General features: G+C 43.2%; 3 protein-coding genes and 1 long non-coding RNA gene across 5 annotated transcripts; 2 read left to right on the forward strand and 2 right to left on the reverse strand.

The window, feature by feature from the left end:
* Positions 1-22355: 22355 nt before the first annotated feature.
* Positions 22356-25801, forward strand: lamtor5 (late endosomal/lysosomal adaptor, MAPK and MTOR activator 5). 2 transcript variants are annotated; one of them, NM_001141065.2, is given in 6 exon segments: positions 22391-22527; positions 22615-22676; positions 24263-24380; positions 25147-25277; positions 25494-25576; positions 25607-25799. In NM_001141065.2, coding segments are annotated over 4 exon segments (276 nt in total). In that variant the 5' UTR covers positions 22391-22492; the 3' UTR covers positions 25208-25277; positions 25494-25576; positions 25607-25799.
* Positions 25802-27067: 1266 nt separating this feature from the next.
* Positions 27068-104118, forward strand: slc16a4 (solute carrier family 16 member 4). The gene is made up of 10 exons (XM_014147383.3): positions 27068-27875; positions 40880-41019; positions 57611-57755; positions 58103-58235; positions 58586-58729; positions 60717-60878; positions 61054-61749; positions 84611-84822; positions 92615-92708; positions 97882-104118. Exons 2-10 carry the CDS (start codon positions 40997-40999, stop codon positions 98106-98108), a joined length of 1836 nt encoding a protein of 611 aa, XP_014002858.2. The 5' UTR covers positions 27068-27875; positions 40880-40996; the 3' UTR covers positions 98109-104118.
* Positions 104119-112758: 8640 nt separating this feature from the next.
* rbm15 (RNA binding motif protein 15) lies at positions 112759-118425 on the reverse strand. The gene has a single exon (XM_082962251.1). The coding sequence runs from the start codon at positions 118261-118263 to the stop codon at positions 115663-115665; it is 2601 nt and encodes an 866-aa protein (XP_082818377.1). The 5' UTR covers positions 118264-118425; the 3' UTR covers positions 112759-115662.
* A 2848-nt stretch (positions 118426-121273) lies between these two features.
* LOC106572847 (uncharacterized) lies at positions 121274-128421 on the reverse strand. The gene is made up of 4 exons (XR_001321204.3): positions 127812-128421; positions 122895-123100; positions 122675-122789; positions 121274-122319 (listed from the first exon to the last, which is right to left on the reverse strand). It is a non-coding gene; the product is annotated as an uncharacterized LOC106572847 (long non-coding RNA).
* Positions 128422-142307: the final 13886 nt, after the last annotated feature.

Consider the following 142307-nt stretch of genomic DNA (forward strand, 5'->3'; position numbering starts at 1 on the left):
ACAGTTGACAGTGCATGTCAGAGCAAAAACCAAGCCATGACGTCGAAGGAATTATCCGTAGAGTTCAGAGACAGCATTGTGTCGAGGCACAGACCTGAGGAAGGGTACCAAAACATTTCTGCAGCATCGAAGGCCCCCAAGTGCACAGTGGCCTCCATCATTCTTAAATGGAAGAAGTTTGGAACCACCAAGACTATTCCTAGATTTGGCCGCCTGGCCAAACTGAGCAAATCGGCGGAGAAGGGCCTTGGTCAGGGAGGTGACCAAGAACCTGATGGTCACTCTGACAGAGCTCCAGAGTTCCTCTGTGGAGATGGGAGAACCTTCCAGAAGGACAACCATCTCTGCAGCACTCCACCTATCAGGCCTTTATGGTAGAGTGGCCAGACGGAATCCAATCCTCAGTAAAAGGCACATGAAAGCCCGCTTGCAGTTTGCCAAAAGGCACCTAAAGACTCTCAGACCATGAGAAACAAGATTCTCTGGTCTGATGAAATCCAGATTGAACTCTTTTCCCTGAATGCCAAGTGTCACGTCTGGAGGAAACCTGTCACCATCCCTACGGTGAAGCATGGTGGAGGCAGCATCATGCTGTGGGGATGTTTTTCAGTGGCAGGGACTGGGAGACTAGTCAGGATCGAGTGAAAGATGAACGACACAAAGTACAGAGAGATCCTTGATGAAAACCTGCTCCATAGCACTGAAGACCTCAGACTGGGGCGAAGGTTCATCTTCCAACAGGACAACGCCCGTAAGCACACAGTCAAGACAACGCAGGAATGGTTTTGGGGAATGTTAAGTGGCCCAAAAAGAGCCAAGACTTGAACCCGACCGAACATCTCTGGAGAGACCTGAAAATAGCTGTGCAGCAATGCTCTGCATGCAACCTGATAGACCTTGAGAGGATCTGCAGGAAGGAATGGGAGAAACTCCCCAAATACAGGTGTGCCAAGCTTGTAGCATCATACCCAAGAAGACTCGAGGCTGTAATAGCTGCCAAAGGTGTTTCAACAAAGTACTGAGTAAAAGGGTCTGAAAACTTATGTAAATATGATATTTAAGTTTTTTAGTTGTAACAAATTTGCCAAAATGTATAAAAACCTGTTTTTGCTTCGTCATTATGGAGTATTGGTGTAGATAGATGAGGGGGGAAAACAATTTAAACAAGTTTTGAATAAGGCTATAACGTAAAAGAATGTGGGAAAATTAAAGGGGTCTGAATACTTTCCGAATGCACTCTTCCTGCTCTTCCTGCTCCAAGTATAGCTCCGTATTCTGAGTAAGTGACCAACAGTGGTGACTGACTGACCAGCATGTCTGTTGAATGGACTTTATGAATACACACTAATACAGTATGTCACGGGACTCGTCTGAAGGTAACCCGCTACCGGGCCAAAAAATGTATTGAAGTGAATAGGGCATTTCCACGTCGAAGGTATACGTGTCATTCCACTGTACATTATTATAAATATATAGAGAGATAAGAAAGCTTACAAAAAAAAATGTGTTTTGATATATTTTGTAATCTGTTTTTCCATATATGAATCTCTTATTCGATGTGTTTCTATGGGCTAATAGCAGTAAGGCCAAATTCAATGTTTCATCAAATATGTTTTTTTGATACCTACAAGGTTCCTAAAATCAAATAGATAAATGATCCATGGTATGACCATCTTAAAACAATTCCATATGTTAGTTTAGTAGAAACCCAGCCAGGGGCCTTTAGACTGTAATGGGATTTATGTGACATCCTGGTCCCAAGGTGTCCATCTGTTTGTCTGGGCGGAGACAGGACCAGCCGTCATAGAAAACCCCAAAGTTATTACCATAGAAATAGAATGTCATTGTAGCTCACTCTTCCAGTCGGTCCATCGTCTCATTCTAAGATGAGGCTTTCAGGTAAATCACTACATATCGATCACAACTTTCTACCGAAGACAACGAGGCCTGGGAAAACACAGTGATCTGATCTCTTTTGTCATGCACCCATAAAATCATATACAGTTGATGTCGGAAGTTTACATACACCTTTGCCAAATACATTTAAACTTAATTTTTCACAATTCCTGACATTTAATCCTAGTAAAAATTGCCTCTTATTCCCTGTCTTTGGTAGCGTTGCCTTTAAATTGTTTAACTTGGGTCAAACGTTTTGGGTAGCCTTCCACAAACCTCCCACAATAAGTTGGGTGAATTTTGGCCCATTCCTCCTGACAGAGCTGGTGGTAACTGAGTCAGGTTTTTAGGCCTCCTTGCTCACACACGCTTTTTCAGTTCTGCCCACAAATGTTCTATGGGATTGAGGTCAGGGCTTTGTGATGGCCACTCCAATACCTTGGCTTTGTTGTCCTTAAGCCATTTTGCCACAACTTTGGAAGTATGCTTGGGGTCATTGTCCATTTGGAAGACCCATTTGCGACCAAGCTTTAACTTCCTGACTGATGTCTTGAGATGTTGCTTCAATATATCCACATAATTTTCCCCCCTCATGATGCCATCTATTTTGTGATGTGCACCAGTCCCTCCTGCAGCAAAGCACCCCCACAACATGATGCTGCCACCCCCGTGCTTCACGGTTGGTATGGTGTTCTTCGGCTTGCAAGCCTCCTCCCTTTTTCCTCCAAACATAACGATGGTCATTATGGCCAAACAGTTCTATTTTTGTTTCATCAGACCAGAGGACATTTCTCCAAAAAGTACGATCTTTGTCCCCATGTGCAGTTGCAAACCGTATTCTGGCTTTTTTTATGGAGTAACTGCTCATAGAGAGAAACAGAGAAAAATGACTTCAAAGTTATTTTTATTGTCCAGCCGAATGAGTCTGTAGGCAGATCATTGGAGATGTGGTTATCTGTTGTCTTACTATGAGGTCATTTTTTTAAATGTATATCGACCCTGACCAGTGACATGACCTTTGACCCAAAAAAGGCAGTTACTGCCTTCTTGCTTGGTACAGCCACTGGAAAACATTTATTTATTTTTTTTACAAACTTGTGTTAGTATATTTCATTGTATGTGGCTGTCAGTGTCATATAGTTTGATACTTGTATTAGCAAAGAATAATAAATAATATCAAAGTTTACCGTAGACACTGCAGCCCAAAGCTCAGTGAAACCAAGGTAAAAGGCAGTAAATGACGTGAGTAATGCCAGTGCATGCCTTTTTCCATGGTTTCACTTTAACTTCTTGCAGTTACTGCAAACATGGCCCCCAATTTTCTCCATAATACAACACAATTGAGTCATGATATTTATCCACATGATAAAGCATGTATTTCAAGTATTAAATCTTTTTTTAAATAACTAATTTTTGACCAAATGTGCAGTTACTGCTCTTTCGCTTGGTAGGGCAGTATAGTGCACTAAATCTAATAATAATAATACATTTAATTTGAATAGCGCTTTTCATTACAGAGTTATTTCAAATCTCTGGTCAAAAGTAGTACACTAGGGAGCTATTTGGGAAGCAGCCCAGGATCTCTGTAGTCTAGACTGCCCTTTAAATGGGAAGCAGCCCAGGATCTCTGTAGTCTAGACTGCCCTTTAAATGGGAAGCAGCCCAGGATCTCTGTAGACTAGACTGCCCTTTAAATGGGAAGCAGCCCAGGATCTCTGTAGACTAGACTGCCCTTTAAATGGGAAGCAGCCCAGGATCTCTGTAGACTAGACTGCCCTTTAAATGGGAAGCAGCCGAGGATCTCTGTAGACTAGACTGCCCTTTAAATGGGAAGCAGCCGAGGATCTCTGTAGACTAGACTGCCATTTAAATGGGAAGCAGCCCAGGATCTCTGTAGACTAGACTGCCCTTTAAATGGGAAGCAGCCCAGGATCTCTGTAGACTAGACTGCCCTTTAAATGGGAAGCAGCCGAGGATCTCTGTAGACAAGACTGCCCTTTAAATGGGATAGAGAGGTACAGTATAGCATGACAATTTTCATGACAAAATGCCATATTGTGTGACACATATCATATACTAGTGTGATGACTCATTGTGAGTTAAAGGTCAATCAAGGGACCATCTGTAGACAGATATGTGCAGTGCTGATTGATATACAGTAACTAATAGTAGTTAAGACACCTATTCCTTTTCACCAACTCCCTCTGGCCGTAATGTGGACGAGGATGGACTATCTGTGTGTGTGGGCGGAGGGGGTGAAGAGGGGTGTGTGTGTGATGGTAATGGACAGGGAGGTGTCAATAGGATATGCAGGTTTCTGATTTAGGGACGTAGAGAGGGATGAGAGGAGAGGAAGTATACCCCATGGGTTAGTCAGCAACGAATTACCCAGAATGCAGTGTAGCAGGTGATGGATTTCTCTGAAGGACTCCTGGCTACATAATTACATTCCCTTGTTTCTGCCGTGTCAGCAGAAGAGAAGCAGCAGGCCTCTGCTTCTGAGGACCGATAGGACAGAAATCATCCAGAGAGCCCTGTCCTCCCTGGCTTGGGTAAAGTACAGTCGTGGCCAAAAGTTTTGAGAATGACACAAATATTAATTTCCACAAAGTTGTGTCTTTAGATATTTTTGTCAGACGTTACTATGGAATACTGAAGCATAATTACAAGCATTTCATAAGTGTCAAAGGCTTTTATTGACAATTACATGAAGTTGATGCAAAGAGTCAATATTTGCAGTGTTGACCCTTCTTTTTCAAGACCTCTGCAAACCTCTGCCTCCCTCCAGACCTCTGCCCTGGCATGCTGTCAATGAACTTCTGGGCCACATCCTGACTGATGGCAGGATTCTCGCATAATCAATGCTTGGAGTTTGTCAGAATTTGTGGGTTTTTGTTTGTCCACCCGCCACTTGAGGATTGACCACAAGTTCTCAATGGGATTAAGGTCTGGGGAGTTTCCTGGCCACGGACCCAAAATATCGATTGCCATCATACAAACTGAGGCAGCAGGCTTCGTGGAAATTCATATTTGTGTCATTCTCAAAACTTTTGGCCACGACTGACACCTTTATGGGGAAAAATACAGCAATATGATGAGAGAAGACAAAATACTTCCACCTCTCCTATCAGAGTCATTTATTAGTCAGTTCATTTATTTTGGTACTGTCCATTAAGTAGCTCATTTTTGGTCGCTGGTTCAGGAATGGCTGAAGAATTGCAACATTTACCTGGAGCTAACTATGCAGATAGCATTACTGGGTGATCTGAAAAGTAATAGTCAATTGATCAATAATATAATAATACTTTTAGCAAAAATGTTTATCTTTAATTTACAATCTGTAGAAACTATCAGAGTAGAAAGGTTCAGTACTTTTGTGAAACATCACAGCACCGTTGAAAAATATATGGCAAATAGAAATCCAACATGGATGGTGTTGAGACAGATGGGAGGGGTTGAATGGAGCTGAAGGTTGAGACTAATAACAACAAGAAAACCAATGTAAAACATACAGGGTCTGTAAAATGTTTATAGGTTCAGAACATTTGTGAAATAGCACAGTTACAAATAGAAATCAAACTGGATGGACATCAGAAATAGATGGGAGAGGTTGAGGAAGGCCAGGACTAAAAACAAACAAAATATAACTATTGTAAAATAGATTGTGTCGATAAATTATATATAAACTCAGCAAAAAAAGAAACGTCCTCTCACTGTCAACTGCGTTTATTTTCAGCAAACTTAACATGTGTAAATATTAGTATGAATATAACAAGATTCAACAACTGAGACATAAACTGAACAAGTTCCACAGACATGTGACCAACAAAAATGGAATAATGTGTCCCTGAACAAACGGGGGTCAAAATCAAAAGTAACAGTCAGTATCTGGTGTGGCCACCAGCTGCATTAAGTACTGCAGTGCATCTCCTCCTCATGGACTGCACCAGACTTACCAGTTATTGCTGTGAGATGTTACCCCACTATTCCACCAAGGCACCTGCAAGTTCCCAGACATTTCTGGGGGGAATGGCCCTAGCCCTCACCCTCCGATCCAACAGGTTCCAGACGTGCTCAATGGGATTGAGATCCGGGCTCTTCGCTGGCCATGGCAGAATACTGACATTCCTGTCTTGCAGGAAATCACGCACAGAACGAGCAGTACGGCTGGTGGCATTGTCATGCTGGAGGGTCATGTCAGGATGAGGCTGCAGGAAGGGTACCACATGAGGGAGGAGGATGTCTTCCCTGTAATGCACAGCGTTGAGATTGCCTGCAATGACAACAAGCTCAGTCCGATGATGCTGTGACACCCCGCCCCAGACCATGACGGACCCTCCACCTCCTCCATCAATCCCGCTCCAGTGTACAGGCCTCGGTGTAACGCTCATTCCTTCGACGATAAACACAGATCCGACCATCAATACTGGTGAGACAAATCAGCGACTCGTCAGTGAAGATAACTTTTTGCCAGTCCTGTCTGGTCCAGCAACGGTGGGTTTGTGCCAATGGGCAACGTCATTGCCGGTGATGTCTGGTGAGGACCTGCCTTACAACAGGCCTACAAGCCCTCAGTCCAGCTTCTCTCAGCCTATTGCGGACAGTCTGAGCACTGATGGAGGGATTGTGCATTCCTGGTGTAACTCGGGCAGTTGTTGTTGCCATCCTGTACCTGTCCCGCAGGTGTGATGTTTGGATGTACCGATCCTGTGCAGGTGTTGTTACACGTGGTCTGCCACGTCCTGTCTCCCTGTAGCACTGTCTTAGGCGTCTCACAGTACGGACATTGCAATTTATTGCCCTGGCCACATCTGCAGTCCTCATGCCTCCTTGCAGCATGCCTAAGGCACGTTCACACAGATGAGCAGGGACCCTGGGCATTTTTCTTTTGCTGTTTTTCAGAGTCAGTAGAAAGGCCTCTTTAGTGTCCTAACTTTTCATAACTGTGACCTTAATTGCCTACCGTCTGTAAGCTGTTAGTGTCTTAACGACCGTTCCACAGGTGCATGTTCATTAATTGTTTATGGTTCATTGAACAAGCATTGGAAACAGTGTTTAAACCCTTTACAATGAAGATTTGTGAAGTTATTTAGATTTTTACAAATTATCTTTGAAAGACAGAGTCCTGAAAAAGGGATGTTTCTTTTTTTGCTGAGTATAGTATGTATAAGCTGGAAGTAGAAGCCTAAGTGTGTTGTTTATTTGTTTACTCAAATTAGGGTGGTAGGGTTTGCTGGAAATAATAAAGGAAAATATATGTTTGTGTATTTGTATGAATGTATATGTATGTATATAAGTATATTTACCCCAAAAACATATGGGGGATTGGAAATGATGCAATTACATTGATGGAAGCTACAATCTATTCGCAATAGTAAAGCTGATCTATCCCCTAAAAAAAAAAAAAAAGAGAGATAGATAGATTTTTTTGTACATACTTTATTGGCCCAATTGTTACAAACCTCTTGAATGATAGGGCAAAATGTAGATTTCTGCCTAAATAGACATACCCAAAAGAAATTATGTTTCATGAGATGACCATAAACAATAACTAGCAATGCTGCATAGTTCTAGAAAGGTCTGGAACTAATCTTTCTGGTAAGAAATAGTTATAATTGCAGAGGTTTACTCACTTTTAAGGACCCAAGTTCAAGTAGATATTATGAAAAACAATCTACAAAAGTGGGGCTTGAAATGACTGAACTGCTTTCTAAATATAGTTACAATGAAATTATAAAACGACTTACGATAACATTTCACATTCTTATAACTGTAAAATAAATATGATCATACTTATTGACAGTACAATATTGGCCCCATTTCATATTACTGACAAAAGAGACTTTTCTCCTAAATGTCCACTGAGCGGCACTGAGACGCCATTCAAATGTTTGCCCTAACCATAACCCTAACCCTTTACGCACAAAGTTATTTTGTCTTTCTGTGACCAGGAGAAAGTGGTCTTGTTTAAATTCAATGAAATTATTTACAATTTTTTTCATGTTGAGAGCTCTAAATCCGACCTGAGAATATCACAAGATTGCTGAATTTGCTAAACTGTCCCCTTTAATATACCGGTGGGCTGGGCTAGTCTGCTCAGAGGGAGAGCAAATCGATTCTTTGTCTGGATAGGCCAGAAAATGTGACACATCACTCCCTATGCAAATGAGGAGTCTGAAACCTGACACTTCAAGTCAGCTCTACTGAGAGAGTGGAAACAGAGCTGACAGATGGGTCTTTCTGACAATATAAGGCCCAGGACCCGACGATGTTCACAGAGAGCTTTGTACACCAAAATGTCACTCGGAACTGGTCCAGAACCACCCAATAGTCCCCCATATAGGGGACTTAACATCTAATTAAAAGCACAAACTTTACTTAATTTTAACGCAACTAGAAAGTTAGAACCAAGCACCCCTCCTCGTCCACTGTACATAGAACCCCCCTGACGCCCCACACCCCTAAAAAGTCCCCCTAACAGTTCACCAGCCCCCAAATACAGGCTCCAGTGTGAGCAAGCCTGCACCAGCCCCCAAATACAGGCTCCAGTGTGAGCAAGCCTGCACCAGCCCCCAAATACAGGCTCCAGTGTGAACAAGCCTGCACCAGCCCCCAAATACAGGCTCCAGTGTGAGCAAGCCTGCACCAGCCCCAAATACAGGCTCCAGTGTGAACAAGCCTGCACCAGCCCCCAAATACAGGCTCCAGTGTGAGCAAGCCTGCACCAGCCCCCAAATACAGGCTCCAGTGTGAGCAAGCCTGCACCAGCCCCCAAATACAGGCTCCAGTGTGAACAAGCCTGCACCAGCCCCCAAATACATGCTCCAGTGTGAACAAGCCTGCACCAGCCCCCAAATACAGGCTCCAGTGTGAGCAAGCCTGCACCAGCCCCCAAATACAGGCTCCAGTGTGAGCAAGCCTGCACCAACCCCCAAATACAGGCTCCAGTGTGAACAAGCCTGCACCAACCCCAGCAGCACAGCTCTGGGTTCCATACACCCGCCCCCTGCATCTCATGTTTCCTGGTCTTCCACACTGCCATTTTTGCCTGACCCAACAAGTAGTTTACTAGGCAGTCCCTTTGTCTTGTTGGCTACGCTCTACCTACTGTAGGCCCTCTAACACTTAGGTCCAGTCAGCCCCAACCCTAGGCCCACCCCAGACAGAAAACAACCCGACCAGCTTGGAACAAGAAAGAAAAAACAGATGCTGCATTGTCTCCTCCTCTCCACAGAACAGACCCAGTGATGGATCAAGGTGCGACGTGTATCTGTTCGAAGTGATAGCCCTGTGAACAGTCCTCTCCTGTAGATCAGCAATACGCTTCTCTGTGGGAGGCTTATATCCTCTCAGAGAAGAGCCCGGTCCCAACCCCCGCCGGCCACCCCGTTGCCCTCAGCCCATGCAGATGGTATTTCTGAGCTACCTTCACAGCCACCCCATTCCCCTTAGCCCATGCAGATGGTATTTCTGAGCTACCTTCACAGCCACCCCATTCCCCTTAGCCCATGCAGATGGTATTTCTGAGCTACCTTCACAGCCACCCCATTCCCCTTAGCCCATGCAGATGGTATTTCTGAGCTACCTTCACAGCCACCCCATTCCCCTTAGCCCATGCAGATGGTATTTCTGAGCTACCTTCACAGCCACCCCATTCCCCTTAGCCCATGCAGATGGTATTTCTGAGCTACCTTCACAGCCACCCCATTCCCCTTAGCCCATGCAGATGGTATTTCTGAGCTACCTTCACAGCCACCCCATTCCCCTTAGCCCATGCAGATGGTATTTCTGAGCTACCTTCACAGCCACCCCATTCCCCTTAGCCCATGCAGATGGTATTTCTGAGCTACCTTCACAGCCACCCCATTCCCCTTAGCCCATGCAGATGGTATTTCTGAGCAACTTCACAGCCACCCCATTCCCCTTAGCCCATGCAGATGGTATTTCTGAGCAACTTCACAGCCACCCCATTCCCCTTAGCCCATGCAGATGGTATTTCTGAGCTACCTTCACAGCCACCCCATTCCCCTTAGCCCATGCAGATGGTATTTCTGAGCTACCTTCACAGCCACCCCATTCCCTTTAGCCCATGCAGATGGTATTTCTGAGCTACCCACGTACAGAGTCTTTTTGCTGGCTGTGCAAAAGGTCCCTAGCTCCGGAGTCTTGAACGGCACAATAATAACTTCACACTGCTGGTGTTCCCCTGCAGCAGCAATGGCTCCTCCATTATCAATGCTCCTAACTGTGAAACGTCTCTGTGAGCGCCCAAAGCACAGCGTGGTAGAACGGAGTAATGGCTGACATATGGTCCTGCTCCAGATCCATCAGGAACAAGTGCCTGTCATATCCAAGGTCCCCTGCATTGTTGGTTAAGGGCTTGTAAGTAAGCATTTCACGGTAAGGTCTACACCTGTTGTATTCGGTGCATGTGACAAATACAATTTGATTTGATTTTGATTTGCTCTCCTCAGAACACACCAAGCAGTGTCTCTTCAGCACCCCCTTCTGGTACAGAAGTCTCTGTGCAGCTTATAGATGGAAAGCTGTCACTTTGGACCCAATGTCCACTGGTCCTTGCCCCCTTCCCATGCAAAAGGAAGTGTAATACTGCTTCGATTGTCCAGTGTTGACCAAAATAGATCCACCAGTAACCTCTGCAGTTGCTTGATGAGACTCTGTGGGCAATCCAACACCATCAGCCAGTGCCTGAGCATTGAAGCAACCAAGTTGTTAGTGACCAGGACCTTTAAAAGGTCCAATATGCAGGAATCGATCAGCCATTTCCTGGTTGCTAAAATTCTAATAGTTTGCCAAATGTCAATTTATGTGGCAAAACAAGCAGTCATTGTGTAGAGAATCCTTGTACCATCTAAACCACTGTGAAATATATTTTCCATAACCCAAAATATTGTATTTTCTGGTGTTTGAAGCTGGTGTACAAAACTGAAAGTAAAAGATGCAAAACTGAATCTTAAGAACTCTGCCCCACTGAACACCCCCCCCCCCCCCCCCCCCCAGATCCTTCTCTGGCCCATCCCCATAAATCAGACCCTCACTCTTCTCCCAGTTCACCTTAACTGATGCCAGTATATGCCAGTAAAACCCTGTTACAGCTCCAATTACTGACATAAAACCTACATAGCCTCGCTGCACTAATCCTCTTGCCTGGCTACCCAGACTTCTTGCTCCGGCCAAAATGCCCCCCCCCCCAACACAAATGGGAAGAGCTCCAAAACAAGGCCAACGAAGAACTTAACTCTTTCCCTGAACAAGGTAACCCTGATCAAGATAATGAAACTCTAGTAGACAGTTTAATGAGAGCAGCTGATGAATCCATAGCAAACTCTAAATCATTCAGAAAGGGCAAAGCTGTCCCCCGGGGGTCAAGTGAGTGCTATACAGCTGTCAAGGAGAGAAACCGAGCCTTTAAAGCCTTAAAAGAACTCACATAGGTTCACAGAGCTGATTGAGCATCAAAGAAAAAGAACAATAGCAAGAATAATCATACGGTAAAACAGACTTATTGGAGAAAGTATTGTGACATCACACTTATTGGAGAAAGTACTCTGACATCACACTTATTGGAGAAAGTACTGTGACATCACACTTATTGGAGAAAGTACTGTGACATCACACTTATAGGAGAAAGTATTGTGACATCACACTTATTGGAGAAAGTACTGTGACGTCATTGGCCGGGAGACAAACATAAGGGACAGGTTGGGAATGATCAGGAAAATGAACGGCATCAATAGAAGACGTCACTAAAATCTGACGAAAAGACTGCAATTCACAGATGAGGAGCAATCAGACATGTTAGTGCAGGCCTTTGCAGGTACCCACAGCACTGCATCCCTAAGCCCAGAACAAGCTAAGAAGAAGAAGGGAGACCATGCTGGAGACAAACTGAACTACACACCAGAGGACGATCGTTAACTTAAAACACCAACCCGCTGGACGCAGAATTCTCTTTGGCTGAGATAACGAAGGCAAGAAAAGCAGCTGGCTGACCCAATATGCTATGAAATGTTTCCCGACACCTATCAGACAATTCCATACAAATAATTCTCAATAAATTTAAAAAAATGTAAAAAACAGATTATGGGAAACAGTAATATTACCAAAGCCCTGAAAAACACGCTATAGCAGTCCCTATAGCTAAACCAGGAAAAGACCCATGATCTATCTCTCACCTCAAACACATATAAAGAAATGGAATGTATAGTCACAGACAGACTCTTGTGTGTCCTGTACAAATGGACTTTTAATTGTTTTACTAGATCGGACAATACAGGTCCGGATCGGTTCTACTCTCTCAACCAGTCATGAAGTGGAGAATGGGACGGCCCAGGGAACAGTGATCAACTGACATTTTCAACCTCTCCCTGATTGAGTCTGTAATACCTACATGTTTCAAGCAGAACACCATAGTCCCTGTGCCCAAGAAAGCGAAGGTAACCTGCCTAAATGATTACGGCCCGTAGCACTCACGTCTGTAGCCATGAAGTGCTTTGAAAGGCTGGTCATGGCTCACATCAACACCATCATCCCATTAACCCTAGATCCACTCCAATTCGCATACCGCCCCAACAGATCCACGATTGACGCAATCTCACTGCCCTTTCCCACCTGGACAAAAGGAACACTTATGTGAGAATGCTGTTCATTGACTACAGCTCAGCGTTCAACACCGTAGTGCCCATAAAGCTCATCACTAAGCTAAGGACCCTTGGACTAAACACCTCCCTCTGCAACTGGATCCTGGACTTCCTGACGGGCCGCCCCCAGGTGGTAAGGGAAGGCATCAACACATCTGCCACACTGATCCTCAACACCAGGGCCCCTCAGGGGAGCGTGCTTAGTCCCCTCCTGTACTCCCTGTTCACCCACGACTGCGTGGCCAAATACGACTCCAACACCATCATTAAGTTTGCAGAACAGTGGTAGGCCTGATCACCAACAACGATGAGACAGCCTATAGGGAGGAGGTCAGAGACCTGGCTCTGTGGTGCCAGGACAACAACCTCTCCCTCAATGTGAGCAAGACAAAGGAGCTGATCGTGGACTACAGGGAAGGAGGCCCGAACAGGCCACCATTAACATTGACGGGTGGCCTCCCGAGTGGCGCAGTGGTCTAAGGCTCTGCATCGCAGTTGCTAGCTGTGCCACTAGAGATCCTGGTTTGAGTCCAGGCTCTGTCGCAGCCTGGCCGTGACTGGGAGACCCATGGGGCGGCGCACAATTGGCCCAGTGTCGTCTGGGTTAGGGGAGGGTTTGGCCAGCAGGGATGTCCTTGTCTCATCGCGCTGTGGTGGGCCGGGCGCAGTGCACGCTGACACAGTCGCCAGGTGTACGGTGTTTCCTCCGACATGTTGGTGTGGCTGGCTTCTGGGTTAAGCGGGCATTGTGTCAAGAAGCAGTGCGGCTTGGTGGGTCGTGTTTTGGAGGACGCATGGCTCTCGACCTTCGCCTCTCCCGAGTACGTACGGGAGTTGCAGTGATGAGACAAGACTGTAACTACCATTTGGATACCACAAAATTTGGGGAGAATAAGGGGTAAAAGTAAAAAAATATATAAAAAAATAAAATAATATTGACGGAGCTGTAGTGGAGAGGGTGTCCACATCACCAACAAACTAACATGGTCCAGACACACCATGACAGGTGTGAAGTCGGCACGACAACACATTTTCCCCCTCATGAGACTGAAAATATTTGGCATGGGTCCCCATATTCTCAAAAAGTTATACAGCTGCACCATCGAGAGCATCCTGACCGGTTGCATCACCGCCTGGAATGGCAACTGCTTGGCATCCGACCATAATAGAAAATGGCCTCTTACAAGGGTCAGGACGTGACACACCCTCCTTTTGAAGCTTCCAGTCTGTTATTCGAACTCAATCAGCATGACAGAGTGATCTCCAGCCTTGTCCTCGTCAACACTCACACCTGTGTTAACGAGAGAATCACTGACGTAATGTCAGCTGGTCCTTTTGTGGCAGGGCTGAAATGCAGTGGAAATGTTTTTTGGGTATTCAGTTCATTTGCATGGCAAAGAGGGACTTTGCAATTAATTGCAATTCATCTGATCACTCTTCATAACATTCTGGAGTATATGCAAATTGCCATCATACAAACTGAGGCAGCAGACTTTGTGAAAATTAATATTTGTGTCATTCTCAAAACTTTTGGCCACGACTGTACATTCATCTCTAGGAGACAGAATGCGTCTCCTTCCTGAGCGGTATGACGGCTGCGTGGTACCATGGTGTTTATACTTGCGTACTATTGTTTGTACAGATGAACGTGGTACCTTCAGGCATTTGGAAATTGCTCCCAAGGATGAACCAGACTTGCGGAGGTCTACAATTGTTATTTTAAGGTCTTGGCTGATGTCTTTTGATTTTCCCATGATGTCAAGCAAAGAGACACTGAGTTTGAAGGTAGGCCTTGAAATACATCCACAGGTACACCTCCAATTGACTAAAAGTATGTCAATTAGCCTATTAGAAGCTTCTAAAGCCATGATATCATTTTCTGGAATTTTCCAAGCTGTTTAATGGCACAGTCAACTTAGTGTATGTAAACTTCTGACCCACTGGAATTGTGATACAGTGAATTATAAGTGAAATAATCTGTCTGTAAACAATTGTTGGAAAAATGACTTGTGTCATGCACAAAGTAGATGTTCTAACCGACTTATCCAAACTATAGTTTGTTAACAAGAAATTTGTGGAGTGGTTGAAAAAAAAGTGTTATAGACTAAGGGCTACACACTATAGACTGCTGTAGGCTCTACACTATAGACTGCTGTAGGCTCTACACTATAGACCAAGGGCTACACACTATAGACTAAGGGCTATACACTATAGACTGTAAGGGCTATACACTGCTGTAGACTGTACGCTATAGACTGCTGTAGGCTATACACTATAGACTGCAAGGGCTATACACTATGAACTGCTGTAGGCTCTACACTATAGACTGCTTTAGGCTCTACACTATAGACTGCTTTAGGCTCTACACTATAGACTGCAAGGGCTATACACTGTAGGCCAAACACATCCATTTAGGGGATAGAGAATAGTTACATAAAATGTGTTGATAGGAACATTTTCATCAATGTTATGAGACTTTATGTCCTGACTAGGGTTGCAAAGGGTCGGAAACTTTCTGGTAAATTTCCAGAATTTTCCTTGAAATTTTCCATGGGAAGTTAAGCCCGGGAATTTTGCTTAATCTCATCAAAAAAGTTAGCTTATAACAGTCAACCTTTTTTGTGGGATACACATAAGGCAATTCTAGGTCTTGTGGCATATTTTGGTTAAACTATCCCCAATTCAATGGAATTGCAACCCTCTGCATGTACAGTGCATTCTTCCATCACATGTACAGCTGATTCTCAAGATCTTGCACACTAATGAGATGCTATTGAGCCCACACTACTACACTGTCTGAGCCAAGGACTACATGCTTTCTGGTAAGTTTTGATTACAATACTGGGTGGGGTGAATATATTTTATATGACATGCATGATTTTTTGTTAACTAGTAAATAGTAGCCTACAGCAAAGTGTGTTTAAATCATTTTTAACTTGTTAACATTTTCTGCTAGTTAGTTTTTGCTACCATGTGGGGTTTAGCTTGCTTGAGCCCGCTAACTGAGGAGTGTTAATTCACCTGTTTCCATACATGTTTAATTTTAAAACATTTATCTTACAAAGGAGTTGTTTAATCTAACTGCTTAACTATTTATCTGTACATGGAATTGTATTTTTTTTTTTACAAATGTTTTCTAATCTTTACAGGAAAATGGCACGGGCACTATCTGATGTGTGGAGACATTTCACTGCAGCTAATGTAGAAGGAAAAGCTGTGGACATTTGCAAATACTGTGCCAAATCATATGTGGAGAATGCAACAAAGATGCAGAATCATCTGGCCATGTGCATAAAGTTCCCTCAGCGCTCACAACAAGCAACCTCTGACAACAGACACACCGGTCTCTACATTGCAGATGAGCTGAAGGCAGTCATCAATGACCTTGGACCACAGAAGGTATTTGCACTGGTGACAGACAATGCTGCAAACATGAAGGCTGCTTGGTCTAAAGTGGAGGAGTCCTACCCTCACACTGTCACTATCGTCATACAGAGCGGACCAAGGTGCAGCGTGAGTTGAGTTCCACATCTTTTATTTAAAGTGAAACTTCAAAAACAATAATCAAAGAATGACCGTGATAGCCATGGTGCAAAACACACTAACACAAACAATATCCCACAAAAGCAGGTGGGAACAGGGAACCCTTAAGTATAATCCCCAATTAGAGACAACGAACATCAGCTGCCTCTAATTGGGAACCATACTAAGAGCACCAACATAGAAATGGAAAGACTAGAACACCCCCTAGTCACGCTCTGACCTACAACACCATAGAGAACCAAGGGCTCTCTACGGTCAGGGCGTGACACACACATCACACTCATGCATTGAATCTGCTCCTCAAGGACATCATGGCACTGAAAACAATGTATACACTCTACAAGAGAGCCAAGGAAATGGTTAGGTATGTGAAGGGTCATCAAGTTATAGCAGCAATCTACCTCACCAAGCAATGTGAGAAGAATAAGAGCACCACGTTGAAGCTGCCCAGCAACACCTGTTGGGGTGGTGTTGTCATCATGTTTGACAGTCTCCTGGAGGGGAAGGAGTCTCTCCAAGAAATGGCCATATCACAGTCTGCCGATATGGACAGCCCCATCAAGAGGATCCTCCTGGAGGATGTATTTTGGGAGAGAGTGGTAAGCAGCCTTAAACTCCTGAAACCTATAGCAGTAGCCATTGCACAGATTGAGGGAGACAATGCCATCCTGTCTGATGTTCAGACTCTACTGGCAGATGTAAGAGAAGAAATCCGTACTGCCCTGCCCACTTCACTGTTGCTCCAAGGAGAGGAAACTGCAGTTCTGAAATACATCAAAAAGCGTGAAGACTTCTGCCTGAAGCGGCAGGTAGCCTAGTGGTTAGAGTGTTGGACTAGTAACTGAAAGGTTGCAAGATTGAATCCCCGAGCTGACAAGGTAAAAATCTGTTGTTCTGCCCCTGAACAAGGCAGTTAACCCACTGTTCCTAGGCCGTCATTGTAAATAAGAATTTGTTCTTAACATACTTGCCTAGTTAAATAAAGGTTACATTTAAAAAAAGCCCATACACACTGCAGTGTACATGTTGGACCCCAAGTATGCTGGCAAGAGCATCCTGTCTGGTGCAGAGATCAACAAGACCTATGGTGTCATCACTACTGTGTCTCGCTGCCTGGATGAGGGTAAGGTTCTTGGCAGTCTGGCGAAGTACACTTCCAAGCAAGGGCTTTGGAATGGAGATGCAATATGGCAGTCGTGCCAACACATCTCATCAGCCACCTGGTGGAAGGGACTTTGTGGATCTGAGGCTCTGTTGCCTCCATCATCCTCCAAATCCCACCAACATCAGCTGCCTCAGAGTGCAACTGGTCCTTGTTTGGGAACACACACAGCAAAGCACGCAACAGGCTGACCAATACAAAAGGTTGAAAAATTGGTGGCCATCCGGGCAAATTTGAGGCTTTTTGAGCCTGACAACGAGGTTGGAAAGTGAGAGTGAAGATGAGGCCTCAGAGTCTGATGTTCAAGAGGTGGACATTGAGGAGGTCCAGGGAGAAGACATGGAAGCCTGAGAGGAAGACAAACAAAGCTTTAGTTTCTAGACTATCATTTTACAGATGTATGTTGAAAACGTTTTTGGTAGATGCGATGGATCATTGGGGATCATTCAATATTCCCTTTATTTTGTTGTTCAGTGAAATCATCCCATGTGAAGAGTCAATTCATAACTAAATAGTTTTTTTAATTTCTATTGGAAGGATTTAATCATTTGCAATTATGTCTACTTATGGTAAAATGTTTATGTTTCTGTCTCCGTATCATATGGTAAATATATACAATGCAAAAAACATCTACATTTAAATTGTATTAATATTAATTTGCATATATTTCTGTTAATTCCCATATATTCCCGTGAATTCCCATATATTCCCGTTAATTCCCACTGAAAGTTTCCATCTCTGAATATTCCCCAAAATGTTGCAACCCTAGTCCGGACTGAAACCCAGTGACTCATCCTCTGGTGTCTTGGCTATGTGATGGGAGAGTGTGCAACATGCTGACATTTTGCTGGAGGTCAAAGTCTATTTCCTTTTGTGGCACTTCTTTCAAATCGCCATTCATTCCTGCTGCCAATCATCACTCCGTATTCCTGCGAGACAGTTGATGTCGGCCTGCCTGAAAAGAATCTGGTTCAACTTGGGTTACGGTCAGTTTTCTTAGGAACTTGTCTACGTGACATAATGGGTGATCTCTAAGAAACTGATAAAGACCCAACCTGCCATTGGATATGCACGCATGAACAAAGAATTGGTGATGAATGTATTATTATTATATGAAGCTTCTAGGGGTTAATGTTTAGTCGTAATCTCACAGGACACAGGAGAGGAAGACATTATCATAGCTTATTCAAGTTATTCATCAAATAGACGGGGAGAAATGTGTATACTATATACGGTTAATCTCAATAAAATGACACTTTCTAAATAGGAAGAAATATATGATTTGGTATTTATTTTAAACCTTGCATTAGTACGTATTGTAGGAAGTAGGGCCTACATGAATATTGTCTTCATAAATGACATTCTATTTCCATGATTTTATAGAGGTTAAAACTGAACCCTGAGATCAGAGTTCATAACAACACAAAGAGAGAGAGAGAGACATTGTTGCCGTAGCAACAGCAGGAAGATAGCTTGGCCGGCCTGCTGCTTTTGTCCAGATAACAATCAACATCCCTTTTCAAATATTTGCCAGACACTTCTGTTGAGCTGAATAGAGTAGGTGTTTTTATAGCACCGTGATAAGGACACAGATTGGTGGTGGCTCAGATATGATCCTATCATAGAGGATATACCTAACAGCCTGTCCATCACCTGTTGAGAGTCAAGACATCACTGTCAGATGCGAGACGGCCTTAATACGAAATGTTTGTAAAATTACAAATATGGTGATGATTGTGGTAGAAGAAGCAGACTGTAGCATACACCAGGTTAATTGTTTATACTGTAAAACATACACTGAGTATACGAAACATTAAGAAGTCAATATTAGGAAGTTGTTCCTAATTCTTTTGTTTTTAAATTCACCTTTATTTAACAAAGAAAGTTAGTTAAGAACAAATTCTTATTTACAATGACGGCCTACCCTGGCCAAACCTGGATGACGCTGGGAGTCCCCCCCCCTGGGACTCCCAATCACGGACAGATGTGATACAGCCTGGAATCGAACAAGGGACTGTAGTGATGCCTCTTGCACTGAGATGCAGTGCCTTAGACCGCTGTGCCACTCGGAAGCCCATGTTTGGTATACTCATTGTCCGTTTCATATATACGTCAAAACACTTCTTTCATGTTAAGAGATTGATTTGTTAAAGTTGAGATGCTGAGAGGAAACTTTAAAACGTTGCAAATGCACTAAACAAGTGATGGGATTTCAGCCCTGGCCCGCAACAGGTAACTCTCATTGACTCTTGTTTTAAGTCACGTCCTCGTTAGAGGCATAGGCGTGGATCAGAAAACCAGTCAGTATCTGGTGTGACCAACACTTGCCTCATGTAGCGTGACACATCTCCTTCTCATAGAGTTGATCAGGCTGTTGATTGTGGTCTTTGGAATGTTGTCCCACTCCTCTTCAATAGCTGTGTGAAGTTGCTGGATATTGTTGTGAATTGGAACACACTGTCATACACGTCGATCCAGAGCATCCCAAACATGCTCAATGGGTGACATGTCTGAGTATGCAGGCCATGGAAGAACTGGGACATTTTCAGCTTCCAGGTATTGTGTACAGATCCTTGTACATCATCTTGCTGAAACATGAGGTGATGGTGGTGGATGAATGGCATGACAATGGGCCTCAGGATGTCTTCACAGTATCTCTGTACATTCAAATTGCCATCGATAAAATGCAATTGTGTTTGTTGTCCGTAGCTTATGCCTGCCCATACCATAACCCCACCACCACCATAGGGCACTCTGTTCACAACGTTGACATCAGCAAGCCGCTCGCCAACAAGACGCCATACACGTGGTCTGCGGTTGTGAGGCCGGGTTAGACGTTCTGACAACTTCTCTAAAACAACGTTGGAGGCGGCTTATGGTAGAGAAATTAACATTCTCTGGCAACAGCTCTGGTGGACATTCCTGCAGCCATCATGCCAATTGCACGCTCCTTCAAAACTTGAGAACTCTGTGGCATTGAGTTGTGTGACAAAACTACACATTTTAGAGTGGCCTTTTATTGTCCCCCTGCACAAGGTGCACTTGTGTAATGATCATGCTGTTTAATCAGCTTCTTAATAAGCCACACCTGTCAGGTAGATGGATTATCTTGGCAAAGGAGAAATGCTTACTAACAGGGATGTAACAGGCTATGTTAGAGATGCAATTTAGCTTTGTTGCCTAACAAAAATCCCTGGTTGGTTTAAAACTTGCACTAAATACATGTTGTTCTCTAATTCTCGCATTAATTATTGGTTGATCGATTGGTTTCCCGTCTATAAATATCTGGACATTTGGTTTGAGAAGGGTTGAATGTTTAAAAAAAACATACAGATGAGGTTAAAAAAAATAAGATTAAAAAAAAAAAATAAGATCTTACCTCTCCCTAAATAGTAGGAAGCAGATTGTACAGTCAACTTTCCTGCCAGTTCTTGACTATGGTGTCAACATTTATCAGATTGCAGCAGCCACTGCTCTTTTTAACCCTTTGGATGCTGTCTACCATAGCGCCCTTAGCTTTATCACAGGTGACTGTTTTTGTACTTACCACTGCATCCTGTATCAAACGGTTGGCTGTTCCACATTAAAGTCCCGTAGATCACTTCACTATTCCCTTTTTGTTTACAAAGCTCTACTACACAAGCTTCCAACTTACCTAACTTCACTGTTAAAATATAAAAACATGAGATATCAAACATGTTCACAAGGTTAGTTAACTCTTGAGGTCCCTCAGGTTTCCAAACTAGGGAAGTCCTCTTTTAGTTTTAAAGCCCCTCATTGCTGGAACCAACTACAAAATACATTACAATTGGATGTTCTGGTGCCGCTCGGGCAATTTAAAATATTGATTGGGGACCTTCTTATTGAGGACTGTAATTGTTTTTCTAGAATATTTATGTTGTGCTGTATTTTACTGATTTTATATTTGATTTGATTTTTGAAATTGTATACGCAGGACTCCCTTGTGAAAGAGACCCTGGTCTCAATGCTGACTCCCTGCTTAAATAACGGTAAAATGGAGTGTAAATTAAATCTGTTATGTAGGCTGCAGTCAATCCGTCAGGGTGGTTGATGGCACTGCAATCCCAGAGAGCTCTTCTCGTTTCGCTTACTGTAGCTAAATGAACAGTGGCAGCCAGGCTGTGATTCAGGGTGGGACATACACAGTAACCTATTTATAGAAAAGGGTAAAATATGAGTTTGGAATCATTTTCACCAGGTGAATCACTCTGGCATGTAGGCCTATTTTGTTTATTTATCAATCGCTGAAGGCCTAGTTCAGGGGTATTCAACCTTAGGTCTGCGATACTCCAGGGGGTCAGCGATTTTTATTTATTTATTTATAGTGGGAAACGTTTTTGTTTTATTTCAATGTTTTTATGAATATCAATAGCAGAATAAATTCATTTTGAATGACATACCAACAGTAGAAAAATATGAGAATATCTTCTTTAAACTATATTCTTTCAACTATTTATAAATTCCTTTTGAGCAAATTACACTCAGTGTAGCTAATTACACTCACTGGCCTACCAGTAACGGGAAAAATGCTGCTGGCTAGCTTTCTTGTCTTGGACATACATTTTTACCAACACATGTCTAACCTTTGTTTAACCAGCTAAACAGCTGCTATTTGCAAAAATGCATTTGAAGTTACCTTTCCAGCAATAGGCTATGTTAGAGTTTGCACTTCCTCTTCCAATTATAAATGGGAGACTACCAAATCTATACATTTGTTAAATGTTCATTATGTCTACTTTTCCTTGACACCATCATTCACCTGATAATAAGACAAGATATGCGATCAACATTTTTCTTGCTAAAATGAGGCGGGTCCCTGGGTCACCAGTTTGCCTGGGTGGTGGTCCCTAAGCAAGAAAAGTTTGAAGACCCCTGGCCTAGTTGGTAAAGGATAGCCACTTACCAAAAAGATAGTAAATTGTTGACATTGTACATCTATTGCTTTTGGGAGAAAAAAAACAACTGTTCTTGCGTTGCTTTACCACCGATGTCTGTTGAAATGTTGTAACATTGTGTTATTTCTCCCCCTCCTTTCCCACAAAAAAAACCAGAAGGAATCGCGGTTGGTGTAATTTAGCCTTCGCGGGTTTCCGTAGGAATGCGTATCACGTGAGTTCGAGAAAAGTCAGGAAGCAGACAATCACAAACAATTTCTTGCAAAATATCAAATGTGCTAACTGCAGTTAACTCGATTTAGGCTTTTGTTATCATGGAGTCGACCCTCGAGCAACATCTTGATGATACGTAAGTGATTATTTGATCGAGACTCGTACAAAACCGTTTCATTTTGTGTAAACATTCCTGAAATGTGTATCCATGTCGTTTTGATAGCATGAAGAATCCAGCCATTATCGGAGTTCTCTGCACGGACCAACAGGGACATATTCTAGGCTGTAAGTAAAGTTAGACCAATTTCTTGTTGTTTTCATTATTTATCTTATTATTCAGCAGGCAAACATTTGACTGACGACCGCACACAGTCGTGATCATCATAGTGGGTGTTTGAAAAGTGTGACAATGTCCCCTTGAAATGGCAGTAGCTACACATATTAGTGCAATAAGTAAAATGAAGAGTAGCAATAGCCAAAGCCTGTTCTCTGGTAGAGGGTAAATCCATTTGAATTCAATCACTTTTTGACAGCACCCCTCTTTGATTTGAATGAAACCTTCCATACATATTTTACCATTGTAGAATTGCTAATAAAGTTACTTTTTGGACCTGAATAACAAAACATTCAAGAGAACTGTGTACAAAGTAGACCTATTTTGCATACCCCATCATAGCCCAATAATGTATTTCTAAAGATGTGTAGGCGAGCAAAACATTACTCCTTAAAGGTAGACTCAGCGACATGAAATAGATGCAGAAGGTAAACAGCATAGTGTGGCAATTTCCACAACTAGGAGTGTGTGGCTCAACTTCTCCCCTATTTTGGTGCCCTGGCCACCACGCTGAGAACGAAGTCATGCATCTCATTCATCTCAATAGCTGCTCGTTGCAACGTAATTTCATGAAGTCTACCTTGGACCTTGTGTTATTTTCACAGGTAGACTAGCTCTAGCAGCCAAAACATCCAAATACTCAATCTAAACGTGAATCAATTCTCAATACTGATACTGTTCTATAAACATAAAGCCCTCTTTCATATCACGTCAAAATAATTTCACAAATGCAAAATACACACTGTTTTAACCGGCTTTATCACAGTTGCAGCCGAGTGTATTTTTCTATTCCAACACGTTTCTGGCGGCATTCTTCTGTTAGACACACATGTCAGGAGTATGCTATAGATAATTAGCCTCTCTTCTGTCTGTCTTCCGTAAACATATGCCGTAACATGGATATATGGCCGTGTGGGAACACTAGCCCTATGAAGGTGTGTAGTAATTGAACCTTTTAGTTTAAAAATATATATATTTCTCGCTGATATGATAGATATGTTCCTTTTGTTTTGAAAAACCGCACAGCAAGCGATGCGTGTTCACGTTTAGACCGAGCGTCAGGTTTATTAACAAAAGCCACCTGGGAAGAAGATACCTTCATCCATAGGCACTAAAGGTAGTTAGCGTCTATCAGAGGGTTAACCCCACCATACCATGAGGTATTCATGTCTTTATCACTGGAAAAGATAAATGGTTGAGATTGATATCATTTAAACGTTTAGAAACAGGGTTGTCAAACTATTTCATACATTTTTTTACAATTTATTTTTTTGTAAACATGTCATTTTTTTTAACCTTAAATGTAAATGTTCTAAAAACATGTAAAATCTCCCCAGAAACTGTTCATATTCGCATGCTGGTATGTTGAAGCTTAGACCCTATTTTATATCATCTGAGGTTTTTGTGTTGAGACATGCTATTGAATACAGGCCCACTTTCAATACTAGTGATCTTACCACAAGATCAGCCTACATTTTGCTCTGTTCTTCCATATGACTGAATCTGAGTCTACTTTGTCTTCTTGTGTTTATTTCAGGTCGTGGCTCTCTGTCTGATGAGCATGGTGGGGTGGTGTCTGTACTGGCCAGACAGGCAGCCTCTCTCACCAAAGACCCTACAGACAGCCCCACAGTGTGTCTGGAGTCAGATTCAGGGTGAGGAACCACATCCAATCAGGAGTCAATATTAGGGGCGAGTTCCTTTTGCATCGTTTGGTGCCCCGGGTTGGTAGAGATTTCAAATGTACTCGCCTTAGTTATATAACCAGTTTAACTGGTCCAGTTAGTATTTACATATAGTTTCTAGCACCTTCCTCTTTGCCAATTGTATGGATTGTAAACTATTGGATAGATAATGATGCAAAGTCTGCCCAGCCTTTCCATCAGAGGGAAAGGCCTGACATATTATCATGTTGCTGATACCTTTGCAAGTCTACATGGCGGGCATAGGTAGGAACTAGGGGTGGATATGGGACTCGACTGGGAGCTTATCTGCAAAGTGCATGTCTTGTTGTCTAGTTAGGTTTTCTTTGACTGTGCTGCCACCTTGTGGACATCATAGGTATGTGCATGGTTTCATACAGTTCCCTGAACTTCACCTTTACATTGCACTGTGCATATCTGAGCAGTCAAAACAACTCATTTGAAACTATGTTCAAGACATAGGCATAAAACACTGATCCCCAGCGGGCAACATGCTATATTTATAATGATGGACAGCTTAAATGGGAAAAGATCATATGGCAGCATCCTGTAGATGCAAATTACACCATGACATTCTGCCTATGGTATTTAATGGCATGTCGAGCAGAGCCAGAGTTAGTCAGTTTCTGCTGATCTAGGATCAGTTTTGTAGTTTAGTAATGTCTTGATTGAAATGCAATTGATTGGCCACAGGCCATATTGTTTGTTTTTCCCACAGGAATATTCTAGTGAGGGCACATGGAACCATCACAGTAGCTGTTCATAAGATGTCGTCATGAAGTCGCCTGATGAAGATGGAGGAGTCTGTTTTTGTTTGTAATGCTGTTTGTTCACTAATGCTAAATAATCCCACACAATACTGCCCTACCAAGCAAAAAGGCAGTAATGCTTGGAACTGAGAAAAATGGCTTTTATTTACCTTGGTTTAGCAGTTACTGCTAACATGACCCCCATTTTCTCCAAAACGCAATTCAATGGAGGCAGGATACTTGTCTGCATGATTAAGCATGTATTTAATGTAGCAAAAATGACTTTAATTCATTTTGGCCAAATGAGCAGTTACTGCCGTTTTGCTTGGTAGGGCAGAATACATGGTCTGTATCTAGGAGGTCACATTCAGGTGTTAGAAGATTCCATTTCTTCTTCAACTGTCTGTTTGGCCAAGAGTCATATTTTATCTGTCTGTTTGGCCAAGAGTCATATTTAAAAGTCATGTTTTGTGTAAGTTAATAGGTCTGATCAGTTTTTGTTGCAAATATTTGTTGACCTGGCAATTCCTTTTTGGGACATTTTTAATCGGCAATCATGTCTGATTTCAAATTCCTGTAGAGATATTGTAATTGTATTCATATTAAAAGCAATGTAACATCCAATATGACATTTTTCACTTTTGTTATGGCGTCTGTTCTGTATTAAAATGCATACTGCCATGTCAGGGGGACTTAGTTATGTCACACTGTACTGGCTGGACTGATGTCCTAGTTTTTAGTGCAATTGTGAAGTATGCCAAATGAATGTACCACTTGTTGGGATACTTGACCTGAGACAGATGAACATTGAGTCCTCATCACAGTTCACTCTCTTAAGTGCTGTCTGTTTTCAAATGAGTGGTGTGACACATTTCCCTGTTGTGGGATGAGTAAGTAAACTTGACCTACAAGCCTACAGAGTTGAACATTGAGTCTGGGCCACCTCTCACAGTCTTCATTACAGCCTGAAGGTCACCACTAATCAAAATCAAATCACATTTTATTAGTCACATACACATTTAGCAGATGTTATTGTGGGTGTAGCGAAATGCTTGTGTTTCTAGCTCCAACAGTGTAGTAATATCTTAAGAATTCACAACAATACAAACAAATCTGAAAGTAAAATAATGGAATAAAATACATAAACATTAGATCGAGCGATGTTGGAGTGGCATTGACTAAAATACAGTAGAATAGAATGCAGTATATACATATGAGATGAGTAAAGCAGTATGTAAACATTATCAAAGTGACTAGTGTTCCATTATTAAAGTGGCCAGTGATTCCATGTCTACGTATATAGGGCAGCAGGGTTGCGTAACGGGGTGGAAGCCGTCTAGTGATGGCTGTTTAACAGTCTGATGGCCTTGGGATAGAAGCTGTTTTTCAACGGCATCCTATTCCCAATTAACTATAGTTAAGTAATTAGTGCATTAAATAGGGAATAGGGTGCTATTTGGGACGCATATGTATTCTGTGTGTTCATGACCAGTACAGTGCTCACTCAAGTATCTCAAGTGTGTAACATGTATCACAGCCCCCCACAGTTTGACCTATGTGTATCCTGAAAATATTTATTTGAGTGATGAGTTAATCCACAGATATGGAATAAAAAAAGAGTTGTATGAGCCTCTGAATGTGTTTTATGTATTGTTCAGCTGCACTCTCTCTCTCTTTCTCTCCCTCATCTCTCTCGTTTAATTGTTATATGTGTTTTCCTTTTGTAAACATTCACAATTCACATGTCCCAACAGGTGCCCATGCTTCCAGCGAATGCATTTCCAGTTCAAAGCATTTATTTCTAGGGCGTTACAGGTGGATAAACTTTAACTGGAATATGGATTAATCTTCTGACCTCCATGTCAAGTCTTTTATTTTCTCCTTTAGATGGTTCAGCATTTCTCTTAGCAAGCGCGTCCTGCAGAGGTAATTCTCTGCAAATAATAGGCCTAGGTGTGGTAGGTGGTATTCGTGTCAAAACCTAGAAAAATTATATGGTTTTATACCATTATATCATCTCTCATTATTACACAATTGGAGTTCAGGTCACCCAGATAAGATCTTGCGCTAATGTTCCTCTGCAGTGGATGGGATGTCCCGTTAGCTGCAGAGAGAACACTGCAGTCAGCGATTCCGCCTGGGCTGGCTGGCTGTCTGTGTCAACCTGCAGAAAGACTCACCCCAATCTCCGACTCTGTAATGCTTCTCAGTTTATAGCCTAGCTCTACATGAACCTACTGGCCAAGTCTTTTAGCATGTTGTTTTGACAGCAGAGCAGACGTTTTTCTACGTTGGGAAGTTTTCAGAGAGAGCTCCACGTTTCAATCACGTGTCAGTCCCTGTGGAGGGCGGCTTTGGTTCACGCGACCTCTCTCACTTCATCGCCAATGTGCTGTTGACTGTTGAGGTGCTGGAGTTTGAGTCGCAACTCCGAGGACGGAATTCACACGCTTAACTCAACTTATTATGGCGCCTTCACCCGCAGTGCCATCAAGTGAACGGGTCCTGTTCTGTAGAATTATATGCAAAGGAAACTTCTCCAAGTAGCCCTCATTTCAAGTGCACTATCAAAAGGATGGATCGCGCACCTCAAGTGTAGGAATCTCCATCTCCTCGGGCGCAGAACACCACCTTTGTTTACTGAAGTTCCTATGTAAAATCAACAGGGAAATTGGTTAGAATCTGATTGAAAATTAAGGTATGTATATAAGTATACTAAATAGACTGTATTTCAGTCATAATTAATCAATAGTTATTGTTCTAGACAAGTGTTTTTGCAGGTATGTATTTATTTTATATAGGGTTTTAGTGATATGCTTTAATATATATATTTTTTACTCACAAATACACAACAATTTAGTGTTTTCCCACCGGGCACAAATTGATTGCATCAACGTTGTTTACACGTCATTTCAACGACTCAAAATGCAATGTTGTTACGTTTAATCAACATGAAAACTGATTGGATTAGCTAAAAGTAATCGATGTAAAGGAATTTTGGGAATGTTGGTGGGGTTTTTCACCCGACTTTTAACCTACGGTGAGCTCCAAAAGTATTGGGAGAGTGACATATATTTGGGGGTTTGGCTCTGTATTCCAGCATTTTGTATTTAAAATGATACAATGACTATGGGGTTTAAAGTGCATACTGTCAACTTTAATTTCAGGTTATTTTCATCCATATTGGGTGAACCGTTTAGAAATTATAGCACTTTTTTGTACATAGTCCCCCCCTTTTAGAGGACAAAAAGTATTGGGACAAATTCACTTATACTGTATGTGTATTAAAGTAGTCAAAAGTTTAGTATTTGGTCCCATATTCCTAGAACGCAATGATTACATCAAGCGTGTGAAGCTCAAACATCATACCACCAAGACATGCTAACCTCTCACCCTTACAATAGGGGAGGTTAAGATATTTGTGTGTCTGTAACTTTTTCAATCATCATTATTCATGGTTCATTCAGGACTATCCGTAATCATGGTAGGATCCACATTAATGTCGAAGTGTTAAGAAACATATTATATTCTTATTTACAATAAAAGTGACTCTAAAATTACATTATTTACCATTCATTTATTATAGACACAAAATAATCTGAAACCAAAACAAACAGCAAATGCATCCAACAAGTTTGTAGAGTCACAAGCTTGATGTAATCATTGTGTGCTAGGAATATGGGACCAAATACTAAACTTTTGACTACTTTAATACACACAAGTTAATTTGTCCCAGTACTTTTGGTCCCCTAAAATGGGGGGACTATGTACAAAAAGTGCTGTAATTTATAAATGGGTCAGCCAATATGGATGAAAATACCCTCAAATTAAAGCAGACAGTCTGCACTCTAACCTCAGTCATTGTATCATTTTAAATGCAAAGTGCTGGATTACAGAGCCAAATGTTTTTTTTTTAAATGTCTCACTGTCCCAATAGTTTTGGAACTCACTGTAAATCCAATGATATGGTTCACATTTTGAAAAGCATTCCATGTGAAGCTGGTTGAAAGAATGCCAAGGGTGTGTAAAGCTGTCATCAAGGCAAAGGGTGGCTAATTTAAAGAATCTCAAATATAAAATATATTTTGATTTGTTTAACACTTTTTTTGGTTACTCCATGATTCCATATGTGTTATTTCATAGTGTTGACGTCTTCACTATTATTCTACAATGTGGAAAATAGTAAAAATAAAGAAAAACCCTGGAATGTGTAGGTGTGTCCAAACTTTTGACTGGTACTGTAGGTTGTAATCTCATTGATCATCGTCTCAACCAAATACTACCCAATTATCCACGTTGAAATGACGTAGGGTGCCCAGTGGGATATTTGTTCCTCTAACTAAATCCAAACAGATAGTGGGTAGTGATGATCTGTTTGTTCCAGAGTTGTATGATGTCCGGTGAGTGAAGGGGCAATAATGCAGCAACAAAACTCTGATCTGAAGAGAGCAACTGGTCCAACATAATTACATTTACATTTTAGCAGACACTCTTATCCAGAGCAACTTACAGTAGTGAGTGCATACATTTCATACATTTTTTTTTCTTTCTCCGTACTGGTCCCCTGTGGGAATCAAACCCACAACCCTGGCATTGCAAACACCATGCTCTACCAACTGAGCCACACGGGACCAAAACAGAGTTTTATACAGTACAAGACCTCTCTATGAGTTCAAATTTACAATACTGTGGTGTTGTATGGTCCAGATTTGGGTTCAAATAATATTTTAAATCATTTCAAAAATGTAAGCTGTGCTTGATTGCCTGGGCATACAGATCTGTCCACTACCTCCACTGACCACATGGCTATGAGCTTCCAGATCTTGTCTAGACTGCGGCTGCCCATCCGGAGGCTTCAAGAAGTACTCGAGCTGACTAGGATCTATCTGATCTAGCTACTGTTGTAGCCTACATTTCTTTTTACATGACTTCTGGTTTATTTAGCTTAACAAGCGCTTTGAGATTCTGTCTGTAATGAAAAGCGCCATAAAAGTTTCATTTATTATTATTATTATTATTATTATTATTATTGTTGATTGAGCTCTCCCTGTTGCAATGGAACTAATAGAAACATCCCAAAAGTGAAAACCCTGTGCATTTGTACTCCAGACGAGCTAATGCAAACACTCAAAGTATGTGGAAGATTTAAAATAGTACTTGAACCCTTTTGAATACTGTGGTGTATGGTCGTTCCGTTCTCTTTGTCAGGGATAATAAACTAAGCCAAAAGCTTTTCAACTAACCACCAAGCAGCTTTTTAGCGACGTAATCTCACCATTCCTCATGACTAATGTATTTTGCTTTTCTTATTAACACCAAAAGAGAATGTGAGAATGTTGGATTGACTTTTAGTATGGTATTGTATTACTGTAACATGGAGTCTACTGTGGAGGCAGAGCTTCAGTAATTGTAGCTATGGAGCCGTGGTCACAAAGCTTGTTCGTACAGTAATGCCAATTGAAGTAAACTGATACAGTATCTCATTGTATTCAACACTTAATAATGTCTGAAGGTCTTCATTTCAGTTATTTGCTCTCACATAATGAAATATTTGAACTTTCGTATCGCCTGATGACCAAAAACCCTCTTCCAACCCGGTCTACTCTGGCACAAACTAATCTACATGCTTAGTTCATTGTAATGGATTGCCCTAGTTGACAAAACACTACAGAAGAAGTTGGATGTTGTAACTGTAGGTAACTGAACCCACTGGGCATAGCCAACGTCAATTCAACGTCTATGTGAATTCAAGTTAAATCAATACAAATTTGAATCATGTCTTTGGATTTAGGTAAAAAGTTGAATGAGAAAGAAATACCCAAATTCTCTAAATTCGTTTACGTCGATGGCTTTTTGGTAAATCCAATTAGTTTCCCATTTTGATTCAATGTCATCAGAAGTAAAAACTGAATTTTTGCTGAAATGACGTGGAAACAACAGTGATTTATCCAGTTTGTGCCCATTGAGAAAGCTTCTAACCACAGGAGGTTGGTGGCACCTTAATTGGGGAGGACTGGCTCGTGGTAATGGCTGGAACGGAATATTTTAGCTATTTTCACTATTACAATTATAGGCGCACTTGTTGGGCTTGGCGTGAAAGGGCTCGGTTTTGATGAATAAACAAGTTGTGGGTGTGTCGAGGCTTGGCCCCTCACTGGCCAATCAGAATGTGCTCCATGGCGAAGTATGTAGCTGCTACAATTTTTTTTTTAATGTATTGCCTTGGAATCAAGTCCAATTCCAATGTTAGTCCGTTATAGTTTGTTAAATGGCTTACAGAAGCAAAATAACAAAATGTAGACCTATATTTGCAAAATACGTTAACTTGAATCCATTTGCAGTCCACATTGTTCTAAGCAATTGCATGGCTTCAATAGCATTCACACTGATATAGGGGCAAGGCCTACTGTAAATTACATAATGGCTGAGCATGGACATGCCAAACATTGTCAGTAAGCAAGATTAAATTAATTATTGATAAGGCCTAAAAAGAGAACAAATATTTAGAATCAAATTCTTATCTAAACAACTTGTTTTAAATAGGCTATGTCACACTTACAGGCACCATCATTTCTCCCCATGGGCATATAATATTAAAAACGCAGACTATGGCGGCTTTTCACAGTAGCTGGACCAATGTCCAATATAAAGAGAAAGGGAGAACGTCCACTCACCGTTATACTGCTCCCAAATAGGCCTGTGTTTTATGAATATAATCGGAACCGTTTTACAGATCAGATCGTATTCACACATCTCTAGAAGTTGCATTGTAAGTGTGAAAAACAAGCAATCATTTAAAAAAAAAACAACAATAAATAAATGTAATGATGTGTCATGACGTTGGCCTGTGGGTAAGGTTTATGACCCCCCCATAAATACCTTTCTCCCTTCCCCTCTCTCTCTGATCCTACTGAAGGACTCTTGAATAGCCGTTGTTAAATATAGAGAGTCTGGGAACATCAAACAAGTGGGGGGAAAGGAACCATATTTCGGTAATAGAACCAGTTGAAAATATGCGTTGGAACTTAATGAGTATGGATGTCAGTTCGGTTGTCATCTGAGCCATTATGACTGATGACAGGACGACATAAACTGTACCTGGGAAAGTCCACACATTCTAGTTATCAGATTCACATGGAATTGTTGTGCAATTTAAGTGTTTGATATTGAAACTGTTTGTTAGAAGATTAAATGTAATTTTAGCTTCCAAATGAGAGAATTGGGTTTTCATAAGGAAAGTGGCCTGCTTAATCAGTGGCCCACCCCTGCGAAGAGACAGGGGTTATAAACGATGAATCACACCCTTCTCCCCTCACCACTATATAAGACAATGACAAAATGTAACCAGCAGTTCCGGTACGTGAGGTCTGCAGCCTCTGCGTTAAAAGGACACACATGTCAAGTACAGAACTAAGCCAACCTCAGCGTGAGCTTTGGTTGCGAATGGTATGAACTTTGAACTCTCATTCACTACAGAAGTGATATTTCCTAGCCGTTGAGTTAGCAGCGGCCACTGTAGACGTGGGCTAGAAAAGGACGGATGGTGTATCCAGTCTAACACACGACGAACATACTACAACGTATCATTTTACCACCAGTGACATTCTTCCGAGGATAGGAAGATCTCTGTTGGCCAACCCGGCCAGCATCTACGACCAATCTACCGAAGCGCAGCTCAGAGTAAATATTTATTGCATTTTCCTTTTCCAAATGCGCGGTGATTTAGAATGCATATGATTCTGTATTTACGATGGCATAGCTGCAGTCTTGGTACCACAGTCTTCCCGCTCTTTCATTCAAGCCCAGCCCCCTTTCTTTGTGTAACAAGCCGCCATGCCGGTTTAGCCCACTAGGGCACATTCTATCATTTCCTTGTAACCATATCTGTTTGTTTTGCATTTCTGTGAATTATTTAGTTAGTAAATAAATAATTAAACCCAATTTTGTATTGCTGATTCAACTTGTTAGCCAGGGTTCGTGAAGATAACCAACAATTTACGACGTTTGGAATGAGACTGGTGTGAGGTAAACTAACATATCATTAATCAGAGGACTCATGGATCAGATATTATAATATCTGAAAGTTATATTAGGAAAATCATAACTTTGTAATCTGAATATTTTCCTTGGTGCCCCGACCTTGGTGTCCCGATGTCATAAAATCTCCAGGATAAAAAAGACAGGCGTTGCTGTTGAACCAGCCTTCATTATAGTAGACCTAAGGGACTGTCACTTTCACTGTCCTCAAACTCCACGTCATAGATCAGCCAAGGCGCAGCGTGCCAGTAATTCCACATACTTTATTAGTGAAACTGAACAAAACAAGAAACAGGTAAAACAAACTAACGTGACACAACTGAGGCGCACACAAAACACTCACAGAAAGAATAATTACCCACAGCTACAGGTGGGGAAAAGGCTGCCTAAGTATGATTCCTGATCAGAGACAACGATAGCCAGCTGCCTCTGATTAGGAACCATACTCGGCTCAACACAAAGAAATAGACAAACTAGATTGCCCACCCCACATCACACCCTGACCTAACCAAACTAGAGGAAAATAAACGTCTCTCTAAGGTCAGGGCGTGACAGTACCCCCCCCCAAAGGTGCGGACTCCTGGCCGCAAACCTGAACCTGGCTGGGCATCTATACTTGGCGGCGGCTCTGGTTCCGGGGCGTAGCCCCCACTCCGCCCGCTGATCCCCCCACTTCTGTGTCGCCGGAGGAACCAGACCGTGGATCATCACCGGAGGCTCTGAACTGTTGACCGCCGCTGAAGACTCTGGGCTGCAGGTCGCCGCTGAAGACTCTGGGCTGCAGGCCGCCGCTGAAGACTCTGGGCTGCAGGCCGCCGCTGAAGACTCTGGGCTGCAGGCCGCCGCTGAAGACTCTGGCCTGCAGGCCGCCGCTGAAGACTCTGGCCTGCAGGCCGCCGCTGAAGACTCTGGGCTGCAGGCCGTCTCAGGAGGTTCCGGACTGTAGGCCGTCGCTACAGGCTCCATGCCATGGATCATCACTCTAGGCTCCGTGCCATGGATTATCACGGGAGGCTTCATGCCATGGATCATCCCTACAGGCTCCGGGCCATGGATTATCACTGGAGGCTTGGAGCCATGGATCATCCCTACAGGCTCCGGGCCATGGATCATCACTGGAGGCTTCGTGCATGGATCATCACTGGAGGCTTCGGACCATGGATCATCACTGGAGGCTTCTTACGTGGAGCCGGAACAGGTCTCACCGGACTGGGGAGACGCACTAGAGACTGGGTGCGCAGAGCAGGCACAGGGTATACTGGGCCGTGGAGGCGCACTGGAGGTCTGGAGCTTAGGGCTGGCACAACCCGTCCTGGCTGTACGCTTACTTTAGCCCGGCAAGGGCGAAGCACTGGCACAGGACGAACTGGGCTGTGCAGGTGCACTGGCGAAACAGTGCGTAGAACTGGCGCAGGATATACTGGGCCGTGGAGGCGCACTGGAGGTCTGGAGCATATGGCTGGCACAACCCGTCCTGGCTGGACGCTTACTTTAGCCCGGCAAGGGCGGAGCGCTGGCACAGGATGAACTGGGCTGTGCAGGCGCACTGGCGACACAGTGCGTAGAACTGGCGCAGGATATACTGGGCCGTGGAGGCGCACTGGAGGTCTGGAGCGTGTGGCTGGCACAACCCGTCCTGGCTGGACGCTTACTTTATCCCGGGAAGTGCGGGGCGCAGGCACAGGACGAACTGGGCTGTGCAGGCGCACTGGCAGAAACCGTGCGAATCACCGCATAACACGGTGCCTGACCAGTCCTACTTTCCCCACGGTAAGCACGGGGAGTTGGCTCAGGTCTGAACCCTGACTTAGCCAATGTCCCCGTTTTTTACAGGTTACAGATAACTTATAAATATGAGGTTCACCTTTATCTCTCGTTACATAATGGGCATGGACTTATTGGTCTAAAGGAGACAAATAAGAAAAAAAGACTTGCTTGGGCCACACTCTTTCCAAGATGGCGTAGCAGTCAGACGTCCGTTGTCCTCCTCTTGTCGTGTCCCGTGTGTATATACACTGCTCAAAAAAATAAAGGGAACACTTAAACAACACAATGTAACTCGAAGTCAATCACACTTCTGTGAAATCGAACTGTCCACTTAGGAAGCAACACTGATTGACAATAAATGTCACATGCTGTTGTGCAAATGGAATAGACAAGAGGTGGAAATGATAGGCAATTAGCAAGACAACCCCAATAAAGGAGTGGTTCGGCAGGTGGTGACCACAGACCACTTCTCAGTTCTTATGCTTCCTGGCTGATGTTTTGGTCACTTTTGAATGCTGGCGGTTCTTTCACTCTAGTGGTAGCATGAGACGGAGTCTACAACCCACACAAGTGGCTCAGGTAGTGCAGCTCATCCAGGATGGCACATCAATGCGAGCTGTGGCAAGAAGGTTTGCTGTGTCTGTCAGCGTAGTGTCCAGAGCATGGAGGCGCTACCAGGAGACAGGCCAGTACATCAGGAGACGTGGAGGAGGCCGTAGGAGGGCAACAACCCAGCAGCAGGACCGCTACCTCTGCCTTTGTGCAAGGAGGAGCAGGAGGAGCACTGCCAGAGCCCTGCAAAATGACCTCCAGCAGGCCACAAATGTGCATGTGTCTGCTCAAACGGTCAGAAACAGACTCCATGAGGGTGGTATGAGGACCCGACACTCTCCTGAAACCGCCTCACCAATTTAATGAAAAAAGAATTATTTACCTCAAATCTGAAATCCACAACAGAAGCTAACTAGAGGTTAGCCAGAGGCTGGCCAGTTCACTGGCTAACATTAGAGTTCAGCTAGCCACGGTTGGCGGTCATCAGCTATCCCTTAGCTCGAAAAGCTATCGCCAGTTTTGTACAGCGCGACTCAGACCAGAGCATACCGGACCTATTTTTCTCTCCATATCTCTGGATTTCTACCGCAGGCTCTGGACATTTACACCTGGATCTTGCAGTTAGCTAGCTGCTACCCGCGTGACTATTGGCTAATGTCGGTCCCGGAGTTAACATCAATTATTCCGGAGCTAGCCAGCTGAAGAGTTCCATCAGCTACTCCTGGGCTACAATCACCAATCCGGACCCGTTTTACTGCCGATGCGGAGCCCCATCGGGCCTTCACGACTGGACTACCGACGTTGTCTGCCCGAGGGAGTTATCCAACTTGCCCCTCCGTCGCGACGTAACCTGAACGCCCATCTGCAGCCCGCTAATCGTTAGCTGTCTTATCGGCTGCTGTCTTAATAGGTCTATCGGACAATTTTCTTGGGCCACTATAACTATAACTATTTTGCCAATTGGACTGGTCCCCCTACCACACGGAACCCCACTAATCTACAGATGGAAACGCACGAGGTGGCTAAAAACAGACCTCCCTCCATCTTCTGCCAACTTGCTACCTATGGCCCGGCTAGCTGTCTGAATCTCACTTGGACATTTATGATCACTCGGCTAAGCATGCCTCTCCTTAATGTCAATATGCCTTGTCCATTGCTCTTCTGGTTAGTGTTTATTGGCTTATTTCACTGTAGAGCCTCTAGCCCTGCTCATTATACCTTATCCAACCTTTCAGTTCCACCACCCACACATGCTATGACATCTTCTGGTTTCAATTATGTTTCTAGAGACAATATCTCTCTCATCATCACTCAATGCCTAGGTTTACCTCCACTGTATTCACATCCTACCATACCTTTGTCTGTACATTATACCTTGAAGCTATTTTATCGCCCCCAGAAACCTGCTCCTTTTACTCTCTATTCCGGACGTCATAAACGACCAATTCTCATGGTTTTTAGCCGTACCCTTATTCTACTCCTCCTCTGTTCCTCTGGTGATGTAGAGGTGAATCCAGGCCCTGCAGTGCCTAGCTCCACTCCTATTCCCCAGGCGCTCTCATTTGTTGACTTCTGTAACCGTAATAGCCTTGGTTTCATGCATGTTAACATTAGAAGCCTCCCCCCTAAGTTTGTTTCATTCACTTCTTTAGCACACTCTGCCAAACCGGATGTCCTAGCCGTGTCTGAATCCTGGCTTAGGAAGTCCACCAAAAACTCTGAAATCTTCATCCCTAACTACAACATTTTCAGACAAGATAGAACAGCCAAAGGGGGTGGTGTTGCAATCTACTGCAGCGATAGCCTGCAGAGTTCTGTCCTACTATCCAGGTCTGTACACAAACAATTTGAACTTCTGCTTTTAAAAATTAATCTAGCCACAGTGTCTGATTTGAAAAAGGCTTTACGGCGAAAGCATACCATATGATTATGTTAGGTCAGTGCCTAGTCACAAAAAAACATAGCCATTTTCCAGCCAAAGAGAGGAGTCACAAAAAGCATAAATAGAGATAAATTGAATCACTAACCTTTGATGATCTTCATCAGATGGTACTCATAGGACTTCATGTTACACAATACATGTATGTTTTGTTCGATAAAGTTCATATTTATATCCAAAAATCTCAGTTTACATTGGCGCGTTATGTTCAGAAATGTTTTGCCTCTAAAAAACATCCGGTGATTTTTCAGACAGCCACATCAATTTACAGAAATACTCATCATAAACTTTGATGAAAGATACAAGTGTTATGCATAGGATTATAGATACACTTCTCCTTAAAAAAAAAAAGTTGCATTACAGTTTGTAGAAACATGTCAAACGATGTATAGAATCAATCTTTAGGATGTTTTTATCATAAATCTTCAATAATATTCCAACCGGACAATTCCTTTGTCTTTAGAAATGAAAAGGAACGCAGCTCACGCTCACGGCCGCGCGCGTGACTTAGCTCATTGCATTCTGCCAGACACCTGGTTCAAACAGCTCTTATTCGCTCCCCATTCACAGTAGAAGCATGCAACAACGTTCTAAAGACTGTTGACATCTAGTGGAAGCCTTAGGAAGTGCAATCTGACCCCACAGACACTGTATATTGGATCACTTGAAATCACTTGAAAAACTACAAACCTCAGATTTCCCACTTCCTGGTTGGATTTTTCTCAGGTTTTCGCCTGCCATATGAGTTCTGTTATACTCACAGACATCATTCAAACAGTTTTAGAAACTTCAGAGTGTTTTCTATCCAAATCTACTAATAATATGCATATCCTAGCTTCTGGGCCTGAGTTGTAGGCAGTTTACTCTGGGCACGCTTTTCATCCGGACGTGAAAATACAGCCCCCTACCCCAAAGAAGTTAAACAGCATAATCATTACACAGGTGCACCTTGTGCTGGGGACAATTAAAGGCCACTCTAAAATGTATAGTTTTGTCACACAACTCAATGCCACAAATGTTTCAAGTTTTGAGGGAGTGTGCAATTAGCATGCTGACTGCAGGAATGTCCACCAGAGCTGTTGCCAGAGAATTTAATGTACATTTTTCTACCATAAGCCGCCTCCAACTTTGTTTTAAAGAATTTTGCAGTACGTCCAACCAGCCTCACAACCGCAGACCACGTGTAACCATGCCAGCCTAGGACCTCGACATCCGGTTTCTTCACCTGCGAGATTGTCTGAGACCAGCCACCTGGACAGCTGATGAAACTGTGGGTTTGCACAACTGAAGAATTTCTGCACAAACTGTCAGAAGCCGTATCTGGGAAACTCATCTGCGTGCTTGTTGTCCTCACCAGGGTCTTGACCTGACTGCAGTTTGGCGTCGTAACCGACTTCAGTGGGCAAGTGCTCACCGGTTTCAACTTTCAACTGTATGGCGTTGTGTGGGCGAGCGGTTTGCTGTTTGTGAACAGAGTGCCCCATGGTGGCGGTGAATGGTATGGGCAGACATAAGCTACGGACAGTGAATACAATGGCACTTTATCAATGGCAATTTGAATATACAAAGATACTGTGACGAGATCCTGAGGCCCATTGTCGTACCATTCATCCGCCGCCATCACAAGGATGTCGCAAGGATCTGTACACAATTCCTGGAAGCTGAAAATGTCCCAGTTCTTCCATGGCCTGCATACTCAGGCATGTCACCCATTGAGCATATTTGGGATGCTCTGGATCGACGTGTACGACAGTGTGTTCCAGTTCCCGCCAATATCCAGCAACTTCGCACAGCCATTGAAGAGGAGTGGGAGAACATTCAACAATCAACAGCCTGATCAACTCTATGAGAAGGAGATGTGTTGCGCTGAATGAGACAAGTGGTGGTCACACCAGATACTGACTGGTTTTATGATCCACGCCTCTACCTTTGTTTTAAGGTATCTGTGACCAATCGATGCATATTTGTATTCCCAGTCATGTGAAATCCATAGATTAGGGCCTATTGAATGTATTTCAAATGACAATTTCCTTATATGAACTGTAACTCAGTAAAATCTTTGAAATTGTTGCATGTTGCGTTTATATTGTGAACAATTTTCTGTGTAAAATGTCCAATGACATCAGTTTGACCGGTTGTAAGGAAATAGAAAGCTGTGAAAACGACCCAACATTTTTCAGATAAGATTTCAGTTTGGCTTGGATATGTGATTGAAGTAATATCAGCTTTAATGATGCTGATAAAGACAGCACTTCTACAGACGGTCCCTTAACTGCACATTTGCATTCTCTGAAGATGCTGAAAGCAATAAATCATATTTCTCCACTCCTGTTCCAAAGTCCAAATTTTGCCTACATTAGGTGTATCATTTTACTGCAAGAAATGCTCGATTCTGCAGGAGTTAATATTAAGGCTATGTGAGAGGGTAGACCAACAGTCAGTCCACATTGTCCTTTTTGTCTCCGCAGATCGACATTAACTTTTTCTGCCCATTTCCCTAAAGCGATTGGCGGGTAGGCTATTTGGCGTACAGTTATAGGCCTTAAAGCATATGCACTAATGCCAGATAATCAAAACTTTCATGTAGCCTGTAGATATAAATTCCACAATAATTATACATTTATGGATTTTTTAAAGATATTGTTTTCACCTTTATGCAACCCGCTTGTCACCCACCCGCCCTTCATCCACACAATATGTCATGAACTTAAACCCGATCGCCCTGTGGATTAAACACACATATAAACACACCCACACAATACCTCATCCTCTTGCACTATGGGCTCTGTACCTGGCTGGTTTAACCCTACAGATTGCAGCACCAGGGCTGTGGTGGTTCAGTGCATGTCATGCATGCCAGAGGTAACAGTTTACCTTGTAGGAAGGAAATGATCTAGTTTGAACCAGCTTTGCTCTTAAGGCAAAATGTGGAGTTACATTAGGATGCACCGATGCAGTGCGATGAGTTGACAGTACTTGTGGGACAACTTCCAAATTTTTTCTTACATTTTTTTTGTTTTTGTTTTATTATCTGAGGACTATATATAGTTCATCCTGAGTGATCTTTTAGGCCTATGATAACTCTGGGAAGACATTAAGAACGTTTACCCATCCTGTCATGATGACAACTCACTTCTCTTCATGCTCATGTGTGGTTATGTGTGGTTATTTTAGTATGAAACTATGTCTTCAGTCAGGGAAAAACTTCTGTAAAGACAAGTCACACTGTTGCCATGATTTTCAATTTTACCTAAACTTTATCTAACTTGCCTAGTTAAATAAAGGTTAAATAAAAAATATAAATAACTTGTCGAACCAGAAAAGTCCCTTGAGGTTAAAAACCTCTTATGCAAAGGGAGATTTTCATGTTCTTTCTAACTTGTGTGTGTGCCTGTTTGTCGTTGCAGGTTAACCTTGAGACAGCTGTAGATTTATCTCCCTATCCACACACCAGAGGAAGACGCTACAATACACAGTAGACACTTTTCAATTCTCTGCTGCTGCTTCACAGTCCACCTTTCACCATGCTATCTAAAGAGCACAACAGGTATAGCACCGTACACCCACACCTGTCTTTAACCTGTCCTCCCCCTGTCCTTCTACCTAACCTCCCACCTGTCCTTTCCCCCTGTGCTTCCCCCTGTCCTTCTACCTATCCTTCACTTGTCCTTTCTCCCTGTCCTCCCACCTGTCCTTCTACCTATCCTTCACTTGTCCTTTCTCCCTGTCCTCCCACCTGTCCTTCTACCTGTACTCCTCTTGTTCTTCCACCTGCCCTTCTATCTATCCCATTACCTGTCCTCCCCCTGACCTTCTCCTGTCCTTCACCCTCTTGTTCTTCACCCTCCTGTCCTTCACCCTTGTGTCTTTAGCTACTTTTTGAAGAAATGACTGATGGCTAACTAGTGTAAATCTGTCATGTCTGTTGATGTGTTTATGGTAATGTTCTCTGTAGTGTTTTCTCATCATCCCAGTACTTAGTGTCTCTGTGTCCACTCATAGTGAACATGATTCATATTCCTTCAGCACTTTAACCTTTAGAAGCTGTATATGTTCTGTCTCATTCCTAACTCATGCACACACACGCACGCACGCACGCACTCATACACATTCCCTACCATCGAACTAACCAGCCTCATGTTCTAACGAGTCTGTTCCAAACATTCACAGATCTAATGTTTATGTGGATAGTAGTAGCACGGCGAGGGTAGACTTGAAATAATACTTTTTGTTGGTGGCCCACTCTTTGAAGGTATGCCCAAATGAAGGAGTGTGGCTTTAATGCTTTGTCTACAGCAGTGGTAGATGGTGAACATTTCTTAAAGAGGAAAAGTCTCTCTCTCTCTCTCTCTCTCTCTCTCTCTCTCTCTCTCTCTCTCTCTCTCTCTCTCTCTCTCTCTCTCTCTCTCTCTCTTCTCGCTCTCTCTCTCTCTCTCTCTCTCTCTCTCTCTCTCTCTCTCTCTCTCTCTCTCTCTCTCTCTCTCTCTCTCCATTCGCCAATGTATTCCCATATAGGTTATTATGTTACTATTTAATTCTATGGGTTTCCCAATCCTGATCATCGTTCATTAAATGCCTGGGCTTGCTTGTGTTCAAACTAAGCTATTGGCTCACTGATGACGATATCGCCTGCTCGCCCCCTCTCAACGTTTGAGTGATGGAATTCATCCAAACAGAGTTGCGGTTTGCAACGCTGATGCAATCTGGTATAAGTGGAGCTGAAAATAATCTCACTCCGGTGTGAGCAGTAGCCTCGGTTATTGTGCTGTAGGTACATATGTAGGATCTTAATTTGAGCCAGTTTGCTACAGCAGGAAAATAATCCTGCAGTAACAGGAAATGTTAATTATTATGTGGATTATAATTAAATGGACATTTTTGAATGGTTTATAGGGGCAAATCAAGCCTGACATTTCAGAGTGGAAATTCCAAACATTAGAAGCCTTTTGAAAACTCGAATACATTGTCAGCAGCACAAGAGCGATCAAATCAAGATCCGACATCTGTAGGCTACAATTGTTAATGCAGAATCACTCTGTAGTAGGTTTGAAACACTTTGAGTCCCACCGTCACGTCGGCGTGATTTATGGCTTCTAACCCCTTTTAAACATTGTGTGTTTGAGCTACAGACTGCTGGGTTGTTGCATTGGATTAGTCTATTTCTTCTGCATAGATACCAGACAGTAGTCTGTTATTAACAGGAGCTGAGTTAGAGCGGTGTCTGTGAGACAAGGGCGGATCCCGAAAACGGTTATTTTCACAAAAACAGCTGTATAGTCCGAACAGTTTGAGCTACAAACTATTATGGCCCATCTATGAAGATCTGAGACTCTCACGAACACGCACTGTTTTGCCCTATGATGCTCACAAGCTACACAAGAGTCTTTAGAAGGTAAAGGGTTCTTCTACATAGATCACAGTAAATCCCAGGACATAGTGTGTATAATACTGTAAGGGGTTCTTCTACCTAGAAGATCATAGGAAATCCCAGGACATGGTGTCTATAATACTGTAATTAGCTCACATAGTTGCTGTCAAAATTACAAACTCACTGACTTGTTGGATATTAATTTCCCACTGAGCAAACAATTTATGTACTTACAGCATTCTTTAGATTCATTTGTATCAGGTTTTTGCTTGGTGAACCAGCTACAGGACTGTTTCGCTAGCACAGACTGGAATATCTTTCGGGATTCATCCGATGGCATTGAGGACTTTAGTCTCAATTCATTAATAAGTGCATCGACAACGTCGTCCCTACAGTGACCGTATGTACTTATCCCAATCAGAAGCCATGGATTAAAGGCAACATCTGCACTAAGCTAAAGGCTAGAGCTGCCGCTTCCAAGGAGCGGGATACTAATCCGGACGCTTATAAGAAATCCCGTAACCTCCTCCGAACCATCAAACAGGCAGTGTCAATACAGGACTAAGAATGAATCCTACTACACCGACTCTGACACAGATGTGGCAGGGCTTGCAAACTATCACAGAGAGCAAAGGGAAACCCAGCCGTGAGCTGCATAGTGACGCGAGCCTACCAGATGAGCTAAATGCCTTCTATGCTCGCTTCGAGGCAAGCAACACTGAGCCATGCATGAAAGCACCAGCTGTTCCGGATGACTGTATGGTCACGCTCTCTGTAGCCAATGTAAGACCTTTAAACAGGTTAACGTTCATACTGATTACCAGGATGTGTACTCAGAGCATGCGCTGACCAGCTGGCTAGTGTCTTCACTGACATTTTCAACCTCTCCCTGACCTAGTCTGTAATACCTACATGTTTCAAGCTGACCACCATAGTCCCTGTGCCCAAGAACGCCAAGGTAACCTGTCTAAATGACTACCGCCCCGTAGCACTCACATCTGTAGCCATGCAATGCTTTGAAAGGCTGGTCATGACTCACATTAACACCCTCATCCCGGAAACTCTAGACCCACTCCAATTCCCATACCGCCCCAACAGATCTAACGATGACTCATTCTCAATCACACTCCACACTGCCCTTTCCCACCTGGACAAAAGGAACACATATGTGAGAATGATGTTCATTGACTACAGCTCAGTGTTCAACAAAGCATACCTGGTAGTAGTTGTAGTTTTTTAAACAGTACCCCCAAGACCAATTTGTGAGTTAATTTGACCATTGAAAAAATAAATACTGCATAAATACTGTATCACATTTCAGGTAAGACCAAAGTGCAGACTGTGTTGAAGTAACAATGTATATTACAACAACAGGGGTAGGCAAACGACAGGTCAAGGCAGGCAGAGGTCGTAATCCAGAGTTGGGGCAAAGTCACCAGATGGCAGGTAGGCACAGGCTCAGGGGCAGGCAGAGTGGTCAGGCAGCGGGCTTAGAGTCAGGACAGGCAATGGTCTAAACCAGGAGGGCGAGAAAAAGAGAGACTGGGGGAAAAGCAGGAGCAGAGAAACACAACGCTGGTTGACTTGACAAACAAGACGAACTGGCAACAGACAAACAGACAACACAGGTATAAGTTCCCAGGAGATTTTGGGGAAGATGGGCGACACCTGGAGGGGGTGGAGACAAGCAATAGGACAGGTGAAACAGGTCAGGGCGTGACACACTGTAATGCAGGTTCGATTGAATTGAGCCCTAATCAAAGTTTTCAAGGTGATGATTGCACTTTTCTTCCCAACACAATACTGCAATAAATGTGAGTCCACATTACAAAAATGGGTTTTGTGCTACATGTGGGATTCGGGTTTACACTGCAAGTTGGCAATAGATGTCAGGAACTCAGTGCCTTACCACTGTGAGCTAACTGTCCAGAGCCTTACCACTGTGGGCTAACTGTCCAGAGCCTTACCACTGTGGGCTAACTGTCCAGAGCCTTACCACTGTGGGCTAACTGTCCAGAGCCTTACCACTGTGGGCTAACTGTCCAGAGCCTTACCACTGTGAGCTAACTGTCCAGAGCCTTACCACTGTGGGCTAACTGTCCAGAGCCTTACCACTGTGGGCTAACTGTCCAGAGCCTTACCACTGTGAGCAAACTGTCCAGAGCCTTAGCACTGTGGGATAACTGTCCAGAGCCTTACCACTGTGAGCTAACTGTCCAGAGCCTTACCACTGTGGGCTAACTGTCCAGAGCCTTACCACTGTGGGCTAACTGTCCAGAGCCTTACCACTGTGGGCTAACTGTCCAGAGCCTTACCACTGTGGGCTAACTGTCCAGAGCCTTACCACTGTGAGCTAACTGTCCAGAGCCTTACCACTGTGGGCTAACTGTCCAGAGCCTTACCACTGTGAGCAAACTGTTCAGAGCCTTACCACTGTGAGCTAACTGTCCAGAGCCTTACCACTGTGAGCTAACTGCCTAAAGCCGTATATATGCTTATGATGCGCGTCATTTTATTATCACAGCGCCAGGATAAAGTGACTAAGTGGGCAGTTGAAGTCAGCGAGGAGGCAAATATTTGTGGGGTTCTTGCATTGGAATTGTATTGAATTCTGCTTATATCATGCTACACCATTATAAACACAAAGTTCAAATGTTCAAATCTCCGAGATTGTGAGTGCTTTTGAAGTGACAGGTTGCCGCGAAATCTGTAGCCCATCTCTGTAGCCTTCTAGTAGTGGTGAGGACAAAGATTCAGCAGGAGGCAGGCAGGTAGAGGTGGAAATGAGTGTTTACACAGTGCTCTCGTTTCAAAGATGATGTTAATATTTACAAGTGCATATATATACGAAGTTCTGTCTTTAAAATGTCAGCATTCAAAAGAAAAAGTCTCTCATCAGGCAAAACCTGTCTGAACCAATAAAGCACAGGCTCAGATACAGCCTCTCCATGAGTTACCCAACCCTGAACTAAAGTAACAGCAGCAACCGTAAACAGGAACTTAAATACTTTTGGCCACACCTATTCTTGGCACACAGGCCAGATACTGTATATCTATGCATGCTAAAGCCTGTGTTCAGACAACATTAAACAGACACATACTCCCCAAAGAAACACAATGAAGAAATTGACAGTAAACTGACAGCAAACAGACAGTAAACTGACAATAAACTGATGGTAAATTGACAGTAAACCGACAGTAATTTGACAGTAAACCGACAGCAATTTGACAGTAAACTGACAGTAATTTGACAGTAAACCGACAGCAATTTGACAGTAAACTGACAGTAATTTGACAGTAAACCGATAGTAATTTGATAGTAAAATGACAGTAAACTGACAGTAAATTGACATTAAACTGGTAAATGCAATTAAATAAACCAAAAGTTGTGCTGTTTGTGAGCTCTCCAAACAACATTCCCACTTGGAGAATGAGAATGGTATGAATGTATATTATATTTAATGAATTATAAACATTTCCGTAACTAAACATTATAAATTAATGGGGGAATATGTTGCTAGAGGACAAGTACATTAGAGTGTCTAGTTTGAGAAACAGACGCCTCACAAGTCCTCAACTGGCAGCTTCATTAAATAGTACCAACAAAACACCAGTCTCAATGTCAACAGTGAAGAGGCGACTCCGGGACGTTGGCCTTTTAGGCAGAGTTCCTCTGTCCAATGTCTGTGTTCTTTTGCCCATCTTAATCTTTTCTTTTTATTGGCCAGTCTGAGATATGTATTTTTCTTTGCAACTCTGCCTAAAAGGCCAGCATCCTGGAGTCACCTCTTCACTGTTGACGTTGGGACTGGTGTTTTGCAGATACAATTTAATGAAGCTGCCAGTCTTAGGACTTGTGAGGCTCTTGTTTATCAAACTAGTAACTCTAACGTACTTGTCCTCTTGCTCAGTTGTGCACCGGGGCCTCCTACACCTCTTTCTATTCTGGTTAGAGCCAGTTTGCGCTGTTCTGTGAAGGGAGTAGTACACAGCGTTGTATGAGATCGTCAGTTTCTTGGCAATTTCTCGCATGGAATAGCCTTTATTTCTCAGAACAAGATTAGACTGACGAGTTTCAGAAGAAAGTCTTTGTTTCTGGCCATTTTGAGCCTGTAATCGAATCTACAAATGCTGATGCTCCAGATACTCAACTACATTTCAACTAGTCTAAAGAAGACCAGTTTTATTGCTTCTTTAATCAGCCCAACAGTTTTCAGCTGTGCTAACATAATTGCAAAAGGGTTTTCTAATGATCAATTAGCTTTTTAAAATTATAAACTTGGATTAGCTAACACATCGTGCAATTGGAACACAGAAGTGATGGTTGCTGATAATGGGCCTCTGTACGCCTATGTAGATATACCATAAAAAATCTGCTGTTTGCAGCTACAATTGTCATTTACAACGTTAACAATGTCTACACTGTATTTCTTATCAATTTGATGTTATTTTAATGGACAAAAGATGTGCTTTTCTTTCAAAAACAAGGACATTTCTAAGTGACCCCAAACTTTTGAACGGTAGTGTATGTTTAGGTATAATATCAAGGATATGTATTTTCATGAATATAGAGGACACGTATCTTCATATTGAGAGATTTTCCACACAGTGCCTAGTCAAAGTCGACCACTCAACACCTCTTGGAAAGCTATTCTGGTGTGTCTTTGGCATAAGCATTTGTGTAATTGTCTCGCTGAAAAAATAAAACTCTATTCCAGGGTTAGGTTTTCAAAAGACTGAGACGTGTTTTACTTTACATTTTTACCTGGGCTTCACTCCTTTCATATTTATTTTGATCCTCACAATCTCCCCGGTCCCTACCGATGACAAGCATACCCATGACATGATGCTGCCACCACAATAATTGAAAATACAGAGGGTTTCACAGATTTGACCCAAACCTGTAGTTTTTAAATTAGGCCGAAAAGTTGGTCTTAATTATCCCAATAAGGACATTTGGTTTGCTGCTCTGTGCATACATCAAAACACATCGTCAAGCATAGACAAGGACATTTACAGACAATGAACAAAGATAGAAAAAGTGCAGTTCATGAGTGATTCAGTGATAATCAGTACACTATATACACATCAGTACACTATACACATCAGTACACGATACACGATACACATCAGTACACTATATACACTATACACATCAGTACACTATATACACTATACACATCAGTGCACTATATACACTATACACATCAGTACGCTATACACATCAGTACACTATATACACTATACACATCAGTACATTATATACACTATACACATCAATACACTATACACATCAGTACATTATATACACATCAGTACACTATATACACTATACACACCAGTACACTATACACATCAGTACACTATACACATCAGTACATTATATACACTATACACATCAGTACACTATATACACATCAGTACACTATATACACTATACACATTAGTACACTATATACACTATACACCTCAGTACACTATACACATTAGTACACTATATACACTATACACATCAGTACACTACACACATCAGTACACTATGTACACTATACATGCTATACACATCAGTACACAATACAGATCCGTACACAATACACATTAGTACACTATATACACATCAGTACACTATATACACTATACACATTAGTACTCTATATACACTATACACATTAGTACACTATATACACTATACACCTTAGTACTCTATATACACTATACACATTAGTACACTATATACACTATACACATCAGTACACTATGTACACAATACAGATCCGTACACAATACACACTATACACATTAGTACACTATACACATCAGTATACTATAAACACTACACACATCGGTACACAATACACATCATTACACTATGCAAATCAGTACACTATACACACTATACCCATCAGTACACTATATACACTATACACATCAGTACACTATATACACTATACACATCAGTACACTATATACACTATACACATCAGTACACTATACACATCAGTACACTATATACACTATACACATCAGTACACTGTACACATCAGTACACTATATACACTACATACATCAGTGCACTATATACACTATACACATAGGTAAGTTATATACAGTTCTGTACACTATACACACTATATACACTATACCCAATAGTACAATATATACACTATACACATCAGTACACTATACACATCAGTACACTATATACACTATACACATCAGTACACTATACACATCAGTACACTATATACACTGTAAACATCACTACACTGTCAACTACAATAGATAGACAGAGGTCGTGCACCTTTCCACTGAGACTCACGTCCAACTCTCACTGAATTTCCTCACAGATAAACAGATAATCCCCTCTAACTCAACTGTTGACCTGGAAGCCAGTTCCACTGCGTGTTTTCATTGTTCCCCTCTAATCAGGGACTGATTTAGACCTGGGACACCGGGTGTGTGCAAATTCATTATTAGGTAAAACAGAAAACCAGCACCCTCTGGAACTCGTAGGGTAATATTTGAATACCCCTGAGATAAACCATTGGTCTTTAGCACGATCTTTACCCTGCAATACCATTCAATGCATTTAGATCCTATTGTCATTTATGGCCTTGTATGTCTGGCTGTTCGTTCGTCTACCTTTGTGGAAAATATTTCAGTGTTGCACGATGCAAAGTATCAACCGAGGACAGCAGAGGAATTCTGGTGAGTCACAGGGGAGCAGAAACTTGGGTAATTGCCCGAAAATGGCCATGTTTTCCAGTATACCTCCTGGCCATAAGGATTCTGGAGTTCCTGTACATTCCCTTGTGATTCCGGGACTCTTCCAACTGGGATTCTCTGGAAACTTGGGAATTTTGTGGAAGTTACTGAAATTTTGCACCCTGGTCAGTCAGCATTCAACCCCTATCAGTGTACTGATTTGAATGTCCCTCTTTGACCTCTGTCCTTAGTCCTTTGCTGTATCAGCAGTCAGTGAAGTATGGAATATGTTGCAACGTGTTGGTGGTTGTATGAGAGGATATATATTTTACTTGAAGACATGCAGACTCAACACTTACAGAGAGAATTGTTTATTGATGATACGGGATCTGCAGGCAATGTCTAACAGAGATGTCTAACAGAGATGTCTAACAGAGATGTCTAACAGAGATGTCTAACAGAAAAAAAATAAGCATGTGTAGCTACCAGTCAATGTAGTTGCTGGGAACTAGGATAGGCTGGCAGTATTCTAGGAAATTGTGTTTTTTCTTCAAATGCTTTCAAATGAAATTGTATTTGTCACATGCACCGAAATACAACAGGTGTAGACCTTACAGTGAAATACTTACTTACAAGCCCTTAACCAACAATGCAAAGAATAATAATTAACAAATAAGTAGTAAAGTAACAATAGTGAGGCTATATACAGGGTGTACTGGTACAGAGTCAATGTGCGGGGGCACCGGTTAGTCGAGGTAATTGAGGTAATATGTACATGTAGGTAGAGTTATTAAAGTGACTATGCATAGATAATAACAGAGTGTCATAGGCGTCGTAAGGATAGGACCAAGGCGCAGCGGGTAAAGTGCTCATCTTCTTAGTTTATTAGAATTAACACTTGAACAAAAGAAACAAATGACGAAACAGTCCCATAAGGATCACAGACTATACAGGAAACAACCACCCACAAAACACAAGTGAAACAAACCTCAACTAAATATGGCCTCCAATTAGAGACAACGACAACCAGCTGTCTCTAATTGGAGGTCCTACCAAAACCCCAACGTAGAAATAGAAAACTAGATTTAAACATAGAAATAGAAAACATAGAACCTAAACCAAAAACACCGAAACACACAATACAAACACCCCCTGCCACGCCCTGACCAAACTACAATGACAAATAACCCCTTTTACTGGTCAGGACGTGACACAGAGAGTAGCAGCAGCGTTAAAGAGTGTGTGGGGGGGGGGGGGGGGGCAATGCAAATAGTCTGGGTAGCTATTTGATTAGATGTTAAGGAGTCTTATAGCTTGGGGGTAGAATCTGTTTAGAAGCCTCTTTGACCTAGACTTGGCGCTCTGGTACCGCTTGCCATGCGGTAGCAGAGAGAACAGTCTATGACTAGGGTGGCTGGAGTCTTTGACAATTTTTAGGGCCTTCCTCTGACACCGCCTGGTGTAGATGTCCTGGATGGCAGGAGGCTTGGCCCTAGTGATGTACTGGGCCGTACGTAGTGCCTGTAGTGCTTTTTGGGTTAATCTACAGAGTTTCACCAACACAAAACATTGGCCATGTTCCAGTTGATGTTTAATATAACCCGACTGCGCAGTCAATGACGTGGCACAGAACCATTGGTTGATCTAATGCAACATCTGCAATGTAGTCGGCCTGGAACCAATACCTTCCAAGTCTGTCTCCATATCACTGCGTTTTTACACGGAACACAAATATAAACGCAACATGTAAAGTGTTGGCCCCATGTTTCATGAGCTGGAATAAAATATCCCCATATGCACAAAGCTTATTTCTCTCAAATGTTGTGCACAAATGTGTTTACATCCCTGTTAGTGAGCATTTCTCCTTTGCCAAGATAATCCATCCACCTGACAGGTGTGGCATATCAAGAAGCTGATCAAACAGCATGATCAATACACAGGTGCACCTTCTGCTGGGGACAATAAAAGGCCACTCTAAAAGGTGCAATTTTGTCACACAACACAATGCCTCAGATGTCTCAAGTTTTTGAGGAAGCGGGCAATTGGTATGCTGACTACAGGAATCTCCACCAAAGCTGTTGCAAGAGAACTGAATGTCCATTCCTCTATCATAAGCCGCCTCCAGTACATCCAACCGGCCTCACAACCACAGACCACGTGTAACCACTCCAGCCCAGGACGTCCACATCCGGCTTCTTCCCCTTTGGGATCGTCTGGGACCAGCCACCCGGACAGCTGATGAAACTGTGAGTTTGCACAACCGAAGAATTTCTGCACATACTGTCAGAAACTGTCTCGGGGAAGCTCATCTGCGTGCTGGTTGTCCTCACAAGATTCTTGACCTGACTGCAGTTTGGCATCGTAACCGACATCAAATCAAATTAAATGTTATTGGTCACATACACATTGTTAGCAGATGTTATTGCGAGTGTAGCGAAATGCTTGTGCTTCTAGTTCTGACAGTGCAGTAATATCTAACAAGTAATCTAACAATTCAACAGCAACTACCTAATGCACACAAATCTAAGGGATGGAATAAGAATATGTACATATAAATATATGTATGGATGAGCGATTACCGAGTGGCATAGGCAAGATGCAATAGATGGTATAAAACTCAGTATATACATATGGGATGAGTAATGCAAGATATGTAAACATTATTAAAGTGGCCAATGATTTCAAGTCTGTATGTAGGCAGCAGCCTCTCTGTGTTAGTGACGGCTGTTTAACAGTCTGATGGCCTTGAGATAGAAGCAATTTTTCAGTCTCTCGGTCCCAGTTTTGATGCACCTGTACTGACCAAGCCTTTTGGATGGTAGCGGGGTGAACAGGTCTTTTTGGCATTCCTGTGACAACGGTTGCTGTAGGTGGCCTGGAGGGCAGGTAGTTTGCCCCCGGTGATGCGTTGTGCAGACCGCACCACCCTCTGGAGAGCCCTGCGGTTGTGGGCGGTGCAGTTGCCGTACCAGGCGGTGATACAGCCCGACAGGACGCTCTCAATTGTGCATCTATAAAAGTTTGTGAGGGTTTTAGGTGACAAGCCAAATTTCTTCAGCCTCCTGAGGTTGAAGAGGCGCTGTTGCGCCTTCTTCCCCACACTGTCTGTGTGGGTGGACCATTTCAGTTTGTCCGTGATGTGTACGCCGAGGAACTTAAAACTTTCCACCTTCTCCACTGCTGTCCCGTCGATGTGGATAGGGGGGTGCTCCCTCTGCTGTTTCCTGAAGTCCACGATCATCTCCTTTGTTTTATTGACGTTGAGTGAGAGGTTGTTTTCTTGACACCACACTCCGAGTGCCCTCACCTCCTCCCTATAGGCTGTCTTGTCGTTGTTGGTGATCAAGCCTACTACTGTTATGTCATTACATTTACATTTAAGTCATTTAGCAGACGCGCTTATCCAGAGCGACTTACAAATTGGTGCATTCACCTTATGATATCCAGTGGAACAACCACTTTACAATAGTGCAACTAAATCTTTTAGGGGGGGGGGGGGGGGGGTTAGAAGGATTACTTTGTCCTATCCCAGGTATTCCTTAAAGAGGTGGGGTTTCAGGTGTCTCCGGAAGGTGGTGATTGACTCCTCTGTCCTGGCGTCGTGAGGGAGCTTGTTCCACCATAGGGGTGCCAGAGCAGCGAACAGTTTTGACTGGGCTGAGCGGGAACTGTGCTTCCTCAGAGGTAGGGGGGCCAGCAGGCCAGAGGTGGATGAGCGCAGTGCCCTCGTTTGGGTGTAGGGCCTGATCAGAGCCTGAAGGTACGGAGGTGCCGTTCCCCTCACGGCTCCGTAGGCAAGCACCATGGTCTTGTAGCGGATGCGAGCTTCAACTGGAAGCCAGTGGAGAGAGCGGAGGAGCGGGGTGACGTGAGAGAACTTGGGAAGGTTGAACACCAGACGGGCTGCGGCGTTCTGGATGAGTTGTAGGGGTTTAATGGCACAGGCAGGGAGCCCAGCCAACAGCGAGTTGCAGTAATCCAGACGGGAGATGACAAGTGCCTGGATTAGGACCTGCACCGCTTCCTGTGTGAGGCAGGGTCGTACTCTGCGAATGTTGTAGAGCATGAACCTACAGGATCGGGTCACCGCCTTGATGTTAGTGGAGAACAACAGGGTGTTGTCCAGGGTCACGCCAAGGTTCTTAGCACTCTGGGAGTAGGACACAAAGGAGTTGTCAACCGTGAAGGCGAGATCATGGAACGGGCAGTCCTTCCCCGGGAGGAAAAGCAGCTCCGTCTTGCCGAGGTTCAGCTTGAGGTGGTGATCCGTCATCCACACTGATATGTCTGCCAGACATGCAGAGATGCGATTCGCCACCTGGTTATCAGAAGGGGGAAAGGAGAAGATTAATTGAGTGTCGTCTGCATAGCAATGATAGGAGAGACCATGTGAGGATATGACAGAGCCAAGTGACTTGGTGTATAGCGAGACTTGATGATTGAGTTGGAGGCGTGCATGGCCACGCAGTCGTGGGTGAACAGGAGGAGGCTGTGCACGCATCCTTGTGGGGGCCCCAGTGTTAAGGATCAGCGAAGTGGAGATGTTGTTTCCTACCTTCACCACCTCGGGGCAGCTCGTCAGGAAGTCCAGGACCCAATTGCACAGGGCGGGGTTGAGACCCAGGTCCTCAAACTTAATGATGAGCTTGGAGGGTACTAATAGTGTTGAATGCTGAGCTGTAGTCTATGAACAGCATTTTTACATAGGTATTCGTCTTGTCCAGATGGGATTGTGCAGTGTGATGGCGATTGCATCAGTGGGCAAACGCTCACCTTCGATGGCCACTGGCACGCTGGAGAAGTGTGCTCTTCACGGATGAATCCTGGTTTCAAGGCAGACAGTGTGTATGGTGTTGTGTGGGTGAGCGGTTTGCTGATGTCAACGTTGTGAACAGAGTGCCCCATGGTGGCGGTGGGGTTGTGGTATGGGCAGGCATAAGCTATGGACAATGAACACAATTGCATTTTGAATTCACAAAGATACCGTGACGAGATCCTGAGACCCATTGTCGTGCCGTTCATCCGCCACCATCACCTCATGTTTCAGCATGGTAATGCACTGCCCCATGTCACAAGGATCTGTACACAATTCCTGGAAGCTGAAAATGTCCCAGTTCTTCCATGGCCTGCGAACTCACCAGACATGTCACCCATTGAGAATGTTTGGGATGCTCTGGATTGACGTGTGCGACAGCGTGTTCTGGTTCCTGCCAATATCCAGAAACTTCACACAGCCATTGAAGAGGAGTGGGACAACATTCCACAGGCCAAAATCAATATCCGATCAACTCCATGAGTATGAGGCAAGTTGTGGTCACACCAGATACTGACTAGTTGTCTGATCCACGCCCCTGCTTTTTTTTTTTTACAGTTATCTGTGACCAACCGATACATGTCTGTATTCCCAGTCATGTGAAATCAATAGATTAGGGCTTAATGAATTTATTTCAATTGACTGATTTCCTTTTATGAACTGTAATTCAGTAATATCAGTGTAGTATACACGTCAAAACTCCCAATGCAAAGTTATGCCGGAAAATGTTTTTTGCGGGGTGTGACATAATATGGTGGACCCGGCAAGCCAGCCTATTCCCAATAATTTAAACGCCAACTGAAATAACTTCAAATGTATAACTTCAAATTATACCAAATCATTTGCACTCATGATTATTGCTTTCAATTACATTTTCTGCCAACTTACAAGCAAAAACTTTACGAATGTATTGTTACAAATCAACTTACAAGGTTGCTCACCAACTAGCCTGCTAACATTAGCCCTACCAGCCTGCTAACATTACCTTAGCACTACATGAGTCAGCCAGTTGCTATCAACATCTAGCTTACAGCAACATTAAAGTAAATCAATGTTTTAGAAATGCATAACGCCATTTAACCAGTTATAAAAGTATGTTAGTTATATGCAGTTATCTTAGCCAGCAAGCTAGCCAGCCAGCTAGCTAATGTTAGTTATTTAGCCATTAAGCTTGCCAGCCATCTAACATGAGCTATTTAGCCAACTAGCTATTAGCGTAGCCAGCCTAGCCAACCACCATGGTTATGGTCGGTAAGCCAGAGCCAAACAGCTGGAGACCAGCTAGAACACAACTAACACAACACAGCTAAAACATAACCGCAGAGCAAAAGCAAAGATAGAGCAGAGACTTACAGATTGATGGCTGGGACTCATCTGATAGTAAAACTTTTATAAGAGCACAGGCTGAGTTAGCTACCAAAGTGAGGGGAAGGCAGGCGCTTCACCGGGCTAGGGGAGAGTCAGGGAAATACAATAGCTATATAGCGCAAAAAATCTAAAATAGATACACTACATGACCAAAAGTATGTGGACACCTGCTCGTCCAACATCTCATTCCAAAATCATGGGCATTAATATGGAGTTGGTCCTTCCTTTGCTGCTATAACAACTTCCACTCTCCTGTGAAGGCTTTCCACTAGATGTTGGAACATTGTTGCAGGGACTTGCGTCCGTTCAGCCACAAGCATTAGTAAGGTTGGGCACTGATGGTGGGCGATTAGGCCTGGCTTACAGTCGGCGTTCCAATTCATCCTAAAGGTGTTTGATGGGGTTGAGGTCAGGGCTCTGTGCAGACCAGTCAAGTTCTTCCACACCGATCTCGACAAATAATTTCTGTATGGACCTTGCTTAGTGCACGGGGCATTGTAATACTGAAACAGGAAAGGGCCTTCCCCAAACTGTTGCCACAGAGTTGGAAGCACAGAATCATCCAGAATGTCATTACGCTGTAGTGTTAAGATTTCCATTCACTGGAACTAAGGAGCCTAGCCAGAACCATGAAAAACAGCCCCAGACCATTATTCCTCCTCCATCACTTTACAGTTGGCACTATGCATTCGGGCAGGTAGCGCTCTCCTGGCATCCGCCAAACCCAGATTTGTCTGTTGGACTGCCAGATAGTGAAGCGTGATTCATCACTCCACTGCTCCAGAGTCCAATGGCGTCGAGCTTTATGCCACTCGAGCCAACACTTGGCATTGCACATGGTGATCTTCGGCTTGTGTGCGGCTGCTCAGCCAAGGAAACCCATTTCATAAAGCTCCCGACAAACAGTTCTTGTGCTGACATTGCTTCCAGAGGCAGTTTGGAACTTGGTAGTGAGTGTTGCAACCGAGAACAGATTACTTTTATGCGCTTTGCGCTTCAGCACACAGCGATCCCGTCCTGTGAGCTTGTGTGGCCTAAAGTATAACATATGGATACGGTTTACTTTGACAGTGTTGCCATGTTACAGTTTACTTTGACAGTGTTGCCATGTTACGGTTTACTTTGACAGTGTTGCCATGTTACGGTTTACTTTGACAGTGTTGCCATGTTACAGTTTACTTTGACAGTGTTGCCATGTTACGGTTTACTTTGACAGTGTTGCCATGTTACGGTTTACTTTGACAGTGTTGCCATGTTACGGTTTACTTTGACAGTGTTGCCATGTTACGGTTTACTTTGACAGTGTTGCCATGTTACAGTTTACTTTGACAGTGTTGCCATGTTACGGTTTACTTTGACAGTGTTGCCATGTTACGGTTTACTTTGACAGTGTTGTCATGTTACGGTTTACTTTGACAGTGTTGCCTAACATGTACACAGCCAATCTGTAAATAGCACACCCAACTACCTCATCCCCATATTGTTATTTATCCTCTTGCTCTTTTGCATCCCAGTATCTCTACTTGCACATCATCATCTGCACATTATCACTCCAGTGTTAATGCTAAATTGTAATTATTCTGCCTCTATGGCCTATTTATTGCCTTACATCCCTACTTTTCTGCATTTGCACACACTGTACATAGATTTTTCTATTGTGCTATTGACTGTACGTTTGTTTATGTGTAACTCTGTGTTGTTGTTTTTGTCACACTACTTTGCTTTATCTTGGCCAGGTCGCAGTTGTAAATGAGAACTTGTTCTCAACTGGCCAACCTGGTTAAATAAAGGTGAAATAAAAAACATGTTACAGTTTACTTTGACAGTATTACATATGGATATGGTGTACTTTGAAAGTGTTGCATTGTTGTGGTTTGTTTGCAGCGAGCCCAAGGCTGCCAAGGTTAACCTGTTCAGTAGAAGTAATACCTGTATGAAGACTGAGGATGAGAAGAAAGAGAAGGAGATCCAATATGAAGACCCCCCGGATGGTGGCTGGGGCTGGATGGTCGTACTTCACTGCTTCCTGGTACGGCTTCTTCTTTCCTCATCTTTGGGTGTTTTTGGGAGGTTTACGAGATGTTTATCTATTAGTCACGTTTCTAGCATTTCTTGAAATAATTGTTGATATGTTATGCAATTACACAGGGTTGTGGTCAATTTGGAAAGTAAACCAAATTCCAATTCCAGCATTGAAGTGAATTAGAATTGTAGTGTACTGTACTTCCTGAATTGAAAAGGAATTGACCTTAACCCTGCATGGTTGTAGTGTGGCAGACCATGTTGGTTTGTGCTTGTGTGTGTGTTTGTGCCTGCGTGAGTGCGTCTGTCTGCCTGCCTATCTGTGTTCCTCCCTCCTTCTGTCTATGCCTCCAGGTGAATGTGCTGGTGATGGGGACCCTAAAAAGCTTTGGGATCTTCTTCGTGGCGTTCCAGGATGAGTTCGGAGGGTCAGCAGAGAGTATCAGCTGGATCGGCTCCATCATGTCTAGCCTGCGGCTCTCAGGAGGTCAGAGTTCACATGACAGGAAAACATTCAGACTTCTACTGATGTGTGTGTGTGTGTGTGTGTGTGTGTGTGTGTGTGTGTGTGTGTGTGGAAGTCATATTTGTTTGTGTGTTTGTGTGTCTCGCTCAAGGTCAGAGTTCACATGAAACCAAAGTCTGACCACATCACTCATCCCTCTGGGGTCTGGGGTCTGGCTCTTGTGTTGCATCGCCTTAACTGCTGACAACATCTGACACCTGTCTTTCTAACTAAGAAGTTAGTGGATGGATGGATGAATGAATGAATGAATGAATGAATTATCAAATTATGGGACACATTTTCAAGTGTATCTGTTTGTTTATCCTGTGCAGGTCCCCTGGCCTCTGTAGCTTGTGCGAAGCTGGGTAACAGAGTGACCTCTATAGCCGGGGCTGTGCTGGTCAGTGTTGGCTTCCTCATGAGTATCTTTGCCACCAGCGTGGTATTCCTCTATATCAGCATGGGGCTGATTGTAGGTAAGCTAACAAGTTAAAAGCTCAAACAGTTAAAAGAGGTTAAAGGTTAACTTCTATGGGCTACGTGGGACGCTACCTGCGGGACTCAGCCAGTGAAATATCAGGGCGGCAAATTCAAAAACAACAAAATGTCAAAATTCAACTTTCTCAAACATACAACTATTTTACACCATTTTAAAGATACACTTCTCCTTGATGTAACCACATTGTCCGATTTCAAAAAGGCTTTACAGCGAAAGCAAAACATTAGATTATGTTAGGAGAGTACATAGACAAAAATAATCACACAGCCATTTTCCAAGCAAGGACGTGTCAATAAAACCCAAAACACAGCTAAATGAAGCACTAACCTTTGACGATCTTCATCAGATGACACTCTTAGGACATTATGTTACACAATACATGTATGTTTTGTTCGATAAAGTTCATATTTATATCCAAAAACAGCATTTTACATTGGCGCCTGATGTTCAGGAAATGTATTCCCACCAAATCTTCCGGTGAATGTGCACATCAATTTATAAAAACACTCATCATAAACGTTGACAAAATATATAACAATTATTTAAAGAATTATAGATAGACTACTCCTGGATGCAACCGCTTTGTCAGATTTTAAAATAGCTTTACGGAGAAAGCACATTTTTCAATATTCTGAGTACATAGCTCAGCCATCACAGAGAGCTATACAGACACCCGCCAAGTTCGGGGCAACCTAAACTCAGAATTAGTATTAGAAATATTCTCTTACCTTTGCTGATCTTCGTCAGAATGCACTCCCAGGACTGCTACTTCCACAAGAAATTTTGTTTTTGTTCGAAATAATACATATTTATGTCCAAATACCTCCGTTTTGTTCGTGCGTTCAGAGCACTATCCAAAGGCATAACGCGCGAGCGCGGTACCAGAGACGAAAAGTCAAAATGTTCCATTACCGTACTTAGAAGCATGTCAAACGCTGTTTAAAATCAATCTTTATGGTATTTTTTACGTAAAATTGCGATAATATTCCAACCGGACACAATAGCGTATTCATTCAAGGAGAAAAAGAAGGAAAGGTGCGCTCGCGTGACCGCGCATATCCAATCCCTTTGTCCACAGGCAGTCCACTCAGAAACTGAGCTCCTATTATCTGCCCAGTAACAGGAGAAGGCTGAAACAACTTTCTGAAGGCTTTTGACAGCCAATGGAAGCCTTAGGAAGTGCAACGTAACCCCACAGATACTGTAGTTTCGAAAGGGACTAGAAAGAAGAACTACAATTCTCTGATCCTCCACTTCCTGGTTGACTTTTTCTCAGGTTTTTGCCTGCCATATGAGTTCTGTTATACTCACAGACACCATTCAAACAGTTTTAGAAACTTCAGAGTGTTTCTATCCAAATCTACTAATAATATGCATATTCTAGTTTCTGGGCCAGAGTAGTAACCTGTTCAAATTGGGTACGTTTTTCATCCGGCCGTGAAAATACTGCCCCCTAGCCCAGACAGGTTAAAGTGCAGCCGCTAGCCGTGCTACAAAGCAAAGTAGCCCTGGGTCCTAATTCTTAATAGTATACTTGCAAATATTGGTCTTGAAATATTTGATATACTAGAACTGAGGGGTTTTTCTGTCTAGCGTTTGTATTTTGGTGACAAATCACAGGTTTCTAATGAAGAATTCTGAATCATAAGTATATGATTAAGCAATAAGGCCTGGGGGGGGTGATATATGGCCAATATACCATGGCTAAGGGCTGTTTTTATACAGGACGCAACGCGGAGTGTCTGGACACAGCCCTTAGCCCTGGTATATTGGCCATATGTCACAAACCCCGAAGTGCCTTATTGCTATTATAAACTGTTTACCACCGTAATTGAGCAGTAAAAATACATATTTTGTCATACCTGTGATATATAGTCTGATATACCACGGCTTTCAGCCAATCAGCATTCAGGGCTCGAACCACCCAGTTTATGATCATAAACATATCATGTATCCCCTCTCAGGCCTTGGTTTTGCGCTCCTGTACCAAGCCACCTCAGTTGTCACGGCAACATATTTCCGTAAGAGGTTAGCGACGGCATACTCCATCGGAAGGTCTGGGATGGGCTTGACCTTCGCCCTTGCCCCCTTCACTCAGCTGCTGCTGGAAAAGTACGCCTGGCAAGGTACTGACACACAGACACACACACTATGCCTGTTGGGGTGTGGGAAGTATTTAATGATTCATTATTTAATGATGTGAATATTATGCATATCTCTGTGTCTGTCACACGTCTACTGTCTGATTATTATAGATTGACCCCGTAAAGAGCCTGTAGCACGCCTTTGTTCTTTCCACAGGAGCTCTGCTGATCCTGGGAGGCCTGATGTTGAACCTGGTGGCCTCTGGGATGCTGCTAAGACCCATCCACGTGAAGCCTGCACCACCCCCTTCCTTATCCTCATCTTCATCCATCCAAAAAAGCCCTCTGATAGGTCCAGAGAAGGAGAAGGACCGCCCTCAGAATGGATGCTGCCTTAACGGATCCACGCCGTTAACCAATGGCATCGCCAAATCAGACTCTTCCCGTTCCATTCCTCCACCCCTCCACTGGGACGCTGAGACCCAAGAGAAGGCCATGACCCCTGGGCTGGGTCAGAGCAACCACGGCCACCCACCTCCACCAAACCCTGAACTGACCAAACGTGTCCAGAACAGGCAGGTGAACGGGAACGTTCAGGAGCAGTCCCCCACCACGTCACTCACAGACACCTCCAGTCCTGTGGAACAGAACGGTACCATTAGCATAAACGGTTCCGCTGTGGTTGGGTTCTCCTCGCCGAACAGCACCACCACCGTGGATGACCCCATCCCACCATTCGTGAAAAACCGAGTCCTGGACTTCTCCCTGTTAAAGAACCCCTTCTTCTGCATATATACCTGGTCCCTGGTGTTTAGCCAGCTGGCTTACTTCATCCCCTACTTCCACCTGTCTGCCCGGGCAAGGAACCTGGGCATCGACGCCATGGACGCTTCCTTCATCATCTCTGTGGCAGGTTAGTTTCACCTGGTCAAATTTATAAATCAACCAATAGGCAGAATCTTGTGTAACATTTGTATTTTGAGACTCCCACATAGGTGTTGAGTTTTAGTAGATGAGACAGGAATATTGTATTTTATTTGAACCAGACCCTCGTTTGTCAATCAAATATATAAATCCAAATGAACACCATCAAGCAATCAATTGACAATCAGTCTGGAAAGCTACACTCTTAGAAAAAAGGTTATTTGGCTGTCCCCTTAGGAGAACCCTTTTTGTTTCCCTCTGTCTAAATGGGTCTACCTGGAACCAAAAGGGTTCTACCTGGAACCAAAAGGGTTCTACCTGGAACCAAAAGGGTTCTACTTGGAACCACCAAAAAGGGTTATTCAAATGCTTCTCCTAGGGCGACAGCCAAAGAACCTTTTTAGGTTATATTTAACTCATTTTTTTTCATAGAGTGCAGTAATAGAATCATGGGCAGGGGGTTCGACTATTCCTCTTCGGAATGTAACCTACTGTAGCTGTTTTCAGTCTACTTAGTCAGAGGTAGAACCAGGCAACTTACTTTTCTTTGCAGTGCTGTGGTAGGACAGTTTTTGTTTTAGAAGTGATGAAAAAAAGTCCTAATTTAGCCTTAGCTAGGGTATGAATTATGTATGAGTTATGTAGCAGCTCAGACCCTGCAGTAGTCTTACAGCTCAGACTCAGACCTTAGCTGCAGTAGTTTTACAGCTCAGACTCAGACCCTGCAGTAGTCTTACAGCTCAGACTCAGACCCTGCAGTAGTTTTACAGCTCAGACTCAGACCCTGCAGTAGTTTTACAGCTCAGACTCAGACCCTGCAGTAGTCTTACAGCTCAGACTCAGACCCTGCAGTAGTTTTACAGCTCAGACTCAGACCCAAGCTGAAGTAGTTTTACAGCTCAGACTCAGACCCTAGCTGAAGTAGTTTTACAGCTCAGACTCAGACCCTACAGTAGTTTTACAGCTCAGACTCAGACCCTGCAGTAGTCTTACAGCTCAGACTCAGACCCTGCAGTAGTCTTACAGCTCAGACTCAGACCCTGAAGTAGTCTTACAGCTCAGACTCAGACCCTGAAGTAGTTTTACAGCTCAGACTCAGACCCTGCAGTAGTATTACAGCTCAGACTCAGACCCTGCAGTAGTTTTACAGCTCAGACTCAGACCCTGCAGTAGTCTTACAGCACAGACTCAGACCCTGCAGTAGTCTTACAGCACAGACTCAGACCCTGCAGTAGTCTTACAGCTCAGACTCAGACCCTGCAGTAGTTTTACAGCTCAGACTCAGACCCTGCAGTAGTCTTACAGCTCAGACTCAGACCCTGCAGTAGTCTTACAGCTCAGACTCAGACCCTGCAGTAGTCTTACAGCTCAGACTCAGACCCTAGCTGCAGTGGTCTTACGTAACACATGCCATTATATAAAACCTGAACTTTGGCCCAGTGGCCCGAGCCGTGGGGTTCAGCTCAGTAGTATTCCCATTGATGAGGCTGAGGCCACTCTGTATGAAAACCAGGTATGCATCCCAAATAGCACCCTATTCCCTATATACGGCCCTGGTAAAAACTAGTGCACTAAATAGGTAATAGTGTACCATTTAGGGAGCACTCCAATAATAACATGTCTCTCGGCCAGCCCAGACCGTCCGCTTGTACACACATGCATACTGTAGTTAAAACAGGGTGGTTAAACATACTTCATGAATTATCGAATTACACACCGGTGGTGAATGCGGTACTGAGTTGTGGAGTGGTGAATGCGGTACTGAGTTGTGGAGTGGTGAATGGGGTACTGAGTGGTGAATGCGGTACTGAGTTGTGGAGTGGTGAATGGGGTACTGAGTTATGGAGTGGTGAATGGGGTACAGCGTTATGGAGTGGTGAATGCGGTACTGAGTTGTGGAGTGGTGAATGGGTACTCAGTGGTGAATGGGGTACTGAGTTATGGAGTGGTGAATGGGGTACTGAGTTATGGAGTGGTCGAATGGGGTACAGCGTTATGGAGTGGTGAATGCAGTACTGAGTTGTGGAGTGGTGAATGGGGTACTCAGTGGTGAATGGGGTACTGAGTTATGGAGTGGTGAATGGGGTACTGAGTTATGGAGTGGTGAATGGGGTATTGAGTTATGGAGTGGTGAATGGGGTACTGAGTGGTGAATGGGGTACTGAGTGGTGAATGGGGTACTGAGTGGTGAATGGGGTGGTGAATGGGGTACAGCGTTATGGAGTGGTGAATGGGGTACAGCGTTATGGAGTGGTGAATGGGGTACTGAGTTATGGAGTGGTGAATGGGGTACTGAGTTATGGAGTGGTGAATGGGGTATTGAGTTATGGAGTGGTGAATGGGGTACTGAGTTATGGAGTGGTGAATGGGGTACTGAGTGGTGAATGGGGTACTGAGTGGTGAATGGGGTACAGCGTTATGGAGTGGTGAATGCGGTACTGAGTTGTGGAGTGGTGAATGGGGTACTCAGTGGTGAATGGGGTACTGAGTTATGGAGTGGTGAATGGGGTACTGAGTTATGGAGTGGTGAATGGGGTACTGAGTTATGGAGTGGTGAATTGGGTACTGAGTGGTGAATGTGGTACTGAGTGGTGAATGGGGTAGTGAGTGGTGAATGGGGTACAGCGTTATGGAGTGGTGAATGGGGTACTGAGTGGTGAATGAGGTACAGCGTTATGGAGTGGTGAATGGGGTACAGCGTTATGGTTGTCAGTTACTAGTTCTGCCAAATGGTTTCCAAGATAATGTCTGTTGCCACAGTCTGCTCCGTGTGTAGTAATGGAGGGAATGTAATGATAAGAGATGTGTAGTGTGTTGTGACAGACTGTCACGTCGAGTAGCTAGCTAGCTAGTGCACAAGCTTTGAGTTCTGGGTTCTGAGATCAGGAATGGGAGTGTTAGGATGGGTGCTGGTACGTGTATTAATGTAGGTCTAACACAGACGTTTATGTGCCGGGGTCCAGTAGAGTCAGTGAGTACCAGCCAGACAAAGCCAACAGTGGGTATGGATGTCTCTATTTTCATCTTGACCCCTGAGTACCCCTAAAAAAAAAAAGCAGAGGGCTGACGATCCGGGTGCCGGAGAGATCATTAGTGGATGGCCTGTCCTCTGAGTTAACCCTATCGGTCCTTAGATCACATCTAAAATTGGCTTTTCATTTAATCTAACTTTCATTTATCTGCACATCCAGCCCTTATATTTAGCCTCACAATGAAGTGTTTTACCATTTTATTTTCAGGACAACCAGGGCACAAAACAATTTGACATAAACAGTTGCATTAATGAGTTTTATTGACAAATGTCAAATAGAAAAATAAGGTCCATATGAATTCATATGAATGCTTTAAGTACAGAACTTGTTTGCTCAGTGGGAAATACAATTCCAACTAGTCAGAGAACACTGTGTGGAGTTTGTGACAGCAACTATGTGAGTTTATTACAGTATTATAGACCTGGGATTTACTATGATCTATGTAGAATAACCCCTTACAGTATTATAGACACTACGTCCTGGGATTTACTATGATCTATGTAGAAGAACCCCTTACAGTATTATAGACACTATGTCCTGGGATTTACTATGATCTATGTAGAAGGACCCCTTACAGTATTATAGACACTATGTTCTGGGATTTACTATGATCTATGTAGAAGAACCCCTTACAGTATTATAGACACTAGGTCCTGGGATTTACTATGATCTATGTAGAAGAACCCCTTACAGTATTATAGACACTATGACCTGGGATTTACTATGGTCTATGTAGAAGAACCCCTTACAGTATTATAGACACTATGTCCTGGGATTTACTATGATCTATGTAGAAGGACCCCTTACAGTATTATAGACACTATGTGACTCTTGTGTAGCTTATGAATGTGTTCATGAGTCTCAGCTTTTCATAGATACATTTTAGTAGTTTATAGCTCAAACCATTCGGACTCGACAGAAGTTTTTGTGAAAATACCTGGCACCAGGCCCCTTCAGGATCCGCCCCTTGTCTCAGAAACACAGCTCTAGCTCAGCCGCTGTTAATCACACAGACTAGTGGCTGGTATCTACGGATGCAGAAGTATATAATGGTACAACCCAGAAGTCTGTAGCTCAAATGCACGTTTAAAGGGGGTTAGAAGTCCAAAACACGCAAGCGTTATGGTGAAACTCATTGGGATAAAGAGTTTAACACAGTGAGGTGGAGAACATTAGAGGATGGTCTATGCTCCTCATGGAGTTAAAGGGTTTTAATAAGTAGGTCTGTGATTAGGGGGGGATGATGGCATTAGGGTATTCTCAGCACACATTTGTTCTGTCTCACATTCTGCTGTCATGTCATTCCCAGAGACAGAGAGAGAGAGAGACAGAGAGAGAGACAGAGAGAGACAGAGAGAGACAGCCACCCACAACAAACCCAACATATCCCCAATGTCCCCCAGCCTCCGCCCTCCCTCCCTCTCCTCCCCACATCAATTGAAAGAGGCCCTTTCAGCTAGCTGAGCTCAGACAGAGAGGAGGGCCACCATAGTCCAGACCATAGAAATTAAATTACTAGAACGCACATTCCAATTCCAGTCCATGTTCATTCATTCTATTATTTCTATTTCTATGCTCCAGACAAGGCCTCATGTCAGGCCATCGTCGCTGCTCCACTGGGGTTGCTAGGCAACGGCTTACTGAGTAAAAGTGGCTGCCGTGGCGACAGGAGGGCATCCCGATTATCATTTTTTTGTCCAATGTTGAAGTGGCTGGTTGATATTGTTCCCTCAGAATCGCTGAGGCGGAGATGTGTACAAATGGAGAGGCGAGATGAGCCAACAGAGCTTGTTTAGTAATGAGAAAGACTGGGGGAAAGAGGAATGACTAACATGTGTTTTAAAACCCTGCTTTAACAAGGGGACCTCACTAGGGGAATCATGTGTTTTAAAACCCTGCTTTAACAGTGACCTCACTAGGGGAACCATGTGGTTTAAAACCCTGCTTTAACAGTGACCTCACATAATGCCAAGATGGCGTAGCAGTGCAGACCTTGTTTGTCGTTCTCCCGTGTAAATTTGGTATTTTTCGTCTTATTGTATATATTTCAATAGATTTTCAATCTCTTTTTCCATTATTAAATTAAATATACCTTCCGGCAACCCGCCTCACCCAATGTGATACGGATCTGCTATTTCTAGACCTTATCGCCAGAACTTCCATCAGCAGCTAACCAGCTAATTAGCTACTAGGTATTTAGTCATTGTTAGCCACTGTTAGCGGCCTTTAACTTTATCACAGACACCAGCCGCTTTTAACCTGGATAATACTTGCCAGTCTGCCAGTCGGCTCAGCCCGTTATCAACCCTGAGCACATCGGACTGTTTTTCTCCACGACAACACCGGATTTCTGCCCTGGACACCATATTAATTAATTGCCCCCCATATATCTAAAGAGTTTGTTCTGTTAGGTGACCTAAACTGGGATATGCTTAACACTCCGGCAGTCCTACAATCTAAACTAGATTCCCTCAATCTCTCACAAATTATCAAGGAACCCACCAGGTACAACCCTAAATCCGTAAACATGGGCACCCTCATAGATATTTTCCTGACCAACTTGCCCTCCAAATACACCTCTGCTGTTTTCAATCAGGATCTCAGTGATCACTGCCTCATTGCCTGTGTGCGTAATGGGTCCGCGGGCAAACAACCACCCCTCATCACTGTCAAACGCTCCCTAAAACACTTCTGCAAGCAGGCCTTTCTAATCGACCTGGCCCGGGTATCCTGGAAGGATATTGACCTCATCCCGTCAGTAGAGGATGCCTGGTCGTTCTTTAAAAGTAATTTCCTCACCATCTTAAATAAGCATGCCCCTTTCAAAAAATGTAGAACTAAGAACAGATATAGCCCTTGGTTCACTCCAGACCTGACTGCCCTCGACCAGCACAAAAGCATCCTGTTGTGGACTGCGCTAGCATCGAATAGTCCCTGCGATATGCAACTTTTCAGGGAAGTCAGGAACCAATACAGGCAGTCAGTTAGGAAAGCAAAGGCTATTGTTTTCAAGCAGAAATGTGCATTCTATAGCTCTAACTCCAAAAGTTTTGGGACACTAAAGTCCATAGAGAATAAGAGCACCCCCTCCCAGCTGCCCACTGCACTGAGGGTAGGAAACACTGTCACCACCGATAAATCCACGATAATCGAGAATTTAAAAAGCATTTCTCTACGGCTGGCCATGCTTTCCTCCTGGCTACTCCAACCCCGGCCAACAGCTCCGCACCCCTCGCAGATACTTTCCCAAGCCCCCCCAGCTTCTCCTTCACCCAAATCCAGATAGCAGATGTTCTGAAAGAGCTGCAAAATATGAACCCGTACAAATCAGCTGAGCTAGACAATCTGGACCCTCTCTTCCTAAAATGATCCACCGCCATTGTTGTAACCCTTATTACCAGTCTGTTCAACCTCTCTTCCGTATCGTCTGAGATCCCTAAAGATTGGAAAACTGCCGCGGTCATCCCCCTCTTCAAAGGGAGTGACACTCTAGACCCAAACTGTTATAGACCTATATCCATCCTGCCCTGCCTTTCTAAAGTCTTCGAAAGCCAAGTTAACAAACAGATCACCGACCATTTCGAATCCCATCGTACCTTCTCCGCTGTGCAATCCGGTTTCCGAGCTGGTCACGAGTGCACTTCAGCCACGCTCAAGGTACTAAACGATATCATAACCACCATCGATAAAAGACACTACTGTGCAGCCGTCTTCATCGACCTGGCCAAGGCTTTCGACTCTTGTCAATCACCGTATTCTTATCAGCAGACTCAACAGCCTTGGTTTCTCAAGTGACTGCCTCGCCTGGTTCACCAACTACTTCTCAGACAGAATTCAGTGTGTCAAATCGGAGGGCCTGTTGTCCGGACCTCTGGCAGTCTCTATGGGGGTGCCACAGGGTTAAATTCTCGGGCCGACACTTTTCTCTGTATATATCAATGATGTCACTCTTGCTGCAGGTGATTCCCTGATCCACCTCTACGCAGACGACACCATTCTGTATACATCTGGCCCTTCTTTGCACACTGTATTAACAAACCACAAAATGAGCTCCAATGCCATACAACACTCCTTCCGTGGCCTCCAACTGTTCTGGAACGCTAGTAAAACTAAATGTATGCTTTTCAACCGATCGCTGCCCGCACTCGCACGTTCGACTAGCATCACTACTCTGGACGGTTCTGACTTAGAATATGTGGACAACTACAAATACCTAGGTGTCTGGCTAGACTGTAAACTCTCCTTCCAGACTCATATTAAACATCTCCAATCCAAAATTAAATCTTGAGTCGGCTTCCTATTTCGCAAAAAAAGCGTCCTTCACTCACGCTGCCAAACATACCCTCGTAAAACTGACTATCCTACCGATTCTCGACTTCGGCGATGTCATTTACAAAATAGCCTTCAACACTCTACTTAGCAAACTGGATGCAGTCTATCACAGTGCCATCCGTTTTGTCACCAAAGTCCCATATACCACCCACCACTGCGACATGTATGCTCTCGTCGGCTGGCCCTCGCTACATACTATGGCCTATTCATTGCCTTACCTCCTCACACCATTTGCACACACTGTATATAGACTTTTTCTATTGTGTTATTGACTGTACATTTGTTTATTCCATGTGTAACTCTGTGTTGTTGTTTGTGTCGCACTGCTTTAACTTAGCAAGGTCGTAGTTGTAAATCAGAACTTGTTCTCAACTGGCCTACCTGGTTAAATAAAGCTTGCAACACTCACTACCAAGTTCCAAACTGCCTCTGGAAGCAATGTCAGCACAATAAGTGTTTGTCGGGATCTTCATGAAATGGGTTTCCATGGCCGAGCAGCAGCACACAAGCCTAAGATCACCATGTGCAATGCACAAGTGTTGGCTATAGTGGTGTATAGCTTAATGCCATTGGACTCTGGAGCAGTGGAAACGCGTTCTCTGGAGTGATGAATCACGCTTCACCATCTGGCAGTCCGAAGGACAAATCTGGGATTGCTACCTGCCCCAATGCATAGTGCCAACTGTGAAGTTTGGTGATGGAGCAATGATGATTCGGGCTCCTTAGTTCCTGTGAAGGGAAATCTTAACGCTACAGCATACAACGACATTCTAGACGATTCTGTGCTTCCAACTTTGTGGCAAATGTTTGGGGAAGGCCCTTTCCTGTTTCAGCATGAAAATGTCACCGTGCACAAAGCGAGCTCCATACAGAGATCGGTGTGGAAGAACTTGACTGGCCTGCACAGAGCCCTGACCTCAACCCCATCGAACACCTTTTGTATGAATTGGATAGCTGACTGCAAGCCAGACCTAATTGCCCAACATCAGTGCCCGACCACACTAATGCTCTTGTGGCTGAATGGAAGCAAGTCCCCGCAGCAATGTTCCAACATCTAGTGGAAAGCCTTCCCAGGAGAGTGGAGGCTGATATAGCAGCAAAGGGGGAACAACTCCATATTAATGCCCATGATTTTGGAATGAGATGTTCGATGAGCAGGTGTCCGCATACTTTTGCTCATGTAGTGTACATGTAGCTAAATAATCAGATTCTACCCCCCCACTTTGCAAAGAAATCACATTCGACGTCAAAGTCCATCATAAATACCTTCCAAACACACTTCTCTGGCCTCCCATTACCCTGAGAGTCCTTGTAATGACTTTCTTTGCACAATTTTTCTGCTAACTTATTTCAGTAGGCTAATATTTACCAATGTATTTTGTTATTTCATATTGAAATTCAGGGAAGTAGATTAGTGTGCGCCATGATTCGGGACCTAGGTCTGGACTGCTTATCAGTATTATGAGTAATGGAAAAGGGAATTGAATCACAAAGCAAAATAAAAACAAAATAGTCAGTAGGATTATGTTACCATTACAGTAGCAAGCCAAATACAACACGAGCAAAGAAATAACGTTAGAAATTACTTTGTAGTGACAACAGGTTTTAGCAATTTAACTTGCAATCTACCTCGAATGGTTGGAGCTTTCCCGTTTATGGTGGAAAGACAGTGGGAATAGAAGCCGGTTTCAACCGGTCCCAAAGTGATCACTTTAATCCCAAAGTGATCAAAGTGATCACTGCAAACGGACAACCGCTGCTGGTGAATCACTTGAGGCTTTGTATCGACACCATAAATCAGGATGTCGGATGGACTGCAGCCATGCCCGACACATAGTTCTATCGTGGAGAGGAAAAGAGTGAAAATGTGCAATTTATTTGTATCTGACAGGGACATTATTGCACCCGGGTACAATGCCCCCGAATTCTGGACAGATATTCTGTCTACTTACTTCCCTAAAGTTACTCAGCTACTCGAGTATGATTCGCCTGCAACTTTACTTCAGAGATTGGAAACCACTACTAACCACTAGCCTAGCTAATTTGTTTACTTCTCTTTGTTTATTTCCTGTCGTCCTTACTTCCTTTCTTGAAGACCAATAGTAACATGCTCCTTCATCCTGCCTCGTGTAATTAGCAATCTTAAAACTACGAAGAAGAAAATCAACGGATTACAGACGATATGGAAGACCTTCGCGCTAGCATAAAGTCTTATTTTAAAAAAAAAGACTTTTTACATATAAAACACATTTATTTGGCAAGTCAATGCCGAGTCACCAATTGTTGTTTATGTAACGATAAATACACATTGTTTTTAATGCATATTTAGGTAATTTTTTTAAAGTAGCATGTTTGTATAAAAATACAGAAATCTGCGTACTCAAGCAATGTACCTAGAAACTGTCTGGGGTACTGACAAACTTCCAGGCAAGTGTTATAAAGGGCCCAGAAGTGTTTTTGGATGAACTTCCCCTTGAAGGTTTATCGTTGAGCGGCATGGTGCACTAACACCTGCCTGTCTTATCTGTCTGTGTGACTGTCAGAGGTGAGAGCCCCACAAACATCAAGGCCACAGACAAAGCCTTGTGACTTCCCATTCCCAAGCGTTAGACTTCCAGGAAGAGTAGAGTGGAGAGATCTGTTTGTGCTGTCTTGAGTTGTCATGAGTTGGCAAGTCTGTTCTGGGTTGGCAAGACAGCACAAACAGATCTGGGACCAGGCTAGAGAGAGCGAGGCAGCTTTATTGAAAGCCATTGTGCTGCGTTTCTACAGAAACAGCTGTTGAACAACTTCCACCAACCTGCTGCGAGTAAAACACACAAACAACCTCAGGGCTAGTCTGTTCTCCGGAGGGGGACCGTGGGGGGGGGGACGCTCTCTGGTCACTAGGAGAGGACAGATAAACAGGAACAGGGGAAAGACAGCTGTCTGGACTCGTGGCATGTCTTTAATCATTACTGTGGAATATTCCACAGTAGAGATAGTAATGTTCTGTTACAAGACATAGAGCTCGCTAGCTTGTAGTCCTAAAAAACGTAAATGAGTTAGCCATGGCTCGTTGGTCAAAGCTTACGGGGAAATGAATAGGGGTTTTGTTAGGTTTTTGGATAAACGCTGAAAATAAGGTCTGTGGTAAACACAGGTTTAGGAGATGTTATACGTTCTATGAGATAATATCTGTCAGTTAACATGACCTTCATGAATTATGAACCCTTTATGTGCTTGCTTTGATTACATCAATTCTTCAAAAGGCACAAAAAGTGACGTTAACTGGTGAAGATTATCTCATAGAACAAAACGTATAAGATATCCTAAGCCTGTGTTTACCACATACCTTATTTTCAGCATTTATCCAAAAAAATGACTTTTATTTCCCCGTAGGCTTTGACCAACGAACCATGGCGGAGCTAGCCTCAGTTAGTGCCGTCAAAAAGACGCCATTACTATTGCTCTGTAGTTTTAGTCATGTTTTTATGATGTTCTTTCTTCAGCAAGAAAAAAGACCATCACACAGCTGCAATCACATCCTGATATAAGCTGTTGACGTTTTTAACCAATAAAGACTAGAAAAGACTAGCAGCTTTAAAATCTACAATGCTGCAGAGTATCTGAACTGAAGTCCATAGTAGATTCAAGTCACTAAATGTAGTGTGTCCCAGCACTGCACCTTTATCACTGCAGTACTGGATTTATAGAGGATATCACTATGGCTATATCCCATAGGTCACCCCATGTGTGCCCTGGTCAAAAGTAGTGAACTATATAGAGAATAGGCTGCCATTTGGGGTGCAGCCTAGTAATGGTCAGACTGCATTTCGTTGATCAATGGGATGATGATGCTGCCCGTCTGTCTGCCCTGAGCTATTCCTGAACCCAGGATCAATACAGCCACTGCAGCGGCGGCGGCTATCACATTCACATTGACCTCAGAAAGATAGGGGAGGTCACGTCCAAAATGGCACCCTTTTCCCTATATAGTGGACTACTCTTACCCAGGGCCCATAGAGCTGTGTTCGAAAGGAGTGCACTTTATAGGAAATAGGCTGGCATTTTTTATGTACCGTCATCATCGGCCACTAGAACCAATCAATTAAAAACGTAATCAATAGATTGTGGTGTGACAGATGATCGTGAATCCAGTACTTGATGCAGATCTTATCTACTCATTAGATGTTGCTGTTATCTACTGATTGTCTCTATCGTGTTCAGCTGTTGGAGTAAGCTGTTGTCAGTCATGGCATTATGAATGAACACACTGTTGCTTATGATAAGCCACTGCGCTAATCAACCTCTGTGTCCCATTGAGTAGGCAAACGGTGTGGAACCCTGTAGATTAAAAACATCACAAATAGAACTGATGTGATTCCAGAATTCTACATAGTTTGTTTGTAGCCTGTTCACAGATCTTTGTGCTCATGCCAACTCCATGGCTGTCATTGTCAAGCCAAACATTACAATGAGTGACAAGGAGTTGGGATGATAGCAGAAACAGACTGGCACTCAGGCATGATAGTGTTCCACAACGTGGTGCCCTGCTGAACGCAGCCACATCCACTGGACTTTCTCTTCAACGTGACAGGGAACACAGGACTCCAGATGGGAACTCTGTGGGAGACTGAGTGGGAGGAGACTGAGTGGGAGGAGATTGAGTGGGAGGAGACTAATACATCCTCATCATTCACCAGATGTCACACATCATGTTTTAGCACAGTGTGAAGACTGCTGCTGCTATGTCTCTATCTCTCCATCTCAGATAGAGGTTGGTCTATCTCTCTTTCTATCTCTCTTAGTCCGGCTCTCGCTCACCCACTCGTGCATGCATGGGTTATTCTATACTTCAGAAAGATTAAGGCATGACGATTGATTTACTGATTGATTGAAACCAGGTCTGCATTCGGTACGTTTATTTTTTGTTCTGGAACATTCAATTGAACGGAAAGGGTTCAGTTATTGAACCAACAGTTGAAAAATGGGGAGGGGTTGGATTGTGGGTTGGGGAACGCTGTCACCATGGCCACTCCCCTTAAAATACATCACTCATTGCATTAAGCCACACCCATCAAATGGGAGCGAATGTACATCAAAGTCTGTTCAAGAACGTACAATCAATCAAATGTATTTATAAAGCCGTTTTACATCAGCAGATGTCAAAAAGTGTTATACAGAAACCCAGCCTAAGAGCAAGCAATGCAGATGTAGAAGCACAGTGGCTAGGAACAACTCCCTAGAAAGGAACCTAGGAAGAAACCTAGAGAGGAACTGGGCTCTGAGGGGTGGCCAGACCTCTTCTAGCTGTGCTGGGTACATTGCCATTAAAGCCAGATTGTTCTTCAAGATGTTCAAACGTTTATAGATGACCAGCAGGGTCATTCAGAGGTTGAGACAGCAGGTGCAGTAGAGAGAGAGAGTCAAAAACAGCAGGTCCAGGACAAGGTAGCGCGTCCGGTGAACAGGTCAGGGTTCCATGGCCGCAGGCAGAACAGTTGACACCGGAGAAGCAGCATGACCAGGTGGACTAGGGACAGCCAGGAGTCATCAGGCCAGGTAGTCCTGAGGCATGGACCTAGGCCTCAGATCCTCCGGAGAGTGAGAGAGGGAAAATTAGAGGGAGCATACTTAAATTCACACAGGACACCAGATAAAACAGGAGAATTACACCAGATAGAACAGACTGACCCTAGCCCCACGCACATAGACTATTGCATCATAGATACTGGAGGCTGAGACACAGGGGGGTCGGGAGACACTGTGGCCCCATCTGACGATACCCCCAGACAGGGCCAACTAGGCAGATTATAACCCCACCACCATGCCAAAGCACAGCCCCCACACCACTAGAGGGATATCAACAGACCACCAACTTACTACCCTGAGACAAGGCTGAGTATAGCCCACAAAGATCTCCTCCACCGCACAAGCTGGAGGGGGACGCAGAACCGAACAGGAAGATCACATCTGTGACTCAGCCCCCGGGACAATAACTTTTTGGGGAAACGTATTGTTCAGTACAAACTGTTAAGCAACGTAGCAAACGTTCAAGCGAACTGAATGCACTTCTGGACAGATGCCAGCACACATACCTTGCATTCCAAAGAGGTGTGCCAAAAAGTTGACAAAAATGCACCTTGGTTTGATATTTTTTTAGTATTGGGGAGTAGTAAACTACATGTAGTTCAACTAGCAGCTAATTAAACTACATTTTGCAGTACCTTGGTGGTAGTTGAACTAAATTCAAACCTTGGTAGTGTTCCCTTTCAGTCGGTCATTCGTTATAACATATTATGAGGAGTCAAAGACCAGTCCTGTTCACTTGAAGCAAACTGAAATCATGCCCAACGGGCCAATGGATGCAGACTCGGAAGCTCCGCCTTCCTGGCTATAAAACGTCGTCTCAGAGCATTTCGTATTATTTTGTATGTGCACTACATGACCAACAGTATGTGGACACCTGCTCATCGAACATCTTATTCCAAAGTCATGGGCATTAATATGGAGTTGGTCCCCCTTTGCTGTTATAACAGCTTCCACCCTTCTGGGAAGGCTTTACACTCGATGTTGGAACATTGCTGCGTAGACTTGCTTCCATTCAGCCACGAGCATTAGTGTGGTCGGGCACTGATGGTGGGCGATTAGGTCTGGCTCTCAGTAGGCGTTCTAATTCATCCCAAAGGTGTTCGATGGGCTTGAGGTCAGGGCTCGAGGTCAGGGCTCTGTGCAGGCCAGTCAAGTTCTTCCACACCGATTTCAACAAACCATTTCTGTATGGATCTCGCTTTGTGCACGGGAATTGTCATGCTGAAACAGTAAAGGGCCTTTCCCAAACTGTCCTTCCCCAGAAGTTGGAAGCACAGAATCATCTAGAATAATGGCGCCGGAGGGGATAATGGCACCGTTTTACGGGCTCTTAACCAATTGAGCTATTTTGTGTGTTTTTTCGCATTGTTTGTAACTTATTTTGTACATAATGTTGCTGCTACCGTCTCTTATGACCGAAAAGAGCTTTGTATATCAGAACAGTGGTTACTCAACTCAAACTGAACAAAGATTTTTTTCTTTAATGAGTCCGACATGAATGATATACTGCTTCTCCGAGACCAGGCCCAAATCCCCGTCATTCGCAGGAAGAGAAGACAGAAATACAGGGAGATTGGGGTGGCTTGTGAGAATTCGTCAGGGAGTGGGTAACCCGCTTCTACCATCCGTTCTATTGGCCAACGTGCAATCACTGGAAAATAAACTGGAATCTCCGCTCGAGAATATCCTAACAACAGGACATTAAAAAAATATATTTTGTTTCACAGAGTCGTGGTTGAACGACGATAAGGATAATATTCAGCTGGCTGGCTTCTCTGTGTTTTGGCAGGACAGAACAGCTACGTGTGGTAAGACGAGGGGTGGTGGTGTGTGTCTGTTTGTCAATATTAAGGAGGTCTCGAGGTATTGCTCGCCTGAGGTAGAGTACCTCATGATAAACTGTAGATCACACTATCTACCAAGAGAGATTTCATCTACATTTTTCGTAGCCGTCTATAGACCACCACAAACCAATGCTGTCACTAAGCCTGCACTCAACGAGTTGTATAAGGCCATAAGCAAACAAGAAAATGCTCATCCAGAAGTGGTGCTCCTAGTGGCCGGGGACTTTAATGCAGGTAAACTTAAATCAGTTTTACCAAATTTTTACCAGCATGTCACATGTGCAACCAGAGGAAAAACAATCCTAGACCACCTTTACTCCACACACAGAGATGCATACAAAGCTCTCCCTCGCCCTCCATTTGGCAAATATGACCATAATTCTATCTCCCTGATTCCTGCCTACAAGTAAAAACTAAAGCAGGAAGTACCAGTGACTCGCTCAATACAGAAGTGACACGGATGCTACACTACAGGACTGTTTTGCTAGCACAGATTGGGATATGTTCCGGGATTCATCCAATGGCATTGAGGAGTACACCACCTCAGTCATCAGCTTCATCAATAAGTGCATCGACGACGTCATCCCCACAGTACGTACATATCCCAACCAGAAGCCATGGATTACAGGCAACATCCGCATCGAGCTAAAGGCTAGAGCTGCCGCTTTCAGGGAGCGGGAGACTAATCCGGGCATTTTAAGAAATCCAGCTATGCCCTCAGACAAACCATTAAACAAGCAAAGAGTCAATGAAGGATTAAGATTGAATCCTTCTACACCGGCTCTGACACTCGTCGGATGTGGCAGGGTTTAAAAACTATTACGGACTTCAAAGGGAAACTCAGACGCGAGTTGCCCAGTGACGCGAGCCTACCAGATGAGCTAAATGCCTTTTATACTCGCTTCGAGGCAAGCAACACTGAAGCATGCATGAGAGCACCAGTTGTTCTGGAAGACTGTGTGATAACGCTCAAGGTAGCCGATGTGAACAAAACCTTTAAACAGGTCAACATTCACTAAGCCGCTGGGCTGCCCCCAGGTGGTAAGAGTAGGCAACAACACGTCTGCCACGCTGATCCTTAACACTGGGGCCCCTCAGGGGTGTGTAATTTGTCCCCTCCTGTACTCCCTGTTCACCGACAACTGCATCGACCAAATACAACTCCGACACCATCATTAAGTTTGCTGACGACACAACAGCGTCGTCAGGTCACCGACAACAATGAGACGGCCTATAGGGAGGAGGTCAGAGAACTGGCAGTGTGGTGCCAGGACAGCAACCTCTCCCTCAATGTGAGCAAGACAAAGGAGCTGATCGTGGACTAAGGAAAAAGCGGGCCGAACAGGTCCCCATTAACATCGACAGGGCTTTAGAGGAGGCGGTCGAGAGTTTCAAGTTCCTTGGTGTCCACATTACCAACGCACTATCATGGTCCAAACATGCCAAGACAGTCGTGAAGAGGGCACGACAACACCTTTTCCCCTCAGGAGACTGAAATAATTTGGCATGGGTCCCCAGATCCTCAAAAGGTTCTACAGCTGCACCATCGAGAGCATCTTGACCGGAACATGGCAACTGGTATGGCAACTGCTCGGCATCTGACCGTAAGGCGCTACAGGGGGTAGTGCGTACAGCCTAGTACATCACTGGGGCCAAGCTTCCGGCCATCCAGGACCTATATAATAGGCAATGTCAGAGGAAAGCCCATAAAATGGTCAGAGACTCCCAGTCACCCGAGTGAAAGACTGTCCTCTCTGCTTCCGCATGTCAAGTGGTACTGGAGCGCCAAATCTAGGACCAAAAGGCTCCTCAACAGCTTCTACCCCCAAGCCATAAGACTGCTGAACAATTAATGAAATCGCCACCGGACTATTTGCATTGACCCCCCCCCCCCCCCCCCCCCCTCCCTTTTGTACACTGCTGCTACTCGCTGTTTATTATCTATGCTTAGTCACTTCACCCCTACCTACATATACAAATTACCTCAACTAACCTGTACCCCCGCACACTGACTCGGTACCCCCTGTATATAGCCTCGATATTGTTATTCTTATTGTGTTACATGTGATAAGTAAAATTTGATTTTAACTCGGCGAGACAAAACGAACCAGTGTGCCCCCTTAAAAGACCTTTGGTTGAAAAACCCCAAAAAAGGGTCAATATTAGTGTTTGTCCATTTTGAGACGCCGTAGCCAGTATACCCTTCCTCAAAATAGTCTGCCTTAATCTAAGATAACTGTCACAAAAAGAGCCGTGTTAGACCAAACTGCAGCGGGAATATGGATGCTCATGTTTTAATTCAAAAAAGGAGTAACGCATCCACTGGAAAACAATATACACGACAGGAACAGTTTTGCAGGCACACAACACGCAGTGCAAAAACAACTACCCACGAAAACCAAACAAACACACACCTACTTATGGGACTCCCAATCAGAGGCAACTAGAAACACCTGCCTCCAATTGAGAGTCCAGCACCCAAAACTACACATAGAAAAACAAACCTAGAACCTATACCAAACTAATACACCCCACTACACCACACACAAAACCCCATAATACAAAACAAATATACCTCTGCCACGTCCTGACCAAATATAATAGAAATAATACCTAAATATTGGTCAGGACGTGACATTACCCCCCCCTAAAGGTGCAGACCCCGGAATATCTGTAATTAATGCAATTTTACATCTAACTAAGATGTTTGGTGCAGTATTTCTCAAGTGAAAACATTTGCATAAATTATATGTCTCTCGTTGAATGAGAAAAAACACTTAATTGAAGAACTGTTTCGGCTGGGAATAATGTGGACGCCTTTATGGGAAGGGTTAGCTAACATGCTAAGTAGTTGCTAATTAGCTAAAAATGCTAATGATGAGATTCGAACACGCAATCTTTGAGTTGCTAGACGTTCGCGTTATGTAAAGTCCTCTGTTTAGGGGAACTGTGTGGTTCTGGTACCAGTTCCGAACAACATTTCCACTTCTAAATCAATCTGTGGACACCATAGATGGAAATAGCTTGCAATGAGCGGTAACCCTGACTCTCACGGACACAGGAGTATTTATCTTATGCCTGTGTGAAGCAGGATGTCAACTCTGACACCACTTGAAGCTGGGATGTCCCTCCTGCCATTTCATTCGCACTTCCAACTGTCCATCAACTCCAGCCACTAACAATGCATATGCCTGGAGTCCATCTAACGTAATGCAGCAGGGGAGAGTGGTTTTGTTGCTGTAGCACATTCAGAGATCAATTTATAGTCTGCAGTTCGCTGTGCGTCCTCCTCCTTTTCGTGGCATCTTTGTCATTTGTCCCCGATGTTCTAGCGCCTGTCTTGAGAGAGGAGATTTCCTCTCGCCTTTAAAAGCAGGATATTCGGGTGGTCTCTGTGTCAGAAGTGCAGAGTGGTTGGTACAGCCGGTACTTCTTAGTTCCCAAGAGCAATGGAACGTTGCGTCCCATCCTGGACAAGCACCTCAAGGTTGCAAGTTTTAAAGGCTCACACTTTGCCTGCAATTGCATTCGGTACGTCCCAGCGATTGGTTCACGTATATCTGAAGGATGCGTATTTTCATGTGCTATACATCCTCCCCTTCTCCCTATCGGCATGGGTGGCTTTGGCACCGATGCGGTGCCAGGGGATCAGAGTATTGTCCTATCTGGATGATTGGCTGGTTGTAGTGGAGTTGAGGGAACGCTACCGTATAGATTTCCCTTATTCAGTCAATGGGAATAGTGAATGGCAACAAAAGTTGTTTGTCTACAGCTCGGCGAATTCAGTTTCTGGGTCTCGTTCTGGACTCAGTTCTGAATCATGCATTTTGTCGCAACAGAGGAGGGTCACATTGCGGCTCTGTCTGGCACGGTTTTAGCTGGGGCACTCTGTGCCTTTTTTTGCCTGTGCCTGAGGTTATTGCTCTGTGCCTGAGGTTATTTGGTCTGATAGACAACAGGACGGTGGTAGCGTACATCAACAGGCAGGGAGGGACACGGCCTCTCTCTCTCTGCTAAACCTGACACGTTATTTGCTTGTATGGAAAAGTGTGCGTTCCCTGTCGCTCAGGGTGACGTATTTACCCAGATCTCTCAACATGGGTGCGGATCTACTTTCCAGGAGGGGGGGTCCGGTGTAGATATTATGCATTGTGAATTATCGTGCGGTCTTCTCAGTAAGGAATCTTGGCGCTCCGTTGGGGACGGATGCGTCAGCATATCAGTGGCCTCAGACCCTGCTCTATGCATTCCTCCGGTGGACGTTATCCCAGGTGCACGGGAGGCTTTGGCACCAAGGGCCGCAGATATGGGATCTGTGGGTTTGACCCCTGAAAGGTTGAATTTGAAGGCTAGGGGTTTACCCTCGAACGTGATTACGCCTATACAGTCGATGCGTGCGCCCTCTACCAGAGGGTTGTATACATGTACTGTAAGTGGCGTTTGAGGGAGTTCCTCCTTTTCAGAACTCTTTTGTGGACATTTTGATGTTCTTGCAATAGTTTTTCAAGCAGGGCCCTTCTTTATATGGCAGCCATTTTGCTGTGTCATGTAGGTTTGGACGGCTCTACCCCAGGGTCTCAATCCTCTTGTGGTGCGGTTCATGAAATTGGTGCATCGGCTCGGACCAGGGTCTAAACCTATGGCACTGACCTGGGACCTAGCGTTGGTCCTGGACGCTCTGTGTGAGTTTCCAAGGTTAAGCCTATGTCTTACAGCTTTTATGGCTTTCCAGCTGTTCCCTTTCTCACGTCCTCTGTTTCCTTCCAGTGAACAACGGAGGTTGCATAGCCTGTGTCCGGTGCAGACTTTACGCACATACGTGGATAGGAACAAGGATCTCCGCGTTGTGACCAGCTGTCTGTTTCGCTAAACCAGCTCGGGTTAGGGCACTTTCTAACTTTTCTTGTTGGATTGTGGAGGCTCCCGAGTGGCGCAGCGGTCTAAGGTACTGCATCTCAGTGCAAGAGCAGGTTGTGTATTTATCCGGATTACCACAGTTTCCCTGTGAGTTTGAGCCTTGGGCTGCTATGATGAGGTGTGCTAATGCGCATTATCAAGTCACAGTAGGTGCCCTGTGGTTTTGGACTTGTGGTTCCTTGTACGAGTTATGACTTTTCAGGCTCGCAAGGTAAGTATTATTCTTGGAACCGTGTGGTCTATGGACTTGGGTCACCATGGTCTATGTCAGGCAGCGTTTTGTCCGGGTTACCACAGTTTCCTGTGTGTTTGAGAATTGGACTGCCTTGATGGGCGGCAGCACAGAGTGCATATTATCAGGGTTACCACAGTTTCCTGCCTTAGGTGTATGTCCCCATAATATGTTTTACAGAATGACCGACTACTGTTCCCTATTTTGGCCTTGTGCCGTAAGGGGGTTTGAGCTCGCTGAAGAGTGGTACTGAAATGAGGAAATGGATGCAAGCCCTGGTATTATAGCCAGGAAGGCAGGGCTTCTGAGGGCGGGCTCGGCATCCATTGGCCCGTTGGGTGTGATTTCAGTTTGCTTCAGGTGAATAGGATTGGTCGTTGACTCGCCCATACTGCTCTACCAAGCAAAAAGGCAGTAACTGCTCATTTGGTCGAAAAATGTGTTAATGTAATTTTTGCCACATTAAATACATGCTTAATCATGTCGACAAGTATCCTGCCTCTATTGTATTGCGTTTTGGAGAAAATGGGGTTCATGTTAAAAGTAACGGCATAAAGTTTTTCTCAGTCCACACTATGAGCAGTTACTGCCTTTTTGCTTGGTAGGGCAGCATAGTAAGTTATACCTCATTCCCTCCTTCAGAGAACAGTAGTAATATTCATAACTACCTTTTAATTAAAAAAAAAAAAAACATGTACCCTGTAGCGGTGTAGCTAACTACATGAACTACACACTACTGTTTTAGCATGTAGCGGTGTAGCTAACTACTGGAACTACACACTACTGTTTTACCATGTAGTGGTACATTTCAGATTTACATATAATAATTTTTCACTCAACAAAAATATAAACGTAACATGTAAAGTTTTGGTCCCATGTTTTATGAGCTGAAATAAAAGATCCCAAGAATGTTCCATACACGCAAAAAGATTATTTCTCCCCCCAAAAATTGCACACATTTGTTTAGTGAGCATTTCTCCTTTGCCTAGATAATCTATCCACCTGACAGGTGTGGCATATCAAGAAGCTGATTAAACAGCATGATCATTACAGAGTTGCACCTTGTGCTGGGGAGAATAAAAAGCCACTCTAAAATGTGTAGTTTTGTCACACAACTCAATGCCACAGAGTTCTCAAGTTTTGAGGGAGCGTGCAATTGGCATGTTGACTGCAGGAATGTCCACCAGAGCTGTTGCCAGATAATTTAATGTTCATTTATCTACCATAAGCTGCCTTCAATGTCATTTTAGAGAACTTGGTAGTATGTCCAAGCGGCCTCACAACCGCAGACCACGTGTAACCACGCCAGCCGAGGACCTCCACATCCGGCTTCTTCACCTGCGGGATTGTCTGAGACCAGCCACCTGGACAGCTGATGAAACTGTGGGTTTGCACAAGCAAAGAATTTTTGCACAAATCTCAGGGAAGCTCGTCTGCATGCTCATCGTCCTAACCAGGGTCTTGACCTGACTCCAGTTCGGCATCGTAGCTGACTTCAGTGGGCAAATGCTCACCTTCGATGACCACTGGCATGCTGGATAAGTGAGCTCTTCACGGATGAATCCCGATTTCAACTATAACGGGCAGATGGCAGACAGTGTGTATGGTGTCGTGTGAGCGAGTGGTTTGCTGATGTCAACATTGTGAACAGAGTGCCCCATGGTGGAGGTGGGGTTATGGTATGGGCAGGCATAAGCTACGGACAACGAACACAATTTCATTTTATCGATGGCAATTTGAATGCACAGAGATAACGTGAAGAGATCCTGAGACCCATTGTCGTGCCGTTCATCCGCCACCATCACCTCATGTTTCAACATGATAACGCACGGCCCGATGTTGCAAGGATCTGTACACAAATCCTGGAAGCTGAAAATGTCTCAGTTCCTACATGGCCTGCATACTCACCAGACATGTAACCCATTGAGCATGTTTGGGATGCTGTGGATCGACGTGTACGACAGCGTGTTCCAGTTCCATTGAAGAGGAGGAAGACAACATTCCACAGGCCACAATCAACAGCCTCTATGCGAAGGAGATGTCGTACTGCATGAGGCAAATGCTGGTCACACCAGATTCTGACTGGTCATCTAATCCACGCCCCTACCTTTTTTTAAAGTATCTGTGACCAACAGATGCACATCTGTATTCCCACTCATGTGAAATCCATAGATTATTATTATTATTATTATTATTATTATTATTATTATTATTATTATACCTTTATTTAACCAGGCAAGTCAGTTAAGAACAAATTCTTATTTACAATGACAGCCTACACCGGCCAAACCCTAACGACGCTGGGCCAATTGTGTGCCGCCCTATGGGACTCCCAATCACAGCCAGTTGTGATACAGCCTGGATTCAAACCATGGTGTCTGTAGTGACGCCTCTAGCACTGAGATGCAGTGCCTTAGATCCCTGCGCCACTCGGGAGCTTAATGATGAATGAATTTATTTCAATTGACTGATTTCCTTATATGAACTGTAACATCTTTGAAATTGTTCCATGTTGCGTTTATTTTTTGTTCACTGTAGTTTGGATGTAGTGAACTACATTTTCAAAGTAACTTTAGCTAAGTAAACTATATGTTTCTTAAAGGTAGCTTTAGTGTAGCTTAACTTCTTCCAGTGAGAAGTATTTGGTAGCTTGGTAAATTATATTTTCAGAGTAGCTTCCCCAACTCTGCATTTTGCTGAAGCGACTTGTTATGTCTGTGCCTCTCCCTCTCTCCCACCTCTCCTTCTCCCTCCTCCCTCTTCTTCCCCCTCTCCCTCTCCTTCTCCCTCTCTCCCACCTCTCCTTCCCCCTCTCCCGCTCTCCTTCTCCCTCCCCCTTTCTTTCTCTCTCTACCTCCCCTTTTCCCTCTCCTTCTCCCTCTTCTTCTCCCCCTCCTTTTCCCTATCCTCTCCCTCCAGGTATCACAGAGACTATAGCCCAGCTAGGCTCTGGTTGGCTAGCGGATAAAAACCTGTTCCATAAGTACCACTACCACAAGGCCTACCTGATCCTGTGTGGAGTGGTCAACCTGTTTGCCCCGCTGGCTAACACCTACATCCTGCTCATGGTCTACGCTGTTTTCTTTGCCATCTTCTGCGGTGGTTACATGGCACTGTTACTGCCTGTCCTGGTAAGAATCACACACCACACAAAGCACAAGCCTGAACATATACCAGTGTTTTGTCTATTAAGCCATGTTCTGCGGCGGTTACATGGCACTGCTACTGCGGGTCCTAGGTTGGGATCGAGTCGAAGAATTTCAGTCAGTCAATTCAGGAAGTTAACTGAAATTCCAATTCAATAATTGGGGAAAAAAAAGGGCATTCATTTTCTATTTCTAGCTGAGTAATTCGATGATTTATTTTAAGAAAAGAAAACTTACAGACTACGTGTGAGTTTACATATCAGCAGCCGAGAGACAAGGCCATACTTAATAATCTAGTGATACTGGCAAAGCGTGCAAATTCTTATTTTCTTTCAAGGTAACTTAGATACCACTCACCAATCAATGAAGATAAATAAAATAACCATTTAGGGGAGATAAGAGAGAGATTTCTTGAGAGGAATTGCTAGTAACATTTGTTCCATGTTAATAAAGTTTTCTGATTCGGATTAGAATGCAGCACTAGTGATATCTATTGAGAGAGATAACAGTCTTTTTAAAATAGCTGACCAACCATTCGGAACAGGGTCTTTGAAGAATCTGATCACTTTTTTTGCTGATCTATGCCGTTTCACACAATCCAGCCATTGAGCGGAGTTTGTGTGTGTGTGTGTGTGTGTGTGTGTGTGTGTGTGTGTGTGTGTGTGTGTGTGTGTGTGTGTGGCCTTGGACATGCGGAGTGATATGAGATGGAGAATGTGTCTGTAGATGGGGTCTGTTATCTCACCTCACTCCCAGTCAAACACACTCAGACAAAGCAAAAAAGCAAGTGTATGAATCAACACAAGTCAGCCAACAGCCATCATGCTCTTGTACGTCTTAACACGTCCTTCAAACTTCCTTCAAACCAGTTCAGAATAGAAGTCATGACACTTTGATGCCTCTAGTCTTTGATGCCTCTAGTCTTTGATGCCTCTAGTCTTTGATGGCGCTAGTCTTTAATTCCTCTAGTCTTTAATTCCTCTAGTCTTTGATGCCGCTAGTCTTTAATTCCTCTAGTCTTTAATTCCTCTAGTCTTTAATTCCTCTAGTCTTTAATTCCTCTAGTCTTTAATTCCTCTAGTATTTAATTCCTCTAGTCTTTAATTCCTCTAGTCTTTAATTCCTCTAGTCTTTAATTCCTCTAGTCTTTAATTCCCTTTAATTCCTCTAGTCTTTAATTCCTCTAGTCTTTAATTCCTCTAGTCTTTAATTCCCTTTAATTCCTCTAGTCTTTAATTCCTCTAGTCTTTGATGCCGCTAGTCTTTAATTCCTCTAGTCTTTAATTCCTCTAGTCTTTAATTCCTCTAGTCTTTAATTCCTCTAGTCTTTAATTCCTCTAGTCTTTAATTCCTCTAGTCTTTAATTCCCTTTAATTCCTCTAGTCTTTAATTCCTCTAGTCTTTGATGCCGCTAGTCTTTAATTCCTCTAGTCTTTAATTCCTCTAGTCTTTAATTCCTCTAGTCTTTAATTCCTCTAGTCTTTAATTCCTCTAGTCTTTAATTCCTCTAGTATTTAATTCCTCTAGTCTTTAATTCCTCTAGTCTTTAATTCCTCTAGTCTTTAATTCCCTTTAATTCCTCTAGTCTTTAATTCCTCTAGTCTTTGATGCCGCTAGTCTTTAATTCCTCTAGTCTTTAATTCCTCTAGTCTTTAATTCCTCTAGTCTTTAATTCCTCTAGTCTTTAATTCCTCTAGTCTTTAATTCCTCTAGTCTTTAATTCCCTTTAATTCCTCTAGTCTTTAATTCCTCTAGTCTTTAATTCCTCTAGTCTTTAATTCCTCTAGTATTTAATTCCTCTAGTCTTTAATTCCTCTAGTCTTTAATTCCTCTAGTCTTTAATTCCTCTAGTCTTTAATTCCCTTTAATTCCTCTAGTCTTTAATTCCTCTAGTCTTTAATTCCTCTAGTCTTTAATTCCCTTTAATTCCTCTAGTCTTTAATTCCTCTAGTCTTTGATGCCGCTAGTCTTTAATTCCTCTAGTCTTTAATTCCTCTAGTCTTTAATTCCTCTAGTCTTTAATTCCTCTAGTCTTTAATTCCTCTAGTCTTTAATTCCTCTAGTCTTTAATTCCCTTTAATTCCTCTAGTCTTTAATTCCTCTAGTCTTTGATGCCGCTAGTCTTTAATTCCTCTAGTCTTTAATTCCTCTAGTCTTTAATTCCTCTAGTCTTTAATTCCTCTAGTCTTTAATTCCTCTAGTATTTAATTCCTCTAGTCTTTAATTCCTCTAGTCTTTAATTCCTCTAGTCTTTAATTCCCTTTAATTCCTCTAGTCTTTAATTCCTCTAGTCTTTGATGCCGCTAGTCTTTAATTCCTCTAGTCTTTAATTCCTCTAGTCTTTAATTCCTCTAGTCTTTAATTCCTCTAGTCTTTAATTCCTCTAGTCTTTAATTCCCTTTAATTCCTCTAGTCTTTAATGCCTCTAGTATTTAATTCCTCTAGTCTTTAATTCCTCTAGTCTTTAATTCCTCTAGTCTTTAATTCCTCTAGTCTTTAATTCCCTTTAATTCCTCTAGTCTTTAATTCCTCTAGTCTTTAATTCCTCTAGTCTTTAATTCCTCTAGTCTTTAATTCCTCTAGTCTTTAATTCCTCTAGTCTTTAATTCCTCTAGTCTTTAATTCCTCTAGTCTTTAATTCCCTTTAATTCCTCTAGTCTTTAATTCCTCTAGTCTTTAATTCCTCTAGTCTTTAATTCCTCTAGTCTTTAATTCCTCTAGTCTTTAATTCCTCTAGTCTTTAATGCCTCTAGTCTTTAATTCCTCTAGTCTTTAATTCCTCTAGTCTTTAATGCCTCTAGTCTTTAATTCCTCTAGTCTTTAATTCCGCTTTAATTCCTCTAGTCTTTAATTCCTCTAGTCTTTAATTCCTCTAGTCTTTAATTCCTCTAGTCTTTAATTCCTCTAGTCTTTAATTCCTCTAGTCTTTAATTCCTCTAGTCATATTGTGTGATTTAACAGATTATTGTAGGTAATATATGATGGGAAATAGAGACTAGAGGACTGTAAGTTGTTTTCGATAAAAGCGTCCGAGGTGTGTGTGTGTGTGTGTGTGTGTGTGTGTGTGTGTGTGTGTGTGTGTGTGTGTGTGTGTGTGTGAACTAAGTGGTGTAGTGGAAGGAGGTTAGCTACCATGGGTACTCACCTCAAGCAGTGGCATGGTCCCTTGTGGTTCAGTTGGTAGAGCATGGGTTTGATGGGGGACTAATCTCAAAATGTATGCACTCACTACTGTAGGTCGCACTGGATAAGAGTGTCTGCTAAATGACTAAAATATAAATGCATGGACCCACTCTTCTTATCGCTGTGACAGTACACCACATACCAGGGCTTTCCAACCCTGTTCCTGGAGAGCTACCCTGCTGTAGGTTTTTATTCCAACCCTGTTCCTGGAGAGCTACCCTGTTATAGGTTTTTACTCCAACCCTGTTCCTGGAGCGCTACCCTGCTATAGGTTTTTGTTCCAACCCTGTTCCTGGAGCGCTACCCTGCTATAGGTTTTTACTCCAACCCTGTTCCTGGAGAGCTACCCTGCTGTAGGTTTTTATTCCAACCCTGTTCCTGGAGAGCTACCCTCCTGTAGGTTTTTACTCCAACCCTGTTCCTGGAGAGCTACCCTCCTGTAGGTTTTAACTCCAACCCTGTTCCTGGAGAGCTACCATCCTGTAGGTTTTAACTCCAACCCCAGTTGTAACTAACCTGATTCAGTTTATCAACCAGCTAATTATTTAAATCAGGTGCGCTAGATTGGGGTTGGAGAAAAAATCTACAGGACGGTAGCTCTCCAGGAACAGGGTTGGAGTAAAAACCTACAGCAGGGTAGCTCTCCAGGAACAGGGTTGGAGTGCCCTGACTTATACACATTAGATATGAAGAGCATTATTTTTCAGTTTAATTTTAATACAGTGCCTTCAGAAAGTATTTAAATACCACATGACGTATTCCACATTTTCTTGTGTTACTTCCTAAATACAAAACGGATTAAATAGATTTTTTTCTCCCCCATCTACACACAATACCCCATAATGACAGAGTAAAAACATGTTTTTAGAAATTTATGCAAATGTATTGGGGGGGGGGGGGGAGTGTTCACACCCCTGAGTCAATACCTGTTAGAAACACCTTTGGCGAATGAGTCGTTCTGGGTAAGTCTCAAGAGCTTTGCACACCTGGATTGTGCAACATTTGTCCATTATTTATTTCTAAATTCTTCAAGCTCTATCAAGTTGGTTGTTGATCATTGCTAGACAACCATTTTCAGGTCTTGCCATAGATTTTCAAGCAGATTTAAGTCAAAACTGTAACTCTGCCATTCAGGAACATTCAATGTCGTCTTGGTAAACAACTCCAGTGTAGATTTGGCCTTGTGTTTTAGGTTATTGTCCTGCTGAAAGGTGAATTAATATCCCAGTGACTGGTGGAAAGCAGACTGAACCAGGTTTTCCGCTAGGATTTTGCCTGTGCTCAATTCCTTTCGTTTTTTTATCCTGAAAAAAAGTCCTTAACAATTACAAGCATACCCATAACATGATGCAGCTACCACTATGCTTGAACATATGGAGAGTGGTACTCAGTAATGTGTTGTATTGGATTTAACACTTTGTACATTCTTTGGCAGTATTACTTTTAGTGCCTTGTTGCATATTCTGTACAGGCTTCCTTTTTTTTCACTCTGTCAATTAGGTTAGTATTGTGGATTAACCACAATGTTGTTAACTACTATTTTATTGATCCATCCTCAGTTTGCTATTATCACAGCCATTCAACTCTGTAACTGTTTTAAAGTCACCATTGGCAACTGAGTTAGGAAGGACGCCTGTATCTTTGTAGTAACTGGGTGTATTGATGCACTATCCAAAAGTGTAATTAATAACGTCACAATACCCATCTACCAATAGGTGCCCTTCTTTTACGAGGCATAGGAAAACCTCCTAGGTCTTTGTGGTTGAATCCATGTTTGATATTCACAGTTTGACTGAGGGATCTTTGTATGTTTGGGGTACAGTGATGAGGTAGTCATTCAAAAATCATTGTTATTACACTGTTACACTGTTATTGCACACAGAGTGAGTCCATGTGACTTATTATGTGACTTGTTAAGCAAATGTTTACTCCTGAACTAAATTAGGCTTTCCCTAAGAAGGGGGTTGAATACTTATTGACTTAAGATATTTCAGCTTTTCATTTTTAATTAATTCGTCGAAATTTGGAAAAACATAATTCCACTTTGACTTTATGGGGTATTGTGTGTAGGCTAGTGACACAACATCTCAATCAATTTTACATTTATATTAGTTATTTATTTTTATTTCCCCTTTATTTAACCAGGTAGGCCAGTTGAGAACAAGTTCTCACTTACAACTTCGACCTGGCCAAGATAAAGCAAAGCAGTGTGACAAAAACAACAACACAGAGTTACACATAAACAAACGTACAGTCAATAACACAATAGAAAAATCGATGTACAGTGTGTGCAAATGTAGAAGAGTAGGGAGGTAAGGCAATAAATAGGCCATAGAGGCAGAATAATTACAATTTAGCATTAACACTGGAGTGATAATGTGCAGATGATGATGCGCAAGTAGAGATACTGGGGTGCAAAAGAGCAAGAGGATAAATAACAATATGGGGATGAGGTAGTTGGGTGCGCTATTTACAGATTGGCTGTGTACAGGTACAGTGATCGGCAAGCTGCTCCGACAGCTGATGCTTAAAGTTAGAGAGGAAGATATGAGTCTCCAGCTTCAGTGATTTTTGCAATTCGTTCCAGTCATTGGCAGCAGAGAACTGGAAGGAAAGGCGGCCAAAGGAAGTGTTGGCTTTGGGGGTGACCAGTGAAATATACCTGCTGGATCGCGTGCTACGAATGGGTGTTGCTATGGTGACCAGTGAGCTGAGATAAGGCGGAGCTTTACCTAGCATAGACTTAAGATGACCTGGAGCCAGTGGGATTGGCAACGAATTTGTAGTGAGGGCCAGCCAACGAGAGCATACAGGTCGCAGTAGTGGGTAGTATATAGGGCTTTGGTGACAAAACGGATGGCACTGTGATAGACTACATCCAGTTTGCTGAGTAGAGTGTTGAAGGCTATTTTGTAATTGACATCGCCAAAGTCAAAGATCGGTAGGATAGTCAGTTTTATGAGAGTATGTTTGGCAGCATGAGTGAAGGATGCTTTGTTGCGAAATAGGAAGCCGATTCTAGATTTAATTTTGGATTGGAGATGCTTAATGTGAGCCTGGAAGGAGAGTTTACAGTCTAACCAGACACCCAGGTATTTGTAGTTGTCCACATATTCTAGGTCAGAACCGTCCAGAGTAGTGATGCTGGACGGGCGGGCAGGTGTGGGCAGCGATCGGTTGAAGAGCATGCACTTAGTTTTACTGGCATTTAAAAGCAGTTGGAGGCCACAGAAGGAGTGTTGAATGACATTGAAGCTCGTTTGGAGGTTTGTTAGCACAGTGTCCAAAGGGCCAGATGTATACAGAATGGTGTCGTCTGCGTAGAGGTGGATCAGAGAATCACCAGCAGCAAGAGTGACATCATTGATATATACAGAGAAAAGAGTCGGCCCGAGAATTGAACCCTGTGGCACCCCCATAGAGACTCCCAGAGGTCCGGACAACAGGCCCTCCGATTTGACACACTGAACTCTATCTGAGAAGTAGTTGGTGAACCAGGCGAGGCAGTCATTTGAGAAGCCAAGGCTATTGAGTCTGCCGATAAGAATGCGATGATTGACAGAGTCGAAAGCCTTGGCCAGGTCGATGAAGACGGCTGCATAGTACTGTCTTTTATCGATGGCAGTTATGATATCGTTTAGGACCTTGAGCGTGGCTGAGGTGCACCCATGACCAGCTCGGAAACCAGATTGCATAGTGGAGAAGGTACGGTGGGATTCGAATGGTCGGTGATCTGTTTGTTAACTTGGCTTTCGAAGATTTTAGAAAGGCAGGGCAGGATGGATATAGGTCTGTAGCAATTTGGGTCTAGAGTGTCTCCCCCTTTGAAGAGGGGGGTGACCGCAGCAGCTTTCCATTCTTTGGGGATCTCAGACGATGCGAAAGAGAGGTTGAATAGGCTAGTAATAGGGGTTGCAACAATTTCGGCGGATAATTTTAGAAAGAGAGGGTCCAGATTGTCTAGCCCAGTTGATTTGTAGGGATCCAGATTTTGCAGCTCTTTCAGAACAGCAGCTATCTGGATTTGGGTGAAGGAGAAGCGGGGGGGCTTGGGTAAGTTGCTGCGGGGGGTGCTGAGATGTTGGCCCGGGGTAGGGGTAGCCAGGTGGAAAGCATGGCCAGCCAATAAAAAATGCTTATTGAAATTATCGATTATCGTAGATTTATTGGTGGTGACAGTGTTTCCTAGCCTCAGTGCAGTGGGCAGCTGGGAGGAGGTGCTCTTATTCTCCATGGACTTTACAGTGTCCCAAAACTTTTTGGAATTAGTGCTACAGGATGCAAATTTCTGTTTGAAAAAGCTAACCTTAGCTTTCCTAACTGACTGCGTGTATTGGTTCCTGACTTCCCTGAAAAGTTGCATATCGCGGGGGCTATTTGATGCTAATGCAATACGCCACAGCCTAAATTCAGGCTGTAACACAACAAAATGTGGAAAGTAAAAAGTAAAGAAATGGTAAAAAAAAAAGATATGATCGATCCATAATACAAATTTGTTTTGATGTACATGTTCTATGTTGTGTTCCTACATAGTTAGTTTAGTAACACAGACTAGTTAGTCAGACCAATGTTTCTGGGTTCATTTCCTCCTCAGGTGGACCTGGTAGGACAAGAAAAACTCAACAACTCCATGGGATTCTCTATGTTCTTCGTAGGCCTCGGCTGTCTGACAGGACCTCCTCTCGCAGGTGAGGGAATCTTCCAATCAACCTCCAAACAGCTAAACTATAGGTTATTTCTCACCTGGCTGTTTCTGTCTTCGAAACAAGAACACACACACACACACACACACACACACACACACACACACATTCTTGTATAACTCAATCATCTGTGTGTGTGTGTGTGTGTGTGTGTGTGTGTGTGTGTGTGTGTGTGTGTGTGTGTGTGTGTGTGTGTGTGTTCTTGTTTCGAAGACAGAAACAGCCAGGTGAGAAATAACCTATAGTTTAGCTGTTTGGAGGTTGATTGGAAGAAATGCATGCTCACGTTTCATCAATCAAATGTATTTATAAAGCCTTTCTTACATCAGCTGATGTCACAAAGTTCTGTACAGAAACCCAGCCTAAAACCCCGAACAGCAAGCAATGCAGATGTAGAAGCGTCCAACCTTCTAGGCCAGCATAGCCTTAGAAAAATAATGTTGTGTTCATTTATAATTTGGTTCCAGTCCAGACTGTTTCAACTTTTTAAAAAAAGGTCCCCCCTTATCAGGTCCCCCCTTATCCATGTAATCTTATTCATTATGATCCCAGATCAGAACTCCTACTCTGATATGTTGATGAATGGCCCAGGTTACTGTAGGTGATCATGGGTTTCTCAATGCCAACACCAGCCAAGGTATTCTCAGAGGGCTTCCCTCTTTTCTCTCCCATTGATAAACTAGTATTTCATTATCATAAACTATACTGAACAAAAATATAAACACAACATGTAAAGTGTTGGTCCCATGTTTCATGAGCTGATATAAAAGATCCCAGACTTTTTCCTTATGCACAAGAAGCATATTTCTCTCAAATGTTGTGAACAAATTTGTTTAGATCCCTGTTAGATCCTTTGTCAAGACAATCCAGGTGTGGCATATCTTAAACAGAATGATCTTTACATAGGTGCACCTTCTGCTGGGGACAATAAAAGGCCGCTCTAAAATGTGCAGTTTTGTCACACAACACAATGCCACAGATGTCTCAAGTTTTGAGGGAGCATGCAATTGGCATGCTGACTGCAGGAAAGCCTACCAAAGTTGTTGCTAGAGAATTTAATGTTAATTTCTCTACCATATGCCTCCTCCAATGTTGTAGCCACTCCAGCCCAGGACCTCTACATCCTGCTTCTTCACCTGCGGGATCATCTGAGACCAGCCACTCGGACAGCTGATGAAACTGTGGGTTTGCACAACTGAATCATTTCTCCACAAACTGTCAGAAACTGAGGGAAGATCATCTTTGTGCTCTTCGTTCTCATCAGGGTCTTGACCTGACTGCAGTTCGGCATCGTAACCGACTTCAGTGGGCAAATGCTCACCGTCGATACCACTGGCACGCTGGAGAAGTGTGCTCTTCATGGATGAATCTGGGTTTCAACTGTACCGAGCAGATGGCAGACAGCATGTATGGTGTCGTGTGGGCGAACGGTTTGCTAATGTTAACGTTGTGAACAGAGTGCCCCATGGTGGCGGTGGGGTTATGATATGGGCAGGCATAAACTACGGACAACAAATACAATTGCCTTTATCAACGGCAATTTCATTGCACAGAGATACTGTGATGAGATCCTGAGGCCCATTGTCGTGCCGTTCATCCGCCACCACCACCTCATGTTTCAACATGATAACGCACGGCCCCATGTTGCAAGGATCTGTACACAATTCCTGGAAGCTGAAAATGTCCTAGTTCTTACATGGCCTTCATACTCACCAGACATGTAACCCATTGAGAATGTTTGGGATGCTATGGATGGACGTGTACGACAGTGTGTTCCAGTTCCAGCCAATCTCCAGTAACTTCACACAGCCATTGAAGAGGAGTGGGACAACATTCCACAGGCCACAATCAACAGCCTGATCCACTCTATGCGAAGGAGATGTCGTGCTGCATGAGGCAAATGGTGGTCACACCAGATAGACTGGTTTTCTGATCCACGCCCCAACTTTTTTTTTATAGTGTCTATGATACATGTCTGTATTAGATTAGGGCCTAATTTATTTATTTCAATTGACTGATTTCCTTATATGAACTGTAACTCAGTAAAATCTTTGAAATTGTTGCATGTTATGTTTATTTTTTTTCAGTGTAGTATAAACTAGCATAAACGAATCTACATATGATCTAATCTAAATACAGACCTAGCTATGTAAAAAACATGTTTTTTACAATGCATCTACTATAATAGATATGTCACATCTTAGAAATACCTTTACACCTTGTAAACACCACATCTGGTAAACACCTTCACATCTTGTAAAAACCATCTTGTAAACACCTCCGCATCTTGTAAACACCTCCACATCTTGTAAAAACCTTCACATCTTGTAAAAACCTTGACATCTTGTAAAAACTTTCACATCTTGTAAACACCTCCACATCTTGTAAAAACCTTCACATCTTGTAAACACCTCCACATCTTGTAAAAACCTTCACATCTTGTAAAAACCTTCACATCTTGTAAACACCTCCACATCTTGTAAAAACCTCCACATCTTGTAAACACCTCCACATCTTGTAAACACCTCCACATCTTGTAAACACCTCCACATCTTGTAAACACCTCCACATCTTGTAAACACCTCCACATCTTGTAAACACCTTCACATCTTGTAAACACCTTCACATCTTGTAAACACCTCCACATCTTGTAAACACCTTCACATCTTGTAAACACCTTCCCATCTTGGGAACTGTGGTCTATGAACAGATGTAAGCCTATTTCCAGGAAAAAAAGCTGCATTCCCCTTCCGTCAAAACTTCAACCCCCTTTAACTCAATGACCTACTGTAGAGAGGGGGATTAGAGTGGGGTAGGAGAGTCTTGAGAGCTGAGAGGGGATCTACATTGACAAACTGGTATTTTATCACCTAGTATAAATAAGTATAAACCAGTCCAAATGTAACTCTGCAGAGACCTAGCTATATCCATGTGTCTACTAGATATAAATGGCAAACTGAAACATTTTGTAAATACTTTCCCATCTTGAAACTGTGGTCTACGAACACTGATGTAAGCCTATTTCCAGGAAAAATAACGCTACATTCCTCTTACGGGTGACTTTTGACTTCAAAACCTGTAGAAGAGGTACACTTGAACTTATTGACACAGAGAGGGGGGTTGGTTTTGGGGAGGGGTGGGAGGGTCTCCCAATTGGTCAGGCCATCCTGAGAGGGGATCTACAGTCCAGGGTCAAAACGTGACTATTGGTGACCCCTTACAGGGTTTGGGGTTAGGAAATACCGTGCTGCTATGTTAACCGTCCATGCTGCTAGTCCTGCAGGATGAACTTAACTCACCGCAGTCCACCATGACACCGACACACACACACACGACACACAACCACAACTCTTTCCCCCCCACACAACCAGTGAACTATACAGGCTGTGTGTTAGCGTTCCACCCACACCCCCTCCCCACAACCAGCTAGCTATACAGGCTGTGTCTTAGCATTCCACCCAGACACCCCCCACCCCCCCACCCACAACCAGCTAGCTATACAGGCTGTGTGTTAGCATTCCACCCAGACCTCCCCCCACCCACAACTAGCTAGCTATACAGGCTGTGTGTTAGCATTCCACCCAGACACCCCCCCCACCCACAACCAGCTAGCTATAGAGGCTGTGTGTTAGCATTCCACCCAGACCCCCACCCCCCCACCCACAACCAGCTAGCTATACAGGCTGTGTGTTAGCATTCCACCCAGACCCCCCCCCCCCCCCCCCCCCCAACCAGCTAGCTATAGAGGCTGTGTGTTAGCATTCCACCCAGACCCACAGCTAGCTAGCTATACAGGCTGTGTGTTAGCATTCCACCCAGACCTCCCTACCCCCAACCAGCTAGGTATACAGGCTGTGTGTTAGCTAGCTATAGAGGCTGTGTGTTAGCATTCCACCCAGACCCACAGCTAGCTAGCTATACAGGCTGTGTGTTAGCATTCCACCCAGACCTCCCTACCCCCAACCAGCTAGGTATACAGGCTGTGTGTTAGCATTCCACCCAGACCCCCCCCCCCCCCCCCCCCCCCCCACACACAACTAGCTAGCTATACAGGCTGTGTGTTAGCATTCCACCCAGACCGACAGCTAGCTAGCTATACAGGCTGTGTGTTAGCATTCCACCCAGACCTCCCCACCCCCAACCAGCTAGGTATACAGGCTGTGTGTTAGCATTCCACCCAGACACCCCCCACAACCAGCTAGCTATAGAGGATGTGTGTTAGCATTCCACCCAGACACCCCCCACCCACAACTAGCTAGCTATACAGGCTGTGTGTTAGCATTCCACCCAGACCCCCCCACAACTAGCTAGCTATAGAGGCTGTGTGTTAGTATTCCACCCAGACACCCCCCACCCACAACTAGCTAGCTATACAGGCTGTGTGTTAGCATTCCACCCAGACCCCCCCCCCCCCCCCCACAACTAGCTAGCTATAGAGGCTGTGTGTTAGCATTCCACCCAGACCCCCCCCACCCCCCCCCCACAACTAGCTAGCTATACAGGCTGTGTGTTAGCATACCACCCAGAGAGTAGCCTTGTGCAGATTGTTTTTCAGTTCTAGACCAGAAAGTTCTTGAAGTTGTATGATGTTCTGTCTGTAAGTATGTACGCCAGATGTTATTGTTAGTTATGTTTACCACCCCCCCCCCCCCCCCCCCCACGTTTTGAGTACAGTTAACTCTGACATTGTGAGTGAGAAGTCTGTTGACGTTACTAACGGTCTCCCTTTGCTGTGGTGTCATTTGTCACTATAACGTGTAGTGTCCAGGGGGATGTCAGTTTCTCTCTGTTCGGTATTGCTAACGTTATTAACGGTTTCTCTGTGTGTGTGTGTCTTCATAAAAATAGAATCTAAAATGTCAAGTAATTCTATATCTACAGTGTGTATCCATTGCTTCTCTCATTGAGTCAACAAGTGACGTTATTAGCCTGAATGGCATTACCAACGGTCTCCTCCCTTTGTGGCGGTGTCTCCTGTCATAATGTGTGGTGTCGGGGATGTCAGTTTCTTTCAGTTTGAATGACGTTATTAACGGTCTCCTCCCTTTGTGGCGGTGTCTTCTGTCATTTGTGGTGTCATGGGAAGGATGTCCGTTTCTCTCTTTTTAGCATTGAATGACGTCTCCCTTTTTCGCTTCCTTTGTCTTCCATCCTCTAGGTTTCCTGTATGACTACACCCAGACCTATGACTGCTCCTTCTACCTGGCGGGGGGGTGTTATCTGCTGTCCTCTGTGTCTCTCTTCCTGGAGCCAGTGGCGAGGAGGTGGCAGAGCAGGAGGAAGAGACGCGAGGCCCGGAACGCAGACACCAGCTGGAAAACCAACGGCTGCTTCTGCCCCAAACCAGAGCTTCCTGTCCTGAAGAACAACAACGGCGTTGTCTAGATGGTGGTTTCACCACAGCTTTCACATTTGGTTCCTTGGAAGTTCTGAGAATATTGTATGCAAAATAACCATAGGGCAATCACCATGCCTTAACAATCACTACGGTCCTTAGAACGTTTTGATCTAGCTGGGACATTATCGCACTCCCTAAGTCTACTTCATCAAGCCTGGAATCAAGGCTATCTAGATGGAGGGAGGGCAGGGTTGGCTTCCTGCTCTTAATAAATGCTAGACGCTTGACGATTATCCAAAGTGACTTACAGTACAGTGAGTACAGACATTATTAGTATTTGGGATCCCAGCGGGAATCGAACCCGTGACCTTGCTAGAGCCATTGCTCTTATTAACTGAGCCACACAGAATTGTGTAGAGGGAAGAAGGGCAGAGTTGGCTGCTTCCACCCTTTCTCTCACTCTCCTTAATAAAACAAGCATGGACCTCCATGTGCCGACTGTGCCAGTTGGACCTCCATGTGCCGACTGTGCCAGCTGGACCTAAGTTACCCAGCTTTTGGATGGGCTGAAATGACCGTGCTCCTTTGGAGAAAGCCAAGGAATACCCAACTGACTGACTGGCAGGATGGCTGGCTTGCTGACTGACTGGCAGGATGGCTGGCTTGCTGACTGACTGGCTAGCTGACTGATGGACTGGATGACTGGCTAGCTGACTGATGGACTGGATGACTGGCTAGTTGACTGACGGACTGGATGACTGGCTAGCTGACTGACTGGCTGGATGACTGGCTAGCTGACTCACGGACTGGATGACTGGCTAGCTGACTCACGGACTGGATGACTGGCTAGCTGACTCACGGACTGGATGACTGGCTAGCTGACTGACGGACTGGATGACTGGCTAGCTGACTGACGGACTGGATGACTGGCTAGCTGACTCACGGACTGGATGACTGGCAAGCTGACTCACGGACTGGATGACTGGCTTGCTGACTGACTGGCAGGATGGCTGGCTAGCTGACTGACTGGCTAGCTGACTGACGGACTGGATGACTGGCTAGCTGACTGACGGACTGGATGACTGGCTAGCTGACTGACTGGCTGGATGACTGGCTAGCTGACTGACTGGCTGGATGACTGGCTAGCTGACTGACGGACTGGATGACTGGCTAGCTGACTGACGGACTGGATGACTGGCTAGCTGACTGACGGACTGGATGACTGGCTAGCTGACTGACGGACTGGATGACTGGCTAGCTGACTGACGGACTGGATGACTGGCTAGCTGACTGACGGACTGGATGACTGGCTAGCTTACTCACGGACTGGATGACTGGCTAGCTTACTCACGGACTGGATGACTGGCTAGCTGACTGACGGACTGGATGACTGGCTAGCTGACTGACGGACTGGATGACTGGCTAGCTGACTGACTGGCTGGATGACTGGCTAGCTGACTGACGGACTGGATGACTGGCTAGCTGACTGACGGACTGGATGACTGGCTAGCTGACTGACGGACTGGATGACTGGCTAGCTGACTGACGGACTGGATGACTGGCTAGCTGACTGACGGACTGGATGACTGGCTAGCTGACTGACGGACTGAGGAGATGATGACCACAGCTATATGAATAGTCTAATAATGGTTGTGGATATAATGAAGCAGTTTCATTCAGTCCATAAAGAGAGACAGCAAACAGATAATCCTGTTTTGTAACTTTGAATATAAACCAAATTTACACTTATTCTGTTAGGACATATATGTTTTCCCTCGTGTTCTCATGGAATCGCCTGACGCCTGCGACACAAATCTCATTGTAGTGTTGAGTAATGTGGCTGGAACACTTTTCTTTCGGTATGAGGAGGAATTGAACAAGGCAACAACCTGACACAAAACAGTCACTGTAGTCTCTACAATCACATCCATATTAATCAGAAACCGTACACCCCTGTGTGTCATACAGTACAACATACAGTACACCATGGATATGAAGTACACCATGGATATGAAGTACACCATGAAAGAGTCTTGGGATGCATCCCAATTGGTACCATATTCCCTATATAGTTTACTACTTTTGAGCAGGGCTCCCATACAGCTTCCATAGGGCTCCCATACAGCTCCCATAGGGCTCCCACAGGGCTATCATAGGGCTCCCATACAGCTTCCATATGGCTCCCATACAGCTTCCATAGGGCTCCCATACAGCTCCCATAGGGCTCCCATACAGCTTCCATAGGGCTCCCATACAGCTCCCATAGGGCTCCAGTCAAAAGTAGTGCACTGAATAGGGAATATAGCACACAGTCCTGTTCAACAAATGTCTTGGTATACCTCTTTATTGATACCTGTACACGGAAACATACATTTTGAGGCATTTTGAGATTGTTGTTTGTTCATGGTATAGGTTACATACCATATAGATTATATACCATATACTGTAGATTACACAGAGTACAAAACATGATCAACACTTGCTCTTTTCATGACATAGACTGACCAGGTGAATCCAGGTGAAAGCTATGATCTCTTACTGATGTCACTTGTTAAATCCACTTCAGATGAAGGGGGAGGAGACAGGTTAGAGAAGGATTTTTAAGCCTTGAGTCATGGATTGTGTATGTGTGCCATTCAGAGGGTAAATGGGCATGACAAAATATTGAAGTGCCTTTGAACGGGGTATGGTAGTAGGTGCCAGGCGCACCGATTTATGTCAAGAACTACAACGCTGCTGGGTTTTTCACGCTCAACACTGTCCCATGTGTGTCAAGCACAGGAGGTTGGTAGCACCTTAATTGGGGAGGACTGGTTCAAGGTAATGGCTGGAGTGGAATCAGTGGAATGGTATCAAATACATCAAACACATGGTTAGATGGCGTTCCATTTGCTCCGTTCCAGCCATTATTATGAGCCGTCCTCTCCTCAACAGCCTCCACTGGTATCAAGAACGGTCCACCACCCAAATGACATCCAACCAACTTCATGCACCTGTGGGAAGCATTGGAGTCAACATGGGCCAGCATCCATGTGAAACGCTTTTGACACCTTGTAGAGTCCCATGCCCTGACGAATTGAGGCCGTTCTGAGGGTAAAAGGGGGTGCAACTCCGTATTAGGAAGGTGTTCCTAATGTTTGTCCACTCAGTGTATATACCGTATGGTATACAGTACCAGTCAAAAGTTTGGACACACCTACTCATTCAAGGGTTTTTCTTTATTTTTACTATTTTCTACATACATCAAAACTATGAAATAACACATACTGGATTGAAATGTTGTGGAAACAACATTGATTCAACCAGTTTTTGCCCAGTGGGATTTCAGTATGTACGGTATACAACTGAGGGGAGATGACTTTGTACACAGACCCTAATTTAGGTTAGCCTGGTCCCAGATCGGTTTGTGCTGTCTTGCCTGTTTGGCATGCCAACCACACCATAGAAGTTGGCAAGGACCAAGCTACATACATGTAGGTAAATTAAATTGGATGAAATACCTGGCTTTACTTCGTATGTACTCGGTGGACAGCAGGGTAAATTGGGTTGGTGCTGTTTTACTGTGTAAACTACTGACCAAGTGCCTTTACAGACACTTTATTTGCTTAGCCTGCATGCCAGTCTGTTTGTGCTGTATTGACCATAATTGAGCGACAAGGAGTTGGCAATAGAGAACAAACAGATTGGCACTCAGACTATTATTGACTTATTATAGCCCAGATAATATATATTCTTTAGATGTTACTACCCCATATACTGTAGTAGAACTGGTAAAATGAGGAAATGAAATGCTGTTGTAGGCTACTTCAGTGTCACAACTCCAGGCATACAGAATTGACAATGCAATGTATTATATATGGGAGTCTAGTCTATCGGTTGTTTTTTTTAATGTTTTAATGTTTTGTCAGTCTACTGGTTCACTGTTTATCACCACTATTTGCCTTTATTATAAATAACGGTATGTTTACTAACCCTCCTGTATACTGTGAGCCAAAGACACATCCATAATCTACACCTAAAACTCTCTCAGAAACACTAGGTTCAAATGTAGTAATGCAGTACTAGCTAGCCCAATACTAGCTCAACATGTTTAATACTAGCTCAACATGTTTAATACTAGTAATACTAGCTCAACATGTTTAATACTAGCTCAACATGTTTAATACTAGTAATACTAGCTCAACATGTTTAATACTAGCTCAGCATGTTTAATACTAGTAATACTAGGTCAGCATGTTTAATACTAGTAATACTAGGTCAGCATGTTTAATACTAGTAATACTAGCTCTACATGTTTAATACTAGTAATACTAGCTCTACATGTTTAATACTAGTAATACTAGGTCAGCATGTTTAATACTAGTAATACTAGCTCAACATGTTTAATACCAGTAATACTAACTCAACGTGTTTAATACTAGTAATACTAGCTCAGCGTGTTGAATACTAGTAATACTAGCTCAGCGTGTTTAATACTAGTAATACTAGCTCAGCATGTTTAATACTAGTAATACTAGGTCAGCATGTTTAATACTAGTAATACTAGCTCAACATGTTTAATACCAGTAACTACTAGCTCAACATGTTTAATACCAGTAATACTAGCTCAACATGTTTAATACTAGTAATACCAGGTCAGCATGTTTAATACTAGCTCAGCATGTTTAATACTAGTAATACTAGCTGAGCATGTTTAATACCAGTAATACTAGCTCAGCATGTTTAATACTAGTAATACTAGGTCAGCATGTTTAATACTAGTAATACTAGTTCAACGTGTTTAATACTAGTAATACTAGCTCAACGTGTTTAATACTAGTAATACTAGCTCAGCATGTTGAATACTAGTAATACTAGCTCAAAACAAGTAATACTAGCTCAGCATGTTGAATACTAGTAATACTAGCTCAGCATGTTGAATACTAGTAATACTAGCTCAGCATGTTGAATACTAGTAATACTAGCTCAACATGTTGAATACTAGTAATACTAGCTCAACATGTTGAATACAAGTAATACTAGCTCAACATGTTTAATACTAGCTCAACATGTTTAATACTAGCTCAATATTAGATCAAATTGTTTGACAGTTACAATGATTTCCCATTATTCACTAAATGTTCCTAAGTACTGTATACTGTATGTACATAGTTCAGTGTTTTTCAACCCCTGGACATGTGCCGGTCCGTGAGATACTGCTGACCAGTCCCCGGTCCTTGGTACAAAAAAGTTTGAGGAACACTGACCAGTTTGGTTCAAAATTAAGTGATGAACATTTCATTTTTGTTTTCTACCGCCCTCTAGTGGCGCTAAAAAGCTTCAACTCAAAGAACGCTGCATCATTAACTAGTACCAAATCTCTCTTCCCCCTCAGCTCACTCTCACAAAGCTCATCAGCGTCCTGCCTGCACAGCTCTTTGTATTGTTTTAACACATTCTCCCATTAACCGTGATGCACACGCAGCAGCTCTGCTCACTCCTAAAATGGATGCCAAGAGAGCTCAGTGTTGTAAGTCCGAAATGGCACCCTGTTCTCTATATAATGCACTTTTAACCAGAGCCCTATAGGTTCTGGTTAAACGTAGTGCTCCTATATATGGAATAGGGTGCCATTTGGGACTTAGCTGTTTGTTCACTTCCAGTGTGATTTCCAAGAAGTGATTGTGGGCCCACTGAATGTTAATGTTAAATTGTGTGTAAAAAGGATATTTTGATGCTTTAAAAGTAGATGTGTTTATGGTATTATTATATTATTTACTGTCTGAACCCAGTGTGGTGTATTATAAAGAAACCATGGTTTAAGCAATATCCTGAAAAATAAATTTTGTCCAACAATTGTTTTCAAGAAAACAAGAACAAATGCAACCCTTAAAAAGTCAAGTTCTTAAATGTATATTGGTAACACCTAGAAATGTATTTGATGTTGATATTGTATTCAGATTGCAATAATTTCTTGTCAGACAAGATGATGACTTGACATTTTACATACTAGAAAACATGCTTAACCAATCATATTCATAATAGTTACTATTGCAATAAAGTGACAGGTGACATGGATGGTGAGGTTTGTTAGGGTCATTTCTGCTTCTATTCAGACACCTGGAGAAAATCATTCTCACACACAAACAAATTGCACCAAAATCACTTTTTATTAAGAGAATGACCAATACAAAACAATGTATATCAGACCAGATATGATGAGTCAAATGTAAACAATCATCTTATAAGCAAATTAAATCAATCAAAATATTAAAAAAAATAAAAAAAAAATATATATATATATATATATATATATATATATAATTGGAAAATGTTATGAGAAGTAAAGAGGTGAACAGAATGTGGATTGTTCATTTCAACAGCACTGAGTTTCTAATAGTATAGATAACATTATGTAGAGGGTAACATAAAATATATGTTGTGGGTAGTACTTACATTCTGAGGTGTCTGACAGTGTCTTGGATGTTCCAGAGTCCAGTATATCCTCTAGAAGTGATGATACTCTATAGGGAACAGAGAAATCGACTAGAACAGAATAGATATTTTGTTATCCATTTTGTGAGAAACATAAATGAATCTTCTGATATTCAGATCCCTCCCATACAGACACGTAGCGAGGCACAAGGTCAGCGCCTTGCACAAGGGAACAACGGCAGGTGATGGTCTGGGGGTCTTCACCAGGAGCCATTTTGTTGACAGCAACCCTCCATCTGCCTTATTGATATGCCTGACACACGATGTATCTTTATCCGGAACTTACCATCTCAGCCTTGGGGCAATCCGTTGTCACATCTGTTTTGATCTAAAACTGGAAACACTGTCAGACGCTAGTGAGTGATAATACCATGGTGGTCATCTCAAGTATAATATACTGCTACAACTGGAGGAGAGTTTGATGGAGCCTGCCTGGAGTGTCAAATGGGTGGGGTTTGAACTTTGGGGACTATTACATTCGTTCCATTGTGCAAGGCTAAATAAAGTGCACCTAATGTATTACATAATAGGATGTCCTTTCAGCCACAGAGTACCACAACACAGTTACTGTTAGCAGGTGGTACTACAACACAGTTACTGTTCGCAGGTGGTACTACAACACAGTTACTTACTGTTAGCAGGTGGTACAACAACACAGTTACTGTTAGCAGGTGGTACAACAACACAGTTACTGTTCGCAGGTGGTACTACAACACAGTTACTGCTAGCAGGTCCTACTACAACACAGTTACTGTTAGCAGGTGGTACTACAACACAGTTACTGTTAGCAGGTGGTACTACAACACAGTTACTGTTAGCAGGTGGTACTACAACACAGTTACTTACTGTTAGCAGGTGGTACTACAACACAGTTACTGTTAGCAGGTGGTACTACAACACAGTTACTTACTGTTAGCAGGTGGTACTACAACACAGTTACTGTTAGCAGGTGGTACTACAACACAGTTACTTACTGTTAGCAGGTGGTACTACAACACAGTTACTGTTAGCAGGTGGTACTACAACACAGTTACTTACTGTTAGCAGGTGGTACTCCAACACAGTTACTTACTGTTAGCAGGTGGTACTACAACACAGTTACTGTTAGCAGGTGGTACTACAACACAGTTACTTACTGTTAGCAGGTGGTACAACAACACAGTTACTGTTAGCAGGTGGTACAACAACACAGTTACTGTTAGCAGGTGGTACTACAACACAGTTACTGCTAGCAGGTCCTACTACAACACAGTTACTGTTAGCAGGTGGTACTACAACACAGTTACTGTTAGCAGGTGGTACTACAACACAGTTACTGTTAGCAGGTGGTACTACAACACAGTTACTTACTGTTAGCAGGTGGTACTACAACACAGTTACTGTTAGCAGGTGGTACTACAACACAGTTACTTACTGTTAGCAGGTGGTACTACAACACAGTTACTGTTAGCAGGTGGTACTACAACACAGTTACTTACTGTTAGCAGGTGGTACTACAACACAGTTACTGTTAGCAGGTGGTACTACAACACAGTTACTTACTGTTAGCAGGTGGTACTCCAACACAGTTACTTACTGTTAGCAGGTGGTACTACAACACAGTTACTGTTAGCAGGTGGTACTACAACACAGTTACTGTTAGCAGGTGGTACAACAACACTGTTACTGTTAGCAGGTGGTACTCCAACACAGTTACTTACTGTTAGCAGGTGGTACTCCAACACAGTTACTTAGTGTTAGCAGGTGGTACTCCAACACAGTTACTTACTGTTAGCAGGTGGTACTACAACACAGTTACTGTTAGCAGGTGGTACAACAACACTGTTACTGTTAGCAGGTGGTACTCCAACACAGTTACTTACTGTTAGCAGGTGCTACTACAACACAGTTACTGTTAGCAGGTGGTACTCCAACACAGTTACTTACTGTTAGCAGGTGGTACTACAACACAGTTACTGTTAGCAGGTGGTACTACAACACAGTTACTGTTAGCAGGTGGTACTCCAACACAGTTACTTACTGTTAGCAGGTGGTACTACAACACAGTTACTGCTAGCAGGTCCTACTACAACACAGTTACTGTTAGCAGGTGGTACTACAACACAGTTACTGTTAGCAGGTGGTACTACAACACAGTTACTTACTGTTAGCAGGTGGTACTCCAACACAGTTACTGTTAGCAGGTGGTACTACAACACAGTTACTGTTAGCAGGTGGTACAACAACACAATTACTGTTAGCAGGTGGTACTCCAACACAGTTACTGACTCTTAACAGGTGGTACTACAACACAGTCACTGTTAGCAGGTGGTACTACAACACAGTTACTGTTAGCAGGTGGTACTACAACACAGTTACTGTTAGCAGGTGGTACTCCAACACAGTTACTTGCTGTTAACAGGTGGTACTACAACACAGTTACTGTTAGCAGGTGCTACTACAACACAGTTACTGCTAGCAGGTGGTACTACAACACAGTTACTGTTAGCAGGTGGTACTACAACACAGTTACTGTTAGCAGGTGGTACTACAACACAGTTACGTACTGTTAGCAGGTGGTACTACAACACAGTTACTGTTAGCAGGTGGTACTCCAACACAGTTACTTACTGTTAACAGGTGGTACTACAACACAGTTACTGTTAGCAGGTGGTACTACAACACAGTTACTTACTGTTAGCAGGTGGTACTCCAACACAGTTACTTACTGTTAGCAGGTGGTACTACAACACAGTTACTGTTAGCAGGTGGTACTACAACACAGTTACTGTTAGCAGGTGGTACTACAACACAGTTACTGTTAGCAGGTGGTACTACAACACAGTTACTGTTAGCAGGTGGTACAACAACACAGTTACTGTTAGCAGGTGGTACTACAACACAGTTACTTACTGTTAGCAGGTGGTACTACAACACAGTTACTTACTGTTAGCAGGTGGTACTACAACACAGTTACTTACTGTTAGCAGGTGGTACTACAACACAGTTACTGTTAGCAGGTGCTACTCCAACACAGTTACTGTTAGCAGGTGGTACTACAACACAGTTACTGTTAGCAGGTGGTACAACAACACAGTTACTGTTAGCAGGTGGTACAACAACACAGTTACTGTTAGCAGGTGGTACTACAACACAGTTACATACTGTTAGCAGATGCTACTACAACACAGTTACTGTTAGCAGGTGGTACTCCAACACAGTTACTTACTCTTAACAGGTGGTACTACAACACAGTCACTGTTAGCAGGTGGTACAACAACACAGTTACTGTTAGCAGGTGGTACTACAACACAGTTACTGTTAGCAGGTGGTACTACAACACAGTTACTGTTAGCAGGTGGTACTCCAACACAGTTACTTACTGTTAACAGGTGGTACTACAACACAGTTACTGTTAGCAGGTGCTACTACAACACAGTTACTGCTAGCAGGTGGTACTACAACACAGTTACTGTTAGCAGGTGGTACTACAACACAGTTACTTACTGTTAACAGGTGGTACTACAACACAGTTACTGTTAGCAGGTGGTACAACAACACTGTTACTGTTAGCAGGTGCTACTACAACACAGTTACTTACTGTTAGCAGGTGGTACAACAACACAGTTACTTACTGTTAGCAGGTGGTACAACAACACAGTTACTGTTAGCAGGTGGTACTACAACACAGTTACTGTTAGCAGGTGGTACTACAACACAGTTACTGTTAGCAGGTGGTACTACAACACAGTTACTTACTGTTAGCAGGTGGTACTCCAACACAGTTACTGTTAGCAGGTGGTACTCCAACACAGTTACTGTTAGCAGGTGGTACTACAACACAGTTACTGTTAGCAGGTGCTACTACAACACAGTTACATACTGTTAGCAGATGCTACTACAACACAGTTACTGTTAGCAGGTGGTACAACAACACAGTTACTGTTAGCAGGTGGTACTCCAACACAGTTACTTACTCTTAACAGGTGGTACTACAACACAGTTACTGTTAGCAGGTGGTACTACAACACAGTTACAGTTAGCAGGTGCTACTACAACACAGTTACTGTTAGCAGGTGCTACTACAACACAGTTACTGTTAGCAGGTGCTACTACAACACAGTTACTTACTGTTAGCAGGTGGTACTACAACACAGTTACAGTTAACAGGTGGTACTACAACACAGTTACTGTTAGCAGGTGGTACTACAACACAGTTACTGTTAGCAGGTGGTACTCCAACACAGTTACTGTTAGCAGGTGGTACTCCAACACAGTTACTGTTAGCAGGTGGTACTACAACACAGTTACTGTTAGCAGGTGCTACTACAACACAGTTACATACTGTTAGCAGATCCTACTACAACACAGTTACTGTTAGCAGGTGGTACAACAACACAGTTACTGTTAGCAGGTGGTACTCCAACACAGTTACTTACTCTTAACAGGTGGTACTACAACACAGTTACTGTTAGCAGGTGGTACTACAACACAGTTACTGTTAGCAGGTGGTACAACAACACTGTTACTGTTAGCAGGTGCTACTACAACACAGTTACAGTTAACAGGTGGTACTACAACACAGTTACTGTTAGCAGGAGGTACTACAACACAGTTACTTACTGTTAACAGGTGGTTCTACAACACAGTTACTGTTAGCAGGTGGTACTCCAACACAGTTACTGCTAGCAGGTGGTACTACAACACAGTTACTGTTAGCAGGTGGTACTACAACACAGTTACTGTTAACAGGTGGTACTACAACACAGTTACTGTTAGCAGGTGGTACTACAACACAGTTACTGTTAGCAGGTGGTACTACAACAGTTACTGTTAGCAGGTGGTACTACAACAGTTACTCACTGTTAACAGGTGGTACTACAACACAGTTACTGCTAGCAGGTGGTACTCCAACACAGTTACTGTTAACAGGTGGTACTACAACACAGTTACTGTTAGCAGGTGGTACTACAACACAGTTACTCACTGTTAACAGGTGGTACTACAACACAGTTACTGTTAACAGGTGGTACTACAACACAGTTACTGTTAGCAGGTGGTACTACAACAGTTACTCACTGTTAACAGGTGGTACTACAACACAGTTACTGTTAGCAGGTGGTACTACAACAGTTACTCACTGTTAACAGGTGGTACTACAACACAGTTACTGCTAGCAGGTGGTACTCCAACACAGTTACTGTTAACAGGTGGTACTACAACACAGTTACTGTTAGCAGGTGGTACTACAACACAGTTACTCACTGTTAACAGGTGGTACTACAACACAGTTACTGTTAACAGGTGGTACTACAACACAGTTACTGTTAGCAGGTGGTACTACAACACAGTTACTTACTACTAGCTGGTGGTAGGCTTACATGGACCAAGTCCCAAGATTAGGTTTAGACTGAATATCTCCAGACTATGGTTGTAGAGTAATTAACCATTTTCACCACAGCCTCTGTTTACAGTGGTAGTGAAGGTGGTAACTAGGGGACATTGTCCTTCCCTCCCAATGCCCAGGGTAAGGGTTTCCAGAAAGTGAAGGTTAATGCCGAGTCAGGTCGCATGGTGCTGCTTGGATACGGTGGACATGTTTTGGAGGCGTTTCAAATCATTAAAAAAAACGTTTTATTTTGTCTTACAGAAACTGTAACCACACTTGTATGTGCATGTATTAAGGATCCCCATTAGTTCCTGCCAAGGCAGCAGCTACTCTTCCTGGGGTTTATTATGGATCCCCATTAGTCCCTGCCAAGGCAGCAGCTACTCTTCCTGGGGTTTATTATGGATCCCCATTAGTCCCTGCCAAGGCAGCAGCTACTCTTCCTCCGGTCCAAACAGGATTAAGGCTATTAAATACAAAAAAAATCTAAATAAAACAGTACATTATACAACACATTATTACACCACTACTCTACCACTAAATATCTACAATACAACATTTATAACACCACAATATTACAACATTACAATGTACGTGTAGTGTGTGTGTGTGCATGTCTCTTCAGTCCTCGCTGTTCCATAAGGTATAGTTTTATGTGTTTTATAAATCTGATTCTACTGCTTGCTTGAGTTACTTGATTTTGGAATAGAGTTCCATGTAGTCATGGCTCTGTGTAATACTGTGCGTTTCTCAGTCTGTTCTGGACTTGGGGATTGTGAAGACGCCTGGTGGCATGTCTTGTGGGGTATACATGGGTGTCTGAGCTGTGTTGCTTGTCACTTACTTCACAAATGTTTATATTAATGACTATGTAGTATTAGAGAATAAACCCGGTGTTTCCTGACACTACTGTAGACCTATGGCTGTAATGAGTAACAGGTTACAGCCAAGGGAGGTAGAAAATCATGTTAGGTTGTATTTTGAGTGGACTACCAAGCTAGACTGAATGGACTGTAGGTGCTAGGTAAAAAGAGAGGAACCCCTTATATGTTACCGTACTTACTGTAGCATAATACTGGTAATATACGTACCTCTGCTTCTTCCACACTTCTAAAGGTCAGACAGCAGCAGCCTCTCTCCTCTTAACCCACGAACAGGCTCTGCAGTGACAGCAACAAGCTGTCTCTCTATGCCATCAGTGTAGTGTAGTGACTCCCTATGGCACTGCAGTAGTGACAGCAGCTCCCCTGGTCCTGTCTGTCAGCTGGTGCAATCCTTCATGATCCTCTAGAGGGCAGCATTTCTCCAGTGGCGGTTTCTTTTTTCAGCACCAGGAGCAGGCGGGATTTAAGCTCTGTTATTACTGCACTTGTACTGGGAGAAGCCATATGTCATAAATATAAGGAAGTATTTCTTCATTAGATAAGGGGACTTTAAAACGAAGGGGGCTCTTGGTTGAACTGTCACAAAATAAAACAATACGGATCCTTTCACAACCTGTGAAAATGTTGAGTGAAATTGAGTTTCAAATTGCTCATTTTTGCCTTTTCTGCTTACGTTCCCTTGTTCAAGTGGCTCACGTTCCCTTGTTCAAGTGGCTCACGTTCCCTTGTTCAAGTGGCTCACGTTCCCTTGTTCAAGTGGCTCACGTTCCCTTGTTCAAGTGGCTCACGTTCCCTTGTTCAAGTGGCTCACGTTCCCTTGTTCAAGTGAAATGTGAGGTAGATGATGTTGTTCTGCGGTTGTCAGGGGAAACCTGAGCAGAACAACATACTCCTGATCCTCTTTCAGGAAAAGATTCAACCAATAAAAACGCAGCAACAATACACAATATTCCTATTCATGACAAGGGGGCGATCCTCCATCCATTCACTGCATACATGGGAGTCAAATCATAAACTGAAGAAATCAAAATTATGACGGCAACAAATAATCATTCTTCTGGGAGAACTGGGACATGTTGTAAGGTCACTTTGAAAAGGTCACAGGTCACAGGTGACTCCCTCAGCAGTGCAACAGCTTGTAGTGGTAAAGTAGAGTTGCTATGCGAGTTAAGAAACTGAAAACCCAAAAGAGGTGCATCATGCGTGGCAGCCGGTGACAGGACCTCTGCTTGTGTAGGGAACCGTGGACATGGCACAGCCCACAGCCCACAGCCACACCCCAGGCTGTGGTCAACTCAAACAGAGAAAAACCTTATTGAAGACAACAGTGAGAGCAAGGGGGGGGGGGGGTGCTGCAAATCCAGCCCTGTTCTCCCACATTCTGCACTGGCGTGTCAGCCTGCTACTGTATTTCACACTGCAGAGCAGGACATGGGCTGGAGGTTGCAGACAAACAGGAGCCATAGTATACACAGTGGGGTTTGGTCACAGCGGGGGACTCCTCCATGGATCCTGTGATTCACCTGCTAGAGCAGTAGGACTAACACAGGGGGCCAGCCCTGGAGGGGAGGGGCAAAGTTACTGGGGTCAAAAGGTATGCTATTAATCAGCAACAACTTCTGAACAGCTCCTGTCAGGTCATCAACAGTTCCTGTCAGGTCATCAACAGGTCATGTCAGGTCATCAACAGGTCATGTTAGCTCAACAGCTCCTGAAAAGTGTGTGTGTGTGTGTGTGTGTGTGTATATGTGTGTGTGTGTGTGTGGTGAGAGAGAAAACACACACACAGGTGATCATCACGCAGACGTCTCTCCTAGTCTCCTCGGCGCTAACAATCGGCAAAGAGATGTTTGGTTCCCTTTTCTTGTGTCACAATTCAAAGTGATAAACACAATTCCTTTTTGGAAACACAACAGACGAGATAGTCACAACAGTTCTCGCTCTTCAATTCATTTCCACGGCAGAAACAGGTTTCCATCAAATGAACATTTATTGATATTCGGAGGACAAATAAGTGCATAAATGCACTTTGTCTCTGTGTGTTAAACAGCTTGGCAGTAAGCGCAGTGTGGGAAGAGGATTTTTTCCTTTTCTTGTCTTCCCAATGAAACCAGGTACACAGCACAAAGCAAGATGGTCATATTACTCCACTTAAAACAGAACACAAAAGAAGACAACTTAAAAGCTGCTTTCTCAGTGAAAACACACAAATTCTAAGTAGTTTCCTTCTCTTCAGAGTTTCCTGTGAGGTTTGAGCCATAGGAAGTCCTCAGTTGAGGCAGTGAACTTTGAGACAAATACAGATTTTTTTTCTCATACAATTTTTCAAACAGATAAACCAGACCAACCTCATCTTAAAACATCTTAAAACTACAACTCAGTTTAGTTTTAAAAATAAAAATGAAAAAAAGAAAACAGCCATAAAATGTTACCAACAGCAGGCTATTAAGTCTGACAAATCTAGCTGTTTTCTGCTGACGCATTGCGGTTTAAAAATACTACAAAATAATAGCACTACAACTTACAATTTAAGTTTTTCTCCCCCCCAAAAAACTTAAATGATCAGTTTCTCCAAATGTTGAATACCTTTTAACTTATTGATTATTAGGATTACCGTAAATCATTTGTTAGCAATGATTACCAATAAAATACTGTCAAATTCAGACAAACTTGGCAACAAACATTGGTATATTAATTGAATGAAAGCGGACCAACAGAGGTCAACAACAACAAAAGCATAAATTTGTTTTTATCTCTAGTGTAATTTTACCACACATTATAGGTCAAAGGTTATAGGTCACAAGTTACTACCAAGGGTCAGGTGGTGCTAAAGAAAATGTACACAATAAAATCTACCCTTAGCATCTCTCTTAGTGGGCTATGTGTTTGTTGCGTCATTGCATTGATGGGCCCATCCTACAGTATATTAGCTGGGCAAAAAAATCACCTCTATTCCTCATTCAGCCTCTCAATACGCCCAAGTATTACTGGTGAGTAGCTTAAACATTAAAACACATTTGGAAACCAATTGAATACACTATATTCACACCACAGACAAGTTAGGTTGAGTTTACACTCAGCAACTAAACCCCATTGTCTCTACCCATTTTGTAGTGTCATGAACCATTCCTTAACCATAGAAATGTGGGCACAGTTATACAGGCTGAAACACCAGGTGTAACCTAACCAGTTATACAGGCTGAAACACCAGGTGTAACCTAACCAGTTATACAGGCTGAAACACCAGGTGTAACCTAACCAGTTATACAGGCTGAAACACCAGGTGTAACCTAACACCAGATAGCCTACTGTGCATAGGGACATTTGATTCCTAGGTTTGAACCATTTCCATGTATTACAGAAAGACAGGAAGTCAATTTTGTCAAGTAATGACATATCCCAACACAATTGTCCCCAATACTTTTTTTTGGTGAGAAATTGAAATATGATTTATATCCTCACCATACCAAAGTTGTCAAACAGATCTGATGGTATCTTTCTCAAAATGTGACATTTAAAATAAAGGCTTCATAATTCAGGACTTTTAGAAAGGGCCTTGAGGTGAAAAATATATAATTAACTGTAAATGACACAAAATGATTGTAATGAAGCACAAAGCAGCGTCATTAATTTACAGAGCCTTCAGAAAGTAGTCACACTCATTGACTTTTTCCACATTTTGTTGTGTTACAGCCTGAATTTAAAATGGATTACATTGAGATGTGTCACTGGCCTACACACAATACCCCATAATGGCAAAGTGGAAATATGTTGTTTTTTATAAACATTTTTACAAATGAATTAAAAATGAAAATCTGAAATGTTGTGATTCAATAAGTATTCAACCCCTTTGTTATGGCAAGCCTAAATATGTTCATGAGTAAAAATGTGCTTAACAAGTCACATAATATGTTGCATGGACTCACTCTGTGTGCAATAATAGTGTTTAGCATGATGTTTTAATGACAGAGGATGGATCAACAACATAGTAGTTACTCCACAATACTAACCTAACTGACAGCGAGAAAAGAAAGTGTAATAAATGGAGTGGAAAGCTCTTAGACACTAACCCCAGAAAGACTAACAGCTGTAATTGCTGCCAAAGGTACTTAGAAACAAAGTATTGACTAAGGGGTGTGAATACTTATGTAAATGAGATCATTCTGTATTTAATTTTCAATAAATTTGGCAAAATTTCTAAAAACATGTTTTCACTTTGTGGGGTATTGTGTGTAGATGGGAGAGCATTTTTTTTTTAAATCCATTTTAAATTCAGGCTGTAACACAAGAAAATGTGGAATAAGTCAAGGGGTATAAATACTTCTGAAGGCGCTGTATTTAATACGATCAGTGGAACACTAACAGTGGACCAAATGTTGGAATGGAGTCTTCTCACACACAGCGGATGATTCAAGTTTTCCTAAATGAAAAAGGGTGCCATTTTACCTCATTTCAAGTTAGATTGTATTTCTAGAATGTCCCCCTTCTATAATACTGGCTGGAAATGAGCACACCCTTAATAAAACAGGGTTGCACAATTTGCCTACACATTTGTTGACTTTCAAGAGGGCATTTCATATTTATTTTGGTGGAACAAATAGTGAAATAGCCTATGCCCCCATCATACCCCTACTCTAGTTGTACCCCATCTAGTAGTACCCCATCATACCCCTAGTCTAGTAGTACCCCATCATACCCCTACTGTAGTAGTACCCAATCATACCCCTACTCTATAGTAGTACCCCATCATACCCCTACTCTATAGTAGTACCCCATGGAGCAGAACTCAACACACAGCATGCAACAGTAGTTACTGACATCTTTTTTTCTTTTGTACAATATCACTGATGTCCTGCTTCCTCTCTCTGATTGTAGTTATGATGGACCTCGCACCACGACCATCACCAGATAGTCCTCGTCCGTTTTGGCCAGAGCTTTAGCCGAGGCATCAATGAACTGCTGTGAGAACTCACAGGGAGGGAACGCGTGGAGAACACCCTGGTGGTCCTTATCCCGGCTGCCTCCAACCGGCAGGCTGATGACTCCGGCTGCCTGCTTCTGTTTCAGGTAGGACACCAGATTGCGGAGAGGACGCTGGGTGGAAGCTGCCGGGTCCGTCGACGACACCTCCTCGCCACCGGAACCCGGAACCGCCAGGAGGACAGCGTAGCCGCCGGGGCCGGCCGCTTTGATGCGTCTGGAGACCTCGTCCAGCTTGGGCTGGTCGAGGCGGAGACGCTGGGTGATCTTGAGTTCGCCCACCTGTCTCCCCGTGGGGCCGTCAACGAGGAGGTCCTTGGCCACGCCCTGGTGACCCTCCAGAAGGTGCATGTTGGCGGGGAAGTTGCTGTTCTTCAGGAGGAGCATGCCGTGCCAGGCCAGGCTCAGCTTGGATGACTGACTGCCTTTAGAGCCGCCCTGGTCTGAGGAGCGATCCCTCTTAGCTCCGGGTCCTCTGCTGCTGCTGTCGCCGGCTTTACGTTTCCGCTCCCCTGTTGAAGATGCGAGGCCACTGCTGGAGGCCCCTCTCTCGGCGAGATTCCCCTGGTTCTTCAATCTCCTGTCCCCTCCGCCAGGACGCTCCAGACTGGGGCGGCGGTCTCGTCCAGGGGAGGGTCTGTCGTCGCGAGGGGGGCGCTCTGAGTCACTGAAGCGGCCTCCGTCAGGGCTACCATCTGGGGATGGGCCACCTCTGCGCCGGCGTGCCGTGCGATCAGTGCTGTCAGGAGAGACATCAAGATGGCGACCGTCGTCCATGAGGCGTCGTTTCCGTCCCGGGTCGCCGCCGCGCCCCACCAGCTCACGCTCCAGAGACCAGGGCTCCCTCCCCCCCGGCCGCCGGTCCCGCTGCAGGTGGTCCGGCAGCTCAAAGACCCCGGGACGTACTCGTTCACGCATAGCCGGGTTAGGGGGCCACTCAGCCCCGGGGAAGCCCAGATCTCTTTCTCTGAAGTGGAGCGGCGGTGGGGTCCTTTCTCTGTCCCTCAGGGGCTCAGCTGTGGCTCGGTGGATGAAAGCCTCTGCCACCATGTCGAAGGGGGGTAGAGGAAGAGGCTGAAGGAACTGCTGCTGGTAGTGGTGCTCGGTGTCTGCAAAGTCCACCCTGAGTCTCCTCTCGGGCCCCCCCAGAGGGAAGCCACGCATGTGAGTGCACGCAGCCTGAGCAGCGTCAAGGCTCTCATACTGTATATAAGCCCAGGTGTCCCCCTTTCTGTAGTCAATGGTCCTTATTGTACCAAAGCGGTCAAACTCTCTGGCCAATGCTGCTAGGGGGACCCAGGGTCCGAGCCCGCCCACCCATAGGCGTGTGGTGGGGGTGGCCTTACCATAGCCAATCTTTATAGGGTTACGGCCCACTATCTTCCCAGACATGGTGAGTTTGGCACGATGGGCCATGTCTAGGTTCTCAAACTTCAGAAATCCGTATGTGCTGGTCTGTCCCCGTGTGGGCTTTATATCCACCTCTGTTATCACCCCAAACCTGTCAAACGCCCTTCTCAGGTCCGTCTCTGTGACTGTGATGTCCAAGTTGCCCAGAAACAGCGTTCTGTTAGCTCTTTGGTCATCCTCGGGAGAGATAAAATCCTCCTCGCGGAAAGCAGCAGCTCTCTCTGCAATGAAAGCTGGACCTGGGCGCGACCTGGCTTCAAACAGGGCAAACTCCCTCTCCCGTTCTAGGTCTCTGGGCAAAGGGGGAAGTGGGGGAGGAGGGAGGCGCCCAAGGGCCAGCTGCTGTAGTCTGTAGTCTCTGTATCCAAGCCCTGATGGGGAGAGGGGTCTCTGGGTATGAAGGTGTCTGTGCCCTGGGGCTCCAACATAGGGGTCTCTGTCAACTCTCTCAACTGGAGAGCGACTTCTCCGTCTGTTGATGTACACTGCGTCGATTTTCAGAGGACGGTCGTAAAGTACTAACCTGCCCCGGGCGTGTTTAGCTGCTCTGGCATCCTCAGGCTTTCTGAAGTTGACAAACGCGATTCTCTCGTCGTTGCTGCGGCTTATTTTGACACTCACGTCCCCAAATTTTTTGAATTCGTGGAAAAGTCCGTCTTCGATATCTTCGTCGCTCAACTGAGTTCCCAATTCACTGATTTTAAGAGTTTTGTACTCACTTTCGTTGTTGTTGGGGGGAGGCAGAGCACGCTCGCCACGCGAATTACTAGTCCTTGCTGTGGCTAAATCGAGAGTCAAGCCCAGGTTGTGGTTCTTACCGATAGCAACAGCACCGGGATAACTATGGTTACTCACGCCGGATCGACTGGAAACATGCCCGTCAAAATCCCTGTCTCTCTTTTCGCCCAACAAACTCCTTCTTGTAGATCCTGCGTCACTTTTAGTCGAGGTATTTCCATTATTGCTCCCGCTGGAAACTGAGATAGCCCCCATTTTCTTGCTGGGCGGATGGCCTCCTCCCCTGTCTCGGATATCATCCAAAGCCCGAGAGCGCTTTTTAATCGGCGACCTTTCTTTGCCTTTCATTACAGTCCACCTCGCAAACCCTTACAACGATGAAGGTTGTCGCCAACGATATGATTTCTGTCTTTTCTTGCAGTAAATCGGTGAAAAGGCGAACTCCGATTAGCACTGACCCTGCGGCAAAACAACAACATCCGCCATTTTGTCTGGAATACTGTCAGAGCCCGCCCCTTCGAGCTGATTGGACGAAATAGTGGGTGGAAGAAACAACTACAAATGTACAGTCTATGTCAGTCAAATCGTAAATTACAGAAACTGGGGAATTATTTTTTTGGGGTTATATACAATGTTGCATACAGCCTTACGTTTTATATGTTGTTATTCACTTTATTCAAATAACTGGTTGCTCATATGAAATGAACAACAAATGATTTGCCCCGAACCTTAGGGTGTTTTCACACTTGGTCCCGTTCAGCCAAATTCTGTGAACTCAGTGCTGTTCGCTTAATTTTTTGTGCAATGTGAACATTCCAAAGGAACTGAGACCCCTCAAAAGAGCCCCGAAGCAAACCCGACTGAGACCATCTCAAGAAGTGTTCTGAGTTCGGTTCGCTTGATGTGAGTGCAAAGCACCCCAGGATCACTTGTCATTATTCCCGCACCACACACTTGACTACCGCTACACCGTTTCCTCTGCCATAAACCCTCACATTGGTGATGATGTCCAGGTTCGCGAAAAAGAAACGTGTGCTGTTTTTGGATATTGGTTAGCGATTGTCAAGGACACAAAGAAATTCCGAAATGTATGGAGTTTTAAGTTCATGTGATCTTAGCCTATATGTGACCTAAAATCTATTATAAACTGGGTGATTGGAACCCTGACTGCTGATTGGCTGACAGCCGTGGTGTATCAGACGTATACTACGGGTATGACAAAACATGTATTTTTACTGCTTTGATTACATTGGTATACAGTTTATAATAGCAATAAGGCACCTCAGGGGTTTGTGAAATATCAAATTAAATCAAATCAAATTGTATTTGTCACATGCGCCGAATACAACAGGTGTAGACCTTACAGTGAAATGCTTACTTACAAGCCCTTAACCAACAATGCTTTAAGTTAATAAAATAAAATAAGTGTTAAGTAAAAAATAGATAAGTAAAAAATAGAAAACAGAAAATAAAAGTAACAAATAATTAAACAGCAGCAGTAGAATAACAAGAGAGGCTATATACAGGGGGTACCGGTACGGAGTCAATGGGCGGGGGCACCAGTTAGTTGAGGTAATTGAGGTATGTACATGTAAGTAGAGTTAAAGTGACTATGCATATATTATAAACAGAGAGTAGCTGCAGCGTAAAAGAGGGGTCTGGGTAGCCATTTGATTAGCTGTTCAGGAGTCTTATGACTTGTGGGTAGAAGCTGTTAAGCCCTTTGGACCTCAACCTGGTGCTCCGGTACTGCTTGCCTTGCGGTAGCAGAGAGAAGTCTTGCTTGCCGTGCGGTAGCAGAGAGAAGTCTCGCTTGCCGTGCAGTAGCAGAGAGAAGTCTCGCTTGCCTTGCGGTAGCAGAGAGAAGTCTCGCTTGCCTTGCAGTAGCAGAGAGAAGTCTTGCTTGCCGTGCAGTAGCAGAGAGAAGTCTTGCTTGCCGTGCAGTAGCAGAGAGAAGTCTTGCTTGCCGTGCAGTAGCAGAGAGAAGTCTTGCTTGCCGTGCGGTAGCAGAGAGAAGTCTTGCTTGCCGTGCGGTAGCAGAGAGAACAGTCTATGACTAGGGTGGTTAGAGTCTTTGACATTTTTAGGGCCTTCCTCTGACAGCGGCTGATATGGAGGTCCTGGATGGCAGGAAGCTTGGCCCCAGTGATGTACTGGGCTGTACGCACTACCCTCTGTAGTGCCTTGCGGTTGGAGGCCGAGGAGTTGCCATACCAGGCAGTGATGCAACAAGTCAGGATGCTCATGATGGTGCAGCTGTAGAACCTTTTGAGGACCTGAGAACCCATGACATCTTTTCAGTCTCCTGAGGGGGAATAGGCTTTGTCGTGCCCTCTTCACGACTTTCTTAGTGTGTTTGGACCACGGCTAATGGCTGTGTCCAGGCACTCCGTGTTGCGTCTTGCTTAAGAACATCCCTTAGCCGTGGTATATTGGCCATATACCACACCCCCTTGTGCCTTATTGCTTAATTCTAGCTCTTAAAGGGGCAGTAGCCTACCTTGGGTTTACAATTTTCAATTACAGCATTATTTATTCTGCAGTTATTCTATTACTATTTATTCTGTTACCAATCAAATGTACATGTTAACAGTATCTTCTGATTGCAATTATTATGTCTCATATTTTAACTAAATGCAATCCATTAGCTTCATACATGTAAGTACGTATATCTAACTGTCCGATAACACATTCTGACTGAATGGCTTGCCCTGCACTTTGTAAAAAACACAGAGTGCATGATGGAAAAATATCTTGGGTCCTTTCTAAACATAGCAATGTGAATGCAAAGAGGACTCAGTCCACAAAATAGGTGAAGTGAACTGGCAAAAGAGTTGAGTCCTCATGCAAAGGCAGTGTGAATACAAAGAGAACTGAGTTATTTTGCTTTTTTTTTTACCCCAGAGTTCAATTTTAAGAAGACAGATCGGTTATTTTAAAAGAGGACTGTGTGAAAACACCCTTAGTTACTGTTACTAGCTGGCTACCACATGGAACTCTACCCTGAACCTTAGAGACTGTTTTTCCCTATGTACATAGTCATTGAACACTGGTCACCCATCTACTACAATACCCCATAATGACAAAGTGAAAGCATGTTTTTAGAATTTTTTGCAAATGTATTGAAAATGAAATATAGAAATAACTCATTTACATAAGGATTCACATCCCTGAGTCAATACATGTTAGAATCACCTTTGGCAGCGATTACAGCTGTGAGTCTTTCTGGGTAAGTCTGAGCTTTGCACACCTGGATTGTACAATATTTTTACATTATTCTACTGCTGTTCATACCTTTTCTATTCATATACTGTCCATGTTGTCTATAGTCCGCCAAAGTGGATCCATTCTACAGATGTAATGTCATCAATCAAATCAAACTTTATTTATATAGCACATTTTTTATAACAAATTAATTTCAAGTTGTTCAAAGTCGTGCATTGAAAGGCATGTAGCACTTAACATACTTCCGGTTGGCAGGTCGCTAGAGGTGACCACTTCCTGTTGGCAGGCCTCTATAGGTGACCAGGGGATTCTCTCTACCACATGGGAATGCCTCCATCGACCTCATCAGTGTAGCCATGAAGCCTATTTTGGTGGTTAACAATATTGGCCTTACGGATATGGAATGCGAGTGAAGAAAGCCAACTGTGCCCAACCAGGTGCAGTCAGTGGAGGATCTGTACCTGGCTGAAGACTACAACCCTCTGTTCCGAGAGCCCACAGAGGAGGTTCTTCAGTGACTAAGGAACCGGTTCAGTGGAATGGCATGTCTCCTTAAACCTGAGCCAGATCAACCGCTACCCTCTCTGGGGCATGCAGGCATCCTGGCTGGCATGACGCTGTCGGTGGAGAAGCAGGAGGCTTTAAGGCAGGCAACAGTTGGACAGCACAACAACCCCAACTGGCACACCATGAGGAGAGGAAAGTTGACGGCCAGCAATTATGGGGCAGTGGTTAGGGCTAAGTGCATTACTCCGTCGCTGCTTAAAAAATACAAAATAAATAAAAAGAGTCCTCAGATCACAGTTGTTGGATAGGGTGATGTCTGTAAAGTGGGGCACAGTTAACAAAGAGGAATGCATCAAGGCATTCAAAATGTCTACAAAGATGGATGTGCAGGAGTCAGGGCTTTGGGTCACACAGTCTGGGATCCTGGGTGCTTCACTGGATGGTGTGGTGGGCACCACAGCAGTGCTGGAGGTCAAGGGTCCCTATGGTGCAAGGGCCTTTACTGTACCATTGAAGAGGCAGTGAAGTCAAAGGAGTTCTATATCTAGGAAGTAGGGTCTTACAGCCTCCGTGAAGACCATCCTTACTGGCAACCGGTCCTGGGTCAGCTCCACATCACTGGAAGAGACACCTGCTTCTTCGTGGTTCTTCGTGGCTCCTCCTGTTCAGTACCTGTTTTCAGGGAAGACAATGGTCCAAAAATATTCCACATTGTTCACCCCCCCCCCCCCCCCCCTTCCAGGAGAGGTTATATTACATACAAGTTTTGCTCAAAAGCAGCCAACTAACGTAGTTAACTTTAGTTAAATCACAAAGGCTGGAGATTCATTCAGTAGTACAACACAATTCACATTGCATTTTATCATGGGCACAGTGGGAATTTATATTTGTTATGAGGTGAGCCTGATGTTCTGACTGTCACGCCTCATGTCTAAAACATGGGGGAAAAGGGGACATACAGTCAACATTTCGATGCGTCTACAAATTCAATGTTTTACACAATATTGTATCATATTTGATGTGTTACTGAGCTGTCTGTCCACAGGCTCGATGTGCTGTAGTCTCCGCAACTGGACGCTCACATCCCACTGGAACAGGATGGCCATGCACCGGATAGGCTGAAGGATCCTCTCCTGTTGGGACTGGAAAACAAAGAGACATTTGGTCAGCGGTGGGTCTTTTTAAATGCCGTATCAACATCTTTATCTGGAAAAGAAAATGCTTTGTTTATCATAACACAAACCCACCTTGGACAATGTGACAAGTTGTCCCTGAACACCCAATCGTCATGCCTCATTGTTTGTTCTTGTTTCCCAATCAACAGTCTGGATCTTTCTCTCCTGCCGTGGTAGATGAGCTACCTTTTCTGGTAAATACAGGGCCCTTTCGCTTTCCCACAGGAAAATGGCAGCTGCAGAGCCGAATATTGTCACTGGGTTTCCGGTCCAGCCATCTGAAAGACAAAAAAATAAAATAAGTCACTTTTACTAGCTAGCTAAGTTGATTACTAAAATGGTAACAGCTATATACAAATACCATAACCCACAGACTTGACTATAGTAACAGTGAAAATATCTGCACATCTAAATATCCTACTATGTGGATGGGACGTTTCTACCGGGATGGAGGAATTATCTGGAATGATCAACTAGATCAACTACAACTGATTATGACAGTCTAGGGTACAATTTGCCCAAAATGGTGAAGTATTGCGATGAGCTATACAACTGTACTTCTGATTGTAATTCTCAAGAGGAAAAGTTCAAACCCTCCGCCGTGAGGTCACCCGAAGAGGACCAACAGTGATAGAGGAATCATCTGAAAGGTACTAACATGCAAGGATGGAACATAAGGATTTTGGGCACTGGTCAGCAGCCCTCCTCTTTGTTATCTTTGGCCCATTTCACAGACAACATCCCATCCAACGACTAAACACCTTGAGACTGAACACCTTGAAATGCATTCGTTGTAAGAATTGTGCTATATAAATAAAGTTTGATTTGATTAATGACATTACAGCTCTATAATATTTAAGTGCAGTTTTTCCATAAACTTTTAAATTGATAATTTAGGATTTTAAATCACTTGACATATCAATTATATTGTGGAAAGGATCCTAGAAATCAAAGACTGTGTGAATGTGCATGTACCACTCCAAAATCAATAAATACGGTCCCTTTGAAGATTTGTCTCTGGTCATGAAACTACAATACAAGCTGGATGTCTAAACAAAGCCAATTCTGAATGTCAATAGATGATTACATTCATTCTCATCAATGACAACATTCTAGAATGGAGTTATCACTCTTGGAATTCTTGTATAAGGGATAATATCGTCAATGATTATATAATTGATTAAGCGGGCTCTTTCCTTGCAGAATGTTGACAGCTGTATACAACACATTGTACTGCTAAGATGCAAAAATTTTACTTAATAGCTACACTCACCGACACAGGATAAACGTTATCCCTCATGCTGGCCCTGACCAAACCGGTAAATTGCCCCTCACTATAGCTGCACTTCTCCACATGGCCAGACTTCTAGTGGTCTCCTTCTCTTATGCTCATCCTTAAAAATGCCTTAAGGTCTGAAATAGACACAAAAGTCGACATACTGTACAAACAATTATCTAGGCTAAGTAAAACAATATAAATATTTTAAAAAATATATAAACACAGTTGTAGTCGGTAGTTTACAAAAACCTGAACCAAATACATTTAAACTCACTTTTTCACAATTCCTGACATTTAATACTAGTAAAAATTCCCTGTCGTAGGTCAGTTAAGATCACCAATGTATTTTAAGAATGTGAAATGTTAGAATAATAGTGGAGAATGATTTATTTCAGCTTTTCTTTCTTTCATCACATTCCCAGTGGGTCAGAAGTTTACATACACTCAATTAGTATTTGGTAGCATTGCCTTTAAAATTGTTTAATTTGGGGTCAAACGTTTCGGGTAGCCTTCCACAAGTTTCCCACAATCAGTTGGGTGAATTTTGGCCCATTCCTCCTGACAGAGCTGGTGTAACTGAGTCAGGTTTGGAGGCCTCCTTGCTCGCACACGCTTTTTCAGTTCTGCCCACACATTTTCTATACGATTGAGGTCGGGGCTTTGTGATGGCCACTCCAATACCTTGACTTTGTTGTCCTTAAGCCATTTTGCCACAACTTTGGAAGTATGCTTGGGGTCACTGTCCATTTGGAAGACCCATTTGCAACCAAGCTTTAACTTCCTGACTGATGTCTTGAGATGTTGCTTCAATATATCCACATAATTTTCCTACCTCATGATGCCATCTATTTTGTGAAGTGCACCAGTCCCTCCTGCAGCAAAGCACCCCCACAACATGATACTGCCACCCCAGTGCTTCACGGTTGGCATGGTGTTATTTGGCTTGCAAACCTCCCCCCTTTTCCTCCAAACATAACGATGGTCATTATGGCCAAACAGTTCTATTTTTGTTTCATCAGACCAGAGGACATTTCTCAAAAAAGTACGATCTTTGTGTTCATGTGCAGTTGCAAACCGTAGTCTGGCTTTTTTATGGCGGTTATGGAGCAGTGGCTTCTTCCTTGCTGAGCGGCCTTTCAGGTTATGTCGATATAGGACTCATTTTACTGTGGATATAGATACTTTTGTAGCGGTTTCTTCCAGCATCTTCACAAGGTCCTTTGTTGTTGTTCTGGGATTGATTTGCACTTTTTGCACCAAAGTACGTTCATCTCTAGGAGACAGAACGTGTCTCCTTCCTGAGCGCTATGACGGCTGCATGGTCCCATGGTGTTTATACTTGCGTACTATTGTTTGTACAGATGAACGTCGTACCTTCAGGCGTTTGGAAATTGCTCCCAAGGATGAACCAGAGTTGTGGAGGTCAACAATTTTTTTCTGAGGTCTTGGCTGATTTCCCCATGATGTCAAGCATAGAGTCACTGAGTTTGAAGGTAGGCCTTGAAATGCATCCACAGGTACACCTCCAATTGACTGAAATTTTGTCAATCAGCCTATCAGAAGCTTCTAAAGCCATGACATCATTTTCTGGAATTTTCCAAGCTGTTTAAAGGCACAGTCAACTTAGTGTATGTAAACTTCTGACCCACTGGAATTGTGATACTGTGAATTATAAGTGAAATAATCTGTCTGTAAACAATTGTTGGAAAAATGACTTGTGTCATGCGCAAAGTAGATGTCCTAACCCACTTGCCAAAACTATAGTTTGTTAATCAGAAATTTGTGGAGTGGTTGAAAAACGAGTTTTAATGACTCAAACCTTAGTGTATGTAAACTTCCGACTTCAACTGTGTGTGTGTGTGTGTGTGTGTGTAGATATATATATATATATATATATATATATACTGCTCTGCTAACTAGCCAGCTAAAGTGTAGTCAGTGGCTAGCTAAAACAGAAAGGGGATGTAAATTCATAGATTGGGCACAAAGGTCCGATCACGCTGTTGAAGCGTAGCTGACAGCAGGGTTGCCAGATCTCGTTAAAATTTATAGACCAATGAACTCTGAAAACCCACCCACAAGGCCTGAAAACTATCCCCAAAAAAGGGTTTGCAGCAACCACATTTGCCACATTTATCCAATAAACCATTTTCTATAACGCTATTGAGCGAATGAAGGAATATCAAAATTTTTAACAACGTAGGCTAAGAAGCAAAATTCGGTTTTCCATCAAAATAATAATTATTGCGAGTTTAAGAATATGTCGCAAGAGAAAAAATAAATCCCCCTTATTAAACTCTCCAGATCATTTTCCATCAATGGATGGAGATTTAAATTGTTTTGACTGCCATGATTAAGCAATAAGGCCCGAGGAGGTGTGGTATATGGCCAATATACCACGGCTAAGCTCTGTTCTTCGGACATTGGCCTTGGCCGTGGAATCCACATACCACTTATTGCTTTATAAACTGGTTACCAACGTAATTACAATATTAAAACGTACGTTTTTGTCATTCCCCTGGTATATGTCTGATATACAAATGGCTTTCAACCAATTAGCATTCAGGGCTCAAACTACCCAGATATATTATTGTAAATAAATCCAGTTTGAGCATGTGCATAACTATAGGTAAATCCGATAGGAGAGTTTGAGTGATGAAATTGCCAGATGATCTCAATCTCTGAAGAAACACTAGGATGGACTTTAAAAAAAACGAATGTTCGGCTATTTTCTGGCAATTGTGCCATTATTATCTGCGAGATGTTGAGACTACAACCCGTTATAAATGGCCTATTTGCGAGATTGACTTGTTATTCCAATAGGCATAGGTTTGTAAATGAGGATTTTAGGTTTTACTTTGTGTTAGCGCCTGTGGAGCTACAGCTCTGATCATGAACTGACATTACTGAATTGTTTAACTACAAATACTTCACAGCCTTTTGTACAGTGGCACTGACTAAAATCTGGGTTCATAATTGTAATTCAACTTTGCCGTGATTTGCTGAAATAGATACAGGTAGCCTATAGCCTCTGATAGGCCAACATCTCATTTCAGGGAAAAGTCCACAATGAAACTGACAAATGTGGAGAACGACACATTTACGATTGAGCCGTGACCATGATCACAATTGATAACTTCCAATTGAAATAACTAAACATGGCCATTAATAATTGCATAACAAACTGAAGTTATAGGCTATTTATTAAATCCGTTTGTTAGCTCCAGGTAGTCTACACAAGTGGCACAAATTGATTTGCAATGACTTAAGTAATATCGTCATTTCAATATATCTATTGTATCAAATGGTAGGCTACATTAGCCTGCAATGGCATTAGACATGTTTTCTACTTGATGACCAACTGGTGCAAATGTAGCCTATCATTCTCCACATTTAATATCATTTTCATTGTGGATTTTTTTTTTACCATAAACACAAGCATGCGAGGGATTTCATTTCATTTTTCCACTCGTGCAGCGCTCTAGACCCTGAGCATGAGTAAAACCCTTCGCTTGATACTGTTGATACTTTTCCATAAGACAAGTCGACATTAGAAAGCAGTTTACTTTAAACCAGCCCTGAGCGAATTTATCTAGAGCTCTAGTGCGCCTAAATTCATCTTCCAGTACTTTGTCGCCATTATATCAGTTCTATTAACATGTTTTATGGGGAAAGGGGTGTCTCCATAATGACCTATCTTAATAGCCTACCTACAACTGGTACAAAGTTGTCACGACTTGCGGGCGTGCTGTTGTCTCCGTGACTCAGCTATGGAACGGCGTTTGCCGTTTAGGTCTTTGCATGTCAACAAAAAGATACACGTCAAACAACACTATTTTACGCGTTAAATAAGCTTTTAATTTGACACGTCAAATAACACAATGCTACTATATAATGTTGTGTGTGCAGAATTTACATGCGTAAGCCCAGCGCCAGCACTATCAGTAGCACTGTCAAAAGTTGTACAACAAAAAGTCTGCAAACAAGCACACGGAGGCCACGAACGATTTGTTTAAAATACCGCGTTGGTAATAAGCCATTATTTGTTTATTATTTGTTAGCTAGCTACCCTAGAAGTAGCGGTCTAACTTTAGCTTGGTACCTAGCTAGCACCGATACAACCAACCTGAAAACAATGACCAGTACAAACTGCAGTCATTTTCATTATTCTTAGCAATGATTTAGGAATCCTTGTTAAGTATTAGCTAGGTAGTCACTTGTTGTTCGACTATTGAATAGCTAGCCAACTACTTAACCCTGTTGCCCAAAGCTAACGTTATAAACAGCCAAATAGCTTGATGTCTAGTGAGGCTCGACCGGACCGTGGTGTGAAGCTAGACACAATAAGGATTACGCACAATAGTGGAATTTGCTGTTTGCCTTCAAAATAAAAGTACCTGAAGTCTTCTCTGTTGATAATTAGCATTTTTTAAATTCCTGAGAGTAAATTGTAGGGAATATATTGAGAAATCTCACATTGTCCGAGAATTACCTGGCTATCAAAACGTCACGCCAGCATTTGTCGTTTGAGTTTCAAGTTTTGGGGAAGCTATTTTCTTACCATAAAAATGCACCTTTATTGCATGCATTCTATCAAAAGGATTGCATGCATCTATCATGGCATTTGCAGACTAATGTAAGCCTACTATTCCTAATATGATGAGTAGATTGGGTAGTCATAAGTTAGGCGATTAATGAGCGCGTTGGGGCATTTTTTTTTATTTTACTAGGCAAATCAGTTAAGAATAAATTCTAATTTACAATTACGGCATACACCGGCCAAACCCGGACGACGCTGGGACAATTGTGCGCCACCCTATGGGACTCCCAATCACGACCGGTTGTGATATAGCCTGTAGGCCTATGCCAGGCTGTATCAGAGACGTTTCTTTCCTTTGCATGGGAAAAACATACACTTCATATGACTGGAGACATTAGCACAATCTTTTTTAATACGATGGTAGCCTAGGCGGCCTACTCTGCTGACACTGACAACATATCGATAAAAACGATGTCTTGAATGCAATCATGTAATCTAGGCCTATGAAAAGGTGTCAAATTAAAGTTTTTATTTTTTAGCATTTTAGCTAACCCTAACTCCTTTCCGTACGTTAACCTAATTCTCCTAACCTGTTACGTTAAATTCTCCAAGCCTTTACCGTAAATTCTCCTAATCTGCTACAAAAAGTCAAATGGATGTTAATTTGACAAAAATGTAATCCCTTCTAGCCCTGACTATAAAAAAAGGGGAGACACAAATTGTACAATATGAGGTCCATATAGCCTAGAGGTGGACATTATTATTAAAAAATTTTTTTAAATAGATAAATTGTAGAGAACTTGATTCATAAGGAGGGAAAGTGTATGGATATTACAGCATAGGAGAAAATGTCTCACTGGGATAGGACAAAATACTGTGACTAATGGTTGTTCCAGCCCAACAATACATTTCATCTTTATATGACACGAAAACACCTGAATTAAACACAACCAAAACATTAATAGCCCTGATGGTATAGGTGACCCGAAGAAGTGATTTTCTAACATCAGGTGCGCTTTATTTGTTTATGTACAGTAGGTTCACCAGCTGACCTCAATCACGACACCCATATGGACTGGATTCCCACTGTGACGATGAGCAGTGTTGCTGCAGCATCAGATTCTACTTCGTCCATTTCCAGATTTGACAGGAGACGTCCCTCAGTTATACATGACGGTTGTCATGTGCTGCACTTTGCTCAATCTGAATGATTCTGTTGTGCCATTTGAGTAGAGCGCCTTCACCTTGTTGTCGTGACAAAACAACCCATATGAATATATAACATGTCATTTGGAACATGTAAAATACTATTGTTTATGATATTGTAAACATTCTGTGCTCTAATAATAGGTTATTGTTGTATGGGTGAAATGAAAAGTGTTTTGTGTGTCATCTCTGCTTTGCCTTAACCCATTGAATGAAATAAAATGTATTTCTTATAGCCTAACTAGTCTTCATTTTACAATTTAAAACACATTTATACAATGTCATCGTGGTAGTCTTAGGCAAACCATCTTCATTATCACAATGGCACATCCAAGTGCCACTCAGACCTTCTGAGGGAAAAAAGTATCTGGCATTGAATTTGGTGGTAGTAGTTAGTTGCGTGTATGTTTTAAGCTATGGATACCATCATCTCCTGCTTCCAGACATTTCACCACCTAGATTACAAGGGTTGATTTTGCACACAAAAAAATGTCCTGTCAGAAAAAGGCATGTACAACATCTAGTATAATGATTAGCCTCATTGGCAGTACATGGTCAACTGGTATTATATTTTTTTATTTGAGAACATATAAGCTCAACAATAGGTAAGTTAAGCTATTCTCTGCTTCAAATGTACAATGTCAAGGGGTGCATTGCAAATGCCCATAAGCAGGGATGCAAACTGCTGAGGGCCCAAAAAGATGATACTTTAAAAAGAAATTGCACTGAAACATGCAGAAAATCCCTGCTAGCAGGATATGCAGGTTTTAACTAATTAAAACAAAGAATATGATCTACATGATCAGTCTCTATGTGTAAAATAGTGGTTAATGTGAACATAACTTGCAGCTAAAAAAAATGTAAAGAAAGCAATCCAATGTTATTTATTGCAAATGACAAGTCTTGAGAAGAAAAAAAACAATATACTAATATTGCAGTTAGCCATGACACTTGTGACCACACACATCTAAATATTGCAGTTGGGGGGAAAAACAACATCTTAAGTAGAAATAAAATGAAACAAACAGGCATTCTATTTTTGCTCTATTATAGTGGCCACTACCCCCAAAAGTACAGTTTTATTTTTAGCCACGGACAAGCACACCTGATTCAACTTCTCAAATAATAACCAGGCGCTCAATGAGTTGAATCAGGTCAATTTGTTCAGGGCTGCAATACAAATGTGTGCTGTTGTGGGTACTCATCAGTTCCGTGTGGCTCAGTTGGTAGAGCATGGCATTTGCAATGCTAGGGTTGTGGGTTCGATTCCCACGGGGGACCAGTATGAAAAAAAAAAAAAAAGTGTGAAATGTATGCATTCGCTACTGTAAGTCGCTCTGGATAAGAGCGTCTGCTAAATGACTGTAATGTAAAATGTTGTGGACTGGAGTTGGGAAGTGCTACAAAATGGGTTCACATGGCTGAAATCCTGAAAAGAGACAATCAAAAGAAACTAATTGGGGAACTTACGCAACCGATGAGAAATGGCTAGCTCAGGTTGGGGCGAGGAGAGGGACGGAAGCTAAACTGTTACACTTACAACTGAACACAAAGTTTGGTAACGTTCATTTGAGAATACAACACAGAAATGATTGATTTTATTGCAGGATTGTGAGCTGTGATTAATTAACACTAGTTCACCTGGAATAATAATTAACAATTAAAACATTGGCTTCCTATTTCGCAACAAAGCCTCCTTCACTCATGCTGTCAAACATACCCTCGTAAAACTGACCATCCTACCGATCCTCGACTTCGGCGATGTCATTTACAAAATAGCCTCCGATACCCTACTCAATAAACTGGATGCAGTCTATCACAGTGCCATCCGTTTTGTCACCAAAGCCCCATATACTACCCATCACTGCGACCTGTACGCTCTCGTTGGCTGGCCCTCGCTTCATACTCGTCGCCAAACCCACTGGCTCCAGGTCATCTACAAGTCTCTGCTAGGTAAAGTCCCCCCTTATCTCAGCTCACTGGTCACCATAGCAGCACCCACTGTAGCACGCGCTCCAGCAGGTATATCTCTCTGGTCACCCCCAAAGCCAATTCCTCCTTTGGCCGTCTCTCCTTCCAGTTCTCTGCTGCCAATGACTGGAACGAATTACAAAAATCTCTGAAACTGGAAACACTTATCTCCCTCACTAGCTTTAAGCACCAGCTGTCAGAACAGCTCACAGATCACTGCACCTGTACATAGTCCATCTATAATTTAGCCAATACAACTACCTCTTCCCCTACTGTATTTATTTATTTTGCTCCTTTGCACCCCATTATTTCTATTTCTACTTTGCACTTTCTTCCACTGCAAATCTACCATTCCAGTGTTTTACTTGCTATATTGTATTTACTCTGCCACCATGTCCTTTTTTGCCTTTACCTCCCTTATCTCACCTCATTTGCTCACATTGTATATAGACTTATTTTACTACTGTATTATTGACTGTATGTTTGTTTTACTCCATGTGTAACTGTATTGTTGTATGTGTCGAACTGCTTTGCTTTGTCTTGGCCAGGTCGCAATTGTAAATGAGAACTTGTTCTCAACTTGCCTACCTGGTTAAATAAAGGTGAAATAAAATAAATAAATAAACAATTAAAACAAGTTTTAAATACTTCACTTCAAAGAATCAACACAATTTCATATAATGTTAAAGTGTACAAGTAAGCTAACTCATATGTAAAGAAAGGTTAGACATCTTAGTAAAGAGTAGGCTATTATTACTAAAGCATCATTTCAGGTCAAAAAAAAAAGTCAGTACCAGAGGTGGCCAATCTCCCTCCACTGATCTACTGGGTGAGCAGACTTCTGTTCCAGCCCAGCAATAGTACAATCGATTATCAACTAATTAGGTTTGATACATTTACCATTGAAGTCGGAAGTTGACATACACCTTAGCCAAATACGTGTAAACTCTGTTTTTCACAATTCCTGACATTTAATCCTAGTAAAAAATTCCCTGTCTTAGGTCAGTTAGGATCACCACTTTATTTCAAGAATGTGAAAAATTACTTGTGTCATGCGCAAAGTAGATGTCCTAACCGACTTGCAAAAACTATAGTTTGTTAACAAGAAATGTGTGGAGTGGTTGAAAAACGAGTTTTAATGACTCCAACCTAAGTGTATGTAAACTTCCGACTTCAACTGTAAAATCAGGTGTGTTAGTGCTGGGCTGAAACAGAAACCTGCACAACCAGCAACATTTGCTAACATAGGTAGACATAATCCATGGTATACTAACATGTACACTTATTCTCTTGGGACATTCATTGGGACCTCTTCATCTGCAAACAGGGTTTCATGGCTTTCTGTTACTGAGGACAGAAAACATCACAAAGAAACAGGCTGCATTATACTCAAATTAGACAGCACTGAATATTATGTTGATATCTCTCTCTGTCTTCACTTTCTCACTAGGGACTGGAGCTGGAAAATCCTTCCATAATGTCCTCCCACAAAGCTACCTGCCCTATCCAGAGTAGCCTACTCTCTCCCTTCTCTAACAGCTGGAACTGCTAGCTAATCCTTTCACCCTCTTCCATGACTGTTAGCTAGCTACTTAGCTACAAATGTATTTCAAGTTACAACAATAAATACAATACATGGCTAATAGTATGTGGACACCTGCTCGTCCAACGTCTCATTCCAAAATCATAGGTATTTGCTGCTATAACGTCCTCCACTCTTCTAGGAAGGCTTTCCACTAGATGTTGAAACAGTTTCTGCAGTGACTTGCTTAGATTCAGTCACAAGAGCATTATTGAGGTCAGGCACTGATATTGGATGATTAGGCCTAGCTCGCAGTCGGTGTTCCAATTCATCCCAAAGGTGTTTGATGTGGTTGAGGTCAGGGCTCTATGCAGGCCAGTCAAGTCCTCCAGTCTTCCACACCGTTCAACAAATCCTTTCTGTATGGACATCGCATTGTGCATGGGGGCATTGTCATGCTGAAACAGGAAAGGGCCTTCCCCAAGCTGTTGCCACAAAGTTGGAAGCACAGAATCATCTAGAATCATCTAGAATGTATGCTGTAGCGTTAATATTTCCCTTCACAGGAACTAAGGAGCCCGAACCATGAAAAACAGCCCTAGACCCAGGGGCGGAAATCCCGGGGGGGACGGGGGGGACACGACCCCCCCATCCTGGGAAAAATATGATTTGTCCCCCCCAATATATCACTGAAACATAACTATGTAATTTAAATAATATTAAGAATACGCAATGAAAGCAATTGTGCTGATTATAGATTATAGTTTCAAAAGATTGCGACCCCCCCGCCCTTTGCCTCACAATGGTTTGATCCACTGCCAGTTCCTTAGTTTGCATGTAACTGCCGTGAGGTTCATCCAGTCAATCCCGCACACACACACACTAGCTGAATATGCAGAGCTAGCGCGCAAATATTAACTATTAAGCTAGCTAGTACCTATTCCATTTATGTGGCCTCGTCAAAGATGGAATCTTTGCTATCGTCAATGTATTCCAAGATCAGCATGCATGTAAGTTAGTGCTTCAAAGTCCCTGTGATAAGGTTAGCGATAAACTGGAGTCCAAACTGAACAGAACTACACTCTCTTCTACCATTGTTTTAAATATATTTAATGGTCTTGTTGCAAAAGCTAAATTGTCGCAAGGGAACTTTTATTTCTTTATTTTATTTCACCTTTATTTAACCCGGGTAGCAAAGATTATAGCAAACACCACTGAATTGGTGCTCGCTAGCTTTGCAAATTCAGCTATTGTTGGAAGCCAGCCAATATGAAGCAAACGATTAAAATTACAAAAGGTTGCAGCATATGTTGTGTAAATGGTGAACTCATACAGCTGTCAACTCTTGTCACTGCAATCCGTTTCACATTTGCTAGCTACCTTTTAGAACGAAGCCCATATAGAATGATAGAAGATAAGATGATAGAAGCCCATCTCCTACTGTAAATAACCTACATACTGTGTGTGTGTAGCCAGCCAGGTAGAAAAATGGCAGAAAAAAGACGGACATCAGAGTATTTTTCAGTACACCAAAACGCAAAGTAAGAACCCTAGTAGCCTAATATCTCAGACTAGTTGATAAAATGTTCATAAGAATGAAGTGAAATGCTAATGGAAATGTTTCACAATGATGTCATTAGGCAGAGCAGGCAACAGATGGCACACAGACAGCAGAGTTGGGGACAGATATGCAGGGACAGACTGGCAGAGACAGGGAGTCTCAGGTAAGTTTGTTGAGTCTTTGTTTGGCAACATTATGAAAGGTTCTCAATTTTTGTTAACTTGTAAAATAGGAACATAATTGGAAAATGCCATGGATACCCCCACTCTCAACTTAAACTGGTGACTGAACTAAGATTTGTTAAAGGCAATGGTATTGCTGTTGTGATTAGTTGTGTAGTTTTGGGTACCGGTAGTTAGGAGTACGGCAAACACCTTATTTCTTTGGTTCCTCAATATACATTTACCATATTACAACGTAGGCTATGTGTTACAGCACTACTTTTGGTGTCCCCCTCAGGAATTGCTCTTGAGAAATTTCATGTAATTGTCCCCTCCAAAGTTGATATCAGATTTTCGCCCCTGCCTAGACCATTATTCCTCTTCCACCAAACTTTATAGTTGGCACTGTGCATTGGGGCAAGTAGCGTTCTTCTGGCATCCGCCAAACCCTGATTCGTCCATCGGACTGCCAGATGATGAAACGTGATTCATCACTCCAGAGAATGCGTTTTCACTGCTCCATAGTCCACAGTCCCTGCTCTAGAATGCCATTCAAGCCAATCAGAAACGAGTGTTCAACAATGCCATGCTATATAATATTCCGGACTCTGACATTGCTCGTTCTGATATTTCCATCTTTTTACTTTTTGGATTTGCTGTGTATTGTTTTGTAAAAATGTTTTGCTAGAGTATTATTACTGGACTGTTGGAGATAGAAACACAAGCATTTCACTGCACCTGCGATAGCATCTGCAAATCTGTGTACACAACCAATAAACTTCTATTTGCTTTGACCTCTATCTTAAGCTGCACTTTTGCAATCTCGCCACAGGATGGCACCATCTGAGTAGCATACAAAAGCCACAAGCTATTTGTAACCATGCAGTAGTGTCTTGTAACCATGCAGTAGTGTCTTGTAACCATGCAGTAGTGTCTTGTAACCATGCAGTAGTGTCTTGTAACCATGCAGTAGTGTCTTGTAACCATACAGTAGTGTCTTGTAACCATGCAGTAGTGTCTTGTAACCATGCCGTAGTGTCTTGTAACCATGCAGTAGTGTCTTGTAACCATGCAGTAGTGTCTTGTAACCATACAGTAGTGTCTTGTAACCATGCAGTAGTGTCTTGTAACCATGCAGTAGTGTCTTGTAACCATGCAGTAGTGTCTTGTAACCATACAGTAGTGTCTTGTAACCATGCAGTAGTGTCTTGTAACCATGCAGTAGTGTCTTGTAACCATGCAGTAATGTCTTGTAACCATGCAGTAGTGTCTTGTAACCATACAGTAGTGTCTTGGTGAGCAAATTCATGAGCTACTGTTTGCAAATTCACCTTGGCTATCAACTCTGATTTCAGAGCACTCTCATTTGAGTGTGCCAGAGCGCAGAATAACTAATGAATTTACCAATGCTCAGCACCAACACTCGCTGAATATGGCTGTTGTCAGTAAACGTCGGCAAAAAGGCGTAGTTAAATTGTTTCCAGCAGCACAGTTACAGCCACCAACGCTCTGGATAACATGAAAACAGCCTAACCAGCTCTCCTAGGGCTAGTAATATGGTCAGAGTTAAGTGCTCTTTGTGTCTGGAAGTAGCTAGCAAGCTAGCCAACGTTAGCCAGTTAGCTTGGGTGCTTGACCTCCGTTGTGAGGTCAGAACGCTCGGATCCACCCTACTCCTCGGCCAGAGGGTCAGAATTTACGAACACCCAGAGCGCACTCTGAGCACACTCTGGCACTCCAGATTGAATTTATGAACACACCCTGTTCCGTTTTTCAGAAGAACCATTTTGTTGTCTGTTCTTTTTTTAAATTCCCTCTCAAACCAATCCTAAGTGCTTTTGGTCTAACATTTTGTAAGACAGCCATTGAGTCTCAGTATCAGCGGCCTGTGACAGACCTAGTTTGGGTCAGTGTTTACCCTGGGACCCTAACTAGGGGGAACAGGTCAAAAGGTATAAAGGCCCCCCCAATACACCTGTTCAGATTAGATATTTGTCACTGATAGGCCTATAGTTAGTACTGTGTTGTTACTGACCAAGTCTATTTCTGAGGGCAACAATTTTGTGACCATGCTGTTTTGAAGAAATGTTTGGGGTGTGGTTGATTGAACTAAGCAGGTAGGCCTATGTGTTACCTCTGGTTCTCAGTGTTTGTTTTTTCAACTTTGACATAGAGTATGGCTACATATTGGCTTTAGATTTGGTGCTAAATCTATCCTACTTCCCTCCTCTCTTCCCACATGAAACAATACTACAGTTTACTAGAATACTGCATTACTTACTATAGAAATATGTAGTGTACTGTAGAATACTATACTACACACTGTAGTATCCCTTGATCGTGAAGTGCTTACTATAGAATATTGTAGTATACTGTAGAATACAATAGTAAATACTACAGTAGTTTCTGCAAAAAAAAATGCGGTAGTAAATTTTACAGTAATCTTCAAAAACACACTTTTTTAACTATAGTAAATACCACAGTATTTAATTAGCATATATGCTGCTCATTCCCCTCCCCCATATCTCAATTTATGCCACCCATAAGTGAGAAACTTACACATATAGACCATATTGTGTTGCCTACAGGTTTTAGAAAATGCTCTTTTAGTATTTCTCCAGTAGATTTCCTCATGGAGAAGGTCTACATGTTTATGTCAAAGATAATAAGACAAAAACACTATAGTAAATACTACAGTAATGTCTGCAAAAACATTACAGTAAATACGACAGGATACTACAATTAATTACTATAGTGTATATACTACACTTTTCTTTTACTACAGTATTAATACTATAGTTAATTGTAAATACAACAGTAAATACTACAGTGAATACTACAGTAATATAAATATAGTAATACTATAGTATTTTTTTCATGTGTTTCCTTTCTCCTGTGAAAGCAACCCGATGCAACCTGACACTTATAGCTGAACTCTCTCACCCTAATTCTATTACCTCTCATGTTTACAGTTACAGGAGGACTTAGGCCTACACCGCAGGCTACCAATTGTGTGCTTACAGTATAGGTACAAAACTGTTGATGCCATTTAATCACATCAAGCGTCTCAGAGTAGGAGTGCTGATCTAGGATCAGTTCCCCTGTCTTATATTTTATTAATTATTATCAAAAATTATGCCATGGCATTGTTGAATACTCGTTTCTGATTGGCTTGAAGGACATTCTAGAGTGTGCATTATTTCCTTACAACGCACTGTATATCAGCACTGTACAATTCAATGGCTATAGTTCATTCTTACATGGTCTATTGAGCTGCTTTTGAAAGCAAAAGTCGAATTGAAAACATTATTGTCATTGTTGAATTCAATTTTCATAATAGCAAGCTAGGACTGATGGCCTGGTTAGCTAATAGTCAAGCCTGTTTGTTTGGTTACCAAGGCAACTACTGTAGCTAGCTAGTAAACTTGTTAGCTACTTCAATGGATGTTGAACACGTTTCTAGTGGCAAATGAACACATTTGTAGTAGCAAATGTGTTAAATTATAGCCATGGTGTAAAAGGGACAATCAACTCCTGGCTCTATGAGTTCTCTGGAAAATAATGCAACTCCGTGGAAGATTAGTTCCACTCAGCTAGTGCTTCGTGGAACAACTTCCACGTCAGTTCATTATTTTCCAGGGAACTCATAGCCCCTCATTGATTATCGCTCACTTATAATAATGCTAAAACTGATCTTAGATCTGCACTCCTATTCTGAGATGCTTTTGTGAGTACAAGGCCTGGATTTATGGGCATGAGCCTGAGGCGTGAGTTGTTCAAAATAGAAGCACAGAAACTGCTTCTCTGGTTTATGATTCAGGAACTACTCTGCAGTCAAGATACATCTCTGGCATAGATCAAAAGCTTGGTGTACTTTTTGAAACTATGGTCGGGACGACAGCTTTGCAGATTTAATGACACGTTCAGAGGTATTTCTTTTGGGTAATGAGGTTAATATATGGATGTACAGGCGCCAGTGACAGCCCTCACCCAATGACCCTGGATAAAGAGTGTGTGTGTGTGTGTGTGTGTGTGTGTGTGTGTGTGTGTGTGTGTGTGTGTGTGTGTGTGTCGGAGATGGAACGGTTGTCACACACCTAGGACCTAAGCCTTTTGCCGCTCTATAGTGTTTTTGATGGATGACTCTCATGCACCAATGACAAACAGCAACGCAGGGCAGGCCGGCATATTATAGCCTGGTTTACTGAGTTAATAGACACAAGCTCCTTAGTTTACTCGGAATACAACTTAGGTAGCCAATTCAATGTACTTTACACACTATTTTCAGGTTAAAATAGTTCCATTTCACTGTGACTGACCAGGCTTTAGAGAGATGTTTAATCATTTTGTCTCAAGATTTGCAATGAACAGGGACAGTTGATGAACTACTGTTCTTACAATACAAAACATTTGTAGTACATATTATATGACTGATGTTTTTACAACCGTCTGAAGTAAAGCAGTGTAATGTTACTGTGAAAGTAACATGTCTAAAATGTATCTCCCTATGTAATGGGTAAACATTTACTCTGTCTGATTTAAAGTTTAATACGTCTATTTTGAGAGTCTGATACCTCTGCATTAAACGTTACAGTAAATCTTACTTTGAGGGACCAAATGACTCATTCATTGTGAGTCGGAGGCCTATAAGCCATTATTCACTATTTCCTCAGCTTGCTTTCCACAGGCCGTCCATCATTCTCCTTAGTTCCTGATCTGTTCTGAAGGCTCCTCTTATCTCTTCTACTTAATCGTATGTTTAATCAGTGCTGGGGCTGTGTAGCTGGAGAGAGTGCCCGGGCATATTCAGTGGGGCGCACAACGGAAAACGTTTTAAAACAGTCTGCAACAGAAAGTGAGCGTTTCTTAGTTCAGGTAGTCGTCCCTCTCTGTTTCAGTCCGCTTTCTTCAGTTTGGTGCCTAATGAATATGGCCCTGAGGCTGTCTCCTTGGGTCTGGCTGGAATTTGAAGGCTGTATGTGGGTGTGGAAAGTGTCTCTGACGGGTTAGCTTTACGCTCCCTCCAGTCTGCTCAGCTCCTCTATTGGAACCACATGTCGGCTTGCACAAAACACGACACAGATCAGGGGAGGCCGGGAGGGGACTGGCTGGCAGCTAATCTGTTCCAGCATTGCTGTAATAATACTGACGTTACTAGAGGGAGGGTAGATAGAAGGTAAAGAGTGTGCACCAAATATTTGCCCATAGCAATCTAACCACTTGGGGTTCCCTGTAGCTCAGTTGGTAGAGCATGGTGTTTGCAACGCCAGGGTTGTGGGTTCGATTCCCATGGGGGGCCAGCACAGAAAAAATGTATGAAATTGTATGAAATGTATGCATTCACTACTGTAAGTCGCTCTGGATAAGAACGTCTGCTAAATGACTAAAATGTAAATGTAAAATGGAATCAAAGGAGCTTTGAAGGATCTATCTTTCACAATAATTAATTTTCTTTTTAACCCAGAGTAGATGCTTTAACGAAAATCACCCAGATTATCTTGTAAGGCTAGCTGACACAGAGTGGGCATCTTGTCATGTATACCAGATTGGGTATCCAACGATGTGAAGACAGTAGGCATAGAGAGAACATGAAGTTATCTTCATCTTCCTCCAATCAGCCCCACCATCCGCCTGCTTCCCACTGCTGGCTTTATTGCCTCTTAAGTGAAGCTGCTCTGCAGAGGTGGGCATGGTTGATCCTTGGATGGGAGACCAGATGCTGCTGGACGTGTTGTCAGAGGGCCAGTAGGGGGCACTCTTCCCTCTGGTCTAAGGAGACCCCAATAGCAGCGGTGATTTTTTTTTATAAATAAATAAAATAAATGTATACCCCGTTTTTCTCCCCCAGTTTCGTGGTATCCAATAATTGGTAGCTACAGTCTTGTCTCATCGCTGCAACTCCCGTACGGACTCGGGAGAGGCGAAGGTCGAGAGCCATGCGTCCTCCAAAACACGACCCACCAAGCCGCACTGCTTCTTGACACAATGCACATCCAACGCGGAAGCCAGCCGCATCAATGTGTCGGAGGAAACACTGTACACCTGGCGACCGTGTCAGCATGCACTGCGCCCGGCCCGCCACAGGAGTCACTAGTGCGCGATGGGTCAAGGATATCCCTGCCGGCCAAACCCTCCCTAACCCGGACGACGTTGGGCCAATTGTGCTTCGCCTCATGGGCCTCCCGGTCGCGGCCGGCTGCGACAGAGCCTGGGCTCGAACCCAGAATTTCTGGTGGCCTTAGAACACTGCGCCACCCAGGAGGCAGAGCAGCGGTGAATTGAAATGGTGGCTGAACTTACAACAAATGCCTCGTTGTACGTTGTACATTCTCACCTACTCTTTTCTGTATGGTCATTAGCACAGTATACATAATCCCAATTTATTGGCGCATTGAACCTCAACGCACGCCATAGTTTAAAAACTCTGTGGATAGTGCTAAAACAATGACGTCACATCTACGTATATGCACGTTCACCATTGTCCCCATGAGTTACAGTAACTCTGGGTCATTGAAACCCATTTTGTAATGTGGGAAATCACGCCACACCACCGCTGTGTCAAGGCAAGAGCCTATCAGTAAAGAATAATTAATCACCGCTCCATTAAATACTCATTGTGATAAAAAAAATGAAGAAAGGACCGGGGCATTATAACCCCAATTTCTTCAGTGAGACTTACAGTGCCTTCAGAAGGTATTCATACACCTTCCACATTTTTGTTGTGTTACAGCCTGAATTCAAAATGGATTAAATCGTGTTTCTTTCTCACCGATCTGCACACAATTCCCCATAATGACATATTGAAAACATGTATTTAGAAATGTTAGCACAGTTATTGAAAATGAAATACAGAACTATCTCATACAGTGCATTCAGAAAGTATTCAGACCCCTTAATCTTTCCACATTTTGTTATGCTACAGCCTTATTCTAAAATGGATTAAATTGTTTTTTTCCCCCCTCATCAATCTACACACAATACCCCATAATGACTAAGCAAAAACAGGTTAATAGCCCATAATGACAAAGCAAAAACACATTTTACATTTTTTTGCAAATTTATTAGAAAAAAACCTGAAATATCAAGTATTCAGACCTTTACTCAGTAATTTGTTGAAGCACCTTTGGCAGTGATTACAGCCTCAAGTCTTCTTGGGTATGACGCTACATGCTTGGCACACCTGTATTTGGGGAGTTTCTCCCATTCTTCTCTGCAGATCCACGCAAGCTCTGTCATGTTGGATGG

Source organism: Salmo salar, chromosome 15 (assembly GCF_965601325.2).
Source record: "Salmo salar chromosome 15, fSalSal1, whole genome shotgun sequence".
NCBI lineage: Eukaryota > Metazoa > Chordata > Actinopteri > Salmoniformes > Salmonidae > Salmo > Salmo salar.

Bases quoted from the DNA above. Each gene is read 5' to 3' on its own strand.
- lamtor5 (XM_014147379.3), top strand. From the start codon at position 22,493: ATGGAGTCGACCCTCGAGCAACATCTTGATGATAC. The intron at 22,677-24,262 runs GTAAGTAAAGTT...TGTTTATTTCAG, and splicing joins ACAGGGACATATTCTAGGCT to GTCGTGGCTCTCTGTCTGAT. The intron at 24,381-25,146 runs GTGAGGAACCAC...TTTTTCCCACAG, and splicing joins TGTCTGGAGTCAGATTCAGG to GAATATTCTAGTGAGGGCAC.
- slc16a4 (XM_014147383.3), top strand. From the start codon at position 40,997: ATGCTATCTAAAGAGCACAACAG. The intron at 57,756-58,102 runs GTACGGCTTCTT...CTATGCCTCCAG, and splicing joins TCGTACTTCACTGCTTCCTG to GTGAATGTGCTGGTGATGGG. The intron at 92,709-97,881 runs GTGAGGGAATCT...TCCATCCTCTAG, and splicing joins GACAGGACCTCCTCTCGCAG to GTTTCCTGTATGACTACACC.
- rbm15 (XM_082962251.1), bottom strand. From the start codon at position 118,263: ATGAAAGGCAAAGAAAGGTCGCCGATTAAAAAGCGCTCTCGGGCTTTG.